Source organism: Macaca mulatta, chromosome 12 (genome assembly GCF_049350105.2).
Source record: "Macaca mulatta isolate MMU2019108-1 chromosome 12, T2T-MMU8v2.0, whole genome shotgun sequence".
NCBI lineage: Eukaryota > Metazoa > Chordata > Mammalia > Primates > Cercopithecidae > Macaca > Macaca mulatta.
Genome location: NC_133417.1, coordinates 43514402 through 43658580, shown reverse-complemented (window position 1 = coordinate 43658580; position 144179 = coordinate 43514402). Strand labels below are relative to the sequence as shown.

At 38.4% G+C, this 144179-nt stretch overlaps 1 protein-coding gene across 1 annotated transcript; it reads left to right on the top strand.

Annotated features, from left to right (window-relative positions):
* Positions 1-27204: 27204 nt before the first annotated feature.
* On the top strand, positions 27205-139753 carry NXPH2 (neurexophilin 2). Its single transcript, XM_001091365.5, has 2 exons — positions 27205-27911; positions 137228-139753. The coding sequence occupies exons 1-2, from the start codon at positions 27861-27863 to the stop codon at positions 137969-137971; spliced, it is 795 nt and encodes a 264-aa protein (XP_001091365.1). The 5' UTR covers positions 27205-27860; the 3' UTR covers positions 137972-139753.
* Positions 139754-144179: the final 4426 nt, after the last annotated feature.

Here is a 144179-nt window from a genome sequence, read left to right as displayed (position 1 = left end):
AGATCAATCAATCAGAACAGAAAGCCCAGAAATAGATCTACACAAATAGTTAACTGATTTTTGATAAAGATTCAAAGGCAATTCAACGGAGAAAAGCTTCTCTACAAATGATGCTTGAATAGTTGGACATCCATATGGGAAAAAGAAGAAGAAAAAACAAAAAAACCTCGAAATGGCAATAGACCTAAAGGCATCATGTAAAAGTAAAGGCAATATCTTTTAGGCAATACCTGTGTTGCACTGGTTTGTCAATGTGTTTTTAGATACAATACCAAAAGCATACACTGTTAAAGAAAATATTGATTAACTGGACTCTGTAAAAGTTTTAAGCTCTAGCTCCACAAAAGACACTGTTGAGAGAATTAGCAGACAACCCACAGAATAGGAGAAAATACATAAATCACGTGTCTGATGAAAGACATGTACTAAGATTATATAAATACTCTCAAACTCAATAATAAAAAACCAAGCACCACAATTAAAAAAATAGGTAAAACATTTGAACAGACACTTTAGCAAAGAAGATATATGGATGGCAGGTGGATGTGGTGACTCACACTGATAATCCCAACACTTTGGGAGACCGAAATGTTTCATCTCAATTGCTTGAGCCCAGGAGCTCCAGATCAGCCTGAACAACCTATTGAGACACCATCTCCACAAGAAATATGAAACATAGCCAGGTATGGTGGCATGCACCTGTAGTCCCAGCTACTCAGGAGGCTGAAGTGGAGGACCCATTGAGCCTGGGAGGTTGGGTCTGCAGTGAGCCGTGATCAAACCACTGCACTTCATCCTGGGCAGCAGAGCAAGGCCTTGTCTCAAAATATATATATATATATGTATATATGGATGGCAAATTTGTGCACACATATATGCTCAGCATCATTAGTCTCTAGGGAAATGCAAATTAAATACACAATGGCATGCCATTATACATGTATTAAAATAGTTTAAATCTGTGTTTTATTCTTGAATTGACAAATAAAAATTGTATACATTTATTGTGCACAACATGCTGTTTTGAAACATGTATATGTTGTGGAACGGCTCAAACAAGCTAATTCACATATGCAAATGATAAGTATGAGAACGTATTTATCATTTTGTGGTGAGAAGACTTAACATCTACTCTCTGAGAGATATGTGGTTTAGAATTTTAAAAATCTGACAATATCAAATATGAGTGAAGACATGGAGCAACTGCAACTCTCAAACACTTCTGGTAGGAATTCACAATAGTACAGACACTTTGGAAAACAGTTAAACATACACATATCACATAACCCAGTGGTCCCACTAATAGCTATTTATTCAAGTGAGTTGAAAAATCTAGGTTCACACTACTTTATTTGTAATTACCAAAACCGGGAAATAACCTACATGTCCTTCAACAGGAACCTGGGTAAACAAACTGTAAAACATCTACAAAATACAATATAGGAACTGCCTATTGATTCATGCGACTATTTAATACATGGATGAAGCTTAAAGACACTTTGCTAAGCAAAAGAAATCAGATTCCAAAGGCTACATGATTTTTGATATTCAGGAAAAGGAAAAACTATCACGATGGAAGAATAAATCAGTAGTTATCAGGGTTTGGGGTTGTGGGGATGGGCTTACAAAGGGACAGCATAACACAATTGTGAGGGAATTAGAACTGTTCTATATGATACATAACTGTATGCATTTGCATAAAACCATGACACAGTACATAGCAAAGAGAGAATTTTACTGTATGCAAAATATTTATTTCAAAAAGCTAAAACAAGACCACTTCTATTTCATACTGATTATAATTTTCTTTAATCAGAAATATGCTAACCAGGATTAAGGAGTAAAAGCTGATCTGTCCCTTACCAGGTCAAATGCATAAGTCTGACTCAGTTCACAACACTGACAAACAAAAATTGTATATATTTATTGTATATGTCATGACTTGCTCCCCATTATTTCTTCTGGATGGTCAATGAAGAGATAAAAATACAGATACGTTTGACTTTACCTATGACCCCACTCAGTTTCTTCTCTGTGCAGGAAGACGTGGCTACTATGTGTTTCTCTTTTGTGATCCTACAAATATATTTTGGATCATTCTACTCCCAAAAGAGGCTCTCAAAAGTTCCAAGAAAAAAAAATTAAGAAATTTAAATAGTTCTTGAATAAACCAATATGTTTAATTTTCTTTTGTCTCATGTTTTCCAAAACCTAGTTGAACTCACAATTTTTCCTTCATGTAAATATTTTAACTTTCCTTGGACTTTGTTTCATAAAGTAACATACTTTGAGAAAAACTTATTGATGTTGGATATCAGTGTTTGCACTTTGTACAATACTTTAAAGATTAATTTAGATTCGTAAAAAGTGTTGAAATCACGAGGAATTTGAGAGGTTTAGATGAATTGCTTTTACTGTCTATTCAGAGACTGTCTTAAAGGCAAGACTCATATATATGTGCTTTATATATACTATATATAATTATATATAATTATATAATCTTATATAATATATAACTTTATATAATTATATATAATTATATAATCTTATATAATATATAACTTTATATAATTATATATAATTATATAATCTTATATAATATATAACTTTATATAATTATATATAATTATATAATCTTATATAATATATAACTTTATATAATTATATGATTTTATATGTAGTATATAATTACATAATTTTATATATAACATATATGTAGTATATATTAATTTATATATTTAATATATATAACATACATATTTAATATATATAACATATATGAGTATATGTGTTATATATGTTATATATTGTATACATGAGTATATATGAGTATATAATATATAACATATAAAATATATACATATATGTATACATATAAGTATATGTATATAACATATAATATATGTTATACATATATTAAATATATGTATAACATATATTTGTATAACATATATAAAATATATATATAGCATATATATGTGTAACCTTTTCTTTTCTTTTTTTTGAAATGGTGTTTCACTCTTATTGCCCAGACTGGAGTGCAATGGCACGATCTTGGCTCACCGCAACCTCTGCCTCTCAGCAATTGCCTTCAAGCGATCCTCCTGCGTCAGCCTCCTGAGTAGCTGGGATTACAGGCATGCGCAACCACGCCTGGTTAATTTTGGATTTTTAGTAGAGACGGGGTTTCTCCATGTTGATCAGGCTAGTCTCAAACTCCCAACCTCAAGTGATCCTCCGGCCTTGGTCTCCCAAAATACTGGGACTACATACAGGCATGAGCCACCACGCCTGGCCTGTAACCTTTTCAAAACCACAGTCTACATGGATCAGTCCCAGAGAGGGGCCACGATTTGAAGAACCCAATCCATGCAACTGAAACTAATTTCAAAATGACTTAGATTTCTAATTTTTTGAATACAATGAAAGCGTGTATAGACCATACAATACTTTTTAGACTCTTCTTTTTCCTTTCCACTGCATTTATACTAAAACTTCTTCTACCTCTCTCTTCTTTTTTTGTTTTTTGATATATTTTAAAATTTAAATTTATTATAATAATTTTTTGTAGAAATGGGGTCTGTTTCCCAGGCTGGTTTCAAACTCCTTCTGCCTTGTGATGGTTAATACTAGTGTCAACTTGATTGGGTTGAATGATGCAAAGTATTGTTCCTGGGTGTGTCTGTGAGGGTGTGGCCAAAGGAGATTAACATTTGAGCCGGTGGACTAGGAGAAACAGATTCACCCTCAGTCTGGGTGGGCACCATCTAATCAGCTACTAGCCTAAAAGCAGGCATGTAAACAGTAGACTGGTTGAGTCTTCCAGCCTCCATCTTTCTCCCTTCCAGCCTCCATCTGCTTCCTCCCCTCGGACATCAGACTCAAAGTTCTTCAGCTTTGCTACTCATGAACTTACACCAGAGATTTGCCAAGGACTCCTGGGCCTTCCGCCACAGACTGAAGGCTGCACTATCAGCTTCCCTACTTTTGAGGTTTTGGGAATTGGTCTGGCTGCCTCCTCAACTTACCAGCCACCTATTGTGGGACTTCACGTTGTGATTGTGTCAGTCAATTCTCCTAATAAACTTTCCTTCATATATTCATCTATGCTATTAATTCCATCCCTTTAGAGAACCCTGACTAATACACGCCTCAACCTCCCAAAGAGCTGGGATTACAGGAGTGAGCCACCGACACCGCGCCCAGCCTCTCTCCTTTACAGTTTCTGGAACCCTCACTACCTCCTCTCTTTTTGTTTCACTTCACTCTCCATTTACTCTTGAATTACCACCATTAAAGCCCACCAAGAAATCTGATAAGGTAGGACTTGTCTTAAGGAGGAGAAGAGAGGGAAACAATTAGTACATCCATGCAGAATCCGCTTTCGCAGGCAAATAAAGGGAAAGTCAAGAAATACTCCTGTGATAATATTTATTCCATTACATACCAGAAAGGGGCATAGTCATTCTAGAGGAAGGCATTTAAGCCCAAATGATCAGACAATTGACATTAAGTGGACTGAGGGACTCAATGCTTACTGACCAATTATGATCAGTATGACCAGTTTTAAGCTGTAAATAAAAGAGAGTATAACCTGGCAGGATGGCATGAGCCTGTAGTCTCAGCTACTCAGGATGCTTGAGCAACAGGATTGCTTGAGCTCAGCCCAGAAGTTTCAGACTGTCGTGCACTTGTGAATAGCTACTGGACTTTATCCTGGGCAACATAGTGAGACCTCATATGTAACTCAATTTAAAAGAGAGAGGATAAAATGTGGAGATCATGCCAGTCAAGGTTCAGTTAGGGAAGCAGGGCTACTATGAGTGATTGGCGATTTTTCTGTTAGAAATTAGACATTATGCAATTATGGCAGTGGCTGAGGAAGTGAAAATTCGGAAGGGGAGTTGAAGCATCAGTGAGGGGTCACCAACTGTTCTTGTGCAGCACTGGTGCAGGTGAAAAACTGGAGCTCTCAGGATGTTCTGAAAGGCCCAGCAGGGTCATGAAGGAGCAATCCATGGAAGGGTGTTGCATCTGTGTGTTCACTACCCCTGTGAATCCACCACCCAGCATCTAGTGGTGGGTCTGGGGTAGCCTTGGCAAGCAGGGACAGCAGTAGGGAAAATAAACAGATGGGACAGAGAGAGAGGACAGGGTGGAGCTGCTGGGTTCACTCTGGGGCCATCTATTACCACAGATTGAGAAGACTTTTTAGAGCAGAATGGCTGCTATAGAGCTTCTGCCTTCTAGATCAGGTCTCATGTGAGTTCCATATTGGTCAATTCTAACCCAGCTATAGATGGAAAAATATACTGGGAAATGTGGGTCCCAATTTGATGAGGTTACACAGAGAAACCCATCACAGGGGTCATGAGAGAAATAAAGAAATACAACATATATTAAGACTTAACAAGCATTGGGAGGATTCCCACTCAGTGTCAGACATTGTGCCAGATTTCTCTCTCTCGCTCGCTCTCTCGATTTCTCTCTCAATCTTTCTCTCTTCTCTCTCTCTCACACACACACACACTCGCCTCTTTAGAAGCATCACCTTACATGCTACTTTCCCCACCCCTATTTCTGCAGTCCCAGTAAAAGAAATATGAAGAGATGTTTGGAAAGATCTGGAATGTTATTCACAAGATGCAAACAGCAGTATAGTCTGAGACAACGCTGTGCAATGCTTAGGAGAGAAAGCTCTGGAGTTTGAGTCCAAATCCTGGGCCTGTCATACGATAGCTAAATGGTCTTGGAGAAAATGCTTCATTTCTCTATTCTTTTATTATTATTATTATTATTATTATTATTATTATACTTTAAGTTCTGGGATACATGTGCTGAATGTGCAGGTTTATTACATAGGTATACATGTGCCAGTGTGGTGTGCTGCGCCCATCAACCCATCATCTACATTAGGTATTTCTCCTAATGCTATCCCTCCCCTTGCACCCAACCCCCCAAAAGGCCCCGGTGTGTGATGTTTCCCTACCTGTGCCCATATGTTCTCATTGTTCAATCCCACTTATGAGAGAGAACACGTGGTGTTTGGTTTTCTGTTCCTGTGCTAGTTTGCTGAGAATGGTGGTTTCCAGTTTCATCCATGTCCCTGCAAAGGACATGAACTCATTCTTTTTTATGGCTGCATAGTATTTCTTGGTGTATGTGTGCCACATTTTCTTTATCCAGTCTATCATTGAGGGGCATTTGGGTTGGTTACAAGTCTCTGCTATTGTGAATAGTGCTGCAGTAAACATACGTGTGCCTGTGTCATCATAGTAGAATGATTTATAATCCTTTGGGTATATATCCAGTAATGTGATTGCTGGGTCAGATGGGATTTCTAGTTCTAGATCCTTGAGGAATCACCACACTGTCTTCTACAATGGTTGAACTAATTTACACTGCCACCAACAGTGTAAACGCATTCCTATTTCTCCACATCCTCTCCAGCATCTGTTTCCTCACTTTTTAATGATCACCATTCTAACTGGCGTGAAATGATATCTCATTGTGGTTTTGGTTTGCATTTCTCTTATGACGAGCTTTTGTTGGCCAAATAAATGTCTTCTTTTGAGAGGTGTCTGTTCATATCCTTTGTTCAATTTTTGATGGGGTTGTTTATTTTTTTCTTGTAAATTTTTTTATGTTCCTTGTATATTCTAAATATTAGCTCTTTGTCAGATGGATAGATTGCAAAAATTTTCTCCCATTCTGTAGGTTGCCTGTTCACTCTGATTGTTTATTTGTTTGTTTGTTTGTTTTTTTGCTTGCTTTTTCTGTGCAGAAGCTCTTTAGTTTAATTAGATCCCATTTGTCAACTTTGGCTTTTGTTGCAATTGCTTTTGGTGTTGTAGTCATAAAGTCTTTGTCCATGCCTATATCCTGAATGGTATTGCCTAGGTTTTCTTCTAGGGTTTTTATAGTTTTAGGTCTTATGTTTAAATCTTTAATACAATGAGCTAATTTTTGTAAAAGGTATAAGGAAGTTGTCCAGTTTCAGTTTTCTGCATATGGCAACCCAGTTTTCCCAACACCATTCATTAAATAGGGAATCCTTTCCCCGTTTCTTGATGTGTGGTGTTATTTCTGATGCCTCTGTTCTATTCCTTTGGTCTATATATCTGTTTTGATACCAGTATCATGCTGTTTTGGTTACTGTTTTCTTGTATTATAGTTTGAAGTCAGGTAGTATGATGCCTCCAGCTTTGTTCTTCTTGCTGAGGATTGTCTTAGCTATAGGGACTCTTTTTTGGTTCCACATGAAATTTAAAGTAGTTTTTTCTAATTCTGTGAAGAAAGTCACTGGTATCTTGATAGGAATAGCATTGAATCTATAAATTACTTTGGGCAGTGTGGCCATTATGTGACCTATCCATAAGTATGGAATGTTTTTCCATTTGTTTGTGTCCTTTCTTATTTCCTTGAGCAATGGTTTGTAATTCTCCTTGAAGAGGTCATTCACATGTTTTGTAAGTTGTATTCCTCGGTATTTCATTCTCTTAGTAACAATTGTGAGTGGGAGTTCACTTATGATTTGGTTCTCTGTTTGTCTATTATTGGTGTACAAGAACACTTGTGATTTTTGCACACTGATTTTTTATCCTGAGACTTTGCTGAAGTTGCTTATCAGCTTAAGGAGTTTTGAGGCTGAGATGATGAGGTTTTCTAAATATACAACCATGTCATCTGCAAACAGATATAATTTGACTTCCTCTCTTCCTATTTGAATACCCTTTATTTCTTTCTCTTCCCTGATTGCCCTGGCCAGAACTTTCAATGCTATATTGAATAGGAGTGGTAGAGAGGACATCCTTGTCTTGTGCCGGTTTTCGAAGGGAATGCTTCCAGCTTTTGCTCATTCAATATGACATTGGCTATAGTTTTGTTATAAATAGCTCTTATTAATTTGAGATATGTTCCATCAATACCTAGTTTGTTGAGTGTTTTTAGCATGAATAAGTGTTGAATTTTAGCAAGGGCCTTTTCTGCATCTATTGAGATAATCATGTGTTTTTTGTCATTGGTTCTGTTTATGTGATGGATTACATTTATTGATTTGCATATATTGAACCACCTTTGCATCTCAGGATGAAGGCAACAGGGTTGTGGTGGATAAACTTTATAATGTGCTGCTGGACTTGGTTTGCCAGTATTTTATTGAGGATTTTCACATTGATGCTCATCAGGGATAGTGTCCTGAAATATTCTTTTCTTGTGTGTATCTCTGCCAGGTTTTGGTATCAGGGCGATGCTGACCTCATAAAATGAGTTAGGGAGGAGTCTTTCCGTTTCTGTTGTTTGGAATAGTTTCAGAAGGAATGGTACCAGCTCCTCTTTATACCTCTGGTAGAATTCGGCTGTGACTATCTGGTCCTGGGCTTTTTTTGGTTGGTAGGCTATTAATTACTGCCTCAATTTCAGAACTTGCTATTGGTCTATTCAGGGATTCAACTTCTTCCTGGTTTAGTCTTGGGAGGGTGCATGTGTCCAGGAATTTATCCATTTCGCCTTGATTTTCTAGTTTATTTGCATAGAGATGTTTTTAGTATTCTCTCATGGTAGTTTGTATTTCTGTGGGATCAGTGGTGATATCCCCTTTATCATTTTTTACTGTGTCTATTTGATTCTTCTCTCCTTTCTTTCTATTAGTCTGGTTAGCAGTCTATCTATTTTGTTAATCTTTTTAAAAAACCAGCTCTGAGATTCACTGATTTCTTGAAGGGTTTTTTGTGTCTCTATCTTCTTCAGTTCTGCTCTGATCTTAGTTATTTCTTGTCTTCTGATAACTTTTGAATTTGTTTGCTCTTGTTTCTCTAGTTCTTTTAATTGTGATGTTAAGGTATTGAGTTTTATCTTTCCCACTTTCTCATGTGGGCAGTTAGTGCTATAAATTTCCCTCTAAACACTACTTTAGCTGTGTTCCAGAGATTCTGGTACATTGTGTCTTTGTTCTCTTTGCTTTTGCTTTCAAATAACTTATTTATTTCTGCCTTAATTTTGCTATTTACTCAGTGGTTATTCAGGAGCAGGTTGTTCATTCTCCATGTAGTTGTGCAGTTTCAAGTGAGTTTGTTAATCCTGAGTTCTAATTTGATTGCAATGTGGTCTGAGAGACTGTTTGTTATGATTTCCACTCTTTTGCATTTGCTGAGGAGTGTTTTACTTCCAAGTATGTGGTCGATGTTAGAATAAGTGCTATGTGGTCCTGAGAAGAATATATACTCCATTGATTTGGGGTGGAGAATTCTGTAGATGTCTATTAGGTCCGCTTGGTGCAGAGCTGAGTTCAATTCCTGGATATCCTTGTTAACTTTCTGTCTCATGGATCTAAGTTGACAGTGGGGTGTTAAAGTCTCCCACTATTATTGTGTGGGAGTCTAAGTCTCTTTGTAGGTCTCTAAGAACTTGCTTTATGAATCTCAGTGCTCCTGTATTGGGTGCATAAACATTTAGGATAGTTAGCTCTTCTTGTTACATTGATCCCTTTACCATTATGTAATACCATTCTTTGTCTTTTTTGATCTTGGTTCATTTAAATTTTGTTTTATCAGAGACTAGAATTGCAACCCTTTTTTTTTCTTGCCATTTGCTCAGTAAATCTTCCTCTATCCCTTTATTTTGAGCCTCTCTTTGTCTTTGCACATGAAATGGGTCTCCTGAATACAGCACACCAATGGGTTTTGACTCTTTATCCAACTTGCCAGTCTGTGTCTATTAATCAGGGCATTTAGCCCATTTACATTTAAGATTAATATTGTTATGTGTGAATTTGATCCTGTCATTATGATGCCAGCTGGTTGTTTTGCCCATTACTTGATGCAGTTTCTTCGTAGCGTTGATGGTCGTTACAATTTGGTATGTTTTTCCAGTGGCTGGTATTGGTTGTTCCTTTCCATGTTTAGTGCTTCCTTCAGGAGCTCTTGTAAGGCAGGCCTGGTGGTGACAAAATCCCTCAGCATTTGCTTGTCTGTAAAGGATTTTATTTCTCTTCTTATGAAGCTTAGTTTGGCTGGATATGAAATTCTGGGTTGAAAAGTATTTTCTTTAAGAATGTTGAATATTGGCTCCCACTCTCTTCTGACTTACACGGTTTCTGTAGAGAGATCTGCTGTTAGTCTGATGGGCTTCCCTTTGTGGGAAACCCAACCTTTCTTTCTGGCTGCCCTTAACATTTTTTCCTTCATTTCAACCTTGGTGAATCTGAGAAGATTATATGTCTTGGGATTAATCTTCTTGAGGCATATCATTGTGGTGTTCTCTGTATTTCCTGAATTGGATATTGGTCTGTCTTGCTAGGTTGGGAAAGTTCTCCTGGAAAATATCCTGAAGAGTATTTTACAACTTGGTTCCATTCTCCCTGTCACTTTCAGGTACACCAATCAAGTGTAGGTTTGGTCTTTTCACATAGTCCCATATATCTTGGAGGCTTTGTTCATTCCTTTTCATTTTTTCTCTATTCTTGTCTTCACATTTTATTTTATTAATTTGGTCTTCAATCTCTAATATCCTTTCTCCCACTTGATTGATTTGGCTATTGATACTTGTATATGCTTCATGAAGTTCTTGTGCTGTGTTTTTCAGCTCCATCAGGTCATTTATGTTCTTCTCTAAACTAGTTATTCTAGTTAGCATTTCCTGTAATCTTTTATCAAGGTTCTTGGCTTCCTTGGATTGGGTTAGAACATGATCCTTTAGTACAGAGGAGTTGGTTATTACCCACCTTCTGAAGCCTACTTCTGTCAATTCGTCACACTCATTCTCCATCCAGTTTTGTCCCCATGGTGGCAAGGAGTTGTGATCTTTTGGAGGAGAAGAGGCATTCTGGTTTTTGGAATTTTCAGCCTTTTTGCACTGGTTTTTCCTCCTCCTCATGAATTTATATACCTTTGGTCTTTGATGTTGGTGACTTTTGGATGGGGTTTTTGCATGGTTGTCCTTTTTGTTGATGTTGATGCTATTCTTTCCTTTTGTTAGTTTTCCTTCTAACAGTCAGGCCCCTCTTCTGCAGGTCTGTTGGAGTTCTGGATGTTCACTCCAGACACTGTTTGCCTGGATATCACCAGCAGAGCCTGCAAAACAGCAAAGATTGCTGCCTGCTCCTTCCTCTGGAAGCTTCATCTCAGAGGGGCACTGACCAAATGCCAGCCAGAGCTCTCCTGTATGAGGTGTCTGTCGACCCCTGCTGGGAGGTGTCTCCCCATTAGGAGGCACGGGGGGTCAAGGATCCACTTGAGGAATCAGTCTGTCCCTTAGCAGAGCTCGAGTGCTGTTTTGGGAAATCTGTTGCTCTCTTCAGAGCCAGCAGGCAGAAATGTTTAAGTCTGCTGAAGCTGTACCTACAACCACCACTTTCCCCATGTGCTCTGTCCCAGGGAGATGGGAGTTTTAGCTATAAGCTCCTGAATGGGGTTGCTGCCTTTCTTTCAGAGATGTCCTTCCCAGAGAGATGGAATCTAGAGATACAGTCTGGCTACAGCAGCTTTGCTGAGCTGCAGTGGGCTTCACCTAGTCCCAACTTCCCTGCCACTTTGTTTACGCTATGAGGGGCAAACCACCTACTCAAGCCTTAATAATGGCAGATTCCTTTCCCCCTACCAAGCTCAAGTATCCCAGGTCAACTTCAAACTACTGTGCTGGCAGTGAGAATTTCAAGCCAGCAGATCTTAGCTTGCTGGGCTCTCCGGGGGTGGGATCCACCGAGCAAGACCACTTGGCTCCCTGGCTTCAGCTCCCTTTCCAGGCAGTGAATGGTTTCGTCTTGCTGGCACCACTGGGGTATGAAAAAAAATCCGGCAGCTAGCTCGGTGTCTGCCCAAGCAGTCACCCAGTTTTGTGCTTGAAACCCAGGGCCCTTGTGGTATAGGCAGCCAAGGAAATCTGGTATGCGGGTTGTGAAGACAGTGGGAAAAGTGTAGTATCTGGGCTGCATAGCACCGTCCCTTATGGCACAGTCCCTCATGGCTTCCCTTGGCTAGGGGAGGGAGTTCCCCAACCCTTTGCACTTACTTGGTGAGGAAACGCCCCACCCTGCTTCTGCTCACTCTCCGTGGGCTGCACCCACTGTCTAACCAGTCCCAGTGAGATGAACCAGGTACCTCAGTTGGAAATGCAGAAACTGCCTTTCTGTGTTGATCTCACCGGGAGCTAGAGACCGGAACTGTTCCTATTTGGCCATCTTGCTTTTATCTCCATTTCTCTATTCTTTAGCTTTGTCATTGTAAATTTCAGCTAATACCTACCTTATAAGATTGTTTTATTGGTTATATGTGATAGTATAGATACAGTACCTGAAATGTAAGAAAATAAAGAGCTCAATTTAGAAACGATAAAAAATAAGTGTAAGATGGCCAATTAGAAGCAGCTGAAGTCTACAGCACTCACAGAGAGTGAACGAAAGTAATGAGTGAATTCAGCACCTTCAACTGAAATATACAGGTTCTCACGTTGGGACTGACTAGGCAAATAACTCGACCCACAGAGAACAAAGAAAAGTAGGGTGGAGGTGACAGTCCAGCCAGGAGCAGCACTGAGCCAAAGGAACCCCAACCCCCACCCAAGGGAAGCAGTGAGTGATTATGCCACCCCACCCCAGAAACTATGCTTCTCCCACTGACCTTTACAACCTGTGAATCAGGAGATCCCATTGGGAGCCCATGCCACCAGGGCCTTGGGTCCAATATACAGAGCTGTGTGGAGTCTCAGCAGAGCAGCTGCCAGGTACACACAGAGACCTGGGAGTTTTACATATTCTGGCCCCAGGATCCCTTGCAATGTGAAAGATCCATGTGTACATATGGATTCAGCCCCCTAGGAAGGGGAGTGAATCCAGGGAGCCAAGCACTGTCATTCTGAAGGCCCCACTTCTACAGCACCTCACAAGCTAAGACTCACTGGCTTGGAATTTTAGCTAGCCAATGGCAACAGGCTGGAGTCTGCCCGAGACAGGACCAAGCTCTTTGGGGAAGGGGCAGTCACCATGTCTGCAGTTTGGTAGACTCAGCCATTGCAGTCTGCCAGCTTTGAAGAATAAAAATGGTTTGGATGAAGAAGAGTCCCCACAACACAGTGCAGCTGCTTTGTCAGATCGTGGCCAGACTGCTTCTTTAAGCAGGACCCTCATCCATTCCCACATATCTTTCCAACCTGTGAATCAGGAGATCCCCTTGGGAGCCTACACCACCAGGGCATTGGGTCCAATACATAGAGCTGTGTGGAGCCTCAGTGAGTGAGGCTCTGGGGGGGACCTCCCCTTAGGGCCTTCAGTCACTCCAGTCAGGGTTCTGTGGACAGAGTGCTGATCTCTCTGGACAGATCTCCCAAGGGGAAGGGTGGCCACTATTTCTCTGGTTTGGTAGACTCAACCATTCCAGACTGCCAGCTTTGAAGAATACAAATGGTCTGGACAAGGAAGGGTTCCCTCTAATGTGGCCAGATTGCTTTTTTAAGCAGGTCCCCGATCCTGTTCCTCCTGCCTGAGTAAGACCTCCCAAGAGGGATCTCCAGCCACCTCCTACTGGCACATTTGGGCCAGCAATGAGTCAGCCCCTCCCTGGAATGGAGTTTCCAAAGGAAGGAGCAGATTGCCATCTTTGCTATTTTGCAGGCTTCACTGGTGATACCTCCAGGTATGGGAAAAACTGAGGCAACTAGGGTCTGAAACAGACCCCAGCAAACAGCAGCAGCCCTATAAAGAGTGACCTGAAGGTTAAGAGAAAAACAAACAAAGAGAAAACAACAGCAACAACAAAAAGACCCCACAAAAACACCATTCAAAGGGAAGTAACCTCAAAGATTTAATGTAGATAAACCCACAAACACAAGAAAAGATCAATTCAAAAAAGCTGAAAACTCAAAAAGTCAGAGTCCCTCTTCTCTTCCAAATGACTGCAACACCTCTCCAGAAAGGGCACAGAACTGGGCTGAGGCTGAGATGGCTGAATTCACAGAAACAGGCTTCAGAAGGTGGGTAATAATGAACTTCACTGAGCTAAGGGAGCATGTTGTAACCCAATGCAAAGAAGCTGAGAATCATGATAAAACAATGCAGGAGCTGATAGTCAGAATAGCCAGTTTAAGGAGGGACATAACCAACCTGACAGAGCTGAAAAACAACACAAGAACTTCACAATGCAATCACAAGTATCAATAGCAGAGTAAGACCAAGCAGAGGAAAGAATCCCAAAGCTTGAAGATTATCTTTCTAAAATAAGACAGGCAGATAAGAATAGAGAAAAAAGAATAAAAAGGAATGACCAAAACCTCTGAGAACTATGGTATTATGTAAAGAGACCAAACCTATGACTGATTGGGGTACCTAAAAGATACAATGGAATCAAGTTGGAAAACGTACTTCATGATATCATTCAGGAGAACTTCCCCACCTAGCAAGACAGGCCAACACTCAAAGTCGGGAAATCTAGAGAACTCCAGTAGGATACTCCATGAGAAGATCAACCCCAAAACAAATAATCATCAGTTCTCCAAGGTCGAAATCAAAGAAAAAATGTTAAGAGCAGCCAGAGAGAAAGGCCAGGTCACCAACAAAGGGAAACCCATCAGACTAACAGTGGACCTCTCAGTGGAAACTCTGCAAACCAAAAGAGATTGGAGACCAATATTCAACATTCTTAAGGAAAAGAATGTCCAACCCAGGATTTCATATCTGGCCAAACTAAGCTTCATAAGTGAAGGAGAAATAACATCCTTTTCAGGAAAGCACATAGTAAGAAAACTCATCACCACTGGGCCTGCCTTGCAAGAGCTCCTGAAGGAAACACTAAATATGGAAAGAAAAAACCATTACCATCGCTACAGAAACACACTGAAGTACACAGACCAGTGACACTATGAAGCAACCACATAAACAAGTCTGCAAAATCACTAGTTAGCATCATGATGATGGGATCAAATTCACACATAACAATACTAACCTTAAATGTGAATGAGCTAAATGCCCCAATTAAAAGACACAGAATGGTAATCTGGATAAAAAGCCAATACCTATTGGTATGCTGCCTTCAGAGACCCATCTCACATGCAAAGACACACATAGGTTCAAAATTAAGGAATGCAGAAAAATTTACGAAGCAAATGGAAAAGAGAGAAAAGCAGGGTTTGTGATCCTAGTTTCTGTCAAAATAGACTTTAAGCCAACAAAGATTAAAAAAGACATAGAAGGGCATTACATAATGGTAAAGGGTTCAATTCAACAAGAAGAGTTACTACTCTAAACAAATGTGCACCCAATACAGGAGCACTCAGATTCATACAGCAAGTTCTTAGAAACCTACAAAGAGGTTAGACTTAGACTCTCACACAATAATGGCTGGAGAATTTAATGTCCCACTGACAATCTTAGATAGATCATCAAGATAGAAAATTAACAAAGATATTCATGGCTTGAACTCAGCTTTGGATCAAGTGGACCTGATAGATATCTACAGAACTCTCCACCCCAAAATAAGAGAATACACATTCTTTTCATCATCACCTGGCACTTACTCTAAAATTGATCACACAACTGGAAGTAAAACATTCCTCAGCAAATGCAAAAGAACTGAAATAAAATCAGTCTCTCAGACCACAGTGCAATCAAATTAAAACTCCAGATTAAGATATTTACTCAAAGTCACACACCTACACGGAAATTAAACAACCTACTTCTGAATGACTCTTGGGTAAATCATGAAATTAAGGCAGAAATGAAGTTACTTGAAACCAATGAGAACAAAGAGACAACGTACCACAATCTCTAGGACACAGTTAAAACAGTGTTAAGAGAGAAATTTACAGCATTAAATGCCCACATCAAAAAACTAGAAAGATCTCAAGGTGACAATCTAACAGCTTAAATAAAAGAACTAGAAGGCCAAGAACAAACAAACCCCAAAGCTAACAGAAGACAAGAAACCATCAAGATCAGAGCTGAACTGAAAGAGATTGAGACACACACACACACACACACAAACCCTTCAAAGAAATCAACGAATCCAGGAGCTGGTTTTTCAAAAAAAATAATCAAACATATAGACCACTAGCTAGACTAATAAAGAATAGAAAAGAATCAAATAAACACAATAAGGAATGTTAAGGGAGAGTATCACCACTGACCCCAGAGAAATAAAATCATCAGAGAATACTATAAACACCTCTATGCACAAAATCTAGAAAACTAGAAGAAATGGACAAATTCCTGGACATATACACCCTCCCAAGAGTGACTCGGGAAGAAATTGAATCCCTGAATAAACCAATAATGAGTTCTGAAATTGAGGCAGTAGTAAATAGCCTACCAACCAAAAACAAACAAACAAACAAACAACAACAAAACAAAAACCAACAACAACAATAACACCAGAGGGATTCATGGCTGAATTCTACCCGAAGTACAAAGAAGAGCTGGTACTATTTCTACTGAAACTATCCCAAAAATATTGAAAAGGAGGGACTCCTCCCTAACTCATTCTGTGAAGCCAGTATCATCCTGATACCAAAAACCCAGCAGAGATACAACAAAAAAGGAAAACTTCAGGCCAATATCCTTGATGAACATCAATGCAAAAATTCTCAATAAAGTATTGGCAAACTGAATCCAGCCACACATCAAAAAGCTTATCCACCATAATCAAGTTTGCTTCATCCCCAGGATGCAAGGTTAGTTCAACATACACAAATCAATAAGTGTGATTCATCACATAAACAGAACTAGAGACAAAAACCTCCTGATTATCTCAATAGATGCAGAAAAGGCCTTTGATAAATTTCAATATCCCTTCATGTTAAAAACTCTCAATAAACTAGGTACTGAAGGAATACACCTCAAAATAATAAGAGGTGTATGTGACAAACTGACAGCCAATATCATACTGAATGGGCAAAAGCTGGAAGCATTCCCTTTGAATACTGGCACAAGACTAGGGTGATGTCTCTCACCACTCCTATTTAACACAGTATTGGAAGCTCTGGCAAGAGAGTACTCAAATAGGGAGAGAGGAAGTCAAATTATCTCTGTTTACAGATGACATAATCTTCTATCTAGCAAACCCATCATATCAGCTTCTTAAACTGATAAGCAACTTCTCAGGATACAAAATCAATGTGCTAAAATCTCTAGCATTCCTGTACACCAATAACAGCCAAGCAGAGAGCCAAATCATGAATGAACTGTCATTCGCAATTGCTGCAAAAAGAATAAAATATCTAGGAATACAGCTAACAAGTGAAGGATCTCTTCAGGGGGAACTACAAACTGTTGCTCAAAGAAACCAGAGATGACACAAACAAATGGGAAAACATTCCATACTCATGTATAGAATCAATATCAAAAAAAGAGCATACTGCCCAAAGTAATTTATAGATTTAATGTTATTTCCATTAAACTTCCATTGACATTTGTCACAGAATTAGAAAAAACTATTTTAAAATTCATATGGAACCAAAAAAGAACTTTAATAGTCGAGACAACCCTAAGCAAAAAGAACAAAGCTGGAGGCATCATGCTACCTGACTTCAAACTATACTACAATGCTATGGTAACCAAAACAGCATGGTACTAGTACAAGAAAAGACACATAGACCAATGGAACAGAATAGAGAATTCAGAAATAAGACCACACACCTACAACCCTCTGATCTTCAGCAAACCTGACAAAAACAAACCATGCGGAGAGGATTCTTTATTTAATAAATGGTGCTGGGAGAACTGGCTAGCCATGTGTAGAAAATTGAAACTGGACTCCTTCCTTACACCATATACAAAAATTAACCAAGATGGATTAAAGACTTAAGTGTAGGCCAGACATGGTGCCTTACACCTATAATCCCAGCACTTTGGGAGGCCAACGCAAGTGAATCACCTGAGGTCAGGGAGTTCAAGATCAGGTTGGCCAACATAGTAAAACCTTGTCTCTACTAAAAACACAAAAAATAGCTGGGCATGGTGGCACACACCTATAATCCTAGCTACTCGGGAGCTAAGGCAGGAGAATCGCTTGAACCTGGGAAGCGGAGGTTGCAGTAAGCCGATATTGCCCTACTGCCCTCCAGCTTGGGCAACAGAGTGAGACTCTATCTCAAAAAAAGAAAAAAAGGAATACTTAAGTTTAAAACCCAAATCTATAAAAATCCTAAAAGAAAATCTAGGTAATATCATTCAGGAAGTAGGCATGGGCAAAATTTCATTATGAGAATGCCAAAAGCAATTGCAACAAAAGCAAAAATTGACAAATGGGATCTAATTAAACTAAAGACCAACAGCAAAAGTGAAAAGACAACCTACAGAATGAGAGAAAATTTTTACAATCTATTCATCTGACAAAGGTCTAATATCCATAGTCTACAAGGAACTTAAACAAATTTACAAGAAGAAAACAAACATTAAACATTGCCTAGTAAAAAGTGGGCAAAGGACATGAACAGACACTTCTCAAAAGAAGACATACATGCAGCCAACAAACATATACAAAAAAGCTCAACATCACTGTTTATTAAAGAAATGAAAATCAAAACCAAAATAAGATACCATCTCACACCAGTCAGGATGGCTTTAATCAAAGTCAAAAAACAGCAGATGCTGGCGAGGTTGTGAAAAAAAGGAATACATTTATACTCTTGGTGGGAGTTTAAATTAGTTCAACCATTGTGGAAAACAGCATGGTGATTTCTCAAAGACCTAGAGGCAGAAATATCATTTGACCCAGCAATTCCATTACTCTTTATATACCCAAAGGATTATAAATTGTTCTGTTATAAAGATGCATGCACACATATGTTCACTGCAGCACTATTCACAATAGCAAAGACATGGAATCAACCCAAATGTCCATCAATGACAGACTGGATAAAGAAAATGTGGTACATATGTGCCATGGTATACTATTCAGCCATAATAAGGAACAAGATCATATCATTTGCAAGAGCATGGATGGAGCTGGAAGCCATTATCTTCAGCAAACTAATACAGGAAGAGAAAACCAAACATTGTGTGTTCCTACTTACAAGTATGAGCCGAATGATGAGAACACATGGACCCATGAAAGGGAACAACATACACTGGGGCCTGCCAGGGCTGGGAGTGGAGGGAGAGAGAGTATCAGAAAGAGTAGGCAATGGATGCTAGGCTTAATATCTAGGTGATGGGTTGATAGGTGTAGCAAACCACTATGGCACAAACCTGCACATCCTGCACATGTACCTCTGTACTTAAAATAAAAGTTGAAGAAAAAAATTTAAAACAAAAGCATAAATAAGTATAAGTAAAATTTCTACTTCCACCTACTAACATAACTTTAAAAAGTATTCCACTGCCAAAACAGAATGGTTTAAAATGATAGTTGAATATTTTAATTTATGGTCTTTCTCATTTCAATCAAAATGTTTAAATCTATCATTATTCAATAATATACAGAAAACTGAGTAAGTTAAATATATTATACAGTCCCAGAATTAGGATAATGAATTTTGAAAATTACAACCTGAAGTAAGTATGGTCTGGCACAAATAACACCAAATGACTGAATAAACAATTTAAAATAATTCAGTTAAAGGCATAAGTTGCATTTTAATAACTTTAGAAATTAAGATAGGGCATTTTATTTTCTGGTATATTGTTAAATCTATATGCCTGCATTAAGTTCCTGTTAAGTACAGCCTTATAATCTAGATTTTCACCTAAGCTAATGTTGACATATCGGGCTTTTCTCTTCATTAACTCCCAATGATCAATATTGATCTTATGTCCTTGGTTTTTCCCTTATAGCTATTTGTCCTAAATGGGACAACTTCTCATTTTGCTACAGTAAGTAAGATCCCTCTGCTCTTTGACTGGTCTCCCATCTCACTTGGCATAGACTCTCAGTTTCTCATTGTTTCATGTTTTCTCCTGATATGTTCCTTTCTACAAATCTGATTAAAGCATAATGTACTCCTCTGGATAAATGACAAGATGCTTATAAAGAAAAACTCCTGGAGAAAGAATATGATTTGGTTAGCATAAATGGGATGCGTTTACCTTATACTAAATATTGTTTATCTGTTTATTTTCAAATATTTTGACCAATACTATCAATTGGCATGTACATTCTACCTAGTATTAAGTGCAAAATAACTATAAAGAATCTTTTTAACTTCTTATTTTCCTTTATGTACACAGGATTATTGATTGAATCTATATAGCTGAGCTCATTTGAAATGAGTAACATTTTTATCCATTCACATTGCTCAGCAAAGTGAAAATTAGATGTAAGCTATTTATAGTCAACCATTTCAAGGAAGGACAAGCAGAAACCTGCCTACCCATTATATTTCACTTATATTACAACTTGTGTGACTTCTGATCAAGGGATCCCCCAATCTCAAAGGCAATGAGCAATGTCTGGAAGTGATATTGTCCAAGAAGACAGGTCCCACGTGTGCTAAAACCTATGGCATCTATTCAGCCCCCACACAAAGTTATTTTTAAAAGAGTTATGGCACTTTGTCTGTTCACCTTTATGAGGCAATGCCACATTTGGCCAGTAGATAGCACCCAAGATATTCCAATAAATATAGTGAAAAAAAATCTCAGTGTGATTATTACTTTGCCAGGGAAACACCAGACAAGTTCATTTTAGATCAGCTGAGGAGGAAAATAGAAGTCCCCAATGCTTAGAAATTGGGATATTTTTTAAAACCAAATCCTAGTAACCTCCTAACGTAAACCTGTACTTTATCAGAGTAGGAAAATTAGCTGACTTGTTTCCTAACACAACTTCTGTTTGAATGTGGGAAGGTACCACACATTTGACACACATTTAGATAACACATGAAAGCAGCACTTGAACAGTGATGCTGAGGTCCGGAGAGACCGTGAAGAACACCATGCCACTGCGTTTCACAAAAACAATGAAGAAGACTCAAAAGGCAACACTGTGCCGTACTCACTGATCCTGCTAAAGGGCACAGTGAAAAAGTCACATGCATTTCCGAATGCAATGTTTAAATGATTGAGAACCTGGCTATAAACAAACAAACAAAAATAAATCATAATTACTTAAAACTGGTGGAGAGTGCCTTGGTGTTGTTAAACCTGCTGGTATGGGTAGCTGCTGCTTATGTTTTGACAAGTGATGACATCCTTCTTGCATAGGGAGCAGCTTCATCTTCCTTTAGTGATAAGAACAGTAAAGAGAGCTGCTTATGTGATATTTGAACCATCATCCACATGTTACAACCTCAGCTCATCTGCTACAACAAGTATGGCTCTACATTTAATAAAGTGATGAGTGTTAAGGAACCAGGCTAGTACAGAAATGTGGGATAAGAAGTTAGAAGACGAGAGTCATTCAGTTAGAGACCTAGTAAAGAAAAACTGTAGGCACCTGAACCAGGAAAGACCTTATCAAGTGGTGATGGGGGTTCAGGCTGTTATACAAATTAGTTTCTAGGAGAGAGGTTTTTGTTCTGTGCTCTCCAGGGTCTCACATCAAGCCTTCTCCAGCTGCCACACCCAGCCCACTTACAGGGACTTACACACAAACTCAGAATGGCTGACCCAGTATCCTGCTCAAGAATTTTAAAATTTGGTTTAAATTGCCTGAAACGACCTTCAGCCACTGAACTTCCTATTCACGTAGGCTATTAAATTTCCTCTGTTGTAGTTGTTTGACTTGTTTGAGCTGTATTTGGGCACTTGCAAACAAAATGCATTATTCATTCATGATAAGTTGTGGGGGTTAGAGGGGCAATGGCGTTTACTCCAATCTCTTATCATGCCAGGTCTCTGTCTTCCCTCTCTTAGGAATTATAAGTATTCTCAAATTGGGAGATTTGCATTTGGTTAGCTAAGATGTTATTTTGTAAATGTGTTTTCCCCTCATTGTCCATTCATAATCATCTTGGTACAGGAAATAGGCACACCAGAGCTCCGGGCTACCCCGCAGAGTAAGCTTATGGTAGTCCAAAGAGGCACTGACCCTGGGGCCTAGTCTTGATCTGCCACAATCTGGCTGTGTGACTTTGGGGATGGAATATCACTTTCTCTCTCTGATCCTCAGCTTCTTCATCTACAAACTGAAGAGGTTAAAGAAGATGTTCCAACTCTAACCTTCCATGGTCCTGTTCCCTGCCTTCTCTCCATATATGAAGCAACATTTGAGGCAGGTTAAATAATTCCCTTGTAATGAAAGCTGTCATATTTGATGTACAAGTAGACAAGGTGATTATTCAGTTAAATAATCATGCATCCATGGACAATGCATGGGAACACACGTGGAACGATAATGACAGGTTTATCTCTAGCTACCCACGGAAAGAAAATGACAGGTTTATCAGTCATTTACCAAATCATTCTGATTTGGTAGAGATGTAATATTGGCACCCAGAAAGAAGCTCTTTACTGCCTTATCAGTCTTGAGTGATGTTCTCTTGACCCAGGTGCCCTTTCATCACAGGGCCTGCTGGGATCCTGCCTGCCTCCCTTCCCCTCTAGCCTCTCCTCTTGACTACTCATAGTTGCATCAACCACCAACACACTCTTGTTACCTCCTTCCAGCATCCAAGTGAAGAGATAATGAAGAGGTAGTGTTGCGGCCACCAAAGGTTGGGAGAAAAGCACTTTAACTACAGATTAGTTAATTGTGTTTAAACCTGGAACAAATGATAAATTTATGCAATAAACTTTATAAATCCTCCAATCGTGCCAAATATTTACAAAGAAAATGTCCAGTTCTTGCCTGAGAAGGCCCTGTAGAATCAAGAAAGTAAATAGATCCTAATGAGAGTTAGTTAAAGCTTCAGTGTATTCCAACGATTAGGGCTATAATTCTGTAGAGGATGGAAGAAAGGCAGGAAGGAAGGGAAGGATAGAGGGAGGGTGGAGAAAAGAAACCCAACTTCCTGGTACAGTAGTAGTGCACAAACATGGCTGTATGTTGAAATATCCTGGGTGAAAAATATCAACGTTCAAGCCCACCCTCAGTGATGTTTGAAGTTCCGTGTGATTCTATTATGCAATTCAATACAATACAGCATTATATTTCATTAAATAAGTGACTCAATTACTAAAGAAGAGTGGCCACTCAAAGGGATTTTATAATAGTTGTTAAGAATTGTTATCAAAAACCCCACCAGCTTCTTATTGCAGAGGTCTAAGAAGCTGGAAGCCTTCCTGAGAATTTCCCCTATCCTTGCGGTAAATGCTACCATGTTCTGGAATCCTGAGTCTGAGGGCTGCCCAGTAGCCTTATGCCATATCATTCCCTTTCCCTCATACCCTTTTAAAATTACTGCCAGAACAATGCTTCAGGATCCTTACAGTAAAATCTGTTTTCCTGATCATAAGATAGACCCTGAGGCTTTTAGCATCCATAGATCATTGTCACATCTATTATTAGCTAGAGGTTCATTTGTTGACTACATCAAAACTTTTGTAACTGCTGGACAATTGGAAAATACCTGAGGCAGAGTAATGAACTGGAACAAGCAGTGCACTGAAAATCTCAGGCCTTTGAATCAATTTACGGATCTACCCATGCATCTCTAGGTGACTTGAAGCAAGTCACAGAACTTTTCACGCCTGTTTTCTTAACTGCAAAGGGAGAAAGTTGAATACTATCTAATATCCACTTGAAACTCTGAAATGCATACTATTTCCTTCTCCACTTTCTGGTAATGATACTAATGAACAGTAAAGGATGAGAAAGTTAAGTACAGAGGAGAAGCACCAGAAAAATCTAATGGTCTGGATGAGCCATAAGTTGACAAATTTGATCTCAAAGCATTCAACATATCCCTAGATATGTTCTTTGCTTTTAAAAGACTATAATTGGATCATGTAGCAGTAAAATTTGGTAGGTCCCACTTTCTATTACGGGTTTGTATGAGGGGGGGAAAAAAAAAACAACAACATTCTCTTTCCCCTCACACTGTGAAGAGTACCTTGCAAAATGAGAAAGCACTGATCTGATTCTCTAGTTGTTAAATAGACTGGAAAAGAGAAAAAGCGGTGAAAAACAAACAAACAAACAAAAAAAAAAAACAACAACACTCTTCTACTATGCTAGAAAAGTTTAAAAATATTCAAACCCCAAGTTTAGTTCCTGTTCACAGTTCACTGCTCACTGTTGCCCTTGTACCCACATCTCCCTATTCCTCTATTCCTTTCTTTCCACCTACCACGACCACTGCTCATTCTGCCTCTATATCTTCATATCTCTTCATGCATGATTTGTCTACTCCAAAAAAGGTTTACGACTCCATAATTTCCTGCAGATTGCATCTAAACTGTTTAGCTTGGCATTCCCAGATCTCTATAGTGCAGCCTATAACCTAACTTTCTTCTCACTTTTCCTCAACATATTTTCTCCAGCCAGTCTGGACTGCTTATTGTTCATCCCTCAGTTATGCCCTATAAAAATCCTCCACTCTGCCTTTGCTCATTCTGCTTCTCCCATACAGAATGACCTCCTCCATTTTCTCCCATGTAGACTAATCCTGGCCATTCTTGGAAACTGAGCTAACTCACGTTTTGCCTCTTCCAAGAAGCATTCATGCTGGCCTACAATGATCTTTCCTTTCTCCAGCTGTACTAAACAGCACTTACATTTTGCTGTATTGTCTACTGTGTTTTGTTTATTGAATATTTCTCAGACTGCATGCTGCTAGAGGACAATGTCTTAAATACTTCTATTTTTCTGCCTCTCTTCATCCTTTTCTTCTCCCTCTCTCCCTTTCTTCTTTCCATTCTTTCTTTCTCTTTACTGTAGTCTGTACAGCAAAATTTGGGGGGGGATCCAGAAAGATCAGTAGTTATTTTATAAATAAACACAGTAATGCCAGACTTAGGTTAGTGGGGCTGTTAGTGCTTCACTTTTACCTGGCCTGATCACTGGGGCACGAAAGTTCACTAGTGTTTTTTAGCTTTCAACTTGGAATTCAACATCCCTCAGCATGTTTCTTTGTAAGACTACTTAGTGTTACTAGGGCACATGTCTGAGTTTAGGTTCTACTTTTAAACTTTACGTAGTTTCTCAAAAGAACAGAAATGATCTAAGACATATGAACAAATTGAAGGAAAAAAGTGAACTATTCCAGTAATTAAACAACTTTGTTATTTATTTATTTTATTTTACTTTATTTTATTTTATTTTCAGATGGAGTTTCACTCTTGTTGCCCAGGCTGGAGGGCAATGGCATGATCTCGGCTCACTGCAACCTCTGCGTCCCAGGTTTCTCCTTCCTCAGCCTCCCTAGTAGCTGGAATTATAGGCATGTGTCACCACGCCTGGCTAATTTTATATTTTTAGTAGAGACGAGGTTTCTCCATGTTGGTCAGGCTGGTCTTGAACTCCTGACCTCAGGTGATCCGCCCGCCTTGGCCTCCCAAAGTGCTGGGATTACAGGCGTGAGCCACCGCACTCAGCCTATTTATTTCAATAATGTGTTAAATCATGCCCTCCTCATTTACAGAGTCTGTGATAGCGGAATTGCAAACTACCAAATTACCAAATGGAGACAGGACCTCACCTTCTGGCTCTATAGATGAATCAGCTGAGCTGAGCTCAGGCAGAGACATCAAGTCTAAATGAGGTAGTGCCTCTTGCAAAGCAGTTAGCCTCTCTCCCCTTCCAGCTGTACCTCTTCAGAAAGGGGTTCCTCTGTTTCCACAAAACCCTTCCTATTATGTCCGTTTTGTTTTAAAAAGGTTGTCTGTAAATAAGATGCAGCCCTCTCCGGGGACCCAAAGTTGGGCAAGATCAACCAATAGAGACTCTTCCAGTTTTTGAAATCCTCTTATTTGTGCTTTTAGGACAGAATCATTTTCTAGAACTGGTAGAACAGGGCTCTAAGTCTTGGTAAAGAGGGAATTTTTGTAGGGATGAGGAGTGGAATGGGTGAGATATAGATTTGGATATGCAAATAGTGGTTTTGTTTTTGAGCCTGTTGCAAGGCAAAAGGAGAGTCAGATCAAACAGAAATGAGATGCAGGTAGTGCATCCTTTGCCATGGAACCCCCAGTCAGGCTTATCATGGGTTTAGGGAGGATGCAGCCCCTTGCTTGCCACTCTCCCTCCCTACAGGAAATGGAGTTGTACTGGAAAGATACCCTACCTGCAGGCTCAAGGACAACACACTCTCAAATTCACACTGGGATCCCAGAACACTCTGGAATAACCTCCCTCCCCATCTGCGCAATCTTGGCACACTCAGTGAAAGGAATAGTAGGACTTTGCCCTAGTCAAAGCAATTCTCCTGCCTTTGAAACCAAGGCTGCTCTGCTTCAACCACTAAGATTTAACAACCCTCCTTCATTTCTATTTTGAGGTGGGGGTGGTAAGCAGAGAAGAAGGACCCTTTTTTTTTTTTTTTTTTTTGGTCCAAAAATTACAACCCAATCTGTGCTTTTTGTTGTGTTTTATTTTTTAAAGCCTAGAAATCAATTGCAGTTTTACTCCCTTGCTTCAACACGGTTTTTTCTTCTCTAAGAGCTTTGCGTTTCTAGATGTAAGAAGCAGTCTCGCCTTGCGTATTCTGTTGGAGTAACTGCCTAAAGTCTCATCCCTGGAGAAGTGAACGTATTTCTCTCGACCTTAGGTTTCCTATTCGCTCAATAAAGGGGTGACGAATGACGCCTAAACTCTGATCTACCGTAAAAAAATGCAGGTTTGTCAGCCCAATTGCCTTTGATTTTTCCTCTCGAGTGTCCAGAACAAAGATAGTAAAAGGTTAAGGACCTCTCCAATGGAGAGTTGTTAACACAGAGGTCGAGGCTCACAGGCACCAGGTTTGCAGCTTCGCCCGGCCTCAGAGATACCCCTCTCCAATATTTCTGAAGTCGGAAGCCGCGGTGGGGTATCCCGTCTTTATTCGGCTTCTCCAAAGCCGGGGCAGAAGGTCTGGGAGCAACTCCGTCTGTCTTCAGGACACCCAGCTGTCTATACCATCCCCAAACCTGAGTAAAGCGGACTTCACCTAGCTCCGTTTCTCACAGTTCTGCTCCTGGTCCCTCGAGGTCCCCATTACTTCCCAACCCCAGAAATCCTTCCAGCCGCACCAGGCACACTTTGCACCCCTTACCCGCGGCTCTGAGAGCTTGGCGCTGCGGTGGAGTAGGGCACTCTCCCAGGGCGTCCTGGGCTCCAGTCCCACCTCCCCGCCCCAGCCTTTCCCGTTCGCAGTCCCCACGCCCCGCCCCAGGACTCTGCAATCGCCTTCCCCTCCTAAACTCTCTGGGCGCTCTCCCGGCGGGCGCACTCCTTCTTGCAGCCACCCAGGAAGAACCTTTCCTTTCCCCCATCCCCAGCCTCCCCAGCCAAAGCGAGATCCAGTCCGTGGACAGGGCGCTTGGCACAGTGGAGCCTCTCGGACCGGCCTTCTGCTGGGCGGGGGTGGAAGGAGGCACCCGGCCTCTGCGGGCTCGGGGGCGCCGGCTGGCCAGGCGTGCTCAGCTCTGCCAGGCATCTGCCCGGCGGGATCGGATCTAGAGAGCAGCCTCGCGCTGAACCTATCACCCAAGCGCCCGAGCCGTCACCTCCCTCCCGCAGGCGCCCCCAGCGCTCACCCCGAGTCCGGCCAAGCCAGAGAGTCCAAGGCGCGACTGGAGCCCCCTGCCGCGTGCCAGAGCTCCAGCGGCCTCGCACGCTCTGTGCAGGCCCCCTCCAAGGAGGGGCGCGCGGGGGCCCGGAGAGACACCTCCGGTCCGCCCACCCTCCCCCTTCCCCGCCCGCCCACCCGGCCCGAGCTGCGCTGCACCGCGCAGCACTCGGATTCCGGGAGGGAAGCGCCGCGCTGTGTCCCTGGCGTCCTCAGTCCTGCCCCGCGAAGTGGAGATGCGCGAGAGGCAGGCGAGGGCGCGCAGCTCGTGAGAAGCCGCGCCAGCCGGCACCATGCGCCTGCGGCCACTGCCTCTCGTGGTGGTCCCCGGCTTGCTGCAGCTGGTGAGTGCCCGGCCCGCGCGCAGCCCCATGCGCCGGGGACGCGTTTCGGCGGGAAAACCGCGCAGGCGGCTGACTTGGAGCCCAGCCTGGGCCTGCTTGGGACGTGGGGTTGGGGACGCGAGGAGGGCAAGGAGTTTTGGGTTGCCTTAGAGGTCGAAAGGAAAGAATTGAAGAATGGAATAGAGGGGATCTAGAGGCGACTGAGGGGCTTAGCACGGGTTGGAACTCGAGCGCTGGGGTAAAGTAAGCAGAAGGTGGCCGGGAAGTAGGGCCGGGAAAAGGAAGAGGTTTATTGGTAAGCGGTCAAGGAGAGGATGGGAGGTAGATAGGATGAGAAGGGGCAGAAAGACCTTCCTCCAGTTCACAGTTCGAGAGGCTTGGTGGTGTTTATTTTTCACGTGGTGTTTTGCCCAGATGCACACAGACAATTCTTCCAAAGCACAGCATAGTGCATGCATCCTCGTTCTCAGAGCCAGCTAGTGGCGGCTTGCTGGGGGAAAACTTAGGCAAAATATGGATTTGGGGGACAGCTTGGATTTCTCTTCGTTTTCCGTCTGGCGCTGGGGACTGGGATGGGGTTTTCTGCCAGTTGGGGACACGGGATGTAACTTGCACGCCCAGCTCCGCGCAGGAGCCCCCTCTCGGGCATCTCGAAGCTGTCTTTTCAGGGAGACATCTCCCGCCTGGTCTGGGTGACTCGGGGGCGCTGAGGAATAAGAAAGATGTTAAAATGTGGTTTGGGGTTCGCGTTGTCACTCTCTTCTCTCTTCCCGCGAGGCGCCACCCTCTCCTCCTCCTGATATATGCCTGTATTCTATATGCATGGCTAATTACAGTTAAGGGAAAACCAAAGTAAGACCTTCAAGAAGAAACTTTTAAAGTAAAATTACAGAAGCGGAGTGTTTTGGCTGGATCAGCCTCTGTGATGGATTTCTTCTGGTCACTTAGCACTTGCCTTGATACGGTGCTAGTAAGAGGGCTTTCTCCTGATGCCATAGTTTCTTGGTCCTCATACTTAAGACTTTGCCCAAGCACTTAGAAGATGTCAATCTGTTCTCTTTCTTTTCCTATTAGAGGGAAAATCAAGTAACTTTGAAAGTTTCTCTATGATATGTATGATATTGTTAAGGCAGAGGCACTTTGCAAGTTCTGAGGTTGGAAGGAACTCTAAAAGGTGGAGAGACCACTGAGATGCCCGTGGTCCATGCTTGTTACGGTGGAGATGAGCTTCACCTGCACAGCGTTAACTCAGAAAGTCTTCAATGGCATCAAGAAGAAAATGCAATGATATTCCCAAATATCCTTGAATGAGCCATCACATACTGGCTATGTACGATACTGCATGTTAAAATACATTTTACATCTTAGACATTATGAATCCAAAACATATGCCACATTAATCTTTAGTATCCCTTGCTTTAATTTTTTTTTTTTTTTTTTTAGTCTGGATTCTAATAAAAGATGATCTAACAGAGCAGCATTTATATGCTGTGCGTAAGGAAAAGCCTGGGGAAATCAGGTATTTATGTGGGGGTCTTCAGAATATCTTTACGAATCTTAGTTCATTAATTTTGCATTTAATAAACATGAACTGTGTGCTCCATAAGCACTGTGATAGGCTCTTAAAGATGAGAAAATATATTTGTGCACGTGTCGGGGAAAAGTTCTCATCCCAGCTACTATATGGGAAATGTTAGAATTTTTTTTTCCGCACCACCATAGCTAATAAGGAATAGGAAATACGTCTTGAAGGGATTATATGTTCTCCTTGAGAACTAGATTCTAATATTACAGCATGGATTGATTGATTCGCTTTTAAGAAAGCTTATGTCAAATTCGAATCCATTTTGGGATTGTGCTTGGGTTGTAATGTTTTTCTCCTGGAGCGCTTTATCATGGTAAGTGAGGTGGGGAGCTGCAGCCCTGTTGATAAGCACACATTCCTTACGCTGCCATCCCTTCGGACAGTAAAAGGCTGTTTACATTCTCCACATTCTTAGAGCTGTTGCCAGCCTTATAACACAAGGGAGTTAGAATGTGAAAGGAAAACAGAGTGGTTGAGCAGATCTAAATTGAAATATTCCCCAATCCCACCACATGCCCCACTCCAGTAGGTCTCAAAAAGGACAGATCATAATTTGCTCATTTGGATGGCTCATAGTTTTGTTCTACCTTTTTCAGCTGCTATTGAACTTCTTTGTTAAATCCTAACAGCAAGGGGATAAAATGTTTTCTAGATGTGAAATTAGTCTTTTACTTTTCTAGGAACCATATGTACTCAAAAAAATCTGCCCTTTGCTGACATAAGGCTTTTTTTAAAAACAATTTTTTGGTGAGGGAGGAGTGAAGTTACCTTGTTGTCGAAATTGGATTTTACTTTTCCATCTGCACTGCCAGCCAGAAGAACATACTTTAAAAATATATTAAATATTTTAAAAGAGCAATGGATTCATTTGGGCATATCGAACATTTAGTGATATGAAAATTACCTTTTTTTTTTTTTCTGAAAGCAGTTACAGGGAGTTAAGCCCAAATAAGTCACTAACTATGGTTATATATAACATATATAATACATACATATATATGTATATAATACAGTCACAATAACTGTAATTTTTTTTACCTGTTTATGTGATGTTTAAAACTTCTAAGAAAACAGTAACTGGAATTGGTAAATACTGCAGGTAGCCTAGGAAGAATGTGTGTCTGTTACCTGTCCTTGCCCAATTTTCCTGACCTGTGTATCGTGCTTTTAACAGACAGGTGGCTATAGCTAATTAATGGGATTACTATTTGCAATATTTAAATATCCATCTTGAACGTATTCCTTTTTTTAAAATTCTTATTCAGCGACATACTCTTATAAAGAGTATTAAGAGCACGTTATATCTTTTCTGCCATCTAATGAAGAAAAAATTAGCATTTGAAATGAATATTATAACAAAATGCGTGTTGTTTCATCATGATACAAGGTAAAGACTTCACCAGATGTCAACTGTTTACAGATTTGCATGATGATTTGTAACTGGTAATAAGTGTGATTTTTTTGTCTTTAAGTAAAGTGAAGATTATAAAAAAGAATAAATTTTAATTTAAATGAATGGTTAACTAGTGTTTAAGATAAAATTTAGAGCTGATTTAAAAAATCAGTTTCTTACACATTTCAACATGTTTTACTATGATACAATGCTGAGTTTACAAAATAAAGTATCAGTTAAAAGCAATGTAAGTTGGGAAATTTTTAGAATCCTATAAAATCAGATCCTTGTGATGAAAGATGGTAAAGTCTTAGGCTCATCCTTATAGTATCACATAATTTATTAAGGGTACTTGCATTAAAAAAATTAATAATTTTAATATTTGTTTAGTCTGATGATCCAATTTATTTCGTGTTCTGTATTTACAAGAATTGATAACTCTTTACTATCTTTCATTCAAAAATGACAATTTTCCTCATACAGCCTTGATCAATAAATACTGAAATAGTATTTTCCAGTGCTGGATCAATAGTCATCTGTTGGCTATATGAAAATGTGAAGAAAAACAACAACAACAAAAAAACACCACTATATCATTATTATGACTTAAAGTTGGCTGCACATTAAAATTAACTCCTCATTATAAGCATCATTATTTTAGACATTTTAAAAAATGAAAATTAAGATTAGACAATTAAATCCTCGGTTCCAGCCACCCACCTCCCAGTAAAAGTTGTATTCCCTTGGTTTATTCTGATATTATGTTATCTGGTCCAGTTTTAAATGGCTTCCATACAGAAAACTGACTCTTTGGGAAATCATTTTATTGTTTAGTTTCTGAATGGAAAAGAAAAACTTTCTTAACCTTTGTTCTATATTCTTTCGTAATTTTTTCTTATTTATTGTTTTTGATTAATAATTGAAATGCTAAATAAGGCAGAAAACTTTTTTTGAAAAATCTTTTAGAGGTTTATATTGTCAGCTTAAAATATGTAGTTCTTGCCATCAAATGTATTAAGAAATGTTGGTTTATATAAGACATTGCCCACTTTTTATCTATTAAAGAGCTGATCAATACACCTTGAATGATTCAGTCGTTTAGTGGTAGCAATCAAAGATGAATATAAATGTGTCACAGGTTTGTGATTTTGTAAAAGCTCTAGACTGTCTCTTTCTGTTTACATATTCTGCGAACTCTTTTACCTGAAGCTTCACTGGGAAAGATTTGAAAAAAGAATTATAGCCGCACACTCAAGTGCTTACCGTTAAGGCTGTGTCAGCGTTTCTGTAAAGAATCTCATTTCTATCTTAGCCATAAGCATTATTGTTGGTTAGAAGCTGGCATTTAATATCTTGATTTGGAAGTAAATTATTTCAAAACTGCTTTAAAAAATTGGTCCATATGATTTTGAATGCTCCCCATATGAGGCTACTCTCTAGGTATCCTTATAGTATGCAGGATGGTGATTTAACAAACTAATTTCTTTATTATTGACTTTGTTACTAAATTAACAAGCACAATCCTATGGTTTTGACTTCCACAATGGTTATAATTTAAGTCGGGATATGTTTAAATGATTTTAGATAACCTTTTCCCAGTTAACATATATATTGTACTGCCATAAGATTTTCTAACACTATTTCATCATAAGTATTTTTAATTATGCCAAAATCGGTGCCCTTTTATAAGTCTTTATTTACTAATGCATTTTTTTATTAGTTGTGATTTGATTAATGGGATTGATGACAACTCCATTCTTTATTTCAAAATCCTGCTAAATACAAAAGGGATCTAAAGCGATTTACAGTATAAGTTGTGGTATAGATTTTCATATTACAGGAAGAATCCTAAGATGTGATTGACTGAAAACTTCTATTTTATGTTATTTTTTAACTTATGAAAATCTAGATTAAAACTCTCAAACAAGGGTTTGACTCATTATGCTGTAAGATTGGTATGTAATAAGGAATTATCTTTCCTTGTAGAATTACCATTAAAAATCAAATTTCCATTATTTAAAACCAAGTGCGGTAGGAAATATTTTTCTTTTTCTTAGTCAGATCATTCACAAAATCAAATCGTTGTATCTAAAATTGCCATTCTTGTGCTCACTTCAGCAGCATGTATACTAAAATTACCATTCTAGTTATTTTTTCCTTTCTTAAATGGTAAGACAAGTGAGACATTTTATAAACTTAAACTACAAGGATAATAACGCTGACTTAGATTTCCATATGCTTACATAATTTTAAGTTTCTTTCACACAATTATCACATTCTATTCTCCCAATAAGACTAGAAGATAGAGAAGGATATTTTAAATGTTTCCATTCATGTTTTGGAAAGAACAATGGATTTCATGTCAAAAGACTTGGAGTCTATTTCTGAGTAAGTCGAACATTCAACAAATATTTGTTCACTCAGTTTTGATCCAGACTTTACACTGAGACTAGAGCAGGCTGTGAGAACATAGCAGTCAACAAAACAGAACTGGTCAAAGTGTTTGAGTGTGTGTTTATGTGTGTATGTGCACACCTGTGAATGTGTATGTGTCTTGGACAGTTCGTTTAACTTCCTGAAACCTTTCACCTATAAAATGAAGTCATTAATGACAAAGTAGATAAAAATTTGTTTTTAACATCTCTCCTTTTTAAATATATTGTAACAGGGGTTCTGAATTTTTCTCCATATGATTTATGTCTTTAGTTACTGTATATATATGTTACATATAAATGTAATTGTTTTAAATATACATTTCACATGTATTTTATGCTGTTAACCACATCACAAGTGATTTATATACGTAGAAGTAGATTTAAAACACTACAAGACAGATTACTATATCTGTGCTTATGGAAAAGGAAAATTTAGTAAAACTAGGCAGAGAATTGATGAGCACTTACTTAACATATAATCAGCAAAATCAATAAAAAATTAAATTAAAATTGTGCATTCAGGGATTTTCTCCCCCCATACCATTTTAAATTGTAAACTCCTGACATCTAGTCATTGAGTCAATTTAAATAAACGGCAAATTGACTCTCAGTTAAATTATAATTATTAAGATAAACATTACAGATTAATACTGTTCTTCAACCAGAAAACTAGCAAGTGACTTTTGTATGCCTGAATAGAATACAGGCTATTTAAATCAGAAATACTACAATGGTTTCAGGAATTCACATGTAAATGTTACAAAATTTTAAAAATAAAACAAACAAAAAACTGGCATGTGAGACCCACCAAAGATGGAGAAAATCGCCGATGATCCTAACCTTAGGAGAAAATCCAGGAAAGACTAGCTAGTCCTCGGATTCAGTCCAACTGTAAACACTGTAAATGCCTCTACAAATGAAACTTGACTTAGAGATATTGCTGGGTTTTTTTTGCCACATAAAGTGATTCTAAGGTCATTAAAAACAAAATTTACATAAATTGTGTAAGTCTCTTCATGCAAGAATATGCAAGACTATGATTTTCAAGCTTTTTCATATATAATGATAATTTTTAAATTTCATCAATTTAAGTTATATAGCAAGTATATTTATTCACCCAAAGCAATAATTTAAGAAAGAGTGTGTATTATTCAAAGGGAAAGAACACATATGTGGTAGGGCTGTTAAAAACATATGTGATTTCTGTTCCCAAATTCCATTCCCCATTTGTGTGTGTAGACAACAACTGAACGTGGTTGATTAGTATGAAAATCTGTATGATCTTTTCAATGGATAATGCATACAATAAATGAATAGGGACCATAAAGCATCATTTAGCAGTTTGTAGTAATGATAACAGGAATATGTATTAATGAAATTTTGCACTTGGATAGTTCAAACAGGAGACAGTTGGGATTGGCTTGAGGAATATGGCTATGGAAATGGAAAAGAAGATGAAGTTTCAAAAGCATGTTTTCCATAGTCTCAAATTTACCTGTTGCTCCTGTGTTACTGACTCTCCAATTTGTATCTCAGTTTCTACCCTGTTGCTCAGGCTCCAAGCCCGTGTCTCCATAATTTACTGTTCCGTTTTACTTGGATGTTTTACTGTTAACTCACACTCAACATGTGCAAAGTCACACACATCTATCCTGAACAAGTGCCTTCCAACATTCATGAATTTGGATCTTGAAGTCACTACTGTCCCATTTTTAATGTTTGGAGCCTTTGTGCTAAGACAAGTGACATGATGTAAAGCACTGCACGGTTTGCAAAATTCTTTCATGGTTAATCTGTGCATCAGCTCTGAAAAGTAAGTAGAGCGATAGTTATTGCACCCATTTTACAGGTGAAGCAACAAAAGCACACTGCAGGTTTCAGAGACAGACTGTAGACTGAGCAGATTGTAAACTTCAATCGTCCACTTTGATGATGAGTGCTATCTTTCTAGGTACTCATCACTGACACCCAGAATGATGGACTTGAGGGACATTTCTAGGAAACATCCCATTCTGCTCAGTGACCACTGAGCTAGAAACCTCAACTCATTCATCTTAGCTTTGCCATAAAGTGACACAAGTTGAGTAAAACAAATGAATTCTTGGAACATTTCTTTAATCTGGAGTTCTATGTAGAATTTAACCTCATGGGCCGGGCGCGGTGGTTCACGCCTGTAATCCCAGCACTTTGAGAGGTCGAGGTGGGCAGATCACCTGAGATCAGGAGTTCGAGACCATCCTGACCAAAATGGAGAAACCCCGTCTCTACTAAAAAATACAAAACTAGCCAGGCGTGGTGGCTCATGCCTGTAATCCCAGCTACTTGGGAGGCTGAGGCGGGAGATTCGCTTGAACCTGGGAAGCGGAGGTTGCATTGAGCCAAAATCGCGCCAATGCACTCCAGCTTGGGCAACAAGAGTGAAACTTTGTCTCTAAATAAATAAATAAATAAATAAATAGAATTTAACCTCATAGAGCCTAGTCGCAAAGGGTCCCAGCTTTAATACCATTTTCATTTTCATGTTAAATTAGTAGCCAAGTAAATTAGTAGCCAAGTAATGTGGCTCCAGTTAGGATCAGCAGAGGTTTTGAGAGTTCCTCTGACTTCTCAGGATCTCACCTATACCACTCCAGATGGAAAAGATAAAACGGAGAGCGAAAGTGTGGGTTCATGGGCTGCTAAACCCTGGTTTTCTAGTGGACAAGTAGGAATATGAGGACAAGCAGTGGGTGTGGGAACTTGTCTAGTGGGTGCCCAGACTTGAGTAGAATTTGAGAGCATTAATATATAATTTTACTTTACTAGTTGCACATGGCTCTTGCTCTTTTTTTCTTTGTTTTAATGAAAATATATATTTTATTATAAAGGTAATATTGTAGTGGATGTTATTGGTTCTACACCCACATTTGTTTTGGGGAGGCACTTTGCCAGAATGCACTCAGAGCCACAGGTGCCAATCACTTCCCCTGGAAAGCTCTTGACTAATGACTGACAGATGTCAGAGTGTGAAAGCCCAGCTCCCTTGCCCCCACTCTGGACAGCTCCCAAGTATAACTGAGGTGAAACAGACAATCTGGGGAATCCCTGCAGGAGCAGGCTGAAGCTACCCTCTGCATGACTTTGCCTGAGATTACACACTTCCATGTCTTTTTCCCATTCTCTCACCAGCTGCCATGCTTCCTTACCAGGTTTCCCTGGAAGTGCTTCTGTTTTAAATCAATAGCCCTCAAATACTTGCTTTAGCGTGTTCTTCTGGGGAACTCAACCTAAGATTTCTGTTTAATTTTTTTTTCTTTTTAGTAATACTCAGAATTTTTTTAAGTAGCCATCCTCACCCCTGCCTGCTTTCTGCCACCTCCTACCTTACACTCAGGGCATTATTAATAGTTTAATGTTTATCTTTCCAGGTATTATGGATATGTATGCTTTTATAATAATTATATCATGCACAGTCCATGTTCTGTAACAAGCTTTTTTAATGGAATAGTATATTTTGGTTACTTTGGTAGAGCAACTTATATTTTTAAAGATTCACAGTATTTCATGGCATTGATATGCCATAATATATTTAATCAGTTCCTAATTAATATTTCAATTGTTTTGAATTCTTTAATATAGTTGTAAGTATACCTGTAACACAAATTCCTAGAATTGAAGATGTTGGTTCAATATTGAGAATGTATATATTGAATTTTGATAATTAAAAATGTTTTCCTAAATGATTGTACCAATATAAGGTATTACATTATATGTGCATGCCTGTATTGTGCTACCTGAATATTGGTATTTTTTAAAAAAATGTTTGGCAATCTATTAAAGGAAAGTACTTCATTGTTTTTGACATGTGTTGTATACTGTATTACTTATTAGGAATATAAAGCATGTTTTCATATTTAATAACCATATGTATTTCTTATTTTGTGGATTGCCTTTTTAAATAATTTCCTATGTTTCAGTTTTTTACAACCTTTGAATTTTATACTTTCTTTTTAATATTACTCACACACAATTGTTCTTTATTATTATTCCTGAGTATTTTGTACATTATGAGGTTGTTATGGATATCTTCTTCATGGCTGACATTTTAAAATTGGTTTTTGCTGGAATGTAAGGAAAACTTTTTATTTTTGTATATTTATGTTTGTATCTGTTCTTTTTCTGAACTCAATTATTAGTTGTAATATTTTTTATTTGATTCCCCTGGATTTTATGTCTAGACAATCATATCATCTGCAGATAATCTTATATTTGTCTCTTTTTATTGAACATTATGTCTCATATTAAAATTTATTCTCCTAGTGAATTGTATATAACCTTCAAAATATTATTGAATAATTCAGAAATTGAAGTTGTTATGTTTCCAACTTTAACATAAACTCTACTAAGTATGAAGTCTATTATTTATTAATTTTTATTTTTATTTTATGTATGTGTTTTTAGTATTTTATTTAGAAACACTAGCTATATTCATAAATGAAATATAACTAAAGTGAAATATGCCAGATTTTTGTATAAAGACTATGGTGGGATTAGAATTTAAAAGACTTCTATATTTTCCCCCTCACTTCTGGGAAGAGTTAAAATATTTGAGAGTTGCTTTTTCTTTGGTAGTTTTTTTGGGAATCATTCTAATCTATTTGGACCTTTTTGTTTTGGGAAAAGAAGTCTTTTATAAACTTTTTATTTCCTTTATGACTACTTACCACTCAGGTTTTTTCCTCAACCAACCCTTATTGAATCCCTTTTATTAGCTTTAAAATTATGCAAGTTTGTGTATCCTTAAATTTGTTTCACATAAAATGTTATATACTATTACTTTAATTTTTAAAAACTTACTGCACACTGTGAATTTACACCGTTTTGCCCTCAAGTTTGTATTATATTAATTGTTTTATAAGAATGGTAGCTAGGGGAGTGCCTTCATTTTCTTTCTAGGTTTGACACCATCAATAGAAGACTTCAGGGGCAAATTTCATAGATAACTTGCTAAGAGGTCCAAACTGAATGGCGCCTCAGGGTAAGGGGTGAGCATCCAAAACTCCACCAGCTTTGTGCTCAGGGGAGCCCCCTGGTAGCTGCCTTGGTTCCTGCTTCATGCCCAACTCCTGCTGCACTAAGCTGGATGGCGGGAATTGGGCGCACATGGGGAAAAAACTTCAGTTTTCTGCCCAGGTGTGGTTCTCCTTTGCCTTTGTTTGGTTACAGGCTGCTCAGCATGCTTGGCTTTTCCATTATTTTGATTTACATTTCTTCGTGTCCTCTGGGGATTCTAATTTTATGGACACTTTTGGCATCCTTTTCTCTTTCCAGCACCCTTATGCATTTATTCTTGTTTTTGCATTTCTAGTTCATTTCACTGGGATTTTTGGAGGGAGGCAAATGCATGCATTCTTTCAGTCTTCATTGCAACTGGGAATCTTGTAGTTATTTTTGGCTCATCTTTCCTCATCCCCTATAATAACCATTCAGTCACACAATCCTATGAAATTTCCTTCCAAATCCCACTGTAAACCCTCTCTTCCTCTCCATCCCCAGCCGTTTCATCACTACCACAGCCTCCTCACTGGTGTATCTTATTCCAACATGAGCCTTTTGAATTCATCCCACATATCACAGAATCATCTTTCTTAAATTCTCCTTTGATTTACTATACCACTACACTATTAAGAGTGAGATTGTGATTCTCTTTTTCTGAACACAGTAAGTCTAAATTCTTCTTCCTGGCTTTCTCAGCCTTAAATCTCTCCTCCAATATTTATCACATACTCTTAACTGTGGCGGGGCCTATAACTTTAATGCTCCATGAATATTTCAGAGTGGAGGGGAAAGCGTAGGTTTTGATGTCAGACTGACTTGGATTCTGGTGCTTCCCTGGCATCTTGGACAAGCTAATAAATCTACTAAATCTCAATTTCTTTCCTTATAAAATAATGGTAGTTATAGCTATCTCAGAGAGTTTTGCTGATTACTTACAAAAAAAAGTAAAATACCTGGCTCATAACATTAGCTTAACAAATGTCAGTTTCCTTTCCATCTGTATCAACTTAGGGTCTTTGTGCACAAGCAGCCAAAACTGGTTCTGACCAACTAAAGCAGAAAAGAAATTAGTAAAATGGGGCAGCTCACAGAAAGGGTGTGAACCAGGCATATCTAGAACAGAATCCAGGGTTTGTGTGTCACGAAATTGTCAATTAGCCAGGATAATGAATAAATGCCAACCATTTTTTCCCTGTCTCTACAATCCTTGGTTCACTTCATTTAAGATGCTATGTTCTGGTGGAGAAAGCCTGGTTGGCTTGGGTCATACGCCTTAGCTTGAGAAGGGCAGGGCACTTTGATGAACAGTTTTGCATCTCCTAGGGAATCCACACTAGATGTTCCCCTTAGAAAACTTGTGATCAGCACTCTCACTAAAGAAGGAGCTCTGTTAGAGAAAGAGACCCAGACAACTGCAGAGAAGACCCATTCCAGCTGTTCATCTTAATTCACATGATTTCCACTCATAAATAGTCATAGATAACCAGAGATCACGAGATACTTAAGAAAAATCACCAGGAAAAAAGGGACAAAGAGAAAACAGAACAATTTACCTTGGAGGCAAGCAATAATACAAGGAACGAATTATAATTTTTTAAATGACCAATTAGTATTCTCAGAGAGCCAAAAAGATATTGTATCCTGAAAATAAGAACAGGTTGCTATGAAGAAAGATCAACTGGGGAAAAATAAATAATTACTAGAAACAAAATTTATAACTGATAAAATAAAAAGTTAAGGAGAAGGCTGAAAATAATAGAGATAATAACATGCTGGTGAACTATAAGGTGCAGCCATGGAAATTTCACATGGGAGACAGCAAAAAGACCAAAATGGAAAATATGAGAGAAGTGTGAAGAGACACAGAGGATAAATCCAGAAAATCCAATGAAGAGCTCCAGAAAAACAGGACAGAGGCAATGAGAGGAAGGACGTGGTCAAAGACACAGTGTGGAATAGCCTGACTTAAAAATAACAAACTGGTGAAATTTCTATACTCAAGTGAAAAAATCTGAAAATTCTAAAAGCTTTCAGAAAAACAAGACAGGTTACTTAGGAAAAATGTTATATCTCATTAACAACAAAATAATATCTTCACAGTTCATAGGGTAGGAAATATTGAATCAATAGCCAAACTATCAATCAAACATGAGGGACAGAAGAGGAGAAAATTAGAGAAGGTAAAAATGATTAGGTGCAGCAAACCACCATGGCACATGTATACCTATGTAACAAACCTGCATGTTCTGCACATGTATCTCAGAACTTAAAATTAAAAAATGGTATTTGGGGCATGAAGGGTCTCAGGGGAGCTACTGCTCTCCCCGTTTGGGGAAATCCTCAAAAAGGTGCTGCAAAGCAAGAGAGAGATAGAGCAAAGGGAGATAATGAGTCACTCAGTTGCACTCCAGTCTGAGTGTGACTCAGTCTCTGGTCTTGGAAAAGCATGGGGTTCCATTTCCTTCTGTGGTCAGGCCACGCTGTGACTCTATAGGGGGTTCCACTGAAGTTATAACAGCTTTATAAGTGCTATTTATTAGTTTGCTGTCTTTGAAATGGATTTATGTTCGAAGCATGAATGATTTAGATATTGTTTAAGAACAGAGTATAATATAATAAATATTGATGAACTAAAATAAAAAAAATTTGGAGTTGAAGGGGATACAAGAGGTAAAAGTGAACAAGCATGCCAGGTTCCTTATCTTACATAGTAAGAAGTTAATAGAAGCTGTATAATGTTAATAAATTAAGAAATAGATACAAAGTCTTAAAAGTTACCACACACTAGAAGTATTAAAAATGATACAACCAACAGAAATCCAGTATACATCTTTGTCCATAAATTTCAAAATGAATGTGGTCTTTTCAGCAGGGAGAGCTGTCCAGCAGTGGTAAAGTCATGCTCCTGTGGCATGAGTTGACTTCTGGAAGTGGGAAAGCAGAGGCCATCTGCCGGATCATGCTGTAGGGCAGGGTGTATCAACCTCAGAACTGTTGTCGTTTTGAGCCAAATAGTTTCTTATTGTTGGGAGCCATCCTGTGCATTGTAGGATGTTTAATAACACATCAGGCTCTTAACCAGATGCCAGTAGCACCTTCTCCCACTTATACAACCAAAAGAAGTCTCCAGACATTGACAAATGTCCCCTGGGGAGCAAAAACAGCCCATTTGAGACCTGGAGTGGGTGAGAAACCTGACATAGGTGATTTCTGACTATGCGAGAAGCTGAACCAAGTGACTGCCTCAGCCTCTCTCAACTAAATGCTTTGTCTTTGAACTGTTAGGGAGGGAGTCAGCATTTTGCTTAGACCTAGTTTCTTTCTTAGCATTTTAGTTTTTCCAATTCAGACAAATTTCCTTTGATTCAGTTCAATTCAACCAATATCTTTGAGTGCCAACTATGTCAGACACTGTGCCCAGTTAACACATCTCTGTTGGACAAATTTTCATTTTTGAGGGTAATAAATGATGAATGTTCCCCCGATATTCCTTGCCTAGACAAGGTTTCCTTTCCTACTAGACACTGTCACACATTTCATTTTGTCTCAGGTTCAGATATTACCAGTTGTTAGGGCTGACTGAAAGTTTTAGTAAAGCCTTCTAATTTCCATATTTCAAAATGAAGTAATGAGAGAAAAGTTACTTTGTAGAAGACAGCAAATAAAACTGAAATTGACAATCACAACTATTGGTTGGCTAATAAAAATGTGAACTACTTCACACTTGACATGCAAATTTGTTACAATTAAAATATAGTAGGATTCCACTCTTCAAAGAGTTTATCACAAACCCAGATTATATTTTTGATATGAGAATGAGTGCAGTGGTTCTGAGTGTAAAATTTGATTCAGTGTTTTTGAGATAAAAGGCAGCTTACAGCTATTACATTCCACTCTTAGGAGCTAGGTGGCATTTCCTTTTTATTGAAAAATTGGAGATTTTCAAGTTTACTGAAATGTAAACTGTGAGTTACTCTATTTGTAATAAATGGCATGAATCATTTTCTTCTATACTGGAATGCATTTTTAGTTAAGTTTTTCCTTTAAGGCAATTCGTAGTTTTTAAAAAATGTATCTGTGAAGATACCCTATGAGAGTTGCATGTCAACCTCCAGAGATAAAAATGGTAATAGAAACATAAATGGAATCCCTGGTGGTGTTAAAATTTGAAATATATTTTCACAAAATTTTAACTATGCATACATATCGACCTTAATTATTGCGATCAGGTCTGAGAATCACAGTGGACCACAGCTGGGCTGCTGCTCATCTGATCCCTTTACATATATGGAGAATGAACGTGCACATAGAATTCTGTACCCTTCACAGTGAGTGTGTTGGAGCACCTTGCACCGGCCAGCACATTCCTGTGCCTGTCTTTATACATATACACATGCAGGCACACAAATAACACTCTCTTACTGAACTTCCTCACTACAAAAAAGGCTGCATTTTTCATTTGCTTGTTTTTGCCTTGAAAGTTATAGACCTAATTATGCTACTACCATTCTCTGTACACATCCCTAAATAAGTGAAGCCCTTCTCTATCCATGAATTCTTAGCTTCTATCAAAGATTATTGTAGGAAATGGCCATAGAAAAACATTTTTTGGTAATACTTGCTTTCATATTTTTATTCATCCACTCAATAGTTTAAGTGTCTACAGTAGGCATGGAACTATGCTAAGCTTTTCCTTAGAAAATATTTCTATGGGCAAATTATTTCTTCCTGATAAATCAGGTATTTTTAAGAATGAGAGTTTCAGTTCAGTGTTTTCATTTATAACTTTCCGACTAGGAAGAGCAAAGCTAATGTGTAGCTCAGTTGCAACAAGTACCTTTACTAAACTTCATTTTCTTGAAGTTTTCTTACCAATTATACAATTTGTGACCATCATATATAGATAGATAGATAGACATAGATAGATAGATATAGATAGAGAGATAGAGATAGATAGATAGTCCTATTATATATGATTTATATCAGAAGCCTTGAGAATATTTTTTGAAAATATTTGCCCTAAAAATTCCTTTGCCAGATATTTCACCATTGCTGTCCTAATGTACCTATAACACTAATTTGCTGAAGTCATTTTAATTCTGTGGATATTAATTTCCTCTAAATTCTTCCTTCTGCAAATTGAGATGGCTGGATTCAGTGATTCCCAAATGCTGGTCCATGGGCCAGCTACAACAGCCATAGCAAGAAAGCATTTTCAGAACATTTAGGCATGCTACCTCAGTGTCTCTGGGCTGGAGCCAAAGCAGCAGGTGATACTGGGACCCAGCCAGGTTTGGAGACCCCTGGATCAGATTTTCTCTTAAGTATGCTTTGGCTTTGTGAGTTCATGATGCTTTTGGAGGGTGGAATATAATCCAGCACAAAGGAAAAGACTGCCAGTGACTCAGGAAGGGGAATGCCTTAGGTCATGAGAGGATTTTCCAGCATTTGCAGACCTCTCCCCAAAGGTATGTTAAGTGTTTCTCTGTGGTTTGCTGTACACTAATTACATTACTCCATTGTAGCATTTATCTCATTGTATTGTAATTGTGGGTGCACATCTTTATATATTTCACTTAGCTCAAGTGAAATCTATGAACACAAAGAATGTGGATGTCAGTCTCTGGAATATCACAGCCATCCTCATAGTAAGCATCAGATAAATGCTTGAATGGATGAATGAATGAACTATTGTGAGAAAACACTCAGTAACTCCCTTAACAGGTTTTGCTTCAGAGCCCCTGGAGAACTACCTATAACAAATTGCAGGGAAAAAATTTGGGGTGGCATATTCCATCTAATCCCTTTGTCTGATGGTTCAGTATCACTGATTTCCTTCGAAGTGTGTCCAAAACCCCTTTGCTTTGGAGCTCTGAGTTTATTTCCTTTCCTTACAATTTGGTCATAAAGATCCTTTGGGACAAGACTTCTACACTTAAGTTAAAGCACCGTACCAAAATAGACTGTTACTTTCTCTACCTGATTCTCTCAAGCTTAACTGTTTTCTCTTCTAGGACAAAGAAAGGATATTCGCAGTAGCCAGAGAACTGGTTGATTCCATTGTTTCCCCTTTGAAGTTTGATATTCAGTCAACAACATCCACATTATAAGACTTTATAATATTCATTACAGGCTCATTTCTACTACAATATTCTATGCAGTATTTTTTAACGTATTTTTATAATTAGAGGAATAATTAATATAGGAAAAAATATTATTTCTAAAGTATTTCTACAGTTTAGATTCAGTTATTTGATAGAAAAATATTATGAAAATAAGGATTTAGGCTGTCAATAATTTAAAATTTATGATAAAAATTTCTGATTTTGTGTTTATTCTGATATTTTAGTGCTTTCCTACATTGATCTCCTTACTTCACTGATTTATGATTTTTCTTGGTGAGGTAATAGGTGTAATTTGCAGATATTTATATGCTAAGGACACTTTCTTAGTATAGCTTAATTTACTGTCTTTATAGCTTAATTTACTGTCTTCCTTTTCAAATTCCAATCATCATGTATCAGATTGTTATTTTAGTCTTAAAGTGATTATTTCATGATTTAAACTTTAAAATTTTTGAAAGACCAGATATCATTTTAGCAGTCATCACTTCACCTACTTAAAAGCACTGTAACTTATTTGCAATAAGCTCTCCTGTATATGAAAGTAGATACAATGAAACATAATTATGCATATATTAATACATAGGTGTGATCTGGCTCAAGGAGCCAAGCTTGGTCTGTGTGGAATAGCTCCTCTTCTCATTATACTAAGCAAGCTTGTTTTCAGTAGATAAAGAGGGCAGATATACTTTCCGTTGAAGAGTGTCAGCTGCAGACTGTTCTTGTTTAAGCCAGACACAGCCCACTGTCTCCATTTGATGAAGGCATCCCATCTTAAGCTGTCATCCCCAACATCCCTTCTTAGACTATCAGAGAAGAGACTTGCATTTTCACCCAGGAACAACTTGACTTCAGGGTTTTGAACAAGAAAAATATTAGGGTGTAATAAACCCTTCTCATCTTTTGTACCACATTTAGTTAGTAGACCAGAATTGATATGGTGAAGGCATGTGACCAAGTCATTAAGCAAATTCCTTCCATAATATTTTATTTTGTTTTTCTTTGGATTTATATTGAAATGAGGTGGAACCAAAGCAACTGTACCCAAGATATTATTAAATGAAATGCCTGCAATTGAAGAGCAGTATTATATTGGTGCCAGCAGTGGGCAAGGGCTGTGATCTTTGAATGCTATTAATGAGGGCTTTGAATATCTTTATTAAGAATTTTAGGATGCTAGAGCTTCTGGGTAATGTCTGAACCATGGTAAGTGATGTGCTAGTATTGGTGCAAAATCTGGAGAAAGAACAAATATGGACACCTATGACCTCAAGTTGACCACTGTTGATCATGTAATAAAGTGTATTTTGACCTCTCATCTCCAGATATATCAGGGACAAGCTAGAAGTGTCACAACAGAAACAAAACCTGTGATTTTTGTCCTCACACCTGTTCCTTTCTCCCTCACTCACATTCAGTTCTGAATCTGCTTAGTATATTTTCCAACATAAATTCCTGCTAAGCTCTTTCTCTGAGACCCCACAAATTTATCTAAGTTTCAATCATGCTTATGCTACTCGATTTTAACCAGCCTAATCTAAGACTTCGGCCTTGGTGACTCTATACTCTTTGAAATATGATGTTTGTGTGTGTTTAGCAGTACTCCCTTGACATCTTCCCTGAACACTGATCAGTACTTTAAATGGTTAGCTTTGGACGCCTGCCTTTTGGATGCTTAAGATAAAACATATTTTGCTTTAGATATGTACTTCAACCAGAATCTTTGAAAGTTAAATATTCTTGTATCTGCAAGGGGCCAGAAAACCACTTTGCCAACTTTGTTTTAGTGAACTTTGGGGGTGGGAGAAGGTGTACTTGGGTACTAAAGCCCAAACCAGCTTTCTTAGCTTCAAGTGGCGCAGGAAACACCCTTCAGATTTTCTACATCCTGTCTCAGAATAGCACTTCTTTCTGTGCAACAGAACATACTTCAGCTTCTTGCTTGAAACCAACAGGAGGCACAGCAGATGCATTAGTAAGTCAAAGAAATTTCAAACCCATAAAGAAATGTAGCCAAATGACGTTGAAAAGCTCTGATGCATAAATGTGACTAGGAGTGTGTCCTGTCCCCTGATTTTTGGGGACGTGACCAGGGAAATGGTTGTCAGGTTTGCCCCATTGCTAGAGTAGTTGACAGCCATTGGTGATTTGTGAGATCAGATGACATAGATCAGAGGAAACATTTGAGGTAGGGGTTAACAATGGAACCCTTCCGAGAATGCCCTGGAGAAAGAATTAGTTGAAGTTAGGCAGAGCCTAGGTAGGGGAGACTTAAGGTGGACTAGATATGCTCAAATGGAGATGAGGATGGGGGCAGATGGTAGCAGTAGGTTTCGACAACATCTTTGGATCTTTACGGCTTGCTGAGCTTCAGGCAGAGCGAACTCTGGCACCCTGAAAATCCCTATAGGATAGATGTTTACCTGGCAGGTTATTAATCAGTTGGAGGAGTGTACGTGCAGACCCTGGGTTTAATCAGGCGCCTGCTTTTGCCAGGGATGTTTGCTTGGCCAAGGGAGCTCAAGCCTTTCCTCTGAGCTCACTTTCTGTCTGGAGTTGAAATGATGGTTCTCCTACCAGCATTTGACTTCAGACAGAGGGTCCACACCTGGTTTGACTGGGAACTCTGCCAGCCTGTCCACTCCATCCACGAGTCTGGTATTTTAATCTAAGAAAGCAGTTCACAACTTTTAGTATGCAATGATCTGGGATAGTTTCTAAAAATGCAGGTTCTTGAGTTTCTGCCTGGGAGAGAGATACCATGGGTTTAAGGTGGTGCCAGGAACCGCAGGAACCTGGTTTTAATTTTTAAGCATCATCTAAGGACTTTTAACGCAGTTTTTGAGAGAGATGACACTTTGAGAAACACTAGCCTAAAGGGAGCTAGTTCTACTTACTTTTAGAAAATCCTCTAGATACATTATGATTTTTGATGATAGATGATTTATTCAGGACCCTGACAGCATTTCCGCTCCAAAGCAGGGACCTCCGTGCAGTGAATGAGGTATGGTTTTCTCTGTTCTATACATAGCTTCCCAGAATTTTGCTGTTAGGAAGCATGTTTTTAACATGTGTTTTTTTTTTTTTTTTTTTGTTTTTTTTTTTTTTTTTTTTTGGTGTTGTTGTTTCAAAGGGTCGGGGCTGAGAGATCTCAAAAGTTAAGCAGACGTTGAGCATGGGGACAGACTCAGTACGCAACAGGGAGCAATGGAGATGGTTTGCAGAGGAGAGTCTTATTGCTCATTAGTAGTTAGGGAGGAGGTAGCCTACTTATCTTATTGTTCTGTCACCCTAGATATATGGGCCTTTGTCTGATGTAGAGTTGGGTTTGTCAATTTTCCCACTTCTTTGGGATGAACAAATTTAATAAATTTTAATTTTTTGATTTAAAATAAAAATTCTAGAAGTAGGTTTTAAATCTGAGGCCTTATTCAGAATGATTCTTAAACACTTTATAGAAAAAGGGTGGCATAGGAGTCTGCGGCAGACACTGTTAGCTGGTTGTCACAATCTCTATCCATACCCTCTTTGTCTTTTGTAAAATTCTAGGATGATTTAAAAGATAGGTATGGCTGGTGATATACAAGTGGAAATTTGCTGAGCGTTATTTCTGGGAAATCTTTTTTTTTTTTTTTAATTAGAATAAGGATAAACTTGGCTGCCATTCTTTCTGTCCTTGGTACTTTGCCCATTTCTCACCTTCCCACCTGGAGTGTAGACTTGTAGCTGGGGGGTGCAGCAGCTATCCTGTGAACATGAGGGAGCAAGCATGAACCAAGAGCTACCTCTCTCTTGGACCAAGCATGAACCAAGAGCAGAGAACAGTGATGGGCAAAGCCTGGTGGCACAGGGAGTCCACAGAGGGCATTGTGGACCCTCGGTGCCACCATTAGCTGGCTTGCTTCAGGGCCTCTTGTTTCTTGAATCCATGCCTCTTTAAGCCACTGTTGTAAGCTTTTGCTATTTGAAATATCACATTGCCTTCATAAAAGATACTAAAACATTTCGTGAAATGTGCCACCTTAATAAAAACACCCACTATCATGGGCAGTTCTGAATCATTGTGCAAAAGATGTGTTCGTTAAAAAAATGGAAAAAAGGAAATAATTATTTAATGGCCTGAAAAATGATGCACCAGAGCCTTTTGGAGTTCAAAAGGAGTTAAAAAGAGTGTTCAAATGTCAATCTATTCCTCCCCCAGCACACCTGGTCACAAATTGCTTTATAACTGGAGTGGGTGGCTGCAAAATTGTCTCAGGACCTGAGATGGTAAGTTTTATATCTGTCAAGGTATCCAGAGGAAACACTTTCATGACATAAGCATGTTGTGTGTAGAGATTCAACCAGCTCTCTCTCATTTTTCAGAAGAATGGAGTGGCTTGGGACCACTTGTGAGCAAACTTTTTGCTGGTGTTTTTAGTGAGGTACAACTGGTTTTAAATACATTCTGATAACATCAGATTTCTCCACACATGGTCAACCAGTCAGGCACAAGATCCACCAGGCCACAGTCTCTAATTGTGAGTCTTTCAATTTTGAGAGCTGGAAATTTGCAAATGTAAGCATATAACTTGACAAACTAAAAACATATGATGGTTAAGCAGGGTATGTTTCATCAGGAAGTCCCATGGTGGGAGCAGGTGGAGACGTGAGGCATGCAGAGAAACACTGTTGTGCGTGGAACTCTTGATTGGGAGCAGGAAATCAAACTTTAGTCGTGGTTCTTCCTGTCTCTTAGTTAGATGACCTTGAGCAAGTCAAAATGTCACGAAAGCTCAATTACTACCCTGTAATTAAGGAGATAGGATATGAACTTGAAGTTATGCTTAGACCTAAAATTCTGTGATTCTATAGAATTTCCTCAAGAATAGAGGAATGTGATCCTTGGTGCCAGAGCAGAAATCAGGCAGAGGTGTCCTAGGACCCTGAGGTAGATCCTCAGTAATATTAGTTAATAGCATTATAGAGAGACCCCAGGAAATAACATTTAAAATCAGCAATCAGCTTTGTCAGAAGAGGTGCAGTATTATCCAGTGATGATTTTTCATTTTTCTGGAGTTTCTATTGTAAAAGAGTTTTGGCCTTTTATGAGATTTAGTCTGTGGATTTAGAAGATGATAGAAATTTCTCTAAAAACATGAGTCTATTTGACAGCCTTAACATGTTCATCTTTGGTTCGTTCATCCTTGTGCTTCTCCCATCTCTCATTCTCACAACTTGTTGAAAGCCACATCTTAATAATGCTTTTCAGTCCAGCATTCCCATCCCTCAGGAACATTACTCTGGTTGAATATTCATTAAGATGTATATCAGTCAGGGTTCAACCAAGCAAGTGGAACCAGTGTGAGATAGATAGATAGATAGATAGATAGATAGATAGATAGATAGATAGATAGAGAAACACACACATATACATACATACACATACATACACACATGCACACACATACGTATATAAGACAGTGAGGTATTTTTATCTGTGTGTGCATACACACAAATTTATTATGGGGATGGTTGACCTTACACAATTTGGAGGTTGGGTAATCAGTCTCTGTAAGCCTATCATCTTTGTGTCTCATGCTGCACCATGAATTCCACAGGGCAGACAGTTAGGAAGGGGAGATCACAAGCAGGCAAGAACTGACTTGTGGCAAATGGGAATGCCACAAGGACGGACAGAAACCTAGGTTAGCTCTGGTTAACTCTGATCTTGGTTACAAGGGTATCCTGCTGAAGCTAGGGCCTTTCTTCAGAGAGTTACACACATACCTGACCCAGGTGTCAGAGAAAGTGCAGGAGGATCCAAGGGAAGGTGGAATCGTTACAGGCCTGCTGCTGCTTCGTGTTCATGCAGCAGATCGGCAGCACCACGTGTGTGTCTTCTTCCTTACGCCTCCCACATCTCGCAAGAATCTCTCTCATGGCCCATCTAACCCAACATAGAAGGAAATTCTGAGAAATGTAGTTCAGCCTAGCCAATATTTCCTACCATTACAAGACCATCATTGTAGGAAATATAAGGAAATGAGAAGCATATTTCTTGCCCTGAAGAACTTTATAGTATGCTTAAATTAACGGAAATCTCTATGTAAAGTGCTCAATACAATTCTTATAAACTGCTGGTTTCCTTTCCCAGGTAGCCTTGCATTGTGATAGATTTAAACCTATTTTGAATCTTTTTTATTAAAGTCATACTACTTCAGTTTGTATAGATGGTCACATTTCCACAAAATAAAAAAGACAGTGTTCTGTTACTTTGCTTAGAGTAAGAGTTCAGTTAGTTATTAGAATAAGTGAGTCACATACCTGCTGAATATTGCTTCATTCATTCATTGGTCCAAAATTAAGGCTATAATTTAATACAATAAATTATCTCTTAGTCCACTTAACTGATTTGCCAGCCTAACTAGCAGCTCTGATTGCCCTGTAATATACTAACTAGTCTTGTGGAACACTGAGAGTTTGAGGCCATGAGAGATATTTCTGAAAACTTCTGCTTCTGCCAACAGAGTTGTTATTATTATATCAGTTTTCTTTTGTATCCAACATATTTATGCCACCTCCACTTGTTATTGTGATTCTGTAATTTAATTAATTACTATTGTGGATTGATAAAAATTGTTTCCCAAGAGAAAGAGATTTTCATTCATAAAAATTCAGTTAAACACTTTGGAAAGATTAAGTAAAAGCTGCTTTTTTAAATGGCTGGGAAATTAGCATGGCCAAGGCATTTGAAATATAAAAAGGCAAAAAAAAAAAAATTCTAACATTTTAAGCAAGTTCTGTACCTAGATTTCTTTGCAAGTGTGTCCATCGTGGCTGTGCTTAAAAGAATTGGCACTGAAAAATCTTAGAGTGAGTGTGGTTTCTGCACGAAATATAACACATAACACCCGTTCTGAGGGAAAACAAATCTTGGCCAACCAGTGAAAGATTGGCATTATATATTTTGATCAAAATGAAAAAGATTTATATTGGAAGTTCTAGCTAGTTCAATAAGACAAGAAAACAAAAGTAATGGTGTTCATATTAGAAAGGAAGAAATAAAACTGATTACATAAAGATTAATTAATAAATATTCATTTAATTAAAAAATATTACATTATTGAATAAGTAGAAAAATCCCAAAGAATCAATAATAAGAACAATAAAAACTCCTGGAACTAATAAGTGAGTATGGCAAGGTCTCAGGATACGAGGTTAGTAAGTTCATTTGTTTCCTATACACCAGTAAAGAACAACTGGACTTTGAAATGTAAAACCTCCAATTTTACAATGGCACCAAAAAATATTGAAATATTTAAGTATAAATCTTATAAAATATGTACATTATCTATATGTGAAAAACTACAAGACACTGATGAAAGAAAACAAAAAAAATCTAAATAAATGGAGAACGAGTGCATGTTTGTGAATTGGAAAACTCAATATTGTTATAATGTCATTTATTCCTAACTTTATCAACAGATTCAATGCAATACCAATTTAAATTCAAGCAGGCTATTTTGCAGATATTGCAAACTGGCTCTAAAATTTTTATAGAAAGTCCAATACCTAGAATATCCAACATAATACTGAGAAACAAAACTGAAGGGCTCACCTTACCTGATTTTAAGACTTACTATTAGGCTGTAGTATTCAAGACACCATGGTATTGGTTTAAAAAACAAATATAGACACATAGATCAATGGTGCAAAAAAGAGAACCAGGAAACAGATCTACACAAATATAGTCAGCTGATTTTTGACAAACGAACAAAGGCAATTCAATGGAGAAAGTGTAGCCTTTTCAACAAATGATGCTGGAACAGTTGGTCATTCATATTTAACATATGTATGTGACATAAACTTACACCTTTCACAACACTAATTCAAAACAGATCATAGACATAAATTTAAAATGCAAAACTACAATACTTCTAATAAAAAGGAGAAAATCTATGTGACCTTGGGTCATATAGAGGCACAATTTGTGAAAGAAGAAACTGACAGTTTGAACTTTATTGTAACTAAAAACTTCTCAGTGAAAACACTATTTAAAGGAAGAAAAGAGGCCGGGCGCGGTGGCTCAAGCCTGTAATCCCAGCACTTTGGGAGGCCGAGGCGGGCGGATCACAAAGTCAGGAGATCGAGACCACAGTGAAACCCCGTCTCTACTAAAAATACAAAAAATTAGCCGGGCGCAGTGGCGGGCGCCTGTAGTCCCAGCTACTCAGGAGGCTGAGGCAGGAGAATGGCGTGAACCCAGGAGGCGGAGCTTGCAGTGAGCCGAGATCGCGCCACTGCACTCCAGCCTGGGCAACAGCGTGAGACTCCGTCTCAAAAAAAAAAAAAAAAAAAAAAAAAAAGGAAGAAAAGATAAGCCATATACTGAGATATATCTGCAGAATATATATCTGATAAAGAACTTGTATGCAACATATACAAAGAATTTTTAAAACTCAACAGTAAAGAAACAATTTAAAGATGGCCAAAAGATCTGATACCTAATCATAGAAAATGTACAGACAACAAATAAATATATGTAAAGATGCTTAACATCATTCGTCATTCACGAATTGAACATGTGAACAACTGGAAGATACCACAACACACGGAAGAATGCCTAAAATCCCCCAAAATCTAACAATACCAATTACTGATTAGGATGCAAAGCAACAGGAACTCTCATTCATTGCTGATGAAAACACAAAATTGTATTGCAATTTTGGAACATGCTTGACTGTAATATTTGGAAGACAGTTTGACAGCTTCTTATAAAGCAAAATATATTTTTATAATATGACCCAGCAATTGAACTCCTAGATATTTACCCAATAGGTTTGAAAATTTATTTCGACAAAAAAATACCTGCATGCAAATGTTTATAGCAGCTTTATTTATAATCACAAAGAACTGGAAGCACACAAGCTGTGCTTCCATAGTTGAACAGATAAACAAGCCATGGTACCATAGTACAATGAAATACCATTCAGTGATAAAAACAATTTGAGCTACCAAACCATGAAAATGTATAAATGAACCTTTAATGCATACTGCTGAGTAAAAGAAGCCAGCCTAAAAGACCACACACTTTATAATTCCAATTATGTAACATTCTGGAAAAGGTAAAGTTTTGAGATGGTAAAAAGATCAGTGGTTGCCAAAGGTTCAGAAGAAAGAGGAAGGTTTGGATAGTGAAGGACGGGCTGTATTTAATCTGGTGAAACTATTCTACATGATACTCATGGTGGATATGTGATGCTGTGCATTTGTTAAAGTCCATACAATTTTCCAGTGTGGTGACTGAATCCTTACAAATGTAAACTTAAAAAATAAGTAAAGAGGCTGGGGGATTTTAGAAGGATAAAATGCAAAATATGACAAAATAGCCTAATTGTATTAAAATTATTTGAAACTGTAGTCCCAGGTATTTGGGAGGCTGGGATGGGAGGGAATCACTGGAGCCCAGGAGTGTGAGTCCAGACTGGCAACACGGCAAGATCAGCCTCAAAAAAAAAAGAAAAGAAAAATTGGAATAACCTCACTGAAGAAGATAGGGAGGGGGTGATGTTTCCTGATCTAAGTAATTGTATAAATGAATGATGAGTGGAGTCTGTAAAACTAACGGCAAGAAACTATATATAAGCACTGTACTCTAGTTAATAAAGTTATTTTCCATGGAGTTGTAGGTTAACAATTCTTGTATCACAATACATGAATACTGGAATACATCAATTAAGTCAATGTATGGTGTACAGTGGGAGTTAGATTTCTCACTCTGAAGCTGGAATTTACAGATATCAAGGGGTGGAAGCTACAGTGATCTATTTGGTAACAAATTAGAGTTGGAGACATCCATAGGCATTCAGCTTTAGTTTAATGTAGATAGACATGGTTGCACATAAAAATATTTATAGATATATGTATGTATTTACAAGTTAGCATATACATAAATATTTTCTTGCTCTTACCAGCTGAGAGGGCCTAAAAACAAAACACTCCAGTTGCAATGAGCACACCTAGAAACCAGATTTTTGTTTCTAATGCCATTTTTCATACAAGAAAAGAATTAAGGCTTCTTGGAGAAATCACTGATTCTAGAACCTGGGCAGGAAATATACAACATGGTCCTAGAGTGTCTTGTAGTGCCAGAAAGTAAGGAAATGCTGAAAAATAAAATTACCAACAAACACAAACCGGAAACAAACCCTCAATGCCACAAGGACACAGGAGCCAACTGAAAGAACCTTCAGTGGTCAAATCTGGGGCAATGTGAACAACAGAGTAAATTAATATTAGATTATAACCCAAAATATCAAATCAATAACCATGTATCCTTACTGATATAAATTATTGAATAAAAAATGAGGAATAATAAACAAATCTCCCATGCAAAAGGATTCCAAATGATTTATATAGATACTTCACCCTCAAAGAGGGGAAACATAACTTAAGCATGGGCTGTGCATAATAACTTTCTTCCAGATAATACCGTATGAAAAGGGGAAACATAAACTTATAATGGAGAAAGCTGACAGCCATACCACATCCAGATGATCAAGGTTAAAATTAACTGTAATGTCATGTTGATTTTATATATCCTTATATAGTGGATGAAAAACCGCATGTTGTCTACATAGTATTCCTCCCCCAAACATGTAATCCCAGTCTGATTATGGGAAAAACATGAGACAAGTTCCACTTGTGGGACATTCTTCAAAACCCTGACCAGCATTCCTCAAAACTGCTAAGGTCGTCGGAAACAAAGAAAGTCTGAGAAACCGCCACAGGCAAGAGGAGCCAAGGAGACATGACAGCTAAACAGAATGCATACCTGGATGGGATCCCAGAACAGGGAAAGGACCTTAGGTGAGAACTGAGGAAACCTGAACAAAGTATGGGCTTCAGTTCATAATAATGTATCAATATTGGTTTATTAATAATATCAAATATACTATACTGATTTAAGATGTTGAAACTAGGGAAATTAGGTGTGGTGTATATGGGAACTCTGCTATCTTGACAATTTTATGCACACTTAAAACTGTTCTGACATTAAAAATATGTTTAAAATGTGTAAGGACTGTGTATTATGTATAAGGTTGTACATGTCTCAGATGTAGATGTCTCTTTTGAACTGGCCCAGTGCCAGACCTAATGGCATCAGATAAAAGGGAGGCTCTCTCCTGAAATCTCCGTTATTAATTCTGTGCCAAGAACTCTACTGGATGCCTGAGTTTTATTATCTCATTCAATCCCCATCACGACCCCACTGGGACAGTGTTTTTCTTTCAGTCTATGGATAAGGAGTCTGATGCTGAGAGAAAATGAGAGATTTGTCAGAATCCTGGGCCTAGTAAATAAGATTTGAGCGTAAAAGAAATCATATGTGGACTTTCTCTCTTTACGTTGCCTTATCGCATTGTTAGATACAGGAGGCCTTTAATACCAAGTTGTTAGCTAAAATTAAATCATTCTTTATTGCTTTATTCTCAAAATTTATTTCTTACCCTTTTGGGCCTCTATTTCATATTTCAATGTATCTTTGAAACCAAATTCAAAGTAATTTAAGCATCTCAAATATTCCTAGAGTTATCTCTCCACAGTCTCTGTAATGTCTGTTCCTCAGTTCAGTATTGAGCACTTTGAGTATTACATTTAGGATTTGGCATTACAATTTAAATTCAGTAGACTTACAACCTTTCAAATAAGAATTGAAGACACCCTGGAAAAAAATATGATAAAATTAATTTTTAAAAATCTAAACAGAATTATGAGGGAATAAACAAATACTTTAACCTTAAACGTTAATACACTTATTATAATTCATCATGAAAGCTGACACTATTTTATCTGGTGACCAAGAAAAATAAGGAAATATGATTATATTATATGTCTCCTTTGAGGAGGGAACATACCAGTTTCTCAGAGAGGAAAAACTTTCCCGTGTTACAAAGTCTGAATGGATTTATTAGGATATTTTAAGGAGGTAAAAGGAAAGATTTGTTCACAATAGTTTCACAGCCAATATGGAAATAAAATGTATATGGTCGTTTCTCATAAAATCTGACTAACGGATTGAAGCCACAATAATAAAAGACAATTCAAAGCACATAGTTATTTGAGATGATGTTATAATGTAGTTCATGTACTTAGAATACATTCCAAACTTTAAGTTGAGGATATGTTAGACAACTGAGAGAAGTATATAGTTACCTTGTTCTTAAAATTATCGTCCCTAAATATTATCTTTCTTTATCTGGGTTTCTGTGGGTATCTGGATCTCAGAGAGTGTATGGTTTAATGTGTGATCAGTACTGCTCACTGATTCCATGCACAAATGTTTTTGCCAAGTACCTTCTGTGTCAAGATACTCTGGTTCATTTGATAACTAGTTACTTGCTCTCATGAGCATATATTCTAGCAGAGAGATAGAAAATAGCCTTAAGTCACCAGGAGACTGTTGGGCAGTAAAGGATGCTACACAGGTAGGCCGGGCACAGTGGCTCACGCCTGTAATACCAGCACTTTGGGAGGCCGAGACAGGCGGATCACGAGGTCAGGAAATCGAAACCATCCTGGCTAACACGGTGAAATCTCGTCTGTACTAAGAATACAAAAAAATTAGCCGAGCGTAGTGGCAGGCACCTGTAGTCCAAAAAAAAAAAAAAAAAAAAAAAAAAAAAAAAAAAAAGGATGCTATGCAGGCAACATAGGGTACTGAGAAAGAGATGGGGGAGGGGGGGAGCAGGGACGTGGGGTTGAGCAAGAGAGCACAGCTTTATAGAGGGTGGCAAGAGAAGGCCTAGATGAATTGGCATTTGATCTGAGCCCAGAGTGAAGTGAAGAAGCCAGACATGGAAATATCCCAACAAGAATCAGTTACCTCCTACCAGGTCCCACCTCCAACACTGAGGATTACAATTCAGTGTGAGATTTGGTGGGGATACAGATCTTACCCATATCAAGCCTGTACTATTTAGATTTTTATGGTTGTTGTTGTTGTTGTCTTGAAGTTACTGAGACTGTGTATACATCTCTTTTTACTTGTAATTTAATTTTTATTTATTTATTTATTTTTTATTATACTTTAAGTTCTAGGGTACATGTGCACAACGTGCAGGATGTGCCATGTTGGTGTGCTGCACCCATTAACTCACTATTTTCATTAGGTATATCTCCTAATGCTATCCCTCCCCATTCCCCCAACCCCACAACAGGCCCCGGTGTGTGATATTCCCCTTCCTGTGTCCATGTGTTCTCACTGTTCAATTCCCACCTTTGAGTGAGAACATGCAGTGTTTGGTTTTCTGTTCCTGAGATAGTTTGCTGAGAATGATGGTTTCCAGCTGCATCCATGTCCCTACTAAGGACATGAACTCATCCTTTTTTATGGCTGCATAGTATTCCATGGTGTATATGTGCCACATTTTCTCAATCCAGTCTGTCATTGAAGGATATTTGGGTTGGTTCCAAGTCTTTGCTATTGTGAATAGTGCCGCAATAAACATACGTGTGCATGTGTCTTTATAGTAGCATGATTTACAATCCTTTGGGTATATCCCCAATAATGGGATGGCTGGGTCAAATGGTATTTCTAGTTCTAGATCCTTGAGGAATCGCCACACTGTCTTCCACAATGGTTGAACTCATTTACAGTTCCACCAACAGTGTAAAAGTGTTCCTATTTCTCCACATCCTCTCCAGCACCTGTTGTTTCCTGACTTTTTAATGATCGCCATTCTAACTGGTATGAGATGGTATCTCATTGTGGTTTTGGTTTGCATTTCTCTAATGGCGAGTGATGATGAGCATTTTTTCATGTGTCTGTTGGCTACACAAATGTCTTCTTTTGAGAAGTGTCTATTCATATCTTTTGCCCACTTTTTGATGGGGTTGTTTGTTTTTTTCTTGTAAATTTTTTTGAGTTCTTTGTAGGTTCTGGATATTAGCCCTTTGTCAGATGAGTAGATGCAAAAATTTTCTCCCATTCTGTAGGTTGCCTGTTCACTCTGATGGTAGTTTCTTTTGCTGTGCAGAAGCTCTTTAGTTTAATTAAATCCCATTTGTCAATTCTGGCTTTTGTTGCCATTACTTTTGGTGTTTTAGTCATGAAGTCCTTGCTCATGCCTATGTCCTGAATGGTATTGCCTAGGTTTTCTTCTAGGGTTTTTATGGTTTTAGGTCTAACATTTAAGTTCCTAATCCATCTTGAATTCATTTTTGTGTAAGGTATAAGGAAGGGATCCAGTTTTAGCTTTCTATATATGGCTAGCCAGTTTTCCCAGCACCATTTATTAAATAGGGAATCTTTTCCCCATTTCTTGTTTTTGTCAGGTTTGTCAAAGATCAGATAGTTGTAGATGTGTGGTATTATTTCTGAGGGCTCTGTTCTGTTCCATTGGTCTATATCTCTGTTTTGGTACCAGTATGGTGCTGTTTTGGTTATTGTAGCCTTGTAGTATAGTTTGAAGTCAGGTAGCGCGATGCCTCCAGCTTCGTTCTTTTGGCTTAGGATTGTCTTGGCAATGCGGGCTCTTTTTTGGTTCCATATGAACTTTAAAGCAGATTTTTCCAGTTGTGTGAAGAAAGTCATTGGTAACTTAATGGGGATGGCATTGAATCTATAAATTACCTTGGGCAGTATGGTCATTTTCACAATATTGAGGAATCCAACTTACAAGGGATGTGAAGAACCTCTTCAAGGAGAACTACAAACCACTGCTCAATGAAATAAAAGAGGACACAAACAAATGTAATTTAATTTTTAAAGTGATATTTTTGTCCAGCAGACTTGTCATCATTCACTTATCTGCAAGGCCTTCACAGGTAGGGACTGGGTCTTATTCACCTTCGTGTCTCTAATACCTAGGCATAGTTACTGGGCTGTAGCAGCACTCAATAAATATTTGCTGAATAAATAATTAGACAAATGAATGAGATTTCAATCTGCTGGTTCCCATTTACAGCTCTACTTGCTGATGATGTTTATAACTCTACAATTTGGCTATTTATTAGATAAATACTTGTTTTAAAATTTCATGAGTATTTTTTATTTAGTACTCCAAAATGATGAATTATTTAATCCTTCATTTGTTTATGCCCCAGTATATATATGGACTATGTATTAATGTTTAGAATTAAATTATTTGCATACATTCCAGGTTACTTACTCTATTTACTTCATGACAGTTATTAAAACCAGAACACAACCCTTACACTCACAAAAATGCTTCTTTGAGCATAGTATATGGTGAGCTATAAAAGAAGCATCATTTCAATCTTCATCATAGAAAATAATAAAGTAAGAAGGCTTGTATTTTGGAAGTAAAAACAAATCTCTGTTATTATTTTTATCCTACAGAAGCCTCCTGTCACCCCGAACATCATTGTGTATGTACCCTTTGTGTATTTTCTGTTAAGTCAGAGAAGAAAAAGATGTTTACATTGAAATATCTTCTAATCACTGAAATGCCTACTATGCTATTGTCTTTGTCTTATTTGAGACTGGACACCTGTGGCCCTAGGTTCCTGGCTTCCACCTGACTTCTGAGCATAATTTGAAATGAAAAACAAAACAGTCCCTTTTAATAAGCAACACACTCTGTGTTATTCAGATACTAGGAAACGCTTGCATTAGTCTTAAGTTTGTAGAAGAATATTTGCTCATTTAAATTTTATCTCTTACAAAGAACAAAATCTAGGTTGTGTTGTTTTTATAAGAGAAATGTTTTATGTCAGTGAAATTTTTTATTTTATTCTGGCATTATAAATTGTATTCTTAACTATTTGTGATTTAAAATTACTTTTTTTTCCTGCAACTATCTTCAAAACCTTGAATATCTTTATTTTATTTTTACATGAATAAGTCCACTTGGGATAAAGAGGCAGATGAAAAATAAAGCATAAAGAAAATCTCTTAATTTTTGAACTTGTATTAAATTATTATTTTAAATAAAAATTTACACTGAACATTTTGTACAGTTGGGATCCATTATTGGAAAATGTTTAAAACATATCAGTAATCAAAGATAAAGTGTATATAAAAGGAATTTTATACACATAAAGGTATATCATTAAAGTATTATCATTAATAATAACTTTACTAGTTGTGTTGGTCCCTTCTCACACTGCCATAAAGATACTACCCAAGACTGGGTAATTTATAAAGGAAAGAGGTTTAATTGACTCAAAGTTCCACATGGCTAGAGAGGCCTCTGGAAAATTACAAACATGGTGGAGGGGGAAGCAAACATGTCTTTCTTCACAAGGCAGCAGGAGAGAGAAGAGTGAGCAAAGGAGGAACTTGCCACACACTTACAAAACCATTAGACCTCCTGAGAACTCACTCACTATCATGATAACAGCATGGGGGAAACTGCCCCCATGATCTGGTCACCTCCCACCAGGTTCCTCCCTCAACACCTGAGGATTAAAATTCAAGGGGAAATTTGCCTCACAATATCACTAATGAAATAAAACCTAAAACTTTAGAATTGGATGAACTAAAGTAATAAGAAATTGTGTCCTTTTGGTAAGAGCAGTAGTGAAAAAGCAAAAATGAAAAACTGCTTTTCTTTGATTATTTTATTATATAATCAGAGCTTCTCTTAAGCTTGCTGATCCCAATGCATAATTTTATTATTTTTTAAATGTCTTTTTTCGTCTAACTTCAGGTGCTCTGCTTTGCACACTGATTCATCTTATTCTTAGCTTTGCAATAATGTGCCATCTTTGACTTTTAAAAGTTAATCCAATAGTAAGTAGAAGCTTCTTCTTTTACTATTTAAATATGACAATTTATTCTTTCTCTAATAATAAATACAGTTTCCATGGTATTACTGTATGTGTGTGCACGTATGTGTGTGTGTATGTGCGCGCACGCATGCGTGTAAGAGAGAGAGAGAGAGAATCTCAGATGCAGGCATTCTTTATTTCTAATCTATAATTTCTATCCATTTCAGTAATAAGTTGTTCTAGGCACTACCACATTTTTTGCACACCATTTGTTATGTGTACTCTATTCTTGTCCTATAATTGTCCCAGATTGGACCATGATGGAGAAACAGCCTAGAAAATGGCCTTGTTGGGCAACAGGATGCCTCCTTGCAATGCTGACCTGCAGAAGATACAAATGATGATATCAAGTTAACATCTAATGAGCTTTCATTCTCAAAAATTGCTGAAAGTCTTACAGCAGTCCTCACCAAGTCCACTGAGATAGATATAACTGTCTTATTCTTGTGTTCCAGGTTAGAAACTGAGGCTAGAGAGATTAAGCAAACTTTAATTGATCATTGTCCTTTTTCCTTCATGACATATGGCAGTGTTACAGGCACCTAGCACAGGGCCTCCCACGTGACAACGTCCATGAAACACTGGATAAATGAATACATGAAGTAATTTATTCTGGTAAATGGCAAAGCTGATAAAAGGGTCCATAACTCAACTCTAGACCCACTCACTTAGCATCAAAAGTCATGTCAAAGGGAAGATGTTAAAATCATCCTGGAGAAATAAGTCCAGAAGTAGTGATCAGAGCAAGGAGAGCCCGAAGGTGAGAGCCTCTAGGGAAGGTGTGGAGGAGAAAATAGAGCTGAGGCTGGGTAGATGCAAGCAGTAAACTGAAACTGGAGAGAAGGGAGGCAGTGTAGACAAATTCTGGAGAGACGGTCGATATCCCTCAATGGGTTTTATGAGTTCTTGGAAAACATCTTCTGTGGTCAGGCTAGTGAACTTCAAGAAGAGAAGGGATTCCCCCAGTCCTTCTCAGGCCTTTGTAACAGGAAGGATAGGCACAGCCAGAGTGACTGAATTCAGATAAAAGATGCTAAAGTACACTACCATGTATGTGTAGTGAGACATGGCCACCTTTTTGACACCCACTCTTCCTAGATCCAGCCAGGGAATAGCAGAGCCTCCAATGTTGCAAGGGTGCCATTTTCCAGAGAGATCCATTAATACCACGAGGGTCTAACAGCCATGGGAGGGGACAGGTCACTACTGGAGGCCAAGTGTGCCACACGGGGCCCCTTCCCAGTCTTTGGGATTACGTTCAGCTTTCCAATTGGACCTTCAGTGCTCCATCCAGTTAGTGTCAAAGCATAGTCCCAGGATGAGGGCAGGTACATCTCTGACTTCTTATCCTGATATCCAGCCCCTCCTCAAGCAATGTGCCCAGCAACTACCAGCCCCAGAACACCTGACATCCAGCAAAGTTCACTGGGCAAGGGCATCAATTTTCTTTCCTTGCCTGATCTCCTTTAAGCTTAATAGGAACTGAATTGTCAACCTTGTCAAACCTCAGGATGCATGATAAATGTGCATGAATGTTCATCACCGCACTATATACGATAGCAAATTATTAGGAATGACCTAAACGTCCATCAATAGGAGAATGTTCAAATATCTTGAGATTTATCTTCATAGCAGAGTATTTAACCTTAGGTGGGAGGGGAATATAATGTATTTGATGAAACCTTGATTTGGGTTGTTATCTACATATTTAAAAGGAAGCTTCTTGCAAGATTTAGGGAAAAAAAAGGGGTATCCTTTTTTCAGAATCAGGGCCAGGCACTGCGTTTATCATACAGTCACTTCTGCTTTGCTGTCTTCTGCTTCAAAACCCTTTCTTTGTAGGAAATTTATTTGAGAAAAAGAAAATGAAAGGCAGTATGTGGTGGCAGTGGGGCCTTCTGTGGGGGAGACAACATCAACAGCAGAATTCTAATGTGAAATTGATGGCGTGAATTTGTTCAGTGATAGTGGGATCTTGGAGCTTTAAGTAAGAGAGGCCAATATGAGTAGGTTATGAGCAAGAGACAGCAGTAGTCTTTTGGATGTCTTCCCACGTGCTCAATTCAACATTTCATTTACAAGAAATATTAGCTTCCTGGAGGACTGGCAATATCCTCGTCCATTGGGGCAGTTTGGGGAAGCTGGGCCTACCAAGAAGGGCTTGCCCGCCAAAGCTTCCTGTTGCCCTGAGGTCTGTCACAGACTAACCCTAAGGTCAGATACAGGTCAGCTTTCATCCTCTGTCTGGCTGGAGCCAGGCACAATGAGGGAACATGGAGAGCCTTGGCCAGTTCCTCCCTAAGGGAGGTTCTCAGTTGCAGAGTCATGTTCCCAGGTGCCTGGAGGCAAAGTGAACTGCCCCTTCACAGGACACAAGTTGCACCTCTACTGAATAGCTTGTCCTTTCTTGAGGTCCCAGTGGGGGACAAGCACAGGCAGATAACAGAGGGATTGATGGGGGCTGTGAAGAAGTCTCCACAGGTACCCAGGGGAGTCTCTGTTATGTAAAATTGAAAACTGAGAATTTAGTGTGCTTGGCTGCTATTTCAGGCACAATGTGCAGCATCCCCTAACACCTTCCTAGAATGGGCTGAAGGTGCCAACCTAGTCCATTCAGACAACCACACAGGAGGACGAATTCCCTTGTGTGCTGCCACCTTCCTTGTCTCCTGTCCCCACAATGATCAGCACTGCCACCAGAATTTCAGAATCTGTAGATGACTATTTTGACCATCTCTTGGTGGACTAGGCCACCAGCCATGTTGTCACCCAATGCAATTATGACTCTAATAATTTTGCACTTATGGGCCATATCAAATTTCCTAAATAAAACATTAGAAATACAATTAAACCACCTTCCTACTTCTTCCCCCCACCCTATAATTGAATTCCTCTCTTTCTCACTCCAAAGGTAATAGCTGCCCTGAAATTGTTGGGTAGATTTGCCTGGCATTTGCAAATGTTTGATTAACCCAATATTATGTTTCCAAGATTTTTCCATTTTGAAACATAATGTCTTTTTCATTTTTATTGCTATAATATGTATCACTATATAAATATGCCACAATTTATTTATTGATTCTCTTCTTGATGCTCTTTCGTGTTACTCTATTTTTCTGTGATTAGAAAGTATTACACAATTAACTTTTTGTGTAAGACTTCAGAACCATAAAGAAAAACATGCAAACAACGCCTCCCCCCATCCCCCAAAAAAGAAGAAAAGGAGATGCACAGGCATTGCAGCAAAGTGGAAACTTAGGTGGCCAATACACAGTTAGCTTGATTAACTCACTAATAGTCACTAGCAAAAAGATTCTATTCCATATCCATGTATGTTTTTGGGAGAAGGTAGGCAAGTTGACACTCTTTTGTACTGCTGGTGAGAGTGTAAATTGGTAAAACTACTTAAGAAAGCAATTTGTTAATATCTGGTGGAAACACTACAACCTATTGGTCCTGTTTCAGGGAATGGCCCTTCATTCTACTTCCCCTTTGTAGCATTAAGACAAAAATCATTATGCATTCAGTTTTCCCAGTAAGCTGGGCACCTGGCATGCCCAGCTACAGCTGCAACCAAGACAACAAGCAGGACAGCCTGAGAGGGTTAGTCTTAGGGGCAGCAATCACAGTGGAGTGATGGAAATCAGGTCATGTTTTCATCATTGCAGCAGCTGCAGCTGTTTCCTTTGCTTTGCCAGCCACACATAGAGAGCTGACAGCTGGGTGCACATTTCTGTACTTGCACCTAAAGGCTGCGTGGCTAAGAATCCTGCACCCTCCAGGAACATTCCCTGCATCATTTTCCACAGCATGTGGGCATGGAGATGGAAAAAGTCCTCTGGAAGCAGCTGTCTACACTCAGAGATCCTTTGCCCAGGCAGGGAAGAAGTGAGCTTGATTCATGGTCCTTACATGGTGGGGCTAGAGCCAGGAAGAGCTCTGTTCGTCACACAGTGAGAGAAACCAGCCTTAACGACCAGTGCCCGAGAGAGAGTGACTGGGAAGCGTGTTCAAGCAGGTCCGTAAAGTAAGAGAGGCTCAAGAAGAAGAAGAAGGCTTGGAGCATCTGGAGGTGGGAGACATAGGGAAGATAACAGATTAAATAGCAGATTTAATGCATCAGTAACTGTAGAGAGGCTGGGATGAGATGGACACCTACCCAGTGTCAAAACATTGATCTGATCAAAGAAAATATTGGTCCAAAGGTGCCTATGGGTACTAATGGGACAGCCAGTTTATAGCCTTTAAGGAATAATGTGAAGTAGTCAGGCCAGAACCAAAGATAACAATGCATTACTATTCTCTCTCATTCCCTCCCTCTGGAAAAGCCTTTTCTTTTTTGTTTCCATTTTTATGGATTTTGACAGAAAACATGTCCATTTTGAAGCCAATCATCAGTTTCACAGACTATTTATCTGTACTTGTAAAAGGAAACATACTGTCACCTACCTTATTTATGGAGACAACATTCTTAGAAAGGAAAGTACAGTGTAATAGACACAACGAATCCATATAACATTATACCTACTGAAAACACATATTTTTTTTTTGGCCAAATCACCCCTCTACTAATAATGAGGATGGAGTAATGTTCCTAAAGAGAGTAAGAGAGTAGGATATTTAAAGACAAAGTAAAATAATAAATTAATGAAAATAACAAGATAGCTTCCATATTGTTTTTTGTTTTTGTTTTTGTTTTTGTTTTTTTTTTGAGACGGGGTCTCACTTTATTGCCCAGGCTGGAGTGCAATTGCACAATCTCAACTCACTGCAGCCTCCACCTCCTGGGTTCAAGCAATCCTCCTGCCTCAGCCTCCTGAGTAGCTGCAACTACAGGTGCATGCCACCACACCTGGCTAATTTTTGTACTTTTAGTAGATATGGGGTTTCACCATCTTGGCCAGGCTAGTCCTGACCTCAGGTGATCTGCCCACCTCAACCTCCCAAAGTGCTGGGGTTACAGGCATGAGCCACCACACCTGGCCGCTTCCATCATTTTTGTAACAGCTTCATTGAGTTACAATTCACAAGTCATAAAATTCACTCTTTCGAAGTGTCTTATTCTGTGGGTTTCAGTAATTCATAGGTGTGTCATCATCACTGCTATCTAGTCTTAAAGCATTTCATCTCCCAAAAAGAAACCCCATACCCATTAGCAGTCACTCTTCATCTCTTCCCTGCTCTCTCTCTGGTCCTAGGCAACCTCTAATTTACTTCTCTATGGATATGTCTATTCTGGACACTTTATGTAAATGGAATCGTACAAACTGGCTTCTTTCACTTACCATAATGTTTTCAAGGTTCATTCGTAGCGTAGCAGGTATCAGTACTTCATTTTAAAAATAACTGAATAGGATTTCACTGTATGGATGTACCACATTTTATTTATCCATTCGCCAGTTAATGGACATTAATTTCAGTCTTTTTGTTTTACTAAGGTGGATCCCGCCCAGCTGACTGTGACTTCCAGAGGTATCTTGTGGTATATGTAAATTCATTTCTCCTTGTATGTAATTAATGCAGGCTAACTGCCTTTGTTACAAGCAATCAAAAGAACTACTTTGACACTAGCATACCTCTCTTGAAATACATTTGTGATTGCTTTCTTTTGGCTATTTTGTTTCTTTGAAATGTGAGCTACAACTGTTTATCAGAGGGAATAGTCCTGTACATAAGAAATGATCTCACTAAATTATACCAATACACATGGATTTAGAAATGAAAATGCAGGATAAAAATGTTGCTGTTTGTGGTTACCATATCCGAGACCAATCAATATTACTTGTTATTTTTAATCATGACTACATCTCTATTGTGATGTAATCCATTGTTTTCAAGGTCAGTCTCTAGACCTCCTGGATACCTATGGAAGCTGAGCTTCAAAAACACTTTGTTGACTTTACAAAACTACAGTTAGGATATAAGTTAGGTCAATGTATCTTTTTATTTGGGTTCATCAAATAAAGCTGACTTGTTCTGGGCCCAACAGCAAGTGCAGATGCCTGCTTGCTAGGAGTGGATACAGTTTCAGCCAAGCAGGAGACTTGCTTGCTCATACATTTGCCCTGCTGGTGTCCTGTACACCTGTCACTTTCATACATCATGGGACCTACTGCTGTTACCGGACACTCTTCTCCTCTCTGACTCCACAGTCATACCAGGGTTTTTGAAATGAACATTCCACAGAAATATTAGTGAGAAAATTCCTGTCAGAAATACATTCTGATACATTCCCATAAGACCCAAATTCATCTCTCCATTAGTCAAAAGCAACCTAGTTTTTCTAAATATGCTCCATTATTTCCAAATAATTCCGGGGCATATTTCTAAATATGCTGTGTTTAAAAGGCCTCCCTTTATTCCAAGATTCCTCAGTATTTGAACCCATGTAGATTCCAGAATAAAGCCATACTCCTTTGCAGCTCCAGCCCCTCATGACAGTAAAGATCTCTGAAGTAGTGTCAAGAGTTAGCTCCAAGGCGTCTCACACGATGAGGTTGCCGGCCACCCCAGATCTGGAGCTTTGGAGGATCAATAAAACAATCTGTATCTGAGTCCAAGACTCATTATTTCTGGGATTAATACCCTGGTAATGAACTCGTTCAATCTGGTCCAAATTTTGTGTTGATCTCTTTCATTTGGAATGCTGACAGTTGGCTAGAATCGCGAGGTAATGATGGCATGGGATTGACTTTGCAAGCCCACTAAATAGAGAGCAATATGCTCAATTTTGTGGAAGTTGTAACTGTGAATTAGCAACAGTGCATTTTACCATGCTATTAATAACATTTTCCCCATTAATGCCCCCAGATGAATGCAATACAGGTCTTTCTCTGCTTTGGGGATCCTCTACTTCTATCAATTTGGTATCTAATTAATTATGTAAGGGCAGGAAGGAAATAGAAGCAAGGGTAGGTGATATCTAGTTATTTCAAGCAGCAGTCCAGAATAGGATTAGTTGTAACCACTGCAGAAAGTATGTAATCCACTAAGTACCTTGCTTTCATGTCAATTTCTGCCACTTTTGCTACTTTAATATACATTATTTTGTTCTAGTAATATTTGCCTCTAGGTTATTTCAAATTAGGATGTATGAGTAGAAATACTTCTGCAGACAGGGAAATTAAAAGAAATTTCATCCCTAAATGAGATATCAGCTTGTGCATCTTTCCCCAAAATCACTGGGATTTTTGGACTAAACAATTCTAGAACTCATTAGTAAGAAATACGAAGGGGAAAACGTGGAGGATGATTTCCTCTTTTTCTAGCATTTTCTAAAATCTCTTCAAAGAAAGGTCAGCCACAGGAACGCTGAAGAACATTCTTCCACCTGCATTTCTGAGCTCCTCCTGTCTAAGTGGCTAAATGAATGAGAGTGTATGAGTCTCTTGAGCCAGTGATGCCCACAGCTCTGCCAGCAATCACTTGGCCAGAGACAGTAACTGAACATTATGCTGCCATGGACTAACGCCCCTGCACGCTTCCCTGGTCCCATCTTCAACAAAGCTGAAAAGTCAACAGCATTCGTACAGAATCAGGCCAAGTTGACAGACAAAGGTGTTTTAATTCCCTATCTCAGATCTGTTAGGTGTAATTTCTGTTATATTTTAAAATAAGTCATTTTCACCAGGAGTTTATGTAGCACCTATTACTTGCCAAGAAAATGTGGAGGGAGGTGGGAAGCAAGAGGATTGTCCCAGTATGGTTCTCCACTTCAAGGATCTATTTCAAGATGTATTTTTCCCACCCCACCCCCACCCACACACACATCTCTACTGTATTGGCTGTTCAAAAGTGCAGTAGGAATCGGCACTTTTCCCCTATATTTCTGTGGCAGAGTTTACAGGGTGACTTCATGCATACCATTTCATACCTGATATATACCCTTCTTTTCCCCCACAAGCCCCATTGCAAACTAATTCTTACTGTGATCTATAAAGCAAGCAGGAGACTTCAAACTTTACAACGCAATAAGAATTAAAATCTTGGATGATAAAAGTTATTACACATGAGTGAGTTTGTCTCTCCAAATCAATGAAATAAATTAGGTTCCCTGTGTTGTAGCATATGGTATCCTCAGAATTGCCTTCATATAATTATAACTCTGTTTATTAAAAAGAATTATGTAACAATATGGTTGATTTATTCTGATGTGATTGGCTTAGTTACTCAACTGGACTAAGCAATATACCCTAGATAAAATTAATTTAATTAGAGAATTCATTTCAGGGTGACTAGAACCCCTCATCACATTTTGATAAACTTCTGAAAAGGTGTGCAAGCAAACAAGCAGAGTTCAAGAACACATAGACACCTGTGTGGCAAATTAAGAGAGGAAAGAGAAAAAACGGAGCACCATTTCAGAGCACCTCCAGCCAGAAGGTTGAAAAATGATACTTTACTTCATGTTGTTAAATCTTTTTTTCAAAGGACAAACAGTTCTACGGCCCTCTCTTCCTAAGTTATCTGAGGCCCAGTTACTAAACTGTACACTAGCCTCACCATTTTCTACTCCATCATCATAGTAAGGATCTCCTGTGGCCAGGCCATTGGTGGCCCTGGGGCCCTCATGTTTCAGTGTGATCTTGATCCCAACATGGGCCAGTCTGCGTGTGTCTTTTCTGGGGATATGGAATGCCATTGTGAAAACTGGCACCATTGTGCTCAAGAGGATTATAGAGAGCAGAGATAGAGGGATGAGGACAAAATTACCACAGCTATTACGGAAACAATTCAAAGTCTATATATCCAAATGTCCAGGGTCAAGAACTGTATCCTCCCACCTGCTTTCTATCTGGTCTCCTTACTTCTGTTTTTTTTTTTTTTTTCTCTTCTCTTTCTAACGCATTCTGTACAATGCCACTATCTTGTTGCTTGCTTATGTTTATTTTTTGTTTCATGAAATAAACCATACAGACCTTACTTCATTCCAAAAAATGAACCTGAGATAGCTTCACTGTTGCTGGGCTAAGCTTGCTCAGCCCCTTTGATCAGATGTTATTTCCTTGCTTGAGAGCAGATGGCTTCCATCAACTAAACTGCAGAGGAAAGTCAAATATCCTCAACCTGGCATCTAAGTCCCTCAGTAACCTGTCCCCACTATGTCCCACCAGCCTTGCCGCCTGTGACCCCTCTGTGGGTGCCCATGTGGCAGGCATGCAGGACCACTCACCATTTCCTCCCTCCCCAATTCCCTTCCTCCTGTTCTACGCCCTCCACACCTTAGCTCATTCCATATTCTATTTCCAAAATAGCTCTTCGCTTCATTTCATTGCTGCTTCTCATATGAAACCTTTCCTAATCATCCCAACAACTATCTCTCCCTCTTCTGAATATATGTGTGTACTTATAATTTTAAATCCTGTGGTTGTTTATATACGTCTAATGATTTCATTCACACTGGGGCTGTGGCCCTCGTTCTCCTTTTCTTCCCGGAGCCTCTTAGCATATTAATCTAATGTGGAATTCAGTGATTATTTAGTTGAATGAAAGCACATTATTGTTATTATTATTGTGGTGGTGTTGAAAGGTGCTGTTTTTTTATTATTATTGATGCAATGCTTTATAATTTCTGCTTTCAGGCAGGAAAACATTTCCCATGGAAGCAATAATATGCACATTCATTCACCATCCTACATCCATGCTGGATTTTAATACATTGTATTTAGAAGTTTCCCCTCTCAGAACAAATAACTCTGTTTCCCAGGACTTCGTTAATTATTGGAGCCAACATTTCTTTCAGGGCTTGTAAATTTCCATTGTGCAGTCTATTGAGTCTGTGTGAGTTGCATGCAGACAAGGTCTTCTAGGCCTGTCCATCTCCAAAGAAGCTGATGAGAGACAAAGTTCCCAATCATCCGATTTTGTGCCCTTTGATGCTGCGGTACATGTGGCATGAGCGATAACATATTTTCTGCATGTGGCATTAACCAGGCGGAGCAAGGGGACCAAATTCAGGCAGTCCCCTTGGTTCTGACTCTTTGTTTCAGTGTAGTTAGATCAGAGTTGTACTGCATCTCATTGAACTTGAGTGCTTTGATTTCCTTTGTTGTAGGAACAAAACTGTTAAAGAGAGAATAGAACAGAGGTGCTTCTATAATGAGCGTTGAAGTGGTTGAGGAAATCTATACTGAACAAAAGACCCATTTATCAGTGCCATGAAAATCCTTTGAATTATCACAAAGTTTTTTGCTTGAAATCTTTTATCCTAGTGGATTGATGTAATACGTATATCTCTAAAAGCTAGGTAAAGATTTTTGCACACAATGAGGGGAGATGAAAATGTTTTCCAAAATAAAATTATAAATAGTGATTTCCATTTGGGGGATGAGTCCACCAAGTGTCACTCATTACACCAAGTGTTTTCTTTCTTCATCATTTTATTTAATTACCAGTACACCTCCATGAGCTATATATTATTCCCATTTTACAGATGAAGAAAATAAATTTTAGAAAGTAATAAAGTCAGATGTAGAACCCAAATCTTAATTTAAATTCTGCTTTCTTTCTTTTACACTGGACTGTTTCTACATATGAAATGAAGGTATTCTGTTTAACAAGGCAATGAGTCAACTCCTCTGTGTTGATCACTGAGTTATTTACTACCTAGTAAGACTGGCAATGTCTTCCAAAGGATGGCACACTATGTGATTCAAAGAAGCTCTCCACTTTTTAGTTGCCTGAAAATCATGTATTTATAGATACTGATGAGGATATCGGCCATTTCAAGAGATGGAGGGAGCATCCAAGGATTATCAAAAGATGCTGCTCTTGACTTGGGAGAGAATAACCCAGAGAGGCTGAGACATTCCAGAAAAACACCAACTCTGAAATAAATATGAAAATGTGTGGGTACTGGAGACATGAGGAAGTGAAAAGCAAGGACACCTGATAGGGTCTGGCTGTGTCCCCACCCAAGTCTCATCTTGAATTGTAACTCCCATAATTCCCTTGTGTTGTGGGAGGGACCCAAATGGAGATAATAGAATCATGGGTGCAGTTTCTTTCATACTGTTCTCATGATAGTTAATAAGTCTCACAAGATCTGATGGTTTATAAGGGGAAACCTACCCAATGCCTGTACCTACCCAATGCCTGTACCCCCCATTGTATCTAGGAAGTAACTAAGTTGCTTTTGATTTTACAGGTTCATAGGCAAAAGGGGCTTGCTTTGCTTTGTCTTGGATGAGACTTTAGACTGCTGAATTCTGAGTTAACACTGAAATGAATTAAGAATTTGGGGGACTGTTGGGAAGACATGATTGGTTTTGAAATGTGAGAACATGAGATTTGGAGGGGCTAGGTGAAGAATGATATGGTTTGGCTGTGTCCCCTCCCAAATCTCATCTTGAATTGTAGTTCCCACAATTCCCTTGTGTTGTGGGAGAGACCCAGTGGGAGATAGTTGAATCACGGGGGCAGTTTCTTCCATACCATTCTTGTGGTAGTGAATAAGTCTCATAGTTCTGATGGTTTTATAAGGGAAAACCTCTTTTGCTTGACTCTCACTCCCTTTTTGCCTGCTGCCATCCATGTAAGATATGATTTGCTCCTCCTTGCCTTCCACCATGACTGTGAGGCCTCCCCAACCCATGTGAAACTGTGAGTCCATTAAACCTATTTTTCTTCCCAGTCTTAGGTATGTCATTATCAGCAGCATGAAAACAGACTAATAAAACACCATCATAGAATCCCAACTATAAAACTCCTACAAGACTCAGTCTCACAGTTCAGCTGTTTCATATTCACAGAATTATAGGAGGCTAATTATCTCATAACTCATAAAAACCAACATTCCCAAGTTCAGGGGCATGCATTGTCATGGACTTGCCAGAACAGCACCATTTCTATCTATGCTTATTACCTAATATAACTGCCTTTCCGCCTGTCCTCAACTACTGACTTCACCTTCTTCCTGTTTGGTCACACTCCAGATTAAGACTTTAATTACTACTTATGGACTGATAGCCCCTAAATCTACATCCCTGGACCTTGACCAGTTTTCTGATTTGTATCTCCTCATTATACATCTTTATCAAGATGTTTCTGAGCCACTGTGAGCTCAGTTTACCCTATGCTGAACTCTCTCTCCTCTCCTCTTATCTATGCTTACCATATTGCCTCTCTTTGCAAATGGTTCTATCAGCCATCTGAGCACAAAAGCACAAATCTTGGGAATCATTCTGGTTTCAAGCTTTCTTCACCCTATTTACCATACCTCATCAGCCACCAAGTCTTGTTTGTTCTGCCTCTTCATAATCTCTCATCACTACTGTGGTCTCCCTCTGGCTTATTGCTGTTACTTTTGTAACTGGCATTCCCATCTTCAGGATTGCCCTCTCTATTTCACATTCCATCCTTCTACAAGGAGGTATTCATTTTTAAAATTCAGCTCAAGTATACCCTTGTCCCTAAAGCTTTCCCTGGCTTGACCATTTTTTCCTTTTTACCACCTGTCACATTGAATAGTTACTGTGTTTACCTCATCATCTTTCTCTCTAAATTATGAATGAGACAACAGAAATTCAGCCCTATTTATCTTTGTATCCCCAATGTTCAGAATATGACAGATAGTCAGACTCATTGAATTGAATATCTCCAATATAAATACTGCTTCTCAGTGACTTCTGTGCATTCTAGACCTGCCCTTTACAACCACCTCGAATATCTCATTCTTCTTTTTTTGTAACAGAGTCTTCTTCTATCACCCAGACTGGAATGCAGTGGTGGGATCTTGACTCACTACAACCTCCTCCTACCACATTCAAACAATTCTCCTGCCTCAGCCTCCTGAGTAGCTGAGATTACAGACACCCACCATCGTGCCTGGTTAATTTTGCATTTTTAGTAGAGACGGTCTTTCACCATGTTGGCCAGACAGGTCTTGAACTACTGACATCAGGTGATCCACCTGCCTTGGCCTCCCAAAGTGCTTGGATTATAGATGTGAGCCACTGTGCTCAGTCTCATTCTTCTTTTGCTTGACATTTCTTCAAGTATTTACAATGAACATTCACATTTTTCCCTACGTCTTTTCTTTTCCTGGTGTAGTTGCAAATCTTTCCACTATCCCTGACTTTGTTTTCAGGACACTTCCAGATGCTGGTCACCATCTTCAGGAAATAACGTATTACTCAACGTCATCTTTAGAATCAATTCTGAGTATCAGGATGCAGTCTGAGCCCCACGGGCACAGTAGTCTCCTTTGATGGTCCCTTATAGTCTGTACTTACAATGCAGCCAAATGTTGTGAGAGCTTTCTTAGGTGTCATACACCTTGTTATTAATAATTGTAGCTAGAGGACAATTCAACATACAGATATATTTTCACGTAAAATGACAATTTCTGAAGAATTTTTCTCTAAGTTTAAGTGCAAGTCTTCACATGTCTCTCCATTCATTTAAATTATTTTCTTCTTGCCTTTCAAGATCCTTTTGGCTCTTTGTTATGTTACCTGAAATATTAACTATCTCTCCTAGTTTTGAGTCACTTGAAGACTTGGTTAATGGCTTTCCTCTAGGTTTACACAGAAATAAAATATTCAGATCTTCATTCAGTCCCTGTTTAAATTCAGATGTTTCTTCTCAATACATGTAACTTCGTATCCATTCTTTCTGAGTTACTCTCAGTTAACAAAGTAGCCTTTTGTTTATCTTGATTTATTTAAATACACTTATCACTAAACCATTCTTTTTTTTTTTTTTTTTTTGAGACGGAGTCTCGATCTGTCGCCCAGGCTGGAGTGCAGTGGCCGGATCTCAGCTCACTGCAAGCTCCGCCGCCCGAGTTTACGCCATTCTCCTGCCTCAGCCTCCCGAGTAGCTGGGACTACAGGTGCCTGCCACCTCGCCCGGCTAGTTTTTTGTATTTTTTAGTAGAGACGGGGTTTCACCGTGTTAGCCAGGATGGTCTTGATCTCCTGACCTCGTGATCCGCCCGTCTCGGCCTCCCAAAGTGCTGGAGCCACCGCGCCCGGCCGCACTAAACCATTCTTACTAGGGAATCTCAGAAACTTGTTATTCAATAGAAAGAAGAGCTTCAAGGGAATTTCTCCTTCAGGTCATTTCATTATAGACTATGTAGATATGGGATGGATGTACAAGAAAAACCATACAACACAAATTGCTTCACTAAGTTCACTTTTCTCAAGTGTTCAGAAAAAAAAGAACTATATAAGGCATTTGACGAATTTGTGCATGTCAAACAGAACAAGAGTTGCTTTAAGAGGAAGAAGTCACAACAGCTACATGAAAATGAGGGAAATATACTCAATTGCTTAGAAGTTTATTTTATAGAATACCAAATATTTGTAATTTGCCTCTTTTTTTTTATTTTAATCTAGAAGTTTTGGCTTTAAGTCAAATGTGCCATAACGTGCTTAATCAGCGCTGGTGAACAGACCTCTAAAAGTGGAATAGAAAGAGTAAGGAATGGAACCAGGAAGAGCCACAGTGTTAAGAATTACTAAGAGCCAGTTATTAGGACTTCAGAGTCATAGGTCAAAGCCACAGATGAGAATCAGAATATTGGCGGGAGAAACATTTAGAAGACCCTAGACAAAGAAGGAGAAGAAGAGAAAAAAACCTTAGGGTGTCTCATAAAGCCTAACAAGTCAGGAGAAGAGCAGATCCAGCACAGCAGAGCTTTGAGGCACAGGAATGAAGCCTCGGCCAACATACCTGAGAGAGCCTGAAATTTCACCTTACTTGGAAGGAAGTGCACAGCCCGAGGCTGACATTGACGGATTTCAGAGGATATCCTCTCCTGAAAAGAATCCCCTCCTTTGCAATCTCACACTTCAGTATTTCTGCTTGTCCTCCTTACCTAACAATGCTGGTGCCTTTTAAAAGGCTCAGATGCATCTTGTACTCTCTTCCAGTGCTGGATGTGTGACCAGTCACCAGGAGAGCTTCCTGATCTTCTCTTCTCTATGACTTTCCATAGGCCAGTTTTCTCCACAGGATTCAAAAAACATCTTTGATTGCCCAAGATGATTACATCCTTAATCACAGAGCCCTCGTTTTGACGCATTATGTATGAGATCAGCAAACTTGCAAAGCAATGTTGTCCATAGTTTCCCATTTTCAACTTGACATACTGGGGATTTAAATCAAGCTATCTTGGAGCAGTAAGCCAGTTCCTTAACCTGCGTTGCCACATTAGTCACTGTTTCGTTATTTCTGTTTCCTCTTAATCCACTTATCCATACACACCTGCCCACCCATAGAAGCCTATGCAGAGATAATTTTCAGATTTTGGCAGACGTGCATGCATATGGATCAAAGGTTGAGGCAATGTATATCTTGTGAATAATGACAGAAACTGCTAGAAACCACTACAAAACTGTCGGGCCCCAAAACATATTATTTCAAAAGAAGGTGACTCTCAAGGATTGTGAGGAAGCTGGACTTGATTAGGGCCATTCTTCTGTCTCCTGCTTGTGCTGGTCCAATGGCCTTACTTGCTATATAAATGAATGCTGATCTTGGGTCCTGGGTCTCCAGTCCTGCCTTTGGGCCCTCCAGTCCTGTCTGCAGGTTGACCTTCCCAGTCTTTAGAAGATCTATCAAGTTTGCTAAAATTGATCATCTTGAGTGTTCACAGATTAAAGCTCAGTGTGGTATTTCCTGGTGAACTTGGAAACTCTGCCCTATCTACCAAGGGATTAGCATTTTTAGCCCAATTGTTATATTAATCACGATTCTTACCTTAAATTGTCAAAGCCCAGAGAGACGGTGACAAACAGAGGATTATTTGTGAGTTGCCGCTGTGTTCTTCTCTAGAGGATCTATTTATACATTTGGATTTCCTGGATATCACTGCATTGTCAGCTACTAGATTAGAGCTGGCAAGAGCAGGTACACAATAAAAGCGTACTGCTTAAATTTGACCGAGCTTTTCCTAAATACTATCAGTTTGCTTTCAGTGATTTTTTTTCTAACAAGAACACAGCAATACTGAACTCATAGTCATTTATTTATTCAACAGATATTCCACAGCCTCTTATTATGAGCACATAGAGCACATCCTATGCAAGGTGAACAAAGGAAAAGTGTTTCCTGTTCTAAAAAAGCAAACAGCACAATGGAGGCAGCAGAAACTGAATAAATAAAAAGCAATAAATAATTATAAATATTTAGGGAAGCTCTGAGGCAGAGGAACAGGGACCTGTAAGACAGTGAAAGGGGACACTTCACATTGGCAGTCAGAGGAGGCCTGTCCAAGGAGGTGATGTTTAAGGCAAAATGTGAAGAATGAGAATAAAGGGCATGGGAAGAGGATACCAGGGAGAGCAAAGAGCCTCTGTGAAGACCCAAGATGGTGTTATAGTTAGCTATTGCTGCATTACAAACCACTCCAGACCCAGTGGCGTAAAACAGCAACCAATTTGTTGTGCTCATGGGTTTTGTGGTCAGGAATTGGGACAGAATGCAAGAGAAATGGCTTTTGTCTGTTTCACATTGTACAGAGCATCCACTGAGAAGACAGACTTTTAACATCTGCATAACTTGGAAGGCAAGGGACTGAAATCATCTAGAGTTATCAGATCTTTGCTCATGTCTGGCTCTTGTGCTAGCATGATTTGAAGGCTAGGCTCAACTGGGGCCATCAACCTGAGCATCTATACAAATGGTCTCTGCCCTGGGCTACCTCATAGCATGGTGCCTCAGGGTAGTTATATTTCTTACCAAGCAGCTCAGGGCTTCAAGAGTAAATAAGATATGATGCCTGACCATTTATAACCTTGCCTCAGAAGTGCTATGGGCTGAATTGTGCCCCCATAATTCATATTTTGAAGTCCTAACCTCCAGGACCTCAAAATGTGACCATATTTGGAGATAGAACCTTTAAAAAGGTAATTTAGGGTCAGGTACAAAGGCTCACACCTATAATCCCAATTACTTGGAAGGCTCTGACTGGAGGATCACTTGAGGCCAGGAGTTGAAGGCTGCAGTAAGCTATGATTGCACCACTGCATTCCAGCCTAGGTGACAGACGAAAACTTTGTCTCTCTTTAGAAAAGAAAAAGGCGGGGAAGGGGGAACCTAGGTTAAAAAGTCATGTGTCATATGGGCAGGCCCTAGTCCAGTATGACTAGTGTTCTTGTAAGAGGAAGCAATTATGACACAGACAATACAGACCAAGGGATGACCATACGGAGGACATGGCAAAAAGATGGCCATCTGCAAGCCAAGGAGAGAGGGCTCAGAAGAAACCAAACCTACTGACACGTTGATCTTGGACATTTAACTTCTAGGACTGTGAGACAATAACTGTCCGTTGTTTAAGCCTCGCAGTCTGTGGTATTTGTTACAGCTGCCCGAGCAGACAAATACATCCATGTAACATCACTTCAGAAGCACGCTATTGACCAAAGAAGTCATAAACTCACATAGACTGAAACAGGGGAATCATAAGCCCTTCAAGAGAGAAGTGTCAAAAGATACAGGGCCATGTTTGAAAGCTGCAGTATGTTGGAAGGAGCTTGGCAGCTTGTGAAACTAAAAGGCCAACGTAGCTCAGACGTGGTGTGCTTCCATGGAACGTGTGCTGCTGTGGAAAGAAGTAATGTTAAGAGGGCAGGCAGAGATTCATGATGTGAGAACATTTTGGCCATAGCAAAAAATTCAGATTGTGTTCTAAATGCAGCAGGAAGATTTTAGAAGGCTAAATAGGAAAGCAACATTTTTATTTCGATTTTTTAAAGGCACTGTATTAGTCCATTCTCACACTGCTATAAGGACATACCCAAGACTGGGTAATTTATAAAGGAAAGAGGTTTAATTGCCTCACAGTTTCATAGGGCTGGGGAGGCCTCAGGAAACTTACAATCAAGGTGGAAGGGGAAGCAAACACATCCTTCTTCACAAGGTAGCATGAGAGAGAAGAATGAGAGCCCAGTAAAGGGGGAAACCCCTTATAAAACCATCAGATCTCATGAGGAGTTTCTCACTATTATGAGAATAGCATGAGGGAAACCACCCCCATGATTCAATTACCTCCTACTGGGTCCCTCCTACGACATGTGGGGATTATGGGAACTACAATTCAAGATGAGATTTGGGTGGGGACACAACCAAACCATATCAGGCACTAACGCTGTTGAGGAGAAGGAGACAGTGGGAAGCTGAGTGGACGCTTAGGAGGCTAACTGAGCAATTTGGGTGAACAAACTTGTTGGCCTGGCTAAAGGTAGTGGCAGTGAAAATAAAGTCATTGGTGGATACCAAATAGGGCTTGAAGGTAAAATTGACAAGGCTTGATGAAGAATTGAATGTGAATACGGAGGGAATTGAAGGTATGAAGGATCACTACTGGGCTTCTGGCTTGAGAAACTCATGGTGTTATTTACTGGGGTGAGAAAAACTCGAGAAAATACAGATTGGGACAGGAAGAGTAATGTAGATCAAAAGATGTTTTTTTGGACAGGTAAGAACTTTTGAACTTTCCTCAAATGGAGTTTAGCAAATCTCCCCTCAAATACTAAACCAGAGATAGAAAAGGCCCTTTTATTAGTACTGACATTTTTCCATTAGGAAAGGGAAGTAGAAATAAATTATCTGGAAGCATCAAAGACAAAAGAAACTTACCTCCAAGTCTTCTAAGCCCTCGACTTTCTCCCCTCATTTAAAGGTATAGACTTAGTATGCAAACATGTACTGAAAACTGTGCTTCTAATGAAAAAACAAAAAGACAGACTTGTTTGACTACCTATCTCATTTTATAAAAGAAGAAATGTCACTTCTTTTAAGCAACAAGTAAATCCAATTTGTCCAAGAAAATACCTAGGGAGATATTAGAACACTTTTTACTTCTAGAAAAGAATAGAACTATAAGCAGAATTCAATATCAACCTCACTTTTTAAGAAAAGGAAATACATTTGATTTTTAAGACAATAGGAATAACTTATTCTCTAATGAAATAATTGGCAAAACTTCAGGAGAATTCTGAATAGCTTGGGAGAATGGAACCATACATTGTAATCTATGACTTTCTCCAGAAAAACTTGTCTAATAATTGGGCTAATATATATGAAAAGAAATAGAAGCAAAGTCCTAATCTATTTGACCCTAGAAAATTGATTTGATTCCTAAGAGACCTTATTAAGGTTTAAGGCTGTAGTGTACCAGGAAGTAGTGTAAGCCCTTAGCAAAACTTTGACTGTGTTTGCATGATTCCCAACATTTAGACTAGACGATGAAAACAGAAGTCATGAAAATACTTTGTAAGGGCACATCTGGATGTTTAACTGATCTATGCCATTTTTATCTATAATTTTTGCTTTATTTATTATGCATAGCTTGCTGTCTACATAATGTCAAACATTTTTATCAGAGAATGAATGCATCTACATTGATGTTCTCGCAGTATTTTCATACAGGAATTTTAAAAACTACAGGGCACATTTATAAGCATTATTGATGCCTTAAGGAAGAATGTGTTTCAGGTAAAAAGTCTTCTGTTTGACTGCCAGTAGAGTAAGCACCCTCTTATTATGAAAATAATAGCTAACATTTATCGAGATCTTTCTATATGACAAGTCCTATGCCAAATCATTTAAATACCTATTCTTAATCCAAATCATCCTTATCAGACACATGTTATTGTTATATATGGAAGATGGAAAACTCAGTTTTAGAGATTATATTAGTCTTTTAGGGCTGCCATAAGAAAAGCCACATACTAAGTGGCTTAAACAAACAAAAATGTATTTTCTCACAGTTCTGGATGTTGAAAGTCCAAAATCAGAGTCCTGGTAGGGTTGATTTCTGGTGAAGCCTCCTTCTTTGGCTTACAAGTGGCCATCTTCTCCCTGTGTCTTCATATGATCCTCTGCATGCTCAAAGACAGAGAGAGAGAGGAGACAGAGAGAGAGAGAGAGAGAGAGAGAGAAAGAAGAGAGACAGAGAGAGAGAGAAAGAGAGAGAGAGAGAGAGAGAGAGAGAGAGCACTCTGGTGTCTTCTTCTCTTAAGACCTTATTTAACCTCTTAATTATTTCCTTAAGGGCTGTGTCTTCAAACACAGTCACATTGAGGGCAAGAGCTTCAATACAGGAATTTGGAGGGAACACAGTGTAGTCCATAGCAGAGATATGAAACTTACCCAAGGTCACATACCTAGGAAATATGGGAGCCAGGATTGGAACCCTGGCAGCCTGACACTAGAACATCAAGCCTCCAACTACTTTATGTTTTCATTCATGGAGTAATGTCTGCCTTTGTCTTCTCAAAGATTGGCAAGGTTCACACACACACACATGAAAATAAGAGTTAATAAAGTGGGCACACATTTATTTTGGTCAAATAATATGAAAACATGTCTCATTAAGCTGGATTTTATTAAAATTAAAAATGCTTTGTAAAACACAGTGTCAAGAAAAGGAGAAGACAAGCCACAGACTGGGAGAAAATGTTTGCAAAACACAACCCCTACCCTGCCCAATAGAGGATTATTATCCAGAACCAGAATACACAAAGAATTTATAAAATTCAATAATAGGAAAACAAACAACCAGATTTTTTTTTTGAGTTAAACTATGTTTTATTCATCTTGGTGCAAAGTAGATCACATATGGTAGGTACTCAAAGTTTACAGAGTGAACAAAAACAAGAATGTTAAATGAATACTCTAGGTGATGAGGAATAAAATAAACTAATATTTGATAGCTGTTTATCTTTTGTAAAATACTTTTGAATAGATGATCCACACCCTTTTTATTACAAGGAATTGTGAACTCAGTTGAGTGACCATTAATTACTAAATCCCTTTCAAAAAAGAGAGTGCTAAAGCTCAAAAAATTTAAGCAAAAGTGCAAGATTAAAAGTTGTAAAACAGGTCTTGTTCCATTACCACAGCACCAAATTCTCCTTTTTTAAAATAACCTCAGGTGCCTCAGTAAAACACATACTAAGTAATTCAAACAAAAATGTGTTCAACATAAAACAGTGGTTGAAAATGTTATTTAGAAATACTTTTAGTTTCTGACAGTAAACTGCATGGTACTTGAAAATCTTTTGTAAGAACTTAATTATATTATAATTTTTAAAATATTGTTGCTATACATTACATTTTTTTTATTATACTTTGAGTTCTAGGGTACATGTGCATAACGTGCAGGTTTGTTACATATGTATACTTGTGCCATGTTGGTGTGCTGCACCCATCAACTCGTCAGCACCCATCAACTCGTCATTTACATCAGGTATAACTCCCAATGCAATCCCTCCCCCCTCCCCCCTCCCCACGATAGGCCACAGTGTGTGATGTTCCCCTTCCCGAGTCCAAGTGATCTCATTGTTCAGTTCCCACCTATGAGTGAGAACATGCGGTGTTTGGCTTTCTGTTCTTGTGATAGTTTGCTAAGAATGATGGTTTCCAGCTGCATCCATGTCCCTACAAAGGACACAAACTCATCCTTTTTGATGGCTGCATAGTATTCCATGGTGTATATGTGCCACATTTTCTTAATCCAGTCTGTCACTGATGGACATTTGGGTTGATTCCAAGTCTTTGCTATTGTGAATAGTGCCGCAATAAACATACGTGTGCATGTGTCTTTATAGCAGCATGATTTATAATCCTTTGGGTATATACCCAGTAATGGGATGGCTGGGTCATATGGTACATCTAGTTCTAGATCCTTGAGGAATCGCCATACTGTTTTCCATAATGACAACCAGATTTTAATGTGAGCCAAAGACCTTAACAGACGCCTCACCAAAGAAGATAGGCAGATGGTAAATAAGTATATGAAAAGATGCTCCACACCATATGTCATTAGGAAATTGCAAATTAAAAAACAAAAAACAGGGAGATACCACTCGTACCTATTAGAATGGCCATAATCCAAAATGCTGACACAAAATCCTTGCAAGAATGTTGAACAATAGGAATTTTCATTCTTTGCTGGGGGGATGCAAAATGGTATAGCCACTCTGAAGACAGTCTGGCAACCGTGCTCCTTGATATTTATCCAGATGAGTTGAAAACTTATGTGCACACAAAAACCTGAGCATGGATTCAGCTTTATTCATAATTGCCCAAACTCAGAAGCAATCAAGATGTCCTTTGGTGGGTGAGTGGATAAATAAACTGTGGTACACCCAGACAATGGAATATTATTCAGCACTTAAAAAAAAATGAACCATCAAGTTATGAAAAGACTTGGAAGAACCTTAATTGCATATTACTAAGTGAAAGAGCCAATCTGAAAAAGACTACATTCTACTATATGATTCCAACTATACAGCATCTAGAAAATGCATGTGAAAAGATCATTGGCTGCCTGGGGTGAGCAAGGAGGGAGGGATGAATAGACAGAGGACAGTGGATTTATAAGGCAGTGAAACTCTTCTGTATGATACTATAATGGTGGATACATGTTACTATACGTTTGTCCAAAACCATAGAATATACAATACCAGAAGTAAACCCTAATGTTCACTCTAATAAATGCTGTGAACTTCAGGTGATAATGATGTGTCAATGTAGGGTCATCTAGTGTAACAAATGTACCACTGTGGTGCAGGAAGCTGACAATGGGGGAGACTGTGCATGTGTGGGAGAAACCTCTGTGCTTGCTGCTCAATGTTGCTGTAAACTCAAAATTGCTCTATAAAATAAAGCCTATTTAAAACAAAACAAAACAAAACAAAAACACACAACTCATTGACTCAACTGATAAAATTTGGCCTTTGGTGCTATGTTGGAGGGTGTGTGTGGAGGTGTGTGTGTGTTTATTTTTTTACTTTTTTCCAAAAAGATGCAAATTAAGCAATTTAGTTCACTGTAGACTGAATATTTTTAATCTCTAGAAATCCTAAGGAAAGTATAGTAACACAATTTCTGCATCTTGGTTAACAACCTAAGAGGAAATAAATCAACATTATATTAATTAAACTCTAAGTTGGCAGGCCGACCCGGTGGCTCACGCCTGTAATCCCAGCACTTTGGGAGGCTGAGGCAGGCAGATCACTTCAGGTCAGGAGTTTGAAACCAGCCTGGCCAATGTGGTGAAACCCCATCTCTACTAAAAATACCAAAAAATTAGCTGGGCATGGTGGCAGGTGCCTGTAATCCCAGCTACTCAGAAGGCTGAGGCAGGCGAATTGCTTGAACCTGGGAGGTGGAGGTTGCAGTGAGCTGAGACTGTGCCACTGCACTCCAGCCTGGGCAACAAAAGCAGGACTCCATCTTGAAACAAAAACAAACAAAACAAAAAGCCTCTAAGTTGGCCACACTTTGGGAGGTGTTATGAATGCTGAAGAGAAAAAGTCAGTATGCAAAAACCTAGAGTATCCAGATATAGTCAAGGCATTGCAGCACAGAGACAAATTCTTACATCCTGAAACAAGAATATAAATGGAGATCATATGAATGACATTACTGGAACAATGATAATACTTACCTGTGCGTTTGAAAATTCTTTACACACAGTAAATGGGTTTTTTTTTATGCAGGGGAAAATAAGCACAGGGAGACTGTCAGAGAAAGCCACTGATCATTGAAGCTGGAAAACATAATTCCTGGTCAGAAGATGAGTTTGAAATACAAAGAACAATTATATGCATAGTTTGGTGGGATGAATATAGGATAAACTTAAGAATAAAAATCAGTGCATCTACATTGCCAAATATTATGCAACATAAGTCTACAACATCTTTTTGTCCCAACCTTGAATTAAAACTGTGAAGAAAGCGGTTTCGTTCATGAAACAAAACGTCATGATTTTAGTTTCTGTTAATGAATTACTTGCCTTTAAGCCAAAAATTATTTATCGAATCCGACACTCATGTGAGAAATCCCAACTTTATGGATTCACCTCCCTTCTCAATCCTTCCCCAAGAAGCTCGCATCTATTACAGATTGGGATAGATCTGAGTAAAATGCACTGGAAGGGAAGATCTGGGTTCAGATGGTAGATAAATGTATAAGTTTGTCTTATCTGTTTTGGAATGCAAGCTCAGTGTCCATTTAACATAAAGCATCAGCTGAAAAAGTTAAACATCAACCACTTTATAAATATTTGTAATGCATTACTTAAATAACTGCACATTTTAAAACTCACAGAGGATTAAAGTAGTATAGTGGGATAAAGTATTCAAATAACTAACTGTCCTCCTAACTCTTCTATGAAGTAAACAATCTGTGTTTATATTTGAGACTACATTTAAAAGCAAATATAGATTTGTTTTAATCGTACTATGTTTTGGTTCATCTTTCTCACTGTTCCCATGTGTTAATGTAGAAAATACTCAGTTGTCCATAATTCTGGAGCACCAGAATAAGTGAGAGCTCAGTGGCAATCACAGCACACAGCAAATGCCACCACTGGCATAGCCTCTTCCACTCACAGACTGATTTTCAACTGTGCATAATGCTATTTATTGTGTATGAGTGCCTAGTTTCAAAGAGAGCATGGAGCATAAAGCATGTTGCAGAATAAGCACTCTGTTACTGTCTGTTTAATTAACTAATTGATTAATAACATTTATCTTCTTGAGCTACTAACAGACTAATTTGGACAAGACACATACACACAATTATGAGGAGTAGAGTTTAACTGTTTCACCACATCTCCTTTGCACTGAAGTAATCATATATTATGAGCTATTCAGTGTCGTCAACACCCTGTGAGGCTATACTTTTCTTAAAGGAAGAAATAATAAATAGTTCCAGGGAAAAAATAGTTAGGATGAAAAGAACAGGCATACAGCAGTGAACAATGACCTGCTGAGCTCTGCCCCACAAGGGGATTAGGCTATTTGCAACGTTTGTAAGCACACAAGCATGCACACACACACATACAATCACCCCATTCGACAGCAGTGGTTTGGTGATCAGACCTGAGTTCATTACTTCCCATAGCCTCATCACATCCTACAGCCTCTGAAGACATGATACTGATTGGCAGAAAACAGAGTCATGCTAAATGGATGCAACATTCCCTAAAGTTGATAGAATGTTCTACTACAACTCTTCTGTATAAAAGTATTGAGAAACCATGACATGCCTTTGCAGGGACATGGATGGAGCTGGAACTAACAAGGAACAGAAAGACAAATACCACATGCTTTCACTTATAAGTGGGAACTAAATGGTAAGCACACATGGACACGTAGAGGGGAACAACACCCACTGAGGCCTTCCAGAGAGTGCAAGGTGGGAGGAGTAAGAGGATCAGGAAAAATAACTAATGGATACTAGGCTTAATACCTGGGTGATGAAATAATCTGTACAATAAATCCCCATGACACAAGCGTATCTATGTAACAAACCTGCACATGTACCTCTGAACTTAAAATAAAAGTTAAAAACAAGAAAACAGAACTTATGACCTGAATGGTTTAGGAGCAATGGTGAAATGATCTGGGGGAAGTCAGTGTAAAATACCAGTCAGCAATGGAGACTGTGCTGGGAGGAAGGCTAGGGGAGGCCAAAAAGCCTGGGATCCGTGGCAGCTCAGCTGCACTCTGCTGTCATGAAGTAACAGCTGCGAGGTGTGGGCGAGTGGCCCAGCTTCTCTCCAGCACCACCTCTGAGAAGCGGAAATAATGATACTCCACCTACAATGGTACTGTAACAATTCCATTGAGTACCAGGGTCCTGTCAGGAGGCGGGGTCCAACACATGTCAGTTTCCCTTTATGAAGTAAAGCCAGGGGGCCTGTGAGATGCCCACCCTAGAAAAGACAAGGCCCAGAGTTCCACATGGAGATAGAGCTTGGGAAAGTAGGGCGTTAGGAAGAACCAAGGCTGCTCCCCTCACAGTTGGCTTAACATAAAAACTTCACTCGGAGAAGAGCGGCCTCATGGCGTAATCATTGAGAACTAGATTTCAGGGAGAGGTTTGAGCCAAATGGGCTGATTTTTTTCCCTCAAATGCCAAGTATTCTGCTAAATACACCCAACCATGATTTTCATTCATTTTCCAGTATGTATAATCTTCAATGAATTTTTCTAAAATTTCTCCCTCCTGGAACTAAATCCTCTGCCACTGCTGTTTGCTTTTCAAGGCTTCATTAAAGTTCCTTGGATGAGGGCTTTGAGCTTTGAGAAATGCACCCGGTTTGTTTGTCTGCTCGCTTTGCTTGCTTGTCTGTTTGTGTTGCTTAGCTTTGCTTTAATGTGAAACCCTACAATAAATCTCCTCAGTCTTGTTGTGGGAAAGAAAATATCTTGTCTCAAGCAGTTTTTGCCTTTGCTTGCCCTGGTGATAGACATAAAATAATGTGGTACTTAACCTTTTTGTTTTTGTTCACCCAGAAAACAAGTAGACAAGGACACAGGAGGCAATAGGCAATAGCTGAAAAATCACCCAGTACCACTGTTGACCAGATTCTGCATACGCTGAGCACTTGCAGAGGCCTGGGCTACAGAGGCCAAATAACCTCAAAGAAAGGTGGAAAGAGCTGAGTAATTTTAAGTAATTGTAGGCAGTTTATTTACTTTGTTTTATTCTTACAAGACCAGCCAAAATCTCTTGAGCAAAGATCACACCTTGGCAATCCATCAGCACATGCTATCAGCACCACCTTCTAAACGTTGTCTAGAATATAACCACCGCACAGCACTTCCACCTACTAGCCTAGAGTTGGGCCTTCTACACTGTTCAGCTGGAGTCTGAACATTGCAGGAACTCCTTAACTATTGGAGGATCTCTCCTCCCACTGCCCCCTACAGTCTGCACTCAACACTGCAGTCCTAGGAATCCTCAAGCTAGTTAGAGGGTGCCTCTGTTCTGCCCAGGACAGCTTCCTGTTCCTCTGGTCAGTTAGAGGAGATCCTGGCCTGGATGCTTGCCCATGCTTACTGGGTGAGTCTTCATGCTGTCCTGACCAGGCTCCACTCCAACCACGCGTATTTCCTTGATTTTTCCTTCCCCCAAGCCCAGCTTTCTTCTGCCTTAGGGCATTTGCATTTGCTGTTTTCTAGGCATTGAATTCTTTTTCCAAAATGTGTTCAAAGCTTGTTTTCTCACTTTCTGCAAGTGTGTGTTTAAATATGACCTTCTCACGGATGCCTTTCTTGACCACCTTAAATAAAAAACAGTTCTCAGTTACTCTGTATCCTCTTACTCACTTTGCTCTTTACCACCAGTAGCATTCTTTAATATGTGTTTGTTTATTGTTGTCCCGTCTACTTCTACTAGTGAATTTCATGAGAGAGACACTAGCAGATGAGACTGACTTTCTGAGAGAAATTAATTTACCTACCTATAGCATAAGTAGAGCAGCTAGCATTCAACCCTCAGTCTGACTGTCTGTAAGCTGTGCTCTTTCTACTGAATCAAGCAACTGACTTTGAAGCAAAAATAGCCATGCTCCATCCATTGCTATTGTAGATCTGCAAATTCAATAAAGACAGAATACTCAAAGCACACTGCACTTTCATATCTACCTGCTGCATCTAAACCCTGCAAACTTACAGGCATTATCCCACTTGCTAACAAGGTTACTCAGCCTGGGGAAGTTTAAAGCTTTATCAGTTTTAGGTTTGCCAAGAGAGAGAAGAAAGGTAAGAAAGCGAGGCTGAGCCTAGCAAGGGCAATTCTTTAACTCCCATAATTTGTGTCTCCTCTGTAGCTATTAAACATATTCTTTTTCTAAATTAATTATTTCCCTACATATATCATATCTCTTCCATTGTGACTTAAAAAATAAAATAAAATGATCCTCCTGCCTACAGTTTTATCACACAGCCCTACCTCCAAATTCCTCCAGTACACCCTCCATACTCTTGTCAGGAGGGTCTTTATAAAACATGAATCTTATTATTTTGCTCCATTAAAAAAAAAACTTCTATAATACAAAATCATGATTTCATGATGTAGCATATAGACTCTTTCTAATTGAATTCCTGTGTTCCTCTCAGCCTTCTGGCTGGCTCAGCTTTCCCCACCTCTGGCAACTTTTTCTTTTTTTTTTTTTTTCAGACAGAGTCTCAGTCTGTTTCCAGGCTAGAGCGCAGTGGTGCAATCTCGGTTCACTGAAACCTCCACCTCCCGGGTTCAAGTGATTCTTCTGCCTCAGTTTCCTAAGTAGCTAGGATTACAGGCGCACGCCACCACATCCGGATAATTTTTGCATTTTTAATAGAGATGGGGTTTCACCATTTTGGTCAGGATGGTCTCGAACTCCTGACCTCATGATCCACCCACCTCGGCCTCCCAAAGTGCTGGGATTACAGGCCTGAGCCACCACATTCAGCCCCTCTGACAACTTTTAATTTCACAATACAGAAGTATTTAATAATGCCCTGCATGCATCCTTCAGTTTCACATTTACACTCTTTCTTCTACTTCAGGCACTCTTAAATACTACCTTCTCTGCCCTATTTCCATCTGTTTTGCATTTTGGTCTATCATTAATATCTAGCATCTCTTGAGAGCCTCCAATGTGTCAGACTTTGTCCAAGGAGCTTTGTATCTGGTTTAATGTTCACAGCAGCTCTACTCAGAAGCATTTATCTATGTTTTACAGATAAAGGGATTAAAGCTCAGAGACCCCAAGATCCTATAACTAGAAAATGGGAGAACAGGGATCTGAACCACATTTTCTTGCCACAGTGCCAGTGCGTGTGGAGCCAGCCCCCTGTGCTGCAGCCGCTCCTCTGCACCCAGGATTATAGCTCCTCCAAAGAGCTGCATGCTCCTCACTGTCAGAGCCTTTTCTCTCTCTTTGTAGCTGCAGTGCCTCAGTGACCTGGTCATCCATTTTACAGTTACATAAATAGATTTAATTTATGACTGTCAATTATGTCTTCACACCAACAGTCCTGGGGCAGTCAGCCCTCACTCTTGACTGCTTGGCCTTGCCTCTCACCACCTCTTCAGAGCTGCCGAAGAAATGCCTGCTCTTCACCGAAGTTTGTTTGTTCAGTTTATAATGACCCTGGTTAGTGAACACTGCTGTCTGTAAAGACTCATGTTTCATCATGGCCTTCCTATGAGAAAGTTTACAAGCATACTTGTTTTCTGTTACTGAGGATTGAATGTAGGAAGACAAAATTCTCTCCCAGTCATTGTTTTGTTCTCCGTACCATCAGTACAAGACCTGCTTTGCATTGTCCTTCCAGTGGTGGTGATTGACCTCTGCTGATCATAGCCTCTGTTTCATTTATTTATTTATTTATTTATTTTTAACCATAAAACTGCATGTTTCATCGAATCCCAGAACATTTCAATAGATTTATTTTTTATGCTGGATTGAATGATTTGAGACTTCATATGGAAAAATAAATGCAAGAATTCCCAAGAATGTATGAGGGAAAAAGAATAATGAGTTAGTACATGTAGTACCATATATTGAAATTTGCTTTAAAGTTAATGTAATAATTTTTTTATAGAAAACTATTTGCACAAGAAAAAGCATATAGGGCAGTGGAAGAGAATCAAACCAAGAAACACATATAGTACATGTGGGATGTTGCAATATGAAAATGAGAGAGTTTCCATTCCATGGGAAATAGTTTAATAAATAATACTCGCATTATTTGGCTATGATAAAAATAAAGACTAATTTTAATAATACATTTAAACATTCAAAATTTTGTGGTTTTTGAGGGGATGGGATCTTGCCATGTTACCCAGACTCCAGACTGGTCTCGAACTCCTAGGCTCAAGTGATCTTCCCACCTCGGCCTCCCAAAGTGCTGGGATTACGGGCATGAGCCATAGCCTCCAACCCATTTAACGTTTTCAATGAAGAAAGTAACATTATATATTCATATAATTGCTTTTTTTACTTTTTAAGAAAATTACCTTTGTAATTAAAAAGTATGAAAGTTATTTAAAAGTAATATTTACATACTATGTATTATATTTACTTATTACAAATGGTAAAACAATTCAAAAGTTTAAAAAGTAAATTCCAAAAGACTGCTTTCTTCCCCTCAATCTATAGCTTCTCCTTTCTGATATTTTTAAATGCATTTACTTATATACATGCACACAGACATATAAAGAATTTTCTTACCTTAATAGGGATGATACTCTATTTTGCAAGTTCTTTTTCTTTTACATTAAGTATATATAATTGTGGATAATCTTCCACAAATATATATATAGACATATCTCATTCTTTCCAAAGACCACACAGCATTCCATTATATAGCTCTACTTTGAGTTATTTAAGTAATCTTTTATTAATAAAAGGGCTCGTTAATCAAAAATGAAAAGTTAAGCTGTCTTTCTTACTGTATCTCCAATTCTCTCCCCAGGAATAAACATAAAAAAGTGTTTTTGTGTTGTAGTTTTTCTAGGGTTATCATTACAATTCAAATTACATTTTCCTCTTCCTCCCCTACCCCCCAACTTTAGAGAGTAGCTATTGACTTCTAGATTTAGAAACTCTACTCTCTAGTGAGACTGTGTCTCCCATCTCCTCTGCTTCCCTTTATCTGCTGTTCTGGGACTATGATTATGTATTCCATGTGTAGTCTATAGGTTAATTCAAAGCTTTTGAACCAATTTTAAAAGGCATTAATGGGATTATGCTCTTATAAATATTTACTACAGAACCAAGTTATGCTATTGGATTTATAGAGAATTAAATATATCGTTAAGCCCTTATCTTTAGCCACTCATAGGATAATGCCCCAAGCATCAAGGTCCAGTGGCTTCTCTTTTCTTTTCCTCTTAGTTTTCTCCCTTTTCAAGTCATATTCACCTGCTACCTTTCTGACTCATATACTCTTTTTTTTTTAATATATATATTTCTTTTTCATTTGCTCTGCTGGAGAGCCTTTTTGAGTAATGTTTTTGGAGAGCTTGTGAGGGCAACAAGCTTTCTGAAACTTGTATGATTGACAATGTTACATAAAATAGTAGTTTCAATGTGGAATTCTAAACTTATAGTCATTATCCCAGAGAGGGGTTTGTTTGTTTGTTTGTTTGTTGACAGTCTTTGCTTCTTTGAGTTTTAGTGTCCACTGTTGCTGAAGGGAAATCTGTTGCTTAATTCTCCTTCCTTTATAAGTCATCTCATTTTTTTCTCTCATTAGAAATGTTTTAAATTGTCTTTTCATTAATTTCAACAGAATGTAAAGTTTAGTATGTGTCTTTTCCGCATCTAACTCACTTAGCCTTGGTGAGGACTTCAATATGAATGATCTAATTTTTCTTAAACTTAGGATATTTTCATTTCTTGTTTTTATTATTATTATTCTCTCCTCCATCCTCTTTCCTATCTGTTCTCATCTCTTGGAACTTTTTTTAGCCAACTATTTAACTTCCTGAACCCATTCTTTATGTTTTTACTTTCTCTTTTATTTCTTATGGCGTTTTTGGTTCTGGTTGTCGGAAATTTCTTTGCTTGAGCTTCTAGATCAATAACTTGATTTCAACTCTATTATAATGTTTAAGAGGTCTAATGACTTTGATTTCAGCAATCATATTTTAATTTCCAAAAATCTCTTTCTTGACTTATTTTGCAGGTACAATTGCCTTCCTAATCTTTCTAAAGATAGTATTTAGAATGTTTAGAGTTATTTTTGATCTCTTTGTTTCCTCACATTTCTGTTGATAATATTTAGAATTTTCAGGGTTATTTGGGATCCATTTGATTTCTCAAATTTCTCTTGATCTTTTGTTCATATTTCTGAAGCATACAGGTTGCTGCTGTGGTCTGGATGTTTCTGTCTCCTTAAAATTCGTACACTGAAATTCTAACTCCCAAGGTGATGGCATTAGGAGGGAGAGTCTTCAAAAGTTGATTAGAACCATCACAAAAGGGTTTAATGCCTTTTCCAAGAGAGGCCCTTTTCCCTTTCCACTATGTGAGGACCGAGCAAGAAGGCACCATTTGTGAACAAGAAAACAGGCACTTACTAGATACCAAATCGGCTGGCACTTTGATCACGGATTTCCCAGCTTCCAGAACTGTGAGATGTTTCTGTTGTTTATAAGTTACCCAGTTTATGGTATTTTGTTATAACCAAAATGAACTAAGACAGTTGCCTTGAGATGCCATATTGTCAATACTGTTAAACGTTCTCCAGGTGATTCTCATGTGGGATAAAGCCCTAGGAATGTTGCTACGGGGTCATAGGGTAGGTTTATTATTATATACATTCTTCTTTACCTTCTCTTTGGTCGTTTAATAACATATCCTGTGTATTTTTCCTTATCGGTACATAAAAAGCTCCTTCCTTGTTTTTTACTGTTTCATAGCACTCTGTTGTGTGATGGGTCATTGTTATTTCACTATTTCTCTGTTGATTTGAAACATGTGAGTTCCAAATATCACACCAAGGAATTTTTTTTTTAATTCTGTAGTGAATAATCTTATCCATCTGTCATTTCAAACATGTGCAGTTATACCTGAAAGATAAATTCTTGAGAGAGGAATTGCTGGCTCAAAAGTTAAGTGTGTTATTAATTTTGGTAAATACCAACCAATTGCCCTTCAATTTTCAACATGAGAAAGCAGCCCCAGAAAGACAAGGTGATTTGATCGTAGTTTCTTAACAAGTTTATTCCAGGGTGGGAACTAGAACCATCCCCTCAAAACCTTAAACCCAGTATTTTTTCTACTGGATCATGCCGCTTTTCACTGTACTTTATGAGCAGAAACAATAGCTACGTCAGTCAATTTGGTGGAACCGATCATAAGGGGCTATTCAGGATAACATGGATAGGTATCTAGAAAAGCACTGAATACCTGTTGTCTTAGTCATCTCAGGCTGCTGTAACAACAATACCACAACGTGGGCAGCTTAAACAACAGATGTTTATTGCTCACAGTTCTGGAGATTGGAAAGTTCGAGATCAAGGTGCCAGCAGATTCAGTGTCTGATGAGAGTATTCTTCCTGCTTTGCCGATGGCCGTGTTCTCAATGAATCCTCACATTGCAGAGAGAGGGAGCTCTAGTCTTTCTCTTTTTTTATAAAAGCACTGGTTTCACCCTTGGAACTCCACCTTCACACCCTCATCTAAACTTAGTTTCCTCCCTGAGGCCCCATCTCCTACTATCATCCATTTTAGGGGGATGTGAACATGCAGACCATAACATCATGGTTTCAAGAAATAATAAAAAGATATATCCATCTAAAGATAATGCAACATAATGTTGCTATTTTAAAAAATGGAATTAGGTATGCCATGAAGTGTAAGGAAATTTTGGAGAGAGAAATCAGAATAAGAAAAACTAAAACCAGAAACACTAGAGATAATAGCAGTTTTTCTCATCTTCCAAAGAAACTCAAAGTACAAAGTCAACAAGGACAAAGACAAAAGTAGATCATCAGTCAAATGCCAAGATATGTAAGAATTAACTTTAGAATGGCTGGTCCAGCTATTTCCCTAGCCTCACCCCACCCCAGGACACAGAGGCTACCGCATAGGTAGCATGGAGTGTTCCTGCCCTTGGTATAAAATTCAAGACCTGTTCTCTGTTGAAGAGGTGGCTGATGAGACTGGGAAGGAATTCTAGTAAACATCCTGGACCTGGGAGGGAAAAGAAATGGAGATTTAATGACTCTAGACCTCTAGAGGGAAAATATAAAGGAAACAGCTTTGTCTAGAAGTAGAAACAGGAAAACCCTCTACCACCAGAATAAGGATCTCCTTCTTTGGCTACTGTAAGGTTTCCCAGCCTCCTGTCTGCTTCTCATCAGTGTGTCGTCCTGGGAAACCTATCTGTCCACATGCCCGACCAGTGACACAGAGGTGTTCTGCCCTCCAATTCAGAGGAGAAAGCACTTGGTAAACAAACTCCAGTTTATCTACCCTGGTAAGCAGGGTTATGTTCACTGTGTTATAATTCGCCCTGCTATTGCAATGTTTGTTATATTCAATACATTTATTTAAAAATCTGATGTATGGACATACATTATGATGAATTAAATCTAGAGGAAGGGCTCAAAAAATTCCTCCCAAATAATTGTAAGTTGCAGCCAAGGTTGAGAAACTCTTCTCTAAATAACTGAACTAAATAGTTGTATGTGTCCAGTATAAAATAATCTCTGCTTTTTAAATATTGAGTTCATAGTGAAAAATCAAACTCTAAACTCACTTAATAGATAACAAATGTTTTACCAAAAGAGCTATTAGCTTATAGTCAATTAGAGTAAATATACAGGGATTCAAGTAAAAAACAAAGTGACTGTAGTGAATCTACAATGAAATAGAATTCTTTTCAGCATGCTCGGATGAGAGTACCTAGAGTTGATAGAACACCAGTGCGTCCATCACTCATGATTAACCCATATTTTGCTTTAAATTTCACTTCTAAGTTTTACTTTTCCACTTTCCCATTGATGTTCAGGAATTTTACGATAATGCGTCTACTCATGAAATTCTCTTAGTCATTCTTGCTGAGTTATCATCTGTACATTAATGTCATTCATCAGTTCTGGAAAATACATATACACATATTATGCCATCATATGTTATATTATTTGACATAAATTCAAGTTGTTTAGGTACATAGTCTAATTTCTTTCAGGCACCAGACTTTTGTTCTTGTGTTCTTTTGCATGAATCCATTGAAACAAATTAGATAATTTGGTATAAGGACATAGTGGAGCAAAGTAACTCAATGAAATTAGCACCATTATCCCAGAAGGTGGACTTGGATCTTCAGTACCTCATTTTTTTTTTTTATCTGACCAGTAACAGAAATGTGTGTTATTTCCAATTTGTAGGGAAGTGAACACAGCCTGCTTCTTGCCTCTGTGTTAGATAGAGGAGTCCAGCAGTCACTCATTGAATATAACCTTTAAAAAGACTTTAAGGTTCTTCCTAAGGTGTGGAAATTGGAATTCTTCTAATTAATAGAAAAGTTACCCCATTTCTAGTAATTCAAAGATATTCAGGATATGAAATTTAGCTTAAAAAGATATATCTACTGTTAAGTGGGATATAGGACAGGAGCTTAATAAATTTTTGTGGAATTAATGAAAATACAAATATTTTTAAAATAGGGAGCCAATAATACAAAAATATACCTACTTGTAGGGATCTTATGCTGAGATATTATTTGCTCTTTTGCTTAGCATGCCACGCCCTCTGCCCCTGTGTACACACATACCTACAGCAAGAGAGAAGCAGAGATAGAAAATAAATTTAATTTATTCTAGTATGAATTTTGAGACCTGATATAACCAATAATAACTGTACAAATGGGTGATTTATTGTATTAGAGCATATATTTAAACTGCTACACTTTTATGACGGTAAGAAAAAAAAAGAAGCTCTTCTTGCTGATTTTTTTCTGGTGTGTTTTGTTTTATTAGTTGTAGTGAAAAAAAATTTTTTAGCTTTTTGGTTTGTTTGTTTGTTTACATAACTTGTGAGTGGTGCACTGAATAGGAATGTGCCAACAGGAACTAATATTTATCTAGCAAGGAGGTAAAAATGAGTATCTGGAGGATTGTTCAGTAATTTACGCTGAAAATAGAAAGGTTTGATAAGAAACACATTGGATTCCCCTGATAAGTACATTGTGACTTGGTGCAAAACAAAAGGCTGGAGAAGCTCCCCTATGTCACTGCTGTCCTGTCTCAGTTCTATTGCCTAGTCCCATGGCCTCATCACAGAACACACGTCATGATATAGTCTCATGAGATCCTGAGCAAATAGAGATTTTGCACACCAATTTGCAATTAAAACACACACACACATGCACACAACGTTTTTCTACAGTTGACTTTAAGTGCTGTTAAAAAGCCAGCTTCAGAAAGGGTTTTGCATATATCGTGTTTTCCTTTCCTATATTCACTTTATTTGCTTCACTGAAATCAGGAGATGAATCCTGAGCATACTGGATAACCCAACACCACACAGCAAAGCTCTGAGCCAAGTTCACTGGTCTTTTATCTTGTCTCCCTTCCTTTGGAAGCTTCTAAAGATGGCTGGGGGAACAAATAATCTGTCACTCCCAGTGTACAAAGGTCCCTCTTCAGACCATTTGGGTCAACAACAAATCCTCCCAGAAAATTCAGCATGCTGTCCTGTGACTGCTGAGGCTCAGTGCTTGAATCAAAGGAGGTCAGACCCAAATCCAAAGGGCAGCTGGCAAGAGTCCAGTCACAGATCCATGTCAGAAGAGCCACTGGCAGGGGGGAAGCAGATCCTGAATGGCCTCTCAATCCAGGCTTTTCCCACAAGGAGGCCCATTGGGACTTAGCAAGGACTGTTTCTCTGTAGTCAATTACTGAAGGCCTAGAAGCTTTGGATAATTAAGTTTGTTTCTTCATTCAGAAGATTTTCTTGAATAACCAACAATTAAAATTGTGTGAAGACCATCACCAGTGTTAGATATAGCTGAGAGAAGGAAGAATTGGAAGGAATTTATCACAAGTATTTACTAACACAGCCCCTGTTTGCTCCTTTTCTCAACAATATTGGCCGAACACCTGCTGTGTGCTAGGCCATGTGTGGCATAGACTATCGTATAAGGCCTTGGTCTAGTCTTCATGGAGTTTTCCATTCACATGTGAAAATAAGAGCTGAATCCAAGTGTTTATAGTGCAGTGGAGTTTGTGGTCAGAGGCACAGTAGCCAATGCTTGGGGGAACAATACAGTAACTCTCAAGAGTGAGGGGAAAGATCGCCTTCTGGGAGTTAAATCTAGCAGGTATACTTAGACCTGTTTACAGTGGTTGAATTTGGTCAGGGGATAAAGCAAAGATACTGTGCTCCCACAGAATTTGGGGAAAGCACAACTGCACTTGAGGGCTCCTTAGTATCCCAAGATAGGGGGCAATGTTGTGATGATTGTATTGTTGGCCATTCTGAGTAAAACTGAGTCAACATGTGGTCAACCCAGAGAGGAGAGAACTCTGAAGTCCAGAAACACGAAATGAACTTTGGCCTAAGATTATGAGTAGTTCAGCCTCTATGACAGAGAAATTCCTGTTTTGACTCACCAAGCCAGCAGTTTGTTTTGATTCCACACTCACTAAAACTTCTGATTCTAAATTGGCTTCTAGTTTAGGCCTATCCATTGGGGAGAGACTCTTTTACTCATGTGATGCACAGACTTCCATCCATGATGGTTCTACCTGTCACTGTAAATTAATTAATTTAGTGGCATTCTGCGATGTGCATGCACACACACACATCAGTTCCATGAGTTGATGTGATGTGTATCTATTCCCGAAAAGCAATTCTGCCCAGGATGTGCTGCTCAAAGTTATTTGCCTCATCCTACTAAGCTGAGAATCAAATACTGGACTTGGTGAATGTCCCAGGGTGCCCTGCTATGAGACCATTTGACAGTCAGTCATCTGCCCTCTTCTAGTGATACCCCAAGCTAACTGGTTGCTCTTTAGATCAAACTAAACATAAGCCAAATGGTACAAACTGTACCAGACCAGCAGAGGATGTTCATTTTACTTCTAGCTAGAGTGATCATGGAAACACTATCCTTGAACAAAATGTAGAAGTTCATTATGCAAAGAATAGTGTAAATGGAAACCACAATGGCCACGTCATGACCCAGACACAAAGGGATGTGACCAGCATGGGCAGTCGGGAGCTGGAGGGGAGATGTCCGTTAGGAGATATCATGGAAAAGGTGAACTGGGCTTTTGTGAGAGGCCTGAACTGCTAGAATCATCCTTCTGAATCATTGAGTAGGAACTAAAGAACAATTGATAGGTTTGAGTAAAAGAATCTGCACTATATATGATATTGCAACCAAAGATGGATTCAATTCAAGTACAATTTAGAGGCAGATACAGGTTTGCAAGCTGTTGTCATGAGATAGCCAAGGCATCAAGTAGGATGGAGGCAAATGAATGAATGAAAGGAAGGTATAAGAGCGACAGGGGCTGGGCGCAGTGGCTCACGCCTGTAATCCCAGCACTTTGAAAGGCTGAGGTGGGTGGATTACTTGAGGTCAGGAGTTCAAGACCAGCCTGACTAACATGGTGAAACCCTTTCTCTACTAAAAATACAAAAATTAGCTGGGCATGGTGGTAGGCGCCTGTAATCCCAGCTACTCCGGAGGCTGAGGCAGGAGAATCGCTTGAACTTGGGAGGTGGAGGTTGCAGTGAGCTGAGATCACGCCATTGCACTCCTGCCTACGTGACAGAGCGAGACTCCATCTCAAAAAAAAAAAAAGAAAAGAAAGAAAAGAAAAGAAAAAAAAAAGAAAAGTGATTAAAAAAAAAGGGGGGGAAGGAAATTTCATTAAATTTCCATTAATTAGTGAGCTTTCCTTCTCTGGGTAAGATTTTTAAATAGAATTGTGCAGTGATAACATTTTGCAATATGAGAGTCAAAAGGAGCATCCCACCTCATTTTAAGTGGGGATCCGGCTCCAGGAAGATGGCAGCAAGATAACTGAACCAAGGAGCAGGGAGGATGCTGAGTGACCCAAGGAAGGTCAGGCAGAGACTGAGGAAGTCGGGGAAGCCAGCTTGGGTAAAGTGTTTGGCCTAGGAGATTTAGATGAGCTAGGGAGTCAGAGGTGTGTTGGACTGCTTCAGCAGGGTGGAAAACAGAGGGCAAGTGAATCAAGGGTATGATAGGAGAGTAATGAGGCCCAGGGCATAGAAACAGAAGCCTTAGTGAGGGAAATTAATGGAGAACTGTGGGCCTGAGAGTGATAAATTATAATAGCTTATAGTAAAATTTATCTCATAGAGTCTCGGGTGGAGGAAGGATACCAGCTAATCAATAGGCCAGGTAACTTCAAGATAGCCCTCATTTGAACTAACTACTCTGGTTTTAAGAGAAGCTACAAATTGGAACCCTTGTGTGGTGTTGGTGGGAATGTAAAATAGTGGAGTTGCTGAAAAAAAGTTTGGCAGTTTCTCTAAAAGCTAAACATAGAATTACCATCGAACTCAACAATTCCTCTCCTGATATATACCCCAAAGAACTGAAAACAGGGACTCAAGCAAATACTTTTATACCAATCATCATTGCAGCATTATTCACTGTTGCCAAAGGTGGGAAAAAGCCAAGTATTCGTCAAGAGATGATGGATAAACAAAACGTGTTACATACACACAATTAAATGTTATTTATTCATAAAAAGGAATAGAGTTCTGATATATTTACAGCATGGACAAACCTGAAAGCATTATACTAAGTGATACAAGCCAGACACAAAAGGACAAATATTGTATGATTCCACTAATATGAAATATCAATAATAAGTAAATTCATAGAGACAGAAAGTAAGTCACCAGGGACTAGGAAGAATGGGAGTTATTGCTTAATGGTTAACAGAGTTCCTTTTTGAAGTGATGGAAAAGTTTGAGAAGTAGACAGTTGTGATGGTTGCACAATATTGTGAATGCAACTAATGCCACTGAATTGCACACATAAAAGGGGTTAACATTTGGAAGCAACCAAGATATCCTTCAGTAGGTGAATGGATAAATAAATTGTGGTAAATCCAGGCAATGAAATGTTATTCAGCAGGTGAAAGAAGTGATCAAACCATGAAAAGAAACTTTCAATGTACAATACTAAGTGCAATACTAAGATACTGATCTGAAAAGGCTACTTACTGATTCCAATTAGATGATATTCTGGGCAAGGTGAAACTAGGGAGATAGTAAAAGAATCAGGGGTTGGGGAGAAGATGGGATGAATAGGCAAAGCGCAGTGGATTTTTACGGCAGTGAAACTATTCTGTATGCTACTATAATGGTGGATACATGTCATTATACATTTGTCAAAACCCACAGGGTTCAGCAAGAGTGAACCCTAATATAAACATGGACGTTAGGTGGTAGTTATGTGTCAATGCAGGATTGATTGTAACAAATAAACCACACTGGTGGGGGAATGGTGGTAATGGGGCAACTGTGGGTGGGGAGGGGAACAGAGGTATATGGGAAATCTTTGTACCTGGCTGCTTAATTTTGCTGTGAACTCAAAACTGCTCTAAAAAATAAAGTCTGTTAATGATGGTTAAGATGACAAATTTTATTATCTCTATTTCACCAAAATAAAATAAAATTATAAAAAGAGAAACTGTGAAGGCTGCTGTAGGATTTAGGATGGGAGAGAAAGTGCAGTGTGAGCCTCTCTTGGGCAGCTGCCCCTGTGTCCCTGAGAGGATGGAAGGGGCTGCTGTGCCATCACAAGTGGAGCCAGCACCCCAGCATCCCCCAGCGACTCTCAGAGTCAGCCTTGTGGGACCTGAATAGCTTCCTCGTTGATTGGAATTACCTCCACTGCCAGTCCCTGCTGCTAGAATACATGTGTGGACCAGGGGAGTATTTGAAGTGCTGGTTTCTGAAGCTTTTTGTTTGGTAGAATGCCAAAGAACACAGCTTTTGCTGTCATAATTGGTCTAAATTTAAATGCTCACTTGTTTTTGTTTCAGATTGGTTTGTGTGTGCATGGACACAGCTTAAGTTTGTGGGTATAGAGTATATTTTGTCAACATGGAGAGAGTGAATCAGAGCTTTTGTTATCTAAATCAGCCCTTGCTTTCAGTCCCGATGTCCCTATGCTTTGATAAATGTCCTCCAGCCTGTGAGTCAAGGAGAGGTTGGAATCCAACTACTTAATTGGAGGTTTTCCAGTTCACAGTAGTTAACTTTTCTGCAACTTGTCTCCTTAATTTAGAACAACATTCAAAGAATAATAAGCACTATACCTCACATTAGCTTGGCCTATTTCTAGACTGCTATATAGAGTATCCAGAACTAAAAGACAGTTGTTGTCTTTCAAGAGTCTTCAGTATGGTTGTAGAGGAAAAAGAAAACTCTGGAAATGTATTAGCAATGTTCATTCAAATTGCTAAATGAACTGGTTTAATAGTTTTCAGTGAATGCAGCATTAATTTGCATATTAAATCACATTACATCTTCTTCCATTAATGAAAGTATTTTTAGATTTAGGCAATCAGTACAATCTTTTGCAATATTCAAATCCTGATATACAAAATAGTGCCAGCTCAATTGTATGTTCAGATACTTTCTAAAACATCTTAATTCATCGATGCCCAGTCTTCTCTCAAGTTCAAGTTCATGTCCGGGGAGATGGTTGTGAAGTGGGTAGCGTGTGTGATGGCTGAGGAAAGTAGCAGCTTGTCTTGTTGATTTTGTTGTTTTCCAGATAGGCTTTCCTGTTGTCTCATGCCAGAAAAACAATGAAATTCTGTGATTTAAACACATTTATTAAATACCCTGTGTGGTAGGATAAGTGCAGTTATGGACAAGATAAGCACAGTAACACACATGAGGCTTTTTAAGAGGAGACAGCCCTGGTATCTTGGGACAGTCAGATTTGTGACTGCCATCACAAATTATTTCAGTAAGAGAGAAATGGAGGTAGTATCTGTAGTAATCAGCTTGACTGTCCGGGGAGTCTTCTGACAAGGTCAGATTTTAAAAAGGCAGACACAAGTCTTACTTATTAAATTAGCTAATGACATGAGGCTTAGAGAGAGAGGGACCTGACAGGATTCAAAAGGATCTCAGCAGGCTAGAATGATGGGCCAAATCCACAGAGAAGAAAGTCACAAGGGATAATTTTAAGACCTGGCACTTGGATACAAAAAGAACACCACCACCAGAGGATAAAGGATATATGGTTAGCAAGTATGGAAAAGTTTTAGTTGAAAATAAACTAAGGTTGTGAGTCATCAATATGGCAAAAGCTTTCCAAATGTGCATAAGCTTCCCAGAATGCTTATGCAACCCTAGACTGTATTAATAGACTGTGGTATTTAGTAAGAGGAAAGTGATAGCATAAAGCATTTGGAGGCAGTACACACAGATGTCAAGCAAATGCTCTTTGGGGTCAGACAATCCAGTTTTAGATCCCAGCTCCAACTCATAGTGTAGTAGAAGCTTTTCTCCCCCCAGATCAGGCCACAAATGATTCATAAAAATATCCAACATACATGAAACTTTTAAACTTAAATGCTGAAGGTTCATTCTTTCACAAATTATTTGATGTAGGATCAAACCTTTTCCTTTGAGGGTGTATCAAGTACACATTGGTATGGCCATATCTGGAGTTTGTGGCTGGCCTTTGTTCTCATTTGTTTGATGTCTATTCTGATTGGTTATAACAATATGTGGAATATCGTCCTTCGGAATATGAATCCCCTGACTGAAGTTTGTCATTTAAATAAAACTCACCCATATTGAATCATCTAAGAAGATTCCTAGCTGTTACTACTTCTTCTTCTTCCTCCTCCTCTTCTTCTTCTTCTTCTTCTTCTTCTTCTTCTTCTTCTTCTTCTTCTTCTTCTTCTTCTTCTTCTTCTTCTTTGTCATGGGGCAAGTACTTAAAAACATCTTCCAATCAATCTAAATCTTTCTAGAATTTTTACATTTTTCCTTTTATCTTTTAATAGTTTTCTTGCTCTCACTTATTGAACTGCAATTTTTTAAAAGACCCATACGCAACAAGTTTCTCTAAGCATTCACCTTAACTTTTTTTTCTTTATTTTAGTTTATTTTAGAGACAGGCTCTCACTGTGTCACCTAGGCTGGAATGCAATGGTGCAATCATAGCTCACTATAACCTCAACCACCTGGGCTCAAGTGATCCTCCACCCTCAGCCTCCTGAGTATCTGGGACTTCAGGCTCATGCTACCACACCTGGCTACTTAAAAAAAAAAAAAAAAAAAAATGAAGTCTTGCTATGTTGCCCAGCTGGTCTCAAACTCCTGACTTCAAGCAGTCTTCCCACTTTGGCCTCCAAAAGTGCTGGGATTACAGGCGTGAACCACCACACCTGGCCTTAATTTTCATATAAAGGACAACTTTTTTCTCATTCATATTCATCAGCCTAATACTTTATTAAGTTACATAATTAAAATGACAAATATAACTGGCATAAACAGGATGGGGACAAACAGCTGTCTCACATAAAATTCAAAAGAATTGGATAGATCCTAGAGGAAAGCCCGCCAGCTGTGTGCATTCAGAATACTTGGGCATCAGCAAGATCCAATGGAGAACGTTGGTTAATTTGGCCAATTGGTTAACATCCTTAAACAACTTCTTAACTTTTCTAGAGCATGTCATTTAATATAGACTACAGTAGCTCTGCTACTTTTTTGCTTATACTGCCAACTTAATTCCTTAAGCATCAGTTCCCTCAGCTGTAAAATAAGGATAGTAAAATAATATAAGTAAAATAAGATACCTGCCTCTCAGGGTTGCTGTGAGGTCTAAATGAGATAGCAGAGTCTATGGCACGAGAAAATTCTTAGTAAATACTTGTTATTTTTTTTATTAACAGACATAGTGTGTTCTGTAATGGTCAGACCACAGGCATAGATTGTTTTCCCTTAAAACACTCTGATACATAAAACTGTAAACACATATAGAGCAGAAATCCTAGTTTTCCACTTTGCATCTTTCTCACATTGTGAGGATTTCATAAATGTTTCTGGAATTCATTGATTGTATTGTGTTTTTATGGGGAATATGAAGGAACAGGATCACAATCAGATTGAAGTCACCAGGATGGTTATGAGAATTGAAGAACAGTTTTTGATTAAAAAGTGGAGGCATTTGGTCTGAAGAGGGGCTTACTCAGTGATACAAACATCCTCAGCTATATCAATGTTGATTTTTATGGAAGAATTACTGAGCTTGTTCCGTAAGACTCTAGAAAGAGAGAGAAAGAACTAGGACACCTGAATAAAGTTCTAGGCAGACAGATTTTAGTTCAGTAGAAGCAAGAATTTTAATAGAGAATTTAAAGATGAGATAGGTTCCCTGGGGAGATAGCTCCCTGTCACACCACGTTCAAAGACAGATAGGATGACCAACTTGGCAGTGATAGTGTAGAATAAATTCAGGGAATACAATTAGATAATGGGAACTTTCCTCAAATTGTAATGGCAGCACCAAAATCCATTGTTGAGCAAAATCTACTAAGAGAGATTAGACAGAAAACAGTCCGGGTCTTTAGACTGCCAAAATAAGCATAGTACTACATGTTATTGTTTCATCTTTACTATAAAAAGCTTTCTTTTTTTAAAGAATGAGTATTTATTGTCTCAAAATGTCTCAGACATGACTTAAAATATATGTATATTTAATATGAGAATTCCATATCTCAAATCAAGAAGGAAAAAAGGATCTTTTTAATGTTTATTGTTAATAATATTATTGGCCAGGCATGGTGGCTCATGCCTGTAATCTCAACACTTTGAGAGGCCGTGATGGGAAGACCGCTTGAGGCCAGGAGTTGGAGACCAGCCTGAGCCACATATCGAGACTCCATCTCTACAATTTTTTTAAAAAAGACTGAGTGTGGTGGCTCCCACCTGTTATCCCAACACTTTGGGACGCTGAGGCAGGCAGATCACCTAAGGTCAGGAGTTCGAGACCAGCCTGACCAACATGGTGAAATCCTGTCTCTACTAAAAAAATTCAAAAATTAACTGGGCATAGTGGTGGACACCTGTAATCTCAGCCACTTGGGAAGCTGAGGCAGGAGAATCACTTGAACCCAGGAGGCAGAGGTTGCAGTGAGCCAAGATTTTGCCATTGCACTCCAGCCTGGGTGATAAGAATGAAACTCCGTCTCAAAAAAAAAAAAAAAAAAAAAAAAATTAGCTGGGCGTGGTGGTGCACACCTGTAGTCCCAGCTACCTAAGAGGCTCATGCGAGAGGATCACTTGAGCCGAGGAGTTCAGGCCGCAGCGAGACATGATTGTGCCACTGCACTGCAGCCTTGGTGAGAGAGCAAGACCGTCTCTAAAAGCAGCAAAAAAGAAACCCCTAAAATATCACTACAGTAGAGTCTTCTAAAGGAGCTAAATACCTTGAAGATGTGCAAGCTCCCAATTCCCCTTCTTCTGATTTAATTGGTCTGAGATGGCATAAGCTTTCTAGGACTGTGCTTCTCAAACTGCCTGTATAAATAACCAGCTGTTGTTTAGGTGCCAATCTGATGTTTTTATAACATGCACAATCACATGTTTAAATAGTGTTCTAATATCAGCTTGCTCTAAAAGTTTCCAAACACAGAAGTATCTATCTTGAACTGCTGATAGATTGTAGATTGTAGATTGTGCTTCTTTAAGGGGCAGTGATTCTAACACAAAGCTGGAGTGGCCAGCCTCTGGCTTACAGAGCCTGGGTTACTTGTCAGTCATTACCTTCCATAGAACTTCTTATATATCTACTTGTATTTTATACTTTAATAGCCTGAGGACACAGTTTAGTTGGGAACACTGACATGTAGTTCAGGTGCTCCCAAAGCACATAGGAAAAGGCTAGACGTTTATCAAATACCCTGTATCCCAGGCATTGTCAAGGGTTTGTGAGACAAAAGCTGACTCAGATCTGGGGTTTGCCCTCAATAGGTTCACATTTGGGTATGCGCAAGGGAATGCAATTCACATACATTCAAATCATTACAATGTAATTTAGCAAGTGATGTAATAAAGTCATGTCCAGGCTGGTGGTGTAGGAAAGGCCTGTGAATGTCAGGGGTTGCCTAAGTTTGGAAAGAGGACTAACCTCTTATGTTAAATAAGATCCCCCCTAACCTGCCTTGCTCAAGGATAAACAGGAGTAGACACATAATGGGTTCTCAATAAGTGCCTGTTTCTCAGTTAGGTTATTTATCATACATTTTAGTAATAACCGTATTACATGCTAAGCGTAGGTTAACATGTACATGCAGAATGTTGTTTTGTTTCATTTTATTGGCCAAGTTCACATTTAGTCACATTATGTCCCAAACATTGCAACTGAATTAGAATCCTTGAGACTCCCTTAAAACATAGAAGTAACAGTAAAAACTGTCCTTACTTAAAGCTCAGTGTGGTTAGAACCTGTGCTAGGTTTTAGTCATGTCAGCCTCTCCGATGCCTACTGGGTTGCTGGATAATGACCCCCAGGACACATCTTTCACTTGTACTCAAGTGGCTGGAAATAGTTTGCTGTGGCACCTCTGCCTTTAGAAGGCCCTGGGGACTTATTATTTTAATGCTTGTACAGCCTGATTTATCCCTTCAAACATCTGTCAGCTGTGCTTTGTCTTGAAATTGGTACTGATGCTGCTGCTGATTTTTCAACAACAGCTGGGAGACGTTCATTAGTTAGACTCTCAGAGGGTATGTATGGCTTTAATATTTTCTTTTACTGATGATCTCTGAAGTATTAAATATTATGTATCCCATATCTACAGGTAATCTTGAATTTTTATTTCCCTGTTTCAACACTCGAAGCGTTAGGTTTTACTCAATTAGCGGAATTATTAACAGTTCAGTCACTGAGTCCTGACGATATATAAGAAAAATGGACTTAAAGTTCCTGAGTGAAATACTTGCTATTTAATACAAGGGAGAGAACATGGCCCGTTCACTCCAGCAGACATAAATAAACGCCAAAGCACAATTTTTCTTAAATGATTTCCAAATTAATTTGTCAATGGAACATCCTTTGATATAGTTCTCATCAAGTTTGATTTAGCATTCATTTGCTTTACCTCCTTCTACACTCAGAATAGAGAAGTTCTTTTGCCCTTCCTTCTTCCTAAACTTCCCTATCTTCTCTTTGCTTTGGCCATTGTTAAAGCTTATTTGTCTGCTCAAAGATTTAAAAATCTTTCACTTTTTGTTGTTGTTCTTAGCACCTGGCAATTTAGTTCTCACATCCAGTGTAGACAGAGGCAGCAACATTTCGTACTGTATTTGAAGCATTGAACATTCTCTGTCAAAGAAATAGTCAGTCCCTCTGGCTTCATTTGTTGCTCTGTTTCTATCATTTTTTTCTCCTCAAGTTAATTTATGCAGCTTATTGTTGTGGGGGATGGGAGGGTGGGAAGGTAACTCAAGAAAAATTTTGAATTTTTTGTATTTTCTTCTGGTAGTGGTTGGGTAAGGGTGGAAGCCATGAGGTGAGAAGAAGCTGTGGGACAAATTTATAGTTTTATTTAAGTCAGGACCTAAGTATGGAACACACTAACAGAAAAAGAAACAGGCCAGATGGTTTTACTCATGCCTGAAATCCCAGCACTTTGGGAAGCCAAGGTGAGAGGATCATTTGGGCCAAGAGTTCAAGACTAGCCTGGACAAAATAGCAAGGCTCCCTGTTTCTACAAAAAATTTTATATATTTAGCTAGGGGTGGTGGCATGTGCCTGTAGATCCAGCTCCTCCAGAAGCCTGAGGCAGGAGGAACACTTGCATCCAGGAGTTTGAGATTACAGTGAGCTATCATTGTGCCACTGCACTCCAGCCTGGGAGACAGAGAGAGACCCTGTAAGAAAGAAAGAAGGAAAGAGAGAAAGAAAGAAGAAAAGGGGGGAAAAAGGAAATAAAGGAAGGGGAAGGAAATAAAAAGAAACAGTGTCTGGAAAACGATAAAGTGGCCTCGGTGTTGCAGCGAATTCTCCCAGTGTTCCTCCACACTAGCTTTGCCTTAAACTGGAGTAGCCGACCTCTCCTATGATAGGCAGCGGCAGGGCCTGCTCCTTGTGAAACTCAACTGCCTGTGCAGGTGGCGTTCACCTGGAAATAAAATGTTATCTAGAGAGTCTCCCCACCTACCAACGTGCAGATTCTGTATGCAGGCCAGAGCCCCAGTTGAATGAGGCAAATTTCTGTAGCATATGGATGACACTGCATTATGATTTGTGCTAAAGACCTTGAGCTCTTTGAAGGAAGGATGTGTGTCTTATTCATTTCTGCATCTCTCTGAAATATTAAAAAGCAACATTATATAATGAAAAAGACATAGAGTAAGTAATTAGACAACCAGGGTCTCAGAGTCAGAATCTGATCCCTCCAAGCCGCAGTCTCCTTGTCTGCACGCTGCAGGTGATATCCACCTGACCCAAAGACGCAAATCACCGAGCACACAAAAAACCTCAGTAAACAGCCCTTCTTTTTATCCTTCCTTCTACAGTACCTTGTGTGTAGCTGGTGCTCAAAAACTATGGCTGCTCCTCCCCAGGGTGTGTGTTTTCTCCCCCTTGCTTTCTTCTTCCTTTCTATCCATCTTTGTATTCCTATTTCTTTTCTAAAGCCCACTCTGTTTTTCTCAGTTTGCTTTTTGATTTTCTTCTCACTTATTTATGGCTTACATCTGAGAACTGCACTCAGTTCTGCCAATCAGTGGGCATTCCCTAGGCTGGCTGATACCACTCCAGGCTAAAGACATCCTTGACCTTTATCATAAAACAAGGTATAGCCCACCCCACCCCACTTGTCACCCATGTGGGCCAGCAGATTGCAAACACTCCTAGAATTAGATGAGCTACTGCACAGTTAAGATCCTCCCAACCTGAAAACAGCACTATTACCTGGCATACTTCCTATTTGATTGCTTTTGCTTTTTTCCCCAGAACGTATTATCATGAATAGTTTTACAATTGAGTCTATTTACCATATTTATAATTCTTCCTGCCTGCCTTTGTCGCTTTTCTTAAAATGCTGTTCTCTACATCTATTTCAAACTGCCTCCTTTCCAGCACCACGTCTTGCTCAAGACTCCAGGGGATGAGAACAGATGTGAAATTCTCCTGCAGTTAGAAGATATCAGTGCCACTGTGGTTCAACCACCGATATGAACCAACAGATAATTACAGTTTAAAATTAGTATTTTAATGAACCAGTGTTAGCAAATGTAAAGCGAAATCTCTCAGGCATCCAAGAAACAAGCAGGAGGGAGGACATTAACTAAGAAGTCCAACAGACGGATGGTCAGCAGGTGCTGGTCTGATGGAGTTGGACATTCCCATTTTTATGTCTTGCACGACGGAGAGGGAAGCCCATATTTAAAAGTGAACAGAGAGGCCTAAAGAGCCATGACAAATTCTCATCAATCACAGACATGAGGCCTCAATTCAAGAACCTCAAATTAAATATCAGTGCAAAATATGGGGAAATAAATTCGATATTCATTTAAACCTAATGTGAAAATTCTTTTTTCCTTTCAGAAATTAGTGGTATCATTAAATATTTATGTGGCTTCTTGATACCCAGTAGTAATTGTTAGTAATATCATAAACTGTTTCAGCACAGTGGAAATTTTCAAAACCAGATGTCGATAGGTGAAAAGATTGTTGAATTGTTAAGGTTTATTTTTTAAATGTTTATAGTGCTAAATATGTATTTTCCTAAAGGCTTGGTTATTATACAGCCTATTCAATTAAAGGAAAAGCTGTAGATAATGTTAAAAATGGTTTGAATGCTGGATTAAAATGGGCTATTAGATGCATCACTGTAGGGGTAATAAAGGGACTTGGGCTCTGTTTATTTTCCAGGGTTCACTTGCTCAGGGACTTGGATTAGTTGCTTAAACTCTCTGTGCCCTGATCTCTCATCTGCAAAATGAGGATATTATCACTTGCCTTACATGGCTTACTGGGAAATAGGAAAACAGAATTTGGTGACGCCCTCAAACAGCACAGCCCAGCACAAGGATGTATTCAGCACCTGAGTGGAACAATGTTTTATTATTACATTGAACGTGCATTGAGGAAGGCATCTTAACACACAAACCTCGACTTATATCCTAATCTATTTTGGCGTCCTGCAGCCAAAATAGATTTACTTTAGATCTTTTGAATTAAAGATTGCTGTTAACAAGAAAATATGCGTGAATATGTTTTCACAGCTGATGCTTTGCAGCCCAGCAGGACACTGGCTGGGATCAAGTAGGAAAGTTCTCACCCAAAGCTCTGACTCAGCCTAATCCCTGCAGAAAATGTGCCCCTTGTGCTAGCATCCATCCTTCTCAGAAGCCTGGCCCAGCAAGGCCTGCCCTCACTCCCATGTCCGCCTTAGGCTACCTGCATTAACCTACTTGCTTCTTTAACCCTATTCATCGAGTCTCACCCCTGCCCCTAGGCCATCTCTACCATCCCGTGTACCAGATGCTGCTTTCACAGAGAGTAGCACAGGAAGTCAGAGGGAAATGTCTTGCCTTCTCCCCCTACTCTATTAAGGATGATTCTTAATGAATTATTCACGAGGCATAGACTGGTAATCTAGATTGCATTGTTTCTTTATTTTCTCTGTTTTCACAGCTCTACCCTGGGGTCAGCCGTGATTGGATAAGGGAGGAAAAAAGTCTTCCTCTTTGCTCTTTTCTCCCTGGGCTATAGGGCAGCACTTTCATTTCCCTAGACACTTCTATTTGTTCTGCTCCCCAGTGATTAAGATTTGTACTTTATTGACAACTGCAAAATGGGTTTGTACTCATTCCAATTGTCTCTACATATATAGCTGAAACTTTGTTACATATTATAGATCAAGTGGGGAGATTGTTTTATGTTGTGTATGTGTGTATATATGTTTATGTACATACATACATTCATATACATTTTCAATAGTTTTTTCATTCTATTTAGTGTAATGAGCTTTTATTAACCATCATGTCCCAGGTATGCTAGGCATCTAATATAGAAAACTAAATTTCTTAAATGCCTAATTATTTACTGTTCAGGCATCAAAGTACTTTGAGTCCCAAAATTCATTACCCTTTTCAATTTCACCAGAAACTAGATGACTAAATAATTCTACTTTCTTTCTTTATTTATTTACTTTAGAGATGCAATCTCTCTTTGTCTCCCAGGCTGGAGTACAGTGGCATGATCATAGCTTACTGCCCCCTCTAATTCCTTGACTCAAGCAATCCTCCTGCCTCCATCTCCCAAGTAGCTGGAACCACAGACATGCACCACCACACCCAGCTAATTTGTAAATTTTTTGTAAAGACAAGTTTCGCCATCTTGCCCAGGCTGACCTTGAACTCCTGGGCTCAAAAGATCCTCCTGCCTTGACCTCCCAAAGTGCTGAGATTACAGGCCTGAGTCACCACTCCCGGCCCTGATTCTACATTAAATAGCAAGTGACCTTAATCTGTTCACCTTCATCTGGGAATATTTTAGTTCCTGAGTCTTACTGGAAGATGTTATTAAATTTATACCTGCTTATTATTGACTATTTTCAAAATAGGGAAGTGCATTAAAAATAAAGGGAAAATTATGGAAACCTTTCTGCCCAGTCATAACCTATATATACTTTAGGATATTCATTCTAACTTTTTTCCATTCATTTTCATATACAGTATACTTGAAATAGTACCTTATATGCAATTTTGTAACTATTTTAACCTAACATTATAGAAACAAGTATTCCCGATATTATTAAAACCCATATCATTTAAAAATACTGGATAATAAGTTCTTAAGTAAATGTATTAACGTCACTTACAAATTTTCTTCAAATTTGAGAGATTTTGGTTGTTTGCCGTTTATCAAAGTACAAATAACATTGTAGTGAACATCATTGTGCATTTGTCACCATTGGTATTGAGGAAAAATTTCCTAAGGATGCTTCAGAAGTGCAATTATTACATCAAAAGAATGAAGAACTTTAAGTTTTTTTGTGCATATTGTAAATTGCTTTCCAGAAATGCTTTACTAATTTGTATTGTCATAACAAAGTGAAAGAGCCTTTCAAGCAGTAGGTATTTCATTCTGAAAAAATATTTGTTGTTTTCATATATTTCATATTTGCTAATTTGTTAACCATAAAAGTCTGTTGTTTATGTACTTATTTAATTAGTAGTAATGTTGAACTTTTTATTAAATGTTATTATTTTTCATTTATATTTTCTCTAGTGATGATTTATCTACTAGTTTATTATTTTTATTTTGTTTTTCCCAAACGTATTGCATTATTTTTCCAGGTTTAAAAAAAAGTGTGTTTAATGTAGAAAATGAAACAGAGATAAGTACAAAGAAGAAAATAAGAAATACCAAGAATTTATTAGCCTGAGACAACCAGTTAATGAATTGTGTATTTCCTGCCAGTAATTTTAAATCTTTATATAAACTATTTTTTACAAACGTATATCACTTTTCCCCACTTAAGAGTATTTTATTTTTCACATTACTAAATATTCTTTACTTACATAATTTTAATGGATACCCATATAAATTATCTTTTAATACTTCCATTAAATGTATATTCTTACCACTATGAATAATGCTATAATTAACAGACTAGTACATAAATTCTGGGCATGATTTATTTCAAATTTTTAATAAGCTTCTAAAAGGTATAATTTACATACAGTATAATAAACCATTTTGGTTTATTATTTAAATAATTTTCAAAAGTTTTGACAAATGTATACACATGTATAACCACCACCTGAATCAAAGTTTAGAACTTTTTCATGTCCTCAAGAAGTTCTCTCAAGTCCCTTTGTAGTCACCACCACCAACCCCTTGGTCAAAGGCAACCACTGATCTGCATATAGATGAGTTTTGCCTATTCTAGAGTTTCATATAAATGGAATTATATCACATATACTCTTACTTTCTGAGATCTTTTTGAGATTCATTCATGTTGTTGTATGTTATCAGTTTTTATCTTTATTCTGAGTACTATTTAATTATATGAAATTACCTATTTATGTTTTCTCTACAATTACTTTTTTATCTATTAGGTTTAATATTTTTATTTTCAATTTAATTATCCATTAGTTTCCATTTGATTATCCATTATTTAATCATCTATATTTGATGGTTCATTATTTGGACATTTGGGTGTTTCCGTTTGGAACTATTACAAATAAAGCTTCTATAAATTCTTGTGTAAAAGTTTTTGTTTAGACATAGATACTCATTTCTCTTGGATAAATACCTACAAGTAAAATTGCTGGGTCTTAGTAGAGGTATATCTTTAACGTTATACAAAACTGCCAGATTGCCTTCCAAAGTTGCTTTTTACATTTTATTTTCCCACCAACAATGTGCAGGAATTGTAGTTAATCCATGTCTTTACCACCATTTGATACTGCCAGTCTTTTTCCTTTTATCCCTTCTAGTGGGTATGGAGTGCTAGCTCATGTGGTTTGAAGTCTCATTTCCCTGATGACTAATGAGATGCAGCACTTTATAATGAGCATATGGGCCATGTGTATATTTTTGGTGAAATGTATTTTCTTTGGCTCAATTATTTTTCCCATTTTTTGACATTGGTTTGTCTTCAATTATTATTGAATTGGATGAGTTCTTTATTATATTTTTAAATATAAGACCTTTGTCAGATAAAAAGCTATTGAAATATGTGGGTTTATTTCTGGATTCTCTATTCTATTCCACTGAGTTATATCTATTTCCATATACCAGAACGTTTAGGCATCATTTTTCCCTTAAGGTAAATTCCTAGACATGGTACACTGGGTTCAAGGATATCATACTTTTTAAGGATCCTGGTTCATGTGCCTACATTTTTCTCTGGGAAGATTGTACTTGTTTATTCTTCCAGGCACTTTCCCAACCTTCAACACTGACTCTTTTACTTAAAAGAAATAAAATAAAATCTATGCCAACTTAATTGTCAGAACATATATTTCTATTTACTTATTTATTTATTTACTTTTAGAGACAGGGTCTTCCTTTGTTGCTCGAGCTGGAGTGCAGTGGTGCAATCATAGCTCACTGCAGCCTTGAACTCCAGTCCTCAAGGGATCCTCCCACCTCGACTTCTCACAATGGAAGGACTATAAGTGTGAGCCACTATGCCTGGCCTTGTCATTATTTTTAAATGGATACTTATCTGCTCACCACAGTATTCACTGGCTATTTGTATATCTTTTCTATGAATTGTGTGGGTTTTTTTTCCTTTGCCTATGTTCCCATTTTGATTTTTACATCTTTTCTGGATAATATGTAAAATCTCTTTATCTTACAAGGGAACGAAGCTTTTTTCTACCATGTTTATATCAAATAGTTTATCAGTTTATTGTTTGCATTTTAACTTCAGTGGTCAGGCTTCTGATTTCAAGAAATATTTAATATTATTCTTTTATTTCTGAATAAAAATCATTAAAATTCTCAAAAAAATTGTAGTTTTTGAATCAAAATACATGAATATATACATTTATTTGGGCAGAAGTAATATCTTCACATTATTCATTCTTCCCAAGCAAGCACATGGTGTCTTCATTTAGCGTAGATCTTTATTCCTCTCAGCAGAGTTTTATAAATTTACTCATAGAAATGCTAAACTTTCTTGCTAAGGCTATTCCTGCATATGTTAAAATTTATGTTGCTACTATGAACAGTATCTTTCTCAAACTACATTTTAACACTTAATAGTAAAATTTAGGAAACCATTTTTGTTTATCAGTCTTTCATCTAGCCACTAATATCAATTTGGAATTCTTTTCCCTTGGTATTCTTGGATTGCCTATTTATGCAACTTATTTTTCTCACCGGGCAATGATATCGTCATGCACTGCATAATACCTTTTTAGTCAACAGCGAACTGTGTATATGATGGTTATCCTATAAGATCATAATACTATATTTTTACTGTCCCTTTTCTATGTTTAGACATGTTTAGATACATGAATCCTTACCATTGTGTTACAATTGTTTACTGCATTGGGTTACAATAAGCTTACTGTGTGTTACAATTACTTACAGCAACAGAAACTACATACCATATAGCCTAGGTGTGTAGCAGGCTGTACATCTAGGTGTATGTAGTACACTCTATGATTTTCACACCTGCTCCAAACACTTGTAATAGCCTGCAAAATAATCTAGGAACACTGCATTCTAGAATATCTGTTGCTTACCTTTGTGATTGTGTGGCTGACTAGTTGAATAGCTTGTGTAATTTATTTATATTCTATTGAATGTATATCACTTTCACACCATCATAAAGTCGGAAAATCATAAAATTGTAAGTTGAACCATCATAAGTCAGAGACCATCTATACTACAAATCACATGCCAGGTGGTTTAAAATAATAGAAATTCTGTCACAGGCAGCAAGCTATAAGTTTGAAATCCAGGTGTTGGCAGGGCCATGATGTCTCTGAAGCCCCTAGGCCAGGGTTCTTCCTCGCCTCTTCCAGCTTCTGGTAGCCCCAAGTGTTCCTTGGTTTGTGGCAGCGTAACTCCAATCTCTGACTCCACCTTCAGAGACTGTCTCTGTCTTCACATGGTGTCTAACCTTGTGCTTCTCACCTCTTATAAAGACACCCGTCAAATTGGATTAGGGTCTACCATAATAACTTTATCTTGATTACATCTGCAAAGATCCTGTTTCCAAATAAGGTCATAATCACAGGTACCCGGGGTTAGGATTTGTTGAAAGAAAAATCTGAGGCAAAATAAAAATTTAGAGTTAATTTGTATAAACAACAGTTCCTCAATTGGGAAGCATCAAACCAAAAGAGGTGTAGTGCTCCACTGCGGAAGAATTAGAGGAACATATTTACCAGGTGAATATGGAAATAAATCAAAGCAATTATTTGGCTGGTTACAGTTTTTAAAAATCGCCCTTTTTGTTTTACCTTGATGGAAAGTCCTCGATCATATAATTATATTTTAGTTGGCTGCTTTTGATTGGCTGAGGTTAAGTTTCAGGTTAAGTTTTGTTTTTCTTTAACTTGAGTATCTACCAGAAATGATCCAAGTTTCACTCATGTTTGCAGCTTAGGCAAAATGAAGGCTATTTTTAAAGCCTACCTGGTTTTGTTTGCCCAGGCATTTTTCAGGCCCGACTTTCACTTTAATTTTGCTTTAATAGACTTCAACATATCTTTTTGAGGACACAATTCAACCCATAACACTGTCATAGGTGGAGCAGGTTGGAGCAAGCTGTTCTATTGATGGGCAGTCCTCACGGTTTGAAATCTCATTCTTTTCCCAAGCCACGGTTTTTCTCCATACTTAGACCTACAGTGAACCACTGTGAATCTCACCTGGCTACTGCTGGACAGCCCTGCGGGTACACCAAAACAGCTCTCTTATAGTTTATTGCTTCTAGATAGTCATATCTTTATGAAAAAAAAAATCAAGACATGGTGACCATCAAGAATCTATAATTTATATGGCAACCTTATGTCAGTAATTCATGGAGGATACTGCAGAAATTCACACAACAAAGCTAGGCAATCAGACTTGTGGGTTCTGAATATCCTGTTCTTGATTCTCATCATCTGTCTCAGAAGTTAATCGCTAATTCTGATGGCTCACATGGCAGAGCATGTGGGTTGATCTTTTCCATACCCAGCCCAGCCTACTCCTAGACATAAGTCTTAGCTTATGTTTTCAGTCTGACCAAAGGCAGGTGATGGAGGGACTCCCATGCTTTCGTAACAGCAAGTTCACTCTTATAAGTGTGTAGTCGGTAAGGAAATGGGGGATCAGCAGTTACATTCTTTAGCCCTCTTGTAATTGACAATGATGGCCAGAACAGATGGCCACTCCTAAGTGTTTCAGTTATGTTGAGAGGTAAAGCATGAGGAGCACAACACATTCATGGTGCAAACTATGAAGGAAAGTCAAGCAAAGGCATTAAGAAAGAAATAGTATGGAAAAGAGGAAAGCAGAGTGTTTTTAAAGGTTAGAAATCCATTAATTGCTTGTTTGAGTCTTCTTTTAAAAAAGAGTATGCATGAAATCAAACTATAACTTATATGAGATGTAAAAAGAAATGAAAAAAGTTTAATTTATATGAACAAAAGGCTTTCTTGAGATTCTGACAACTGACTGAGCTTGGATTTGGAGACAGAGTATAAGACTTAGTGATGAATTGAGGAGTGAGAACAGCCAGGCCTCTTCTAACTGCTTTCTCCTCTGCTATCCTCTGCTATTTATGTGATTTCTTTATAAATATTAGAAATCTCTAGGTATTTTGAGGCATACATGTTTTAAAATTAGGTCATAGTCAGATGAGAAGTGAGAGATATCTAAAGACCAAATATGCTATGCATAAGAACGATGCCTGTTGTGAACTTATTAAATAAATTAAAACTAACAATTATTAATTTCATCTGCTCTCTCTTGGCCCAGGTTAACAATACTTGCTCTATCATTTTCATCTTTAGTGGACATTTATGATTAATCTTGAAGAATTCTTTTCAGGGCAAAAAGGTACCTGGTGAAGACCCAAGACAGATAAGAATTTTTGGGTAAAACACAACAGAGAGATGGTTGCCTATCATTTGAGGCTTGTTTTAAAGCTTTCTTTACACATATATTGAATATTGTTGAAATATAGAAATTGGCCAAAACTGCAGTGGCTGATGATAAACAAGCATTTGTGTTTTGGTGGTATAAACATGACCTTCTTATCTTGTGGAATTCATACCAGCAGTGACAGTGTGACAGTGTTCAGGAAAGCTCAAGGGTTGGGTCTGGATTTTTCAAGAACCTGCCTCAACAGGAACCATGAAATCTTGGAGGCAAAATTTAGGCAGATCTCAGGCTTTGTGTGAGCTCCTTCAATCAGAATGATTCAGAACTGAACTCTGCAGGCTAATTCTGTAGGTCATTCCACATTCAGACAACCTCATCTATAGGGCAAAGCTCTGATTACCTCTTTAGCACCTGTACATTGTAACTACTATGCTATCACCTCACTTCACAGAGTTACACACACCCTCTATATTTTGGTTATGTTATTAATCATAAAATTTGATGTTTTAAAGCAACAACCATTTTGTTACATCTTACGATGTTATGGGTCTGAATTTTGGATAGGGCTTAGTTGGCTGGTTCTTCCACTTCTGCTTTTGGAAAGGGCATTGACTGGGATTGTTCAGTGGTACTCACCTGACAGCTGAACTGACATGGAGGGCCCAAGATGGTTTTGCTCACATACTTGGGTCCTTGGAAGGGAGGGTTGGCATTTTGCACACATCTGGGCCCCTTTCCATCTCCATGTATTTCAGGGCCTCCATGTGTGGTCTTTCCAGCAAAGTGATTAGACTTCTTACCTTGTTGCTCAGGTTCCAAGAGTGCATGTACCAGAAAATTATAACTTTCTCCCAACAGTGAGGAATAACTTCCCTGATGCAGAAAACGTAAGAGACTAATTAGGCAAAAGGAGATTAGGGAAGAGACAGCATCTAGGCACAGAGAAATATTTGCTTTTAGAATGAAGATGGACTCAGGAAAACTATCAGAAGCATTCACACATGCTGATAAAAGACTGTCAATTAATATATGTCTCTTACATTCAATCTGTGCATGATAGAAGATGTACCAGTCATCAGTCATTTTCAGATGCTATGGAATGATTGGCACTTAACACCCTATAGTGATACTAGAAAGAATGCTCAACTGGGAATGTGGAGACTTCAATTCTAGACTCTCTCTTAATTTTAAGGGCATCCATTTTGTAAGTTGAAGAATTTTGCAGTTGGAATAGAGTCAACTCCTGGAAACCCAACAAGTACCTATTACTTCCTTCAAGTGAGATATTCACCCTGATAATCTAAATGTTCTGATTCCTGCCCAATTCTCCAAAATCACCTTGTGCCCTTTCTCCACACTACCCTCATGCAATTCTCAGAATTCACACTTTCCCTGACTAGAAGGCCCCTCACATACTGCCTCTCTGCCCGCAACACTCCTCCCTTGTGATAGTGCGCTCCGGCTAACTATCCCTGTGTGAGCTTAAATGTCACCTTCTCAAGATGGTCTTCTTTGGCCACCCAATCTAAAGGGTCCCACCCTATTCTCTGGTGCATCTTGTATTGGGTTTCTTCTCTGAACTTTTCATGGTTTCTATTTATTTTGTGAATGCATTTGTTTACAAGGTTTCTGTTGGTCTCCTCTAGACACTACCCTCCATAGAATAGGAACTGTTCTTACTCACCATTGTATCCTAGTGCCCAACATAGTGCCTGAAATATGGGGTGTCCCCAAAATATGTGTGAAATGGATGTTACAGAACACTGTAAGTAACTTTCAGTCTAGTGAGAGATGGTGAAACAAGGCCAAACATTAATGTGTCTTAAGAGAGCCATGAGCAAAGTTTTCTGTTTTTCTGTTTTTTTTTTTTTTTCAATTTCTGAGTTTTTTGAGAGAAAGTCAAAGACAGAGAGTACATAGCAGTGAGTGGACTGTGCATTGGAAAGCCAGAAGGAGCCATCTCTGGAAGCACCTTCTTAACCATTTAATGAGTCTGAATTCTATTATCAGTGCAATGGAATGCACTGAGGAGTGTGAACAGTGGAGGGACGTGGCCTGGGTGTATAAAGGTCACTCTGGATGCTGCATGTGAAGCAGGTTGAAAGGACGAGATGGGCATTTCTGAAGGTACTCAGGAGAGAGGTCATGTTGACAATGGGGGAACAGAGGTAGACAAATATAAAATGGATTTGGAGATAGAATATACAAATTAGTGATGAATTCAAGAGTGAAAACGAGGGAGATATCAAGAAGAACTCGAGGCTCTGAGTTGAGCCAATGGAGGTAGGGGAACTGAGATGCATAGGTGGGAAGGATGAGGCATGTGCCAAGGAAGTAGAAAATGTTTGCAGAAAGAAAATCAGAAAGGAAATCAGTGCAAATGACCTTATTATCGTGTAAGGGACCGACATTGTTAAGGGGAAGTTTACATTTCAAGATTGTCTCTGAGTTTCTGGATAACTTTACTTTCTGACCACTTCTTCCCTCTGCCACCCCCTCAAGCTACTTCCTGCATGTACAGGCCCATTTGTTCCACCACAAGTTCTTTCTTTTAGGAGATGTTGCCAGTGTGATCTGTACATCATAATTGTTCAGGGAGCATCAAAGTGAACTGTTTAATCAGCAAGTCGATGAGTTCATATCTTGATATTTCTCTGTACATAAAGACCTAATGAATCACTTGTTGTTCCTCCCTCCCCAATAACACTGGGGCTATTCCACTAGATATTAAGTATTCCAGCTTATTTAATAGACGGCTAAATTTGCCTATAAAAACCAAACGCAGTACAGTGAGAAATGAAGCATTTACCTATGCGATTTAGGTCCAGAACACTTGTAGTCTGAAATAATCAGATTTCCCTACAAAACTGGGACTGATCTGAATAATATATTCCTTGGTACTTTACCTCAACATGGGCACTCCTGGAAAAGCTTGCTCCCTCCTTGGCAATTTAGTGGATGCTATGCTAATTGTCTTGTGTACACTGGAGGACACTCCTCCCAGTAGTCTTTCTCTTTCCTACCCTGTTAATGAGGGTAAGATACAGCCTTTATTTTCCAGAACCATTCTTGCATCTGACCACGACCCTCCACCAAACCCAACCATCCTCCTCCTCTGGGGCCAGGAGTCTGGGATTATATTTGAGTCTCCAAGGTCTAGAGCAACTAGGACCCCATCAGGAATGGTGTGCAGCTTCTCAGTTTGTTCCTTCTTCAAGCATGGCTCTTCTCTTCAGGTTCCCTAAAAAAATCAGTCAATTAAACCTCATGGCTTTGATCCCCAATAATTTAGAAATATCATATGGTCATTTGGGCACATGCAAAGAATAATTTTCCAATTCATAAAACCTCCAGAGAAATTTCAGGGAGAAATGGCAATGCACAAAATCCCAGGGGAAAATTTAACCAAGTCATAAAATTAGTATTGAAATGGCATTGGAGCTTAGTGGGGAGACTTACACATTTTCAGAAACATATTCATTAAACATGTGCGCTTTATTGTCCAAGGCATTGGAAACACAACAGAGAATAAGAAAATGTCCCTATCTGTAAGGAGTTCAGCCTAGTGAAAGGACACAAACCAGTTCAGGTGCTACTATAGGAGTATAAAGGTGGTTTGGGTGGGGTGGGCGGTGGTGACCTATTCTATCAGGTTGTTAAGAGACACTTTATATATGAAATGCTGCCATGAACTGTTTTGAAGCTGATACAACTGCAATGATCATCTGTAACTTCTGATTTCAAGTTTCATTTTGGTCATAAAATCCTTATTGCTCTCATTCATGAAGCTTTCACTAATAGCTATTACACATCGGAACTCATCTATAATGCATTAATAAATGATACTGGTATCTTTTGTATATAATGGAATTCTACAGAAGTTTACTTTCGTGGAGAAGGGGTCCCACTGCTCTGAGTATGTCACCACTGCTCTAGGTAACAGGGAGCTAAGTAAAGACTTTAAAAAGATGCCTCAGCCTGCGTGATGGCTCATGCCTATGATCATAACACTTTGGGAGGCAGAGGCAGGCAGATTGCCTGACCAGCCTGGGCAATACGGTGAAACCCTGTCTCTAATCAAAAATACAAAAAATTAGTCAGGCGTGGTGGCATGCTCCTGTAATCCCAGCTATTCAGGAGGCTAAGACAGGAGAATGCCTTGAACCCGGGAGGTGGAAGTTGCAGTGACCTGAGATCATGCCATTGCATTCCTGCCTAGGCAACAGAGCAAGACTCCGTTTCCAAAAACAAAAAACAAAAAAGATGTCTCACCGCTAAATTTGCATTTCAGAAAATTTACTGGGCCGAATTCCTAATGGGTGAAGATTAACATGAAATGACGGCAAGAGAGAGACTGTGCCTCTTCCTGTAGTCTGGACCATCTCCTAATTCCAGGACAGTCCTGTTGAACCTTTTCCAGGACTTCTGAGACAGGTATGGGAAGAGGTTGCTGGTGGGAGAGAAGGGAAAGAAGACCACCAGGAGATCGCCAGAGAAGTAGAAAACACTTTGTTTTTCATCTCCTGAAATAATTCCAGATGCCAGGAAAAACGCCCCTCATTTCCATTATATTTCCTGGTTGACTGCTTTATTGACTAAATTTTAATTAGGATTTAAAACATTTCCCAAAGTAGTCTAAGTGTAAGGAAATAAAAAAGTTGTGAGAGGTCCAGGAAGTTACACACTGCCAGTCAGATTTAGTTTTTCAATTTTTATTAGGTACTTATTGTGAATCAGACACCATTATAGGGTCTAGAGACATACGATGAGTAAGATCAAGTAGCAGTCATCAAGGAATATACAAGAGGAAAAACCAAGTCAAAAAACAAAAATGATAATAATAAACAATGTGATAAGCATGGTGACCTATACTTTGATGGTTTACTCTGGGAGCAGCATGGAGACACTGGGCCCTGAGTCCAAACCTGTGATTAAGTCACCATTGAGTAACACTATATAGATTGTCCCCAGCTTACTATGGTTCAACTTAGGATTTTTTTTCAACTTTATAGTGGTGTGAAAGCAATAAGCATTTAGTAGAACATCAATAAATTATATAAGATATTCAACACTTTATTATAAAATAGGCTTTGTGTGAGATGACTTTGCCCAGCTGTAGTTGCCCAACTAAAGTAAGTGTTCTGAGCACATTTAAGGTAGATTAGGCTAAGCTATGACGATTAGTAGGTTAGGCATATTAAATGCATTTTCAATTTATGATATTTTCAACTTAAATTGAGTTTATGGGGACATAACCCCATGGTAAGTCAAGGAGAATCTATAAGTAGGTTCTGTGGAGGATACAAGAAAGCAAGAGGCATAATTGAGTTATGAAAATAAGATATTTACACATGAGCATATCTATTAAAATCAAACAGGCTCTCCAGAGACACAGAATCAGTAAGATAGAGAGGTAGATATCTCAAGAGCTGTATTTCAAGGAATTGGCTCACATGATTACAGGAACTGGCAAGTTCAAAATCCATAGGCAGATCAGCAAGCTGGGAATTCTTGGGCAGGAGTTTATGCTGCCATCTTGAGGCACAATTTCATCTTTTTCAAGGAAACCTTAGTTTTGCTTTTAAGGCATTCTAACTGATTGGATAAGGCCAACCTCAATAATCAAAAATAACCTTTTTAACTTAAAATCAACTGATTGATCTGGAGAAGACACCAAAGATGTGGCTGGGCAACTTTTGCCAAAGACACGTGGATGCAATCTGTCATCTCAGCAGAAACCAGGAATAGAGATGTAGGTATCCAGTAAAGATGTGTGGCGGCCCCTCTTGTTGATGGGTTGAACTCCCATGAATTTCACCGGAGACTGAAAATGTTTTGAGAATTTTATACTGCCAGTAATATTGCCAGCCTGGACTGAGGGGGACAGAGAAGGGAAGAAATGAAGGAAGCATGACTCTGAGGGCAGAGCCATGGATGTAAAGGGGACTCTTGGGCTAAGACGGCAGGGCAGCCACCCCAGCAGGTCCAGAGGACAATGAGTTTGCTCCTGCCCTGAACAGTCCCAGTTCCTTCTGATCTGGACTTGGATGGCAAATGCTGAAACAGAAAAGTGTCATCCAGGATTTCGGGAGGAGGTCTGGATAAAATTGACCCTGATTTGGACTTAGATTTTACTTGTAGTGACTGCAAGATCTTTTTTCCAGAGTGTTTGAACTATTATGCAACTAAATACAGTATATTGTCCTTAAAAATAATTAAAGATTATATATAAAATATAGATCATTTATATTACACAGATAGAAAATATGAATTAAATATTGAAATGTTAACAGTTATCAGACTTTAATTTTTCTGTTTTCTTAGTTTCATTTTCTAGAATAAACTTTTTACTTTATAATGAGAAAAATTGTTTTTTATTTATAAGGCAAATATATTAATCAGTTTTTTTTTCTTTTTTTGTCGTTTGACTTTTTGTTTTGTTTTGTTTGTTTTTGGTGTTGAGTCCATTAGAGTATTACTATAGAAAGCACAATGGCCTCATACAAAAACCGGATTCCTAAATTTATTGCTACCTCTCAATACTTGGACCTTGGACAAGCCACTTAACCTCTCTAAGGCTATTTCCTGCCCTACATACCTCACAAAGTACGTGTAAGAATCAAATGAGGTTATTTGTAAAGTCTCTGTAATTCTCATTAGAAATGTCAGGAATGATTACTGCAAAAATACTTTTAACACAATTATCAGTTTCAAATGCACAAGTAATAGACCTTTATATTTTTAGTAGATAAATATTTTATAGTTTGTAAACTGTCACTGAACTTAAAAAACATATTTATATTGGATCATAATGAAGTACAATATTTACATAGGATCTTGTAAAAAATCTCCAACACACTGTGAGTATTTACATTTAAGTGAAATACTGTACTATGTATCTAAGACAGTTGGAAAATTTATTTCAAATTAACAAATGTCATGCTTGGTGAAAGAATGTAACCAATAAATAAATGCTAATGTCCTGAATAAACACAACAACAACAAAAAGTGGACTGATTGTAGATACAAATCATATGTACAAAATCCCTTCATGGTAACACCTAGATTAGTGTTTGGTTAACTGAATACTATAGCCTAGCCAAGTGGACGCATAAAATTCACCATCACAGTGAGTAAGTATGTGCTAATTGCCAAATTAATGGTACCTGAAGACTGAAATATGAAATGGATTTGATAGTAAAATACAAAGCATACACAAAGTCATTTTTCCAAACCTACACCCGCCTGTGTCTTCTTCCTACCCTGTATATGTCTCCTCATCCCTCACTGAAACTCTGCCTAAACTGGCATGGAAATAGAATAATCTGGCATTACTACTCCTCATTTGACTGTTCTTCCCTCCATTGCAACTTCCCTTTTTAAATGCCAACTTTTAGCAGTCAAGACACAGATTCATGATATCTCTCCCAGGCCATTCTATTTCAGAAGTATTTATGTGTTCCCATCACGTGAAGCTCATGTCTCTCATTGAAAACTTGAATGACGAATGTGGACAGTGCCACTTGCCATGCTGAGTCACTTACTCCTTACCAACAAAAGGAATGTTTCAATCTACTAGATTATCAAAATCTAGTTTGACTTTGCAAAACTTGTATTGAGACTGTGATCTGACCCTTTTCAACTCAGGACACACGGCCGTATCATATTTAGCAGCCCCTTCCAACAAAGCATCTTTAAAATTTGTTTCCAGCCCATTCATAATTTGTTAAAGAGCTCTTTTAATTCAGCTTTCTAATACAAAATAAAACCTAAGTTTTCTTTGACACTATCCTCCTAAATGTTTACAGAGAACTATGGTATGTGCATGCACACATGATATTTCTGTGTGTCTAGTGTGTGTATGCACGTGTGCGTGTGTGTATGTGTGTACTGAATTTTTTTGCAGAGGCTTGTGTCACTGATTTTTCAGATTACTGTCATCAAGATAAAATAAGAATTGCCATATTTAACCTTAGCAATAAAACTACTGCCAAGCATTGCAATCTAGTTTTTTGGCTCTTACTGCTAAGATTTCTGTCTTCACATTTATGTTTCCTGTTAGTTCCTGTATCAATTTAGAAAAATGTAAAGGGTAGCTATTAAAAGATATCTGGAAGGTAAAATGAATTTGCCACTCTCAGCAAAAAGGATGTCCAGTGTTTAGCTTTCTTCTCCTAAGCAATCATTTGTTTTTCAACTTACAAAATGAATTTTGGAACAATGCCACATTATGCCACAAAATATTAATAGGTACAATTAGTACATTGATATATGTTTGATTCTACCATTTTTCATTCTTTTTTTGTCATTCTTCTTTTAATCTACTGTGACAGTTCTGTAATAGAGCACCAGAAATATGACTCTAGGGCAAGCCATACTACTAATCATCAATATAGCATTGTATGCTGTCCAGCAGATGCATGTTCCTGTTTTGTCAGCAGGGATGACATTCTGCAAAATTTCTACCCAGAGAAATGCTTTCCAAGATTTGCTTACAAGCAATAAATTTAATGGTATGCTTAATTTGATCATTAATTATATATTTTCTTTGTTATATTCAAATGGGATGCCCATGAAATTGATCATGCAGGGTTTTGGGTTTTTTTCTGTTGTTGTTCTTTTTTCTGTTGAGCAGCTTGTCATTTAGTTTAGCTGCAGGATATAGAACAGTACTGTCAAAGCAATCTAACTATATAAGCTATATGTAAGCAACCCAAATGAGGCTTTGAACCACCTTTTATTATTCATTCTATAATTCTTCAACTGTAAAGGGATCTGTAAGCCACCTCTAGATTGTATAACAGCGGTCACTTTGGGGTTCTTGGCTTAAACTAGTAACCCCAGTGAAATCATTAATGACCACCAATATAGATCCCATCGTTAACAACACCATGAACAAATCCATTCAGAAAACCACTTATTCTTCCAAACTTGCACTTAGCAATGGTCATCATTCTGAAACAACAATAATAAATACTTACAGGGTATCCAAGACCGATAAGCCAGCTGCCTTTAAAAAATATTTGTACAGATCTGTATGAAATTTTCTCTAGTAGCATATGCCAGTCCTATTATCAAGGAGAAGCCAACTCTCTCTCCCAGCTTGTTGCAAATCCACACATTTGGAGTATTCAGCTCATTCAACTTAGTTCTGGAAAGTCAAAATTTTCTTCTTTTATAAGTAGAGGAGTACATATTTTTGGTGCACTATAAGATAGTTACAACATTCCTTCTTAGTGGTAGGAGATCTATGCAATCTATGCATTGTGTATTATATATGTTATAGCAAGTGCTTAATATTATATATGTTATAGCAAGTAAAGATATAGATATTTTATATTGAGTAAAAACACAGAAAGCTGAAAACAATCTCTTAAAGTATGGATGCCTCTTCAATTTTATGATTATGGGGGGAAATTAGGTTGTTTTGCTTTGCCTTTCATTTAGAGCAATCAATTATCCCTGTGAAAACCATGGATGTTACCTACATTTATTGTCTGTTAGCATATTTTTAACACACCTATAAAAATAAAGACAACTTTATGTTAATAAAGTAACATTAATATATATTATATTGATTATATAAAAGAGGGTTATAGCATAATCATGACAAAGGGCTGACTGTCCCAGAACCCAAGACCGCACCTTATGCGTTTTCAAAAGATCTTTGAAGGTCAAAGGGTGAAAGGCCAGGCCTCCTGAGGTCATCACTTCCAAGCACTGGAGCTGGTAGCTGCAAGTCAGGAATTCAGCATAGCCTGAACATCGGAGCCTGTTTATGCTCATGAAAATAGTCACCAAGTTAACCTTTCACTAGGAAAAATGATAAGTATTGTCTTACAATGTTATCACACTCTCATTAGTAATTATGAACAAATCAATACACAATTCGGAACCAGAGATAAAGGCGTATAAATTCCAAGATCGATTGGTTTTCTTGTCACAAATTCATTCTTTATCAACTATCAACCAGTAAGTCCTGGATTTCATTTCACTCATCCAAATAAAGATATTAATTGCTTAATTCTGTTCACTCCCTGCCCTGTTGCTTACCCTGTTCCCTTAATTAGGATTAGCATTTCCACCTTCTGATATACTGAGATGTATATATATATAAAGAGAGAGAGAACAAGAGATGGGACCTTATGAGAACTATGACTAGGTGAATTACTTCACCCCCTTGCTGTCTGCAAATTGTCTGAAGACAGGACCTATGTCTGTCCTGCTCAGTAGTGTACTCTCAGTGCCTACACCACAATGTGGGCTCCTGAAATATGTTTGAAAAGTGTGTGTCAAATAAGTGTTTAAAAAAATGAACGCATGCGTTTGTGAACCTGGTCAAGGGTCTCCTCACTTCTCTGTGGTGCAGTATTCACCTCCTTACATGTATTCCTGCCTGTAGACCAGCCTCACGCTAATTCACTTTCCACTTTGCAGCCTCCTTCATCTCTTTGAAATGCAACCCTGTCTTGTGCTTTTCACCATTTTACTACTAAGAAAACCAAGCTCAGAGAGGAAATGTGGCTTGCACAGCGTGCTGGGATGATTAAGTTACAGCACCCATTATCCATTTTTATGCTCCTGACCCCAAGTCCTTCTAATAAATCAAAGCACTACTGTTCCTGTCTCTTGCTCTTCCCTGCTTGTCCTGATTGACTTCATTGCCCCTCCTTTTCTCATTCATTTCTTTGCTCTTGGGACAATTTTTCTGATTGGGTAAATTCAGCCACTGGGGGGCGCAGTGATAGATTTTTTTTCTGCAATGCACTGATTCGATCGGGACACTCCACTTTTTCTTCTCAGTCCAGTGACTTGCCAGTACAATGGTAGAATACAATAGCATTCCTGTGATTGCAGGCATAGGCAAATTCAGTGAAGCAATAAACTTAATCCTGCAAAAATAAAATAGCATTTTTGTGGAAATATTTCTAAACTGATCGATGCTTTCCATTTTCTTAAATAGGTTGTGTTAACGTCAACCTAGTCTCTTCTTGCTGAGTCAGAAAGGGCATATATTCAGGCCTCTGCCCAGCACGGTGGCTCACGCCTATAATCCCAGCACTTTGGGAAGCCAAGGCGGGTGGATCAGGCCTGAGGTTGGGAGTTCAAGGCCAGCCTGAACAACATGGAGAAACCTCATCTCTAGTAAAAATACAAAATTAGCCAGGCGTGGTGGCAAATGTCTGTAATCCCAGCTACTCGGGAGGCTGAGACAGGAGAATCGCTTGAACCCAGGAGGCAGAGGTTGTGGTTAGCCGAGATCGCACCACTGCACTCCAGCTTGGGCGACAGAGCAAAACTCCGTCTCAAAAAATAAAATTAAATAAAAAATTCAGGCCTCTCCTACTCCCCCAGTGCCACGTAAGTGAAGAGTCAATATGTGCTAATAGACGTGTCGTTTAGACTTGTTAAACACTGGCCTACGACAGCAAAGGTGGTGGCAATATCTCTTCCCTTGGTGTCTCTGTAAGTAATAAAAGTACCACCTATTTGGACTGTTCTAATAAAGGCAAGATTTATATTAAATGAAATTTGAACCCCAGAAGCTCAAAGTTTTAAATGCTTTTTGTTTAGTTTTCATTATTCACTGAGTGTAGAGAAATCTTTTCCCCTTGCGGTTCAGGATTCATCCCAACATATAGCTCCAGAGAAGAAGCAGAGCTATCATGATGATGAACCTGTAGGAAAGGGTTATCCTACAAACGTGGAAAATATCTGACTGTCATAAAACCCAGAGGAAACCAAGTAGTGTTTGTGTCCCTGCACCACCCAGAGCACTAAATATAGAATCATCCTTAGTGATGGTTTCTTTCGTTAGCTCCCTTCCCTTTGGTAAACAAGTTGACTTACAAAGAAAGCCACACCTAAAGATTGATCCTTTCTCACTGAATGTGTAGAATAAAGTAAAATGGGCAGGTTCCTAAACTGAGAAGGGATATTTGATTCTAATCTAGTCAGCAAGTAATTCTAATTCTACATAAGATAGTCATAGAATAAGCTCTTTTTTATAGAGCTATCAATTATCAAAGCAATTTTTAAGGCATTAATATTAAATAAAAATAAAATAGTGATATGAATAATAGTGATGACAGACACATTAATAGCATGTAAAATTACTAGAATAATTTAGAAATAGTCTGTAAATTCCTAAACAACTCTGAGGTTATTTTAGATAATTCAGTGATACTGTAAAGAGTTCTAAATTGACATATTGTAGCTTCTGACCTAAAAAAAAAAACAAAAAAAAAAAAAAAAACAAACAAAAAAAATCCTAAAGCAAGTGCCACTGAATTAAAGGTAATTTCAACTAAAGTTATGATAACAATAATCTGCAACACTTATGAGAATTCTGAAAGCAAAACCTTAAAAAAATACATTGCTCTACCTCAGCCAGATCAAGATCAACATTACAGTGACATGTCACAGTGACAAGTTGCTTAGCATGTACCCTTGAGAGGGAGTGATGAAAGCGGCACTTTACCTCTGTGTGTTTCCTCCTCAAAACCCCTATCCCTAGTGTAATCATGAGAAGAATATAGAATAAAGTCAAACTGAAGGCTATTCTACAAAATATCTGCCAAGTACTTCAGAAAACATTTAAGTTCATCCAAAACAAGGAAAGTCTGAGAAACTTGTAACCAAGACAAGTTGAGAATCTTTGTAACCTAAGAATTGGTGATGACCAAATTTAATGTGGGATCCTGCACAGGATGCTGGAGCAAATAAAAGACATTAAAGAAAAGCTAAGGAGACCCAATTAAAGTATGAACTTTAGTTAGTGTCAATATTGGTTTAATAGCTGTGGCAAATATACTCTAGTATTAGATGCTAACGGTAGGGGATACTGAGTGCAGTATCTGGGTGCAGGGTCTATGGGAACTGTTTGTATTATGCAGCTTTTCTGTAAACTAAAATTATTCCAAAATAAAAATGCTTATTAAAAAATACATAGCGAATACGTTTAAAAAGTCTCTTCTGATATAATGTTTGCAGAGGAGGATGCTTTTTAGTTTATAAATTATTTCCGTAATTTGTGACAGTTCTCACATCTGATACTATAAAATTCATTGCAGCTTCTCTGCCTCTTGGGAAAAAAATGCATTTAATTATCAGTAAAATTCAACTTTAGCTTGTTATGATGAATGATTTGAACCTGTCAGCTTTTCCCTCCTAAAAACAAAAGAACCAAAATGAAATACAATCTTATTCCTCTACTCCCTTCCTTCCACCTGCTTCATTTAATTGATGAAGGCTTGTGCATGTATTAATCTTTTTGAGCTCTTCTGTAAGATGCAGAAAAAGCTAATATGATATCATTGTATCTAGCTAATGTGTGTGCTTTGTGAAATTGATACACCCTGCCAAGACATAAATTACTTAAGCTTTGATAAATGTGTTGAAATCAAGGAATGTTCAAACAGATAAAGCATAGCAATTTTTCTTTCTTCCCCTTTTTAAAACTCCGTTTTATGCTTGAGGTTAAATGTTTTTGCATTATTATTATAATATGATGGGGGAAAAGACAGCAGGGATACTGAAATTAGCAGGAAGAGCCCCAGCAAATACAAAAGTAACCAGGAATATACAGCTATCTGTTTTGTAGATAACACTTAACAATCTTGCCTTGGACAGAGTGGATTACCAACAGATTCAGAGCCACCTACAGTCTTCTCCCAGCATGTTGTATCACAGAAATTGTCTGTTCAGGAACGAGGACACCTACCAGACACTTTATATTCTCAGCTCCCTTTGCTGACTCATATAGTAGATTGGAATCAAAGATCTACAAACACATTTTGTTGGCAAAGAGAGCTCACCTGGGATTTGGATGTGACTCAGATGCCAGTAAGACTAGAAACAAGGAAACATTCGATTGATGTTCTGGGGTTGAGAGGGTGGATTTCTACTTGGTCATTAATTTATCACATGGCACTGAACAAGTTGCTCAATTAACCATTAATCAGTTTCCCTGGAGGCTTGAGAATTCATAGAAACCTTTGGAGACTCTTCTTGAGTAAGAGGCACGAGATTATCCATTGGACCATGGAAGAGCCATCAGTCATTGAATGTGTTTTGCCAAGGAATAGGCCCAGTAATTTCCATCCATTCTTTTAGTCCCTACAACCAGCAAAGGAGATATAGGTGAGAAAACTGAGGTTCAAATCATACACTTGAGCAAGGGGTGATGATGCCATTAGGCAATAAATCCTATGCTCTTTTCCATCATATCAGGTTGCTTCCCCATTGGGAATATATGGGTGAGCAGTGGGGAGGTGGGCAGGGTTGTGGCTCATCAGCCTCCAATCTTCTGATTAGGTCTTCATGTTGAGCATGTGGGCTGGGGACTTAGGTCATATAATCATCTAGGTAGACCTGGTGTAGAAAAGTGTGCCTGAGCTCTCAGCAGTGATGTTATAAAGTGGTGATTTATAACAAGAGGAAGGCTGAACAAGTTACACCAAGGCTGAAAGTTGGGCGGGGAGATAAAATTGTCAGCTTTTAAATGACATAGAGAAATATACTTGCCCTTTAAATTATATTCTTCTACCGGTAAATCACTGTCAGATAACTTTTTGAGATTTGGGTTTAGATTTGGAAGTCTGCACTTGTGAGAACTGTCCGTGCATTTTAAAGTAATAAGCAGAAGAGGTTGTACACAGTTTTTCCAACTTGGCTAATGTTGTTGTCAAAACAAGCTAGAAATATGATGCTCTAAGGAAAGCCAAATTTAAAAAAAAAATAAGTACTTTATATAGATTTATATATATATATATATGTACTTTTTATCTAAGGCACTGCCAGTGCATGCTGTCACTGGAAGAGAGAAACATTACATATCTTTGCCATTAGCTAATTTTTATTATTTTTTATTATATAGACTAATCTTAAAATCAAGGGCTCTTTGAGCAGGTTTGGACCTGAACAGTAGTGTGTTAGAATGATTTTTTTTTTTAGAAATCTAATTTCATTTCAAATTCTCATATAGAGAACCTTTTCCATAGAATAAAACAACTTTTGTAAAAGCAAATAATGACACTCAATTTATCTGTTTGATAAGCTTAGAATGTTTTCTACTTTCATTTTTTTTTAAGAGAGTCACATATATTTGGGTCAAGTCCTCTTACAACATAAACTGCTACCAGAAAAGTGTTCAGATCTTTGAAAATATCTCAGTAATGGCTGATTGTTATTATTTTTACTATTATTATTACTATTACTATTATTATTATTATTATTGAGTAATCTCAGAACCATCACGATGGAAGTCCTAGAGATAAGAGAAGGATCTCTTAAGGTATCGGTGTCTGTCATATATTTGAAAGTGCACCAAGATCAGCTAAGACTACATGATTGCAAAACTTACTGGTTGTTGAATGATGGGCTCAATTCTTATTGGTTTTTCAGTAATGGGAAAGTGAGGAGAAAATTAGGCATAGCACTAAAACAATAAAAATGAATCAGGCAGAAAAAAAGTTTAGGGAAACACGTAACATAAAACAAACACTTTAAAGAAAAAGAGGGCACATTGCTATTGATAAAGGAGTATTTTTATACTTCTGGTTGAAAAAAAATTTTTTTGAATGAAAAATGTATTTTAGTTCTGCTGATAAAGTATCATGGTATTTGTAATAAAGTAATTGATATTATGATACATAAAGGTAAGAATCAAGACGTATTTTTAAAAGCAAGCTTAAAGGGGAAAATGTCAGAAGGGCTCTCTCCCATGAAATAGAAGAAGGAAGGTGAGAGTAAGGGAAGAAGCTCAGAAGCTGTACCAAATCAAGGAGTAGAGATTGGGAACTAAGGAGCACTTCTTGTAAGCCAGATGTTCCGCAAATGGTAGATGTGTCTGTAAGCATTTACCAAGCATGGTGAATCTCATGAAATACTGGAAACAGGTGAAAAATAGGTAGTAGACTATGGGCAGCAAGAATCACGATCACAGAAGAGAAATTGGACCTTGATCAGCAAGAGCTTCTTATCTGCCTATGCATCCTTGGCCCTCTTTCTGGAGAGATGCTGAGACAGGTCGCTTGGACCAGGCTGTCTCCATTCTCAGGAAACTCAAGTCGGAAGCAGAGTCTGGGTGTTGAGCTCCATGGACTATTACCAAATGATTGGAATGAAGTTTGTGCACATCATGAGTAAGAGTGTTCAAGGGACTGGACGTGATGGTTCACTCCTGTAATCCCAACACTTTTGAGAGGCCAAGGTAGGAGGATCACTTGAGGCTGGAATTCAAGACCAGCCTGGGCAACATAGCAAGACCTCATCTGTATAAAAATAAAAAATTAAGCCGAGCAGTGGTTCACGCCTGTAATCCTGACACTTTGGGAGGCCGAGGCAGGCAGATCATTTGAGGCCAGGAGTTTGAGACCAGCCTGGCCAACATGGTGAGACCCTGTCTCCACTAAAAACACAAAAACTAGTCAGGCATGTTGGCGCATGCCTGTAATCCCAGCTACTCGGCAGGCTGATGTGCAAGAATTTCTTAAACCCGGGAGGTGGAGATTGTAATAAGCTGAGATTGCACCCCTCCACCGCAGCCTGGGTGATAGAGCAAGACTGTCTAATATATATATATATGTTTGTGTGTGTGTGTGTGTGTGTGTGTGTGTGTGTGTGTGTGTGTGTATGCCAGGGATGGTGGTGTGCACCTGTATTCCTAGCTATTCTGGAGGCTGAGGGGGGAGAATCATTTGAGCCCAGGAGTTTGAGGTTGCAGTGAGCTATGATTATGCCTCCAGCCTGGGTGACAAAGTGATATCCTGTCTCTAAAAATAAATAAATAAATAGTATTCAAGGAACTGGAAGTCATTATGTTAAGTGAAATGAGACAAACACATATTCTCACCCATCTGTAAGAGCTAAAAACTTGATCTCATAGAAATAGAGGATTTTGATAGTACCAGAGGTTGGGAAGCATTTGAGGGTGGGGTGGGTGAAATGAAGAGAGATTGATGGATGAGTACAAACATAGTTAGATAGAAGAAATAAGTTCTAGTCCAGGCATGGTGGCTCATACCTGTAATCCCAACATTTAGGAAGGACGAGGCAGGAGGATCACTTGAGGCCAGCAGCTTGAGACCACCTGGGCATCAAACTGAGACCCCATCTCTACTAAAAAAAAATTAATCCCATTTTTAAAAATAAAATAAAACAAGTTCTCATGTTCGACAGCAGTGTAGGGTGACTATACTATAGTTAACAACAACATGTTGTATATTTTAAAGTAGCTTGAAGGACTTGAAATGTTCCCAATACATACTAGAGATACTTGAGATGATGTAGACCCTAAATACTCTAACTTAATCATTACACATTTTATGCATGTATCAAATACTCACATGTACCCCCATAAATATGTAAAATATTGTATACCAATAAAAGAGAAAAAAGTGTGCAAAATCAGAAAACTGTAGTTACAGTATCAGAAATACTTTCAGCCAGAAATCCAGAGTAATGATCCCTCTTTCCCTGGGGAATCTGACAGCCTTTCAACACCAGGAGAGAGAAAGGAGTATCAATTCAGGGTGTATAAGCCCCTAAGAAGAGGCCATATGGATTTAGGTTCTCAAAATGTAAGAATATGCATCATACCAACTTGTTCTGAATTTTTTTAAACTCCAGAAATGAGGAAGAAAAGCTTCCAGGAAATTAACCAAAGGGAGAAGTATATGTTGTAGCACCCTCCCATCCTTACCAAAGTAAAAAATAATTTTCAAGAAACCTAGCTATACCTTTTGAGTCCTTGGATTCCTAAAGTGATTTGGGGACTAGACATAGGTGAAAATACTTTTCACAAAGCCCTGTTAGGATTTAAGCTTCTAAACTTTTATGAACATGCAATAGATAACCTTATGTTATCAAACTATGCCATCTAGTCAAATGCTGTATTTATAATCAGGCTGTGTCTTTCATTTATTTTCAAAATTGGACTGAAAGCAGTAATTTTGGGAATAATCTGAAACCATTTTTACCAAGTGCTTTGCCAAGTTTGAAAGGGCTAGAGAAAGGACATAAACACAGCCTCATTTCTTTCCTCACCCATTTCATCATGCTGACAGTTTTCCGGAGAATCATTACAAGAGTAGTTTGTGCCGTTAGAGATAAGAGGCTGTGTTTCCACTAGAAACCTCTATTTTCCAGACTTTTTATAAATCACCCATAAATATTCACTCCATGCAACAGCATCATATATAATGATTCTGTCCCTTAAAATCCGTATCTACTTAACTAAATTATTTTTAGTAAACATGGGGACTCTTGTACTATAAAAAGAAGAAAAAGAAAAATCAAATGCAAATAAAGTCTTATGTTTCAGTGGCTATTATTTGAACCAAAATACTGAGAAACCCATAAAACATATGCACATGACATTTTCTTAGCAATTATTTTAGGATATAATTCAGTTGTAATAAAATTTATTAAATCCTATACAACCTATTAATTCAAAATATACCTCTCTACATTACTTTCTGTTTCTATAAAGGCAACTAAATTTTTACTTATATTTTTTCAACTAAAAATTTTGTAGAACTTTCTAATCCTCATCACATGCCTTTTTTTGTTACAGAGTTTGAGACGGAATTATATAAAGAGCTATGAAATTACATGTTATAAGCCTTTGAACATAATAATCACCTTAATATTTCCAAATATACTTAAAAGACTTATCAATATCATTGACAGTTTTTAGCTCCTTGGTAGATACCTTCAGCATTCTATTTTTGTCTTCTACCTGGAAGAAAAGAGTTGACAATTTAATGATTATATCAAACGAGAAGTCAAAATATACTCTTCCCCCAAACTGGAAAATTAGCATTGTGAAGATCAGGAAACAGAGACTAAAACCACATCAACCCATTAAAATGAAATACTTTGTTCTTAACATCACCTTTTTTAATTTTCATATTCACGGTTTTCCATTGCTTGAATTAAATGCTCATCTTGTTACACTGTTGAGCCCAGCTGTGTGTGTGTGAAATGCTGTCGAATAAGAATCTAAATAATATTGAAAGAATTTCCCTTGCGGTTTGATTTCAGTTTGAGTGCGCAGTCACGGTATTAACCTAAAGTTTATTTCTCTTTCTTCTTTTCGAACAGCTATTTTGTGACAGTAAGGAAGTGGTACATGCCACGGAGGGGCTGGATTGGGAAGACAAAGATGCTCCAGGGACCTTGGTCGGCAACGTGGTGCACTCAAGGATCATCAGTCCCCTGCGCCTGTTTGTTAAACAGTCTCCGGTGCCCAAGCCCGGCCCCATGGCGTATGCAGACAGCATGGAAAACTTTTGGGATTGGCTGGCCAACATCACGGAGGTTCAGGAGCCATTGGCAAGAACTAAACGGAGGCCAATAGTGAAAACAGGAAAATTTAAGAAAATGTTTGGATGGGGTGACTTTCATTCCAACATTAAAACTGTCAAACTCAATCTCCTCATCACAGGGAAAATTGTTGACCATGGAAATGGAACCTTCAGTGTGTATTTCCGACATAATTCAACAGGCCTGGGCAATGTTTCAGTGAGCTTGGTACCACCCTCCAAGGTGGTGGAATTTGAAGTTTCCCCCCAGTCTACCTTGGAGACCAAGGAATCTAAATCTTTCAATTGTCGCATTGAGTATGAAAAAACAGATCGGGCGAAAAAGACCGCCCTGTGCAACTTTGACCCATCCAAGATCTGCTACCAGGAGCAGACTCAGAGCCATGTGTCTTGGTTGTGCTCCAAGCCCTTCAAGGTCATTTGCATTTACATTGCCTTTTACAGTGTTGATTATAAACTCGTGCAAAAGGTGTGCCCTGACTACAATTACCATAGTGAGACCCCATACTTATCTTCCGGCTGACCTTCCTGTTGTGGTAGAAATGAGGGATATGTGTGTATATATATATATATTTGATTAGAATGACCAAGAAACAAGCCCAGCTCTTTATGGTAAAGGATCCCTTTTGTTTATGGCGGTGAACAAATAGTTCCCTATCAGGTTTTCAAATTTAAAAAAAGAAAAAGAGACATCTTTAAATGTGAGATTTGTTTGTTTCTATCATAGGTACCTTTATCTAAAAAGTTAAATTGTTTATGAAACCATCACTTTCATGCAAGATGACTAAGTTCTAGAAATCTTATTGTTTCTCTGAAAGAAACATCAATGATAGCAATATGTGACAAGAAGGAACAAAATTATGCATGTGATAAACATTGCTCTTGAAATGAGCCTGCCTTTGAAATATGTTTTGGAAGGTTACCGCAGAAATAGCAGATGCAGTAAAGGAAAAGATTGTATTTGATAAATGAATTGTGTTTTTGACATTGGAACTTTTTTTTATATTTCTATCTTTTCCCCATCCATCTGTGCTGTTATTGATATGAGAGAAAAAAGGGTAAAATTTGTTCCAAAACTCGTGTGTGAAGTTACAGTGCCACAGTGGAACCAAGTTCCTTATCATCTGAGCTAGAGTTGCGTGGAATGTGATTTAAGCACATAGCCCTGTGTTGGTCACCATTCTTATGATTCCCTTCTGAGTTTGAATACTGATGTAATGGGAAAGCAAATCTGAGAATAAGTTTGTTCAACAACAACAAAATTCATGATGCTTTTAGACTCTTCTGATAAATTCAAATGCTGTGGGATTAATCAAAAAATGACAAAATGTGTACGCATCCTATAGCTTAGAGCTTTATTCAATTCATTCGGTAGTGTGATTCTTTACACATGTGTAGAACAACTCTGAAGTTGAGAGAAAGTGCTTGTTTCCTAGACTAGAATAGAAAACAAAAGTGGGAAGTGGAGGGAGGAAATTTCAGGATTATGGATTCATTATTTCTAGCCTCCCAGATTAAGTTCTCCTTGCATTTAGTTAATATTTGAATAAAAGATCAAACTCTATGTGGAAATAGAGAGTTATATTTAAACATTTCTAATTATTAAGTACTGACAAGCAAGATACATGGCTTACCAGACTTTTGAAATGACTTCCAAATTAATGTCACTTCATAGTCAGTGCCCTTCTCATCTTCCCTGTGGGGGTGAATAGCAATGCTACATGGTAGAACTGGATGATTATTAAATTATAACAGAAAGAGGTGTCTAGTTGATCAGGAAAAAGGCTTCTAGAACTCAGGACGCTCATGGAATTGTCAGTCATTTTACAATAGATGTTAACTTCTTTCTCCCTTCTTATTGTAAAATATTAATTAAAGTAAAACATTAAATTGAGGACTAAAGGAAGATAAGTCCTAAACAACAAGAAGTAGTCTTACCACACTGTTCAAAAAACCAAGAGCTCTGTTCTCTATTTTATATCTTCATTTCTTTCCTTTTACTGGTAATATCTGCAGTGTTCAATTTTTGTCTTTTGTAAAAATTGTACTAGGCTTAGTGTGTGGTAATGCAGGCTTGAAGTTCTTGCTCTGAGTTCACCACGTGTTTTTGTAATTTTGTGGTTGGTGAGTAATATTTTGAGACATCTTTTTATTTTCACCTAGAAACAAGAGTAAAATATTATTTATTGTAAAATATGTGGGAATCATATATGTATATATATACTTAGAATTTTCTGTGTATAGAGAAAGTATGCGTACACATTTCTATGTAAATAAAAAGAATTTGCTAGATCTGTCACATGAATCCTGGGTGTTTTTTTTTAAAGACTCTGTTCTCCTTGTTTCTTTTCCTCACAAGGGCTTATTCTCTCTCTCTCTCTCTCTCTCTCTCTCTCTCTCTCTCTCTGTGTGTGTGTGTGTGTGTGTGTGTGTGTGTGTGTGTGTGTGATACCAATTGAACATGAAGGTTTCCCTTAGATACATATTAAATAGGCAGCTTGGCTGTGGAGATTTTAAAGCAGGGCGAAAGGATCACTTACATAAAACATTTTGTACATAGCATGGCATCTAGTAAGAAAGAACTCTCTACTTGTGAGCTGCCATTATGATTATTATTGTTTTGACATGAAATAACAAGGTTTAAAACTATTGGATGTTCAAAAGTTGAGAGATGTGAACATTATTTCTATGCTAGAAAAAAAAACCCCTATAAATCGATTTATACAGTTCTTAGATGTTAGCAAGGTTTGTAGAATTTTTTTAAAGTTTCCCATAAGCTTGTTTTTAAATTGGAGTAGAATATATGCCACATATATTTCTAAGTCAAAATTTCATTGCAAAGCATACCTAATTGTCAATAATGGTACTTGGCACAATATAAATCAGAGCCCACTTAAGCATGCAAATACACACATTTCTACAAAACCGTTTTGTGCCTTTTAGTACTGCTATTGAGGAAAAGGACATTCATGGAAGCTAATTTTGCCCTCGGTCACAAACTGTTTAAAAATTAAAGTGACAGAACTTTTAAATGTATAGACATATTAACATATAGAAGAGTAATATTTCAAAGACAATGCCACCTACACTACCTTCTTAATCCTCTTATTTGACAGACAAGAAAACGCAAGTCCCTATGAGGGTAATGATGTGCCCACTAGTAAATGGCAAACCCACCTGAAATGCATTTCTCCTGACTCCTAGTCCCAGGTTCTGTGTTACATAAGAAAGGTAAACTGAAGCAGGTATTCAAGACAACAAAAATAATTGCAATGAGTTTATAACAAGACAGGACCCAGTAGCCAAAACTGAACCTGAAAACAGTGGAAATAACCTCCCCCTAAAATATTTAGGATAATAATTTATCTATGATCACAAATCTTTTAGAAACTCAAACTACAGAAAAGTAAGTCAGGATAAATCCAAATTAAGTCAGGTTAAATCCTTATATCCAAAGATAAGAGTCCTGGAATACATTAGCAATATGACTGGCTAAGAATTAACAACAGTGGAAGACTACATTGGGCAGTTTTCATGTGATTATGGCACCTGAGAATTTATTTTCATAGGAATTGGTGTATTTTGGGGAATGCCTTGATTGCCTAAAGGTTTGATTCCACCTCATGAAGAATTTTAAATTAATTAACTGGCCCGTAAAATATAGAGGATGGAGTCGTGCATTCTTCCTTGCAGTGAAACCAAAGTTAACTCAATGTTGATTAATCAGAACTCTCAATGAATGACAATTTAATATTGCCAATTGCAAGAGACAAATCAGGGGGGAAAAAGTTCACATTATAGATTCTTTTTTCTTCAGAAAAGTCATTAGATGATACTCAAAGATCATTTCATCTTCACCCCAATCTCCTACCCTGTATTGTGAGGTCTGGAATCCTAGGAACATATCCCATTCTGTTTCATTGTTAAATTTCCCTTCTCTTCATTCAACTCAGCTGTCCCATAAATACAGACAGTCCCTGATATACAATGGTTCAACTTACAATTTTTTGACTTTATGATGGTGCAACAGCCATATGCATTCAGTAGAAACAGCATTTTGAGTACTCGTACAGCCATTCTGTTTTTCACTTTCAGTAAAGTATTCAATAAATTACATGAAATATTCACCACATTATTATAAAATAGGCTTTGAATTTGATTATTTTACCCAATTATAGACCGATGTAAGTGTCTAAGCACATTTAAGGTAGGCTAGGCTGAGCTATGATGATTGGTAGATTAAGTGTGTTAAACGCATTTTTAATTGAGGATTTTCAATGTACAAGGGGTTTATCAGGACACAACCCCGTGATAAGTTGAGGTGCATTTGTAGTACTTAATCTATTATCTAAAATAATGAGTTAACTCGGCCGGGCGCGATGGCTCAAGCCTGTAATCCCAGCACTTTGGGAGGCCGAGACGGGCGGATCACGAGGTCAGGAGATCGAGACCATCCTGGCTAACACGGTGAAACCCCGTCTCTACTAAAAAAAAATACAAAAAACTAGCCGGCCGCGGTGGCGGGCGTCTGTAGTCCCAGCTACTCGGGAGGCTGAGGCCGGAGAATGGCGTGAACCCGGGAGGCGGAGCTTGCAGTGAGCTGAGATCGGGCCACTGCACTCCAGCCTGGGCAGCAGAGCGAGACTCCGTCTCCAAAAAAAAAAAAAAATAAAAAAAAAATAATGAGTTAACTCTTTTGTGTCCTCCACAGCACCTCTTAAAGTGTATGGTATGTAAATAGTATGTTAGTCAGGGTTCTCCAGAGAAATGAAACCAATATGGTATGTAGAAAAATGTACGAGAAGATGTATTATCCTCATACATGGAGAGAATTGGCCCACACTATTAGGAGGCTAAGAAGTTCAATCATATGCCCTCTGCAAGCTGGAGAACCGGGAAAGTTCATGGTTCAAGGTCAAAGGCCTGAGACTAGGAGTTCCAATGTGCAAGGGCAGGAGAATATGGATGTCCCAGCTCAGCAAGAGAATGAGAGCAAACTCACAGTTCCTTCACCTTTGTGTTCTATCCAAGCCCTCACTAGACAGGATGGTGCCTACTCATATTGCTGAGGGTGGATCTTCTTTACTCAGTCTACTGATTTAAATACTAATCTCTTCCAGAAACACCCGCACACCCCTAGAAATAATGTTTTACCAGCTATATGGGTATCCTTTCACCCAGTCAAGTTGACACTTAAAATTAACCATCACAAGTAGGTACTTGATCAATATCTGTTGATTTTTTTAAAAAAATCTCCCGTGAAATACATTGATTATTCAAGAGCCACTCTATCCATATCATAAGAGTTATCTTGCACCATTTCAAACATGAGCACCTTGCTTCAGCTGAACACAATACCCACAGAATGTTAGCTCTCAGAAGCACAGAAATTTAAAAGCCAGAAACAATTTTAGAAAACATTTAAAATAAGTTTTCTTTATCAGCTAAAGAAATGGAGTCCTGGCTAGGTTTAATAGCCTGGTTATACTTACTGTTTTTCCTGCCTGGGCAAAGCCATTCCTCATCTTCTTTATTCCTCCAAATCATTGATGTTCCGTATCTGGGATAGAAACTCCCAGCTGTCCACCAAAATCCGTTCTACTTCTCTATTGCAATGGAAAGGTCAACTGTGTGGCTAGCCCTGCATCTCATGTAGTGTGGTGTGGCCTTGTTGCTGAGCCACAGCTAGTGGAGTGTGAGAGGAAAGGGTGTGTGCACTTCTAGGAGTGGACTCACTCAGGAGTGTTCCCATGCTTCTCTGTGTTCTTTTCCCTTTGGCTGACTGCGATAAATGCCCTGAGGACACATTGATAGTGACAAAGTAATCCCCAGTTTGAATTCTTTTCTGATAATGGAAAAGGGTCACTCAACCAACCCCCAACCTACCCTGGACTGCTATATGAGAGATAAGCAAATACATTGTTCTTTAATCATTAAAATATTAGGATGAATGTGTTACTGCAGCTTGGAATGACCTAACTAATAAAAACATTGCACAAAATCTTCTCTATCTACATACTCTAGCACACTCTGATCTTTGTCTAATTGAATTGTGTGTTTGAGTCTATGCTAGGCATTGCAGTAATAATTTCATGTGCACAACTCTGAGTTTGCCCTATTACTTATACTTCTTTATGTGTTCCATCATCTAAAAAAATATAGGGTCTCCATATTTTATACTTTTTGAATGTTTCACAATGCCCAGATAAAGCTATTTTCTTAAAAAGTGTCATATATATGGCATTAAACTGCATTGAAACATATGTAGGGAAGTTGTTTACTTAAATACATGTGTTTTCCAAATGATCCATATAAAATAGAGGTGGAGAATTCTTAAGATAAGGAAACAAAAATTCAAGAATCATGCTAATTCTACTTCCTGTACTAAGCCAAGGAAGATGAGTATACATTTTTTTCTATCTTTCTTTTTGTTGGTAATACACTACATTAATTTCTAATTCAAAAGGTACCAAAATGGTATACAGAGGAAGACCTCCTTCCTGCTTCTTTTCCATAGCTACCTTGTGCCCTTCTCCAGAGACAAGCCAGAGTATACATTTCTTGTCTATCCTGGCAGAGATAAATTAGTATACTTTTTGTTCTCACTCATATGTGGGCATTAAAAAAAAAAAAAAAAAAAAAAAAAAGGTGATCTCATGAAGGTAGAGATGCAGTTTGATAGTTATCTGAGGCTGGAAAGGGTATTGGGGGTGGTGAGAAAGGTTGGTTAA

What these genes read in the sequence shown, in the direction of transcription:
- NXPH2 (XM_001091365.5), top strand. Translation starts at nt 27,861, where the DNA reads ATGCGCCTGCGGCCACTGCCTCTCGTGGTGGTCCCCGGCTTGCTGCAG. An exon ending in TCCCCGGCTTGCTGCAGCTG is followed by an intron (nt 27,912 to 137,227) that starts GTGAGTGCCCGG and finishes CTTTTCGAACAG; the next exon opens with CTATTTTGTGACAGTAAGGA.